The sequence below is a fragment of the Biomphalaria glabrata genome, chromosome 2 (assembly GCF_947242115.1).
Source record: "Biomphalaria glabrata chromosome 2, xgBioGlab47.1, whole genome shotgun sequence".
In the NCBI taxonomy this organism is placed as follows: Eukaryota; Metazoa; Mollusca; class Gastropoda; family Planorbidae; genus Biomphalaria; species Biomphalaria glabrata.
The window spans coordinates 14,480,383-14,601,465 of record NC_074712.1 but is presented as its reverse complement, the minus strand read 5'-3'; the positions used below and the strand labels follow the sequence as shown (position 1 = coordinate 14,601,465).

Sequence of the window (121,083 nt, the reverse complement as noted above, 5' to 3'; positions counted from 1 at the left end):
CAACTGCTTACGAGTTGGCCTTATTATGTCATGACACACGATTTCAGTTACAACTGCTTACGAGTTGGCCTTATTATGTCATGACACACGATTTCAGTTACAACTGCTTACGAGTTGGCCTTATTATGTCATGACACTCGATTTCAGTTACAACTGCTTACGAGTTGGCCTTATTATGTCATGACACACGATTTCAGTTACAACTGCTTACGAGTTGGCCTTATTATGTCATGACACACGATTTCAGTTACAACTGCTTACGAGTTGGCCTTATTATGTCATGACACACGATTTCAGTTACAACTGCTTACGAGTTGGCCTTATTATGTCATGACACACGATTTCAGTTACAACTGCTTACGAGTTGGCCTTATTATGTCATGACACTCGATTTCAGTTACAACTGCTTACGAGTTGGCCTTATTATGTCATGACACACGATTTCAGTTACAACTGCTTACGAGTTGGCCTTATTATGTCATGACACACGATTTCAGTTACAACTGCTTACGAGTTGGCCTTATTATGTCATGACACACGATTTCAGTTACAACTGCTTACGAGTTGGCCTTATTATGTCATGACACTCGATTTCAGTTACAACTGCTTACGAGTTGGCCTTATTATGTCATGACACACGATTTCAGTTACAACTGCTTACGAGTTGGCCTTATTATGTCATGACACACGATTTCAGTTACAACTGCTTACGAGTTGGCCTTATTATGTCATGACACTCGATTTCAGTTACAACTGCTTACGAGTTGGCCTTATTATGTCATGACACTCGATTTCAGTTACAACTGCTTACGAGTTGGCCTTATTATGTCATGACACACGATTTCAGTTACAACTGCTTACGAGTTGGCCTTATTATGTCATGACACACGATTTCAGTTACAACTGCTTACGAGTTGGCCTTATTATGTCATGACACTCGATTTCAGTTACAACTGCTTACGAGTTGGCCTTATTATGTCATGATACACGATGCTTTTAGACTTCTTAAACGTAAACTTTGGATGGTTCCTATTAACAAACGAATGCCTTATTTTATGTTTTAAATACTTTTATTACTAGCATGACCCACCGTCTACTCCCGTTGATTTGTTTCGGATCATCTGCTCCTTTCTTTTAGCCACTACGACCCCACGACTCTTCGATTGTGATTTATTTTGACATTGCGTCCAAGTCACTAAAATATCTCAGAAACAGATGCTAATCTAATCACCATTTTCTAGCATTGAATCAGGGACGTAGCTAGGAATTTTCCTTTGCTTGGGTGCCCGGGTGGCTTGACATCTTTGGGGGCCCCTGCATTTTGCGTAATATATAATTTTTTATGTAAAAAAAATAATGTGTGGGCCCCCACCCCACCCCAGCTACGCGACTGCATTGAATGCTGTCAAAAAATCATTTTAAAAACATCTTTGACTTCAAGATAATTCTCCTGTGACCTCGTTTTGGGACGATGCAAGTGGTTGATGCCTTTATGTTTTTGTTTCAGAAGTTCTCCAACTACCAAAGAACTCCTGTAAATAAAGTGTATATTAACTTTTCTTTATTACAATTAAATGTTCTTCTTCGCGGTGGCCGCCAAATGAATGTTGTTGCATCATCCCAATAAGTTTTATATCGATTTTTTATTTCTCATTATTGTTATATTAAAGTCAGAAATATAAAACACATTTTTATACAAATGCGTAACATTTAACTTCTTACAGTTAAGACTTTTTGCTTTTATTTTTTGAAGTGCCCACTGTTACGGCAATTACTTTTATTTTTTTGTTTTAATTAAACATGACCAATGCTTAAAAAAATATATAAAATCTTATACGAAGTGCAATTGTATCAATTAGTTTGCATCAGCCATGTAATTAAATTTGTAATAGATCTAGACCAACCACAATAAATCTGTGTGTTGATAACATTAAACGAATTAGCACATAACTCTAATGCTAGTTTGTAACTGACAGATCAGCTGTTTATTGAGGACGCCATTAAAGGTAACAACAACAGTTACAAGGGATGTTACTCCCAAACACTAAGTGGTACAACCTATAGAAAACACATATCAACACTGTGAGATTAATAATAGTTTTAACAATAGTTTTTTGTTTAGCGCTATATCAGGCTTTTAGCTTTCTCAATACGCTATGATCCTATCACTGGTCTGGAGAAAGGAATATCTGGGTGAAATTTACACTAATCGATTTTATTATTTTAAAGCGTTTTTTTAAAAACAACTGGGAGAATGAGAAAACTTGAATTCAAACTCATGGATCAAGCCTTGGGTCGACATGCTAACCACTCCACTACAATTGAATGAATCCAGGACAAGAGCATCTGTTCCACACGGTCAACGGAAATTTAATGTTTATTTCAATTATTTATGCGTTTTTTGTTGTTGATTTTTTTTATCCATATAAGATGACATTGCCAAAAAACACACAAGACAAAACATTGAAGTTCCATGATTCTCACAACGACTCAGGTGAACACTGTTCAGACATTGTTCAGACATTGTTTATACTTCATGATCACTAGGTTGTCTATTTTGTGTCTGTTGTAGACACATGTACGTACACACGTACACACGTAACATACATGTGCTCACATGGCAAACAAACGAAAATCTTGAAATTGGGAGGATTTTTTTTTTAAAGTAACTGTCTTTAGTTTCTATGGAAGCCCAAAACATCCGAGAAACATAATGCTTAATGTTCTTGTTAGTGCGTTTACCAGCTGACAAATCAGCCTGAATTTCTATTGTTAATGTTTTATGTCCAACATTGTATACTTAAAACTAGGCTAATCAATGCAAACAATGTTCCTGGACATCACTCAGCCATCACCACGATGTGGGTCAGTCGTGTGTTCTACGCCATTCTATTTTTTTTTAAATGGTTTATTCAGGCTGAAAGGCTCAAAGTATCTGTATTGATATACAACATTGTATACTTAAAACTAGGCTAATCAATGCAAACAATGTTCCTGGACATCACTCAGCCATCACCACGCTGTGGGTCAGTCGTGTGTTCTAAGCCATTCTATTTTTTTTTTAATGGTTTATTCAGGCTGAAAGGCTCAAAGTATCTGTATTGATATACCGGTTATTTTAACATTTCCATGAGGCATATGAATAAAGGAACAATGTTACACATAATTAAATAGAATAAAACTACTTTTAAAAAATGGTCGGTATGTATTTACATAAATATGTGTGACTGGAATTATACCCTGTCAATCTATAAGCTATAGCGAACGTCGTACCATATAAAACCTTTTAAAAACTCTTATTTTAACAATATCTCTATTCATGCTAGAACATGGAAACTGGTACCTGGAACCTAGAACCAGGACGCGGATTTCAAAAACGGCTCTAACGATTTTCCTAGAAACTTAAAATTTGATTTATAGTTGAGAAAAGAATTTCTAGCTTGTTGGCCGCATAGTTTGACGTTATAATTTTTAAAGTAAAAAAAAAATTAATTAAATTAAATTTGGATCAAGAACTATGCCTAGGTTAGGTATATATCCTACATCGGTTTTGAAAGAACTAATTCGTTCTTGAAAGTTGGGTTCGGTTCGGTTCGGTCAGATTTGAGTTCAAGTTCGGTTCGGGTCGATGTCTTGTAAAGTTCGGGTTCGGTTCGATCAGACCTAAAGTTCAGCTTCGGTTCGATGTTATTAAATTAGGTAATAGCAAAAACTGTGCACATGCACTAATGTTCAATTCAATTCATTAGATAAAACAGTTATGTCGAACGTAAACAATTAGTTGGGCAATTTTAATTTCCGATACTCTTGTCACGAGCCACATGAAAATAGTAATACAAAAACATTTTTTAAAATAATGCACTTTTATTAGAAAGACGTGGATATAGTGATATAGTGGATGTAGTAAATATATAAATTCATGGGATGTAGGAAGTGTTTCCTAAACCAACTTCTGGGAATCCTGCTGCACTATAGCTATTTCATACGGAATAAATGTGTTTTTATTGTTGTTAGTTTTGGGTTCCTTTGGAAATGATGTAATTTTACTTTTAAAAGCCGGCCGAATCCCTCATAAGTGAGAGGTCGTTAAATTGGTGCACTTGCTTACATTTCTCCGTCAAAACAAATAATTTCATGTCTCATATAAAAAAAAAGGTTTTAGAACCTTTGGTCTGCATAACCACCTCACTGTATTGGTCTGCATAACCACCTCACTGTATTGGTCTGCATAACCACCTCACTGTATTGGTCTACATAACCACCTCACTGTATTGGTCTGCATAACCACCTCACTGTATTGGTCTGCATAACCACCTCACTGTATTGGTCTACATAACCACCACACTGTATTGGTCTGCATAACCACCTCACTGTATTGGTCTACATAACCACCTCACTGTATTGGTCTGCATAACCACCTCACTGTATTGGTCTACATAACCACCTAAATGTATTGGTCTGCATAACCACCTCACTGTATTGGTCTACATAACCACCTCACTGTATTGGTCTACATAACTACTTAACTGTATTGGTCTGCATAACCACCTCACTGTATTGGTCTACATAACCACCTCACTGTATTGGTCTACATAACCACCTAAATGTATTGGTCTGCATAACCACCTCACTGTATTGGTCTACATAACCACCTCACTGTATTGGTCTACATAACCACCTCACTGTATTGGTCTGCATAACCACCTCACTGTATTGGTCTGCATAACCACCTCACTGTATTGGTCTACATAACCACCTCACTGTATTGGTCTGCATAACCACCTCACTGTATTGGTCTACATAACCACCTCACTGTATTGGTCTGCATAACCACCTCACTGTATTGGTCTGCATAACCACCTCACTGTATTGGTCTGCATAACCACCTCACTGTATTGGTCTGCATATCCACTTCACTGTATTGGTCTACATAACCACCTCACTGTACTGGTCTGCATATCCACTACACTGTATTGGTCTGCATAACCACCTCACTGTATTGGTCTACATAACCACCTCACTGTATTGGTCTGCATAACCACCTCACTGTATTGGTCTGCATAACCACCTCACTGTATTGGTGTACATAGCCACTTCACTATAAAACGTCTTCATATTTAAAGTCTATCTTTGTCAGAAAATTCTTCAAAGTCTTGTGGTTCAACGCGTGAAATGTTATACAAATTACACTGCTAAACATAGCATCATATATTTCTGATTTAATACCTTGCCACAGTTCCGTTTGACTTGACAATTTTTCACACCAAGCCATACTTCTGGTGGTATCAGTAGTCACTCCCACAACTTTCTCCAAAAAAAACAAACAATCAAGATTTCTTTGCACAGGAATTAGAGCCATTGTTGGTCCCATACATGCGCTTCATAGCAACTTTCACTTCTGTTATTTTTAAATTGATTTCCGTAAGGCGGATTAGTCAAGACTTGAACGGTATCAGATATGTCTGCCGCAATAGAAAACATTTAGAACTAAACATAGCTGTCAAATCATCTCTTTGACAACTACGTTGTTAGTTTTCTTTTTTTTTTTTTTTTTAAGAATATGTAAACTCATTATTAAAATCAAGAGACAATGTTCTTATGTCAAGTCCTAAGTGTTCTATACTAGTAGTCTACATACTCTAAAAACATATCGTAACAGTGTGAGAAAGTTTACAAGGTAAAGACTGCATATAATTTATAACTCTAGCTAGTAGGGTTAACATGGTAGCGAAATAATGTAGCCTATTTCGAACTACGCTTGCGCTCACGTAACCAAAAGACTTGTACATAACTAACACTCAAGTTCGGGAAGTCAATAATTTGGGTGATATTTAACACTATAATTATCACAACTTGTCAGACTAATAACCTGAAGATTATCTACCTTGTGCGACACTTACCTGCGCTAACCTTCAACGGTATACACCGCGGTAGCCACAATTTTTAAACTTAACACCGTGTAGAAATGCAGGCCCTTTTGCTAACGAAATGCTGAGACGTACTGAATAATCTCCCTTCACTTGGTTCTTCAATACTTAATCTCACTTCAAAACGGCTGACGTCACAACAGGTAAACAACGCGTGGAAGGGAGAGCTCGATCGCAAAAAAATAAAAAAAAAATCAATATCCTATAAACTATAACTATCGATTGTTGGCGGTGTTCCTGACATAATGTTCTATAGTGAGAGCCCATTGGTCGGACCTCATGTAGAACGATAGCTATAAAATATGTTTTATGTATGTGTATGTAGGAAATATATATAGATTATGCATGTATATATGTATATCTAAAATAATTGTAATGGTAGATGTTTTTATTATTTAATTGTCCAATATGTTGGTAAGTTTTGGGTGATTCTCATCAGTTTTGTGTGTGTGTGTCTTGTAGGTTAAAATACAAAACAGTGCGAAGGGATTCTCTATAAAAAAAATTAATAAAGAAGTGACCCAGTACCTCTGTAATTAAATAACACTTGTAGATGAACAGACTAGCGTTCACGTAACCAGCTTTTTATTTTTTTATCCTGCTTGGGTCTTGAGACTTTTACAATAAGGTCCCTAAAGGTCTGATGTGGAAATATTCGACATGTCGATCAAATCATATGTGTATGAAAGTGTCCGTCAAAGCAAACGGAAGCGGAAATAAGGCTAAATGTCTAGTTTTTAGACAGGTCAAATAGCATACTCTAGTACAGATTCGAACCTGCGACAGTCGGTCCAGACTGTAAATGAAAATTTAAAATGTCGTGTTTTTTAAAACAAACCACATTCGCCCGTTGAGCAATTGGCTACAATTGTTTAGTATACGTATATATAACCATGTAACTACCGATACACACAATGTCAATGTCAAGGTCTTGAAGCAAACTTAGTGGTGCAGTGGCCCTAACAAACTTTCTCTTGTACCATAGAACTGCACTGACACTAACAAACATATGTTGTTGTTTTATATATGCACTTCTAACATAGAACTACACTAGCCCTAACAAACTTCTGTTGTTTTTTTTTACATGCCCATCTAACATTTAACTGCATTTAACTGCACTAACAGCAGTTCTATAAGCCCTTGTACCATAGAACTGCACAAACATCTGTTTTATATGTTCTTATAGCAAAGAACAACAAACATATGATGACCTATAACCTCTACGTGGAAACACAAGAGATGAGGCCGGCTAGAGCCGCCGGACTGTCTCGGGGCGACTACCAACAACAAGGTCCAGTAATTGCACGATTACAGCCTGCTTGTTAACCTCGACAGATTAGTTACTGTAAGGTCCCTCCTTCTCTCCCCCTTGCTGCTTCCCTCCTGGCCGTTTTCCTTGTCCATGTCGTGGAGGGACAATCAGATCACGACCCTCTCCCCTTGAGGTACGCTGTGGAGCTGCTTCCGTCAAGGAGGGTGCCAAGATGACATTTGCCCCCATGTGACAACATTAAAGGCCTCGCCCCTGTTTGCCCTGAACCCCCATTTTCCATGCCTCTTTCATCCCTCCTCCTCCCTGACTTAAGACGTAGCAAGCATAATGTTGTTTCGATGGAAGGAAACCCATCGCTTGATGCCTTGAACATTGACTAAGTGACCAAATCCCGGGAAAGAAGACTTAGTATGCCTGAATTCCCGGAAATCGCGTGCTTTGTTGCTTTGTTGCTTTGTTGCTTTGTTGCACTCCTCAGCGTTTTTCTTTGAATTTTATTTTTTGTCTAGCTCCTTCAACATTTGTCTCATGTCCCCCCCCCCCACACACACCCCCACCGTTTTAACAAATCACCACACCCTTTTCCTTACCATTGTCATCAAAGACCCTATTAAAGGATACCGGAGTGAAAGAACTAGAGACAGACAGACAGACAGACATAATATCTGTCCTTGTAATGAGACAGACGTAAAGTCACTCAAGTAGCAAGGAAGCGTCTTCGAAACGAAACTAAATTTCACCCGATCGAGCTCCGGGGCTAATGAGCAGAAATTGGCAGCCAAAGAACGGAGGACGCACGCTGTACCCCCCTCCCTCCACCCTACCACCCCAACTCTCTCGTTCCACTTCTCCCGCTACACTTACTTAAAGGAAACCGCTGACATGGGCAATAGACTTCCGTTTCAAGAAGGGGAGAGAAGAGAATCCATACAGGTTTTCGAGACGATTGGATATATTGTGCCGGGCGAAACAGACCGCTCGATGTCGGCTCGTCTTGACTATTGAAATGCAGGGAGCGGCTCGAGAATCTAGCTAAATACTGAAATTGGAGGGAAAGGGGGGCGAGGGGTGAATGAGTAAAGAGAATCATCAGACCCTTGCCGTCTGCCCGGGTGTCACTCAACCAATCAGGTAGGGGACGTGAAGGAACTGCTAAACCTGTAGACAGCATCTCCCATCAGACCTAACGAATCGACGTGTTTAGTGTGAGTTGATGCTTCGTTCCCTTACCCAATCACACACACACACACACGCACTCTCATTCTCTACCAAACACATACACACCCACATGATGCTCACTCACACCCTCACATCTAGCACACATATCGAGCGCTCACGCACACACACACACATACACCCAGCCTTAAGGGCCCTTGCGTTGGTTGGCAGGACACAACTTGATTCAAATGACATTACACGGGTCTGTTGACGAGGTTACTGGGCCTGATGACACTGGCTAATGTCATGGTCCTGGCACTGACAGTAGTGGTTGGCCTGGCATAAAAATAGAGCTGTGAGAAAATGTTGTAATGTCACGAAGCTATGACGTGTGTCCCAGATTGGCATGCGTGTCATAAATATAGAGACTTAATGATTGAATGAATACTATTGAAGCTGAATCCAGTTTCTACTGATAAAAACAAAAATGAAATATTAATCGGGCCTACAGTTTCCTCAGTAGACGTGAACAAAGGAAAACAATGATCATCTTCATACCATAGAATTAGCGATGAATCGTTAGAGATAGTGATTTATTAGCTATAATTGTTTTTAGCAAAAGGATTTATTCCCAAACAACGATTTGTTTACAATGATTATAAGTTAGCGATTGCTAATTTTTAGCTTTAGAGATGTATTAACTATAATATCGTACTATAGGTAATGATTAAGTAGCGATGATGATTTGCTTGGATATTCATTTATTGCCATATTGAATGTTAGCAATAGTGATTTATTAGCAATAGTGATTTATTAGCAATAGTGATTTATTAGCAATAGTGATGTATTAGCAATCGTAATTTGTTAGCATTAGTGATTTATATACAATAGTGAACATTGTTAGCAATAGTTATCTATTAGCACGATTATTAGTTGACTCCTTGTAACTCCTTGTAAAGTATGTCTGTCTGTCTGTCTGTCTGTCACGTTTACATCTTTAAAAAGCTAAAACAAAAACGGGTTTGAAAATCTAATTACGCAATCACCTGTAGCGTACTCCAAATGTGTATGTGTAATGGTTAACTTGTTGTTTCTTTCTAGTGAACTATTGTATTTTTTAAGATTATATAAACAAACTGTAGTTTTTTTTAATACCAAAACATGTGCACCATTTTTAAAAGGAGATTTCATCTTAGTAACACTAATATTACTAATTGATTATACACTACCCCTATAATACATTGTAGTATATTTCTGACAATAATCTAAGATATAAAATTCTTGGTCCTGACCACTCATAATCAATAATTCTCCCGCTTACCGTGGAAAATAAAGTACGAAAATTTAACCTGTTCTTAATTAACTAAGCCATTTTCAAGATCGAAACCGCAGCGATTCAATTTCTTATTCGCACTACCAACTATGTCTTTGAAGGCCAGCATTTGAATGTCCAAAGTGTCAAACAATAATTCCATCTGCTTTAATTACTTATTAACACTCATTTGGTACTTAACTTAATTTCGTTTCATTTTTTTCTAGTTTTGTGGGGTCTGTCTGTCCGTCCATCCAGAATAACATACAATTTTAGATATTACAAAGTTCTGAACAAACGGCAAATATATATATATGTTTTACGTCTTTTTATTTATAATTTTTTGGCTTGTCAGGAGCTTAATGTGTTATTGTAATGTTTGGAATGCGTCAATACGACAACAAGACACACACAACTATTATACTCTTTCATTGTTATACCAATTAACATTTTTCTACGTCAAAAGTAATTAATTGCTTTTAGTCTAAAGCTAAAATTAAAAACGAAATGGAGCATTATAACCAAGAGCTCTTTTAATTAGGGCGTCCAACGCACGTACCATGCAGGGGAAGGAATCATATATTAATATTAAATGGGAGGTAGCTGAATGACAGAAAGTTATGGAAAGAAAAAAAAATGGGAACTAAAAACTGTTGACCTAAAGGAAGCAAGTGGAAGCCATGTTTAATCACAGAACAAGGCAAACTGAAGGCAGGTTCAACAATATTGGAGGGGGAGAAAGAATTATTAACAAACTGACAAGGGGGATAATTCGCCTCTCGAGTTATAGCTGCACGTTATAAGATCAAGGGGGAGACAAACAAAAGAAAAAAAAGCGTTTCGGTACATTTGAGTCAAGAACATGCACTCGCGCTTTGACAAGTTGACATGAGAGTGACATTCTCTTAGTAGTCTGACCCGAACGTAGAGTGCAGTACATGCAGATGACCTCCTCGTTGGAAATGATTTTTTTTTCTTTGGATTCTTACATAGCTTCTATCAGCTCACTCTGGTCTGGTGCAAATCTTGCACACGTTAGTTCTTCCTTTGCCCATGCTCGAATCAAGTTGAAACTCTCCACAATTTGTGTTTTTGTCTTTAACAACGCATGAGTCATTGGAAATTGAATACTCCACTATTTGATCAATTAGTCGTAATCAGTTAATTTTGTTTTATACAGAGACAGTACTAGATAAGGGATAATAAGCCTTACGTAGAGAATTAATCGTTGAATAAAAATTGGAAACTAACAAAAGATAGCAATAAATATTTCGAATAAGTACTTGGATATCACAGTGACTTTTGGCATAATTTCAATTATAGAAATTCGAGACCTGTAGTTCGAATACAAAATCAGTAACATTTTTTAAAATAGAGTTTTGAAAAGGCAGCACCGAAAACGTCTTCCAAATCACCCCCCCCCCCCCCCCCAATTAGCTCACAAAAGAGATTATCCATAGGTCACTGAAAGTTGTGCAAAACAAAAACAATAAAGAATATTTCCAATCGCACGCCTTTCTTAAAAAATAATCGGCCATGTTGCGGCAAGTAAACATTATATATATATATATATATATATATATATATATATATATATATATATATATATATATATATATATATATATATATATATATATATATATATATATATATATATATATATATATATATATATATATATATATATATATATATATATATCATGGGCGTAGCCGGGGGGGAGTTGGAGTTCAACCCCCACCTAATGAAATCCCCCCCGGGGGGGGAGAGACGGACTTTAAGTGACTGATTTTTTGCTTTGATTTTGTTTATTGTAGGTGAGATTTTAATACTAAACCATAACTTGCCCCAGCGCAGCTAAGGGGGTTTTGAGTTTAAAACCCCTACCAGGGGGTTTTGAGTTTAAACCCTCCCCCCGTAGTAGGGGGGGGCGGTTTGAGTTTAAAACCCCCTACCAGGGGGTTTTGAGTTTGTAACCCCCTACCAGGGGTTTTTGCAGTTAAATCTCCCTCTTCTATAAAACAAACAGAAAAAAAAATGCAAACGACAATCGCCAAATTCCAAGAGCACAGGAAGATTTTGATTTTAAAACCCCCTCCAAAATTTACGATAAACCCCCTCTTCAATAAGAAAAAAAAGCAAATTATGCACTCAAAATGTTATGAGCGTAGCTAAATGGGTTTTGACTCAGTTTTAACCTTAAACTCCCCTCCAGTGGAGTTTGAAGCTAAAAAGTACATCATCAATTAAAAAAAAAAGCAAATTACACACTCTAAAATCTATGAGTGTAGCCAATGAGGGGTTTGAGTTTAAACCCCCCGCTAGCGGGGTTTGAAGCTAAAAAATACATCTTCAATGAAAAAAAAAAGCAAATTACGCACTCAAAATACTATGAGCGTTGCCAATGGGGTTTTGAGTTTAAACCTCCCTTCAGAAGGGTTTGATGCTAAAAAATACCTCTTCAATATAAAAAAAAGCAAATTACACAATAAAATTATTTGAGCGTAGCCAAGCCAATTGGGGGTTTTGAGTTTAAACTCCTCTCCTCCAGATGGTTTTGTGTTTTAATCCCCCTGCAGAGCGTTTTGAGGTGGAAAACGTCTATCTTCAATATTATTCTAAAACAAATTACTGTTACCAAATTCTATGATCGTAGCTAAATGGGGTTTTGAATTAAAAAAACAACAACAAAGTCCTCAGATTTTTTAGTTTAAAACCCCCAAAAGATGATTTTGACGATAAAACTTCCCTTTTCGATAAAATATCTAAAGCAAACTACAGTCACCTAATTCCAAGAGCGTATTCAATAAAGGTTACACATTTCTACCAGTGGCGATGCTCCATTAATAAAGTGCAGTGAATTGTCATCTGCCGAAATTGAAAAACACTGATGTGGCTCAACAGAGATGGCTAAGACAGATTTTAGGAGTCAGTTATTGAGATCGGGTCTAAATCAATAAAATCTTATGCCGAAGTGGGAGTCGACCCCTTAGTAAGATTGTGACAGACCGTCGCATGAGGTTTGCGGGACATGTTCTCCGACAAAATGAATTACGCATAATAAGAGTTGCGAAAACATCCTAGTACTACTTGGCGCCACACATTCATGAAGGTCCTTGGAGCAGGTGGGAAGAGGTTTCAGAAATTAACAGTGACAGATTTTTTTGGAAACAGCTTGACGGCAAATGCGCCGAACGGCGCGGGAGGATTTAAGTCAGTAAGAATAGCACATTAATTTTTGAAATAAGACTTTTTAATAGCAGGAAAATGCACTGTAGATACTTCAGAATATGCATTTTGTTGGCATTCAATACCAGAAATAGTGCTTGGTGGCGGGGCTCCGCCCTGCGCTGGGGGAGCTCCTAGCGCTCCCCCAGACCCCCTTGCTGGCAATGGTGGGGAGTCAATAATTTTTCCACTAACTACAGGAAGAACCTATTCTAGGGCACAATAAACGTGTTCCGAAAGAAAGAAGGGTAAGAATGTAATAAAGATTATGTACACACACACACATATATATACAAAATTTTTTTTCGCATCGCGAGGGGGGGCGGGGGGGAGAGAAAATTCCCCCTTAACCCCCCCCCCCCCGAAAAAAATCCTGGCTAAGCCCATGATATATATATATATATCAGTCGCATTCACCTTTTTTTAAAAAAAAAAAAGTAGTAACGAAAGTTAATTTTCTATACAAGAGGTCACGAAAGTTATTTAATATAAATCATATATATTTATATATGTCTGCGATTTGTATATACAATTTATTTAGATAGGTGCTGTTTTCATTATTACACACCAAGTATGTAAACATAGAAATATCCAGGTGCGTATCAAATACTTAATTTAAGTAGACATGCAATGTTAGGTCTTTACAAAATAAGATGGAAGAATTAACAGGTTGCTGTGAACATTTGTATCAATTTAGAGAGTGTTCCTTAATGTGTTTCACTGAAACCTGGCTCAATGATACGATACCCGACTCTTCTGTTGATCTCGATAAATTTTACGTTTATAGAGCAGACAGAACAATTAATAGTGGGAGGAGGACTCGCAATCTATATAAACAAGGAATACTGCAACGCCAATAATGTGAACATCAGGAATAAAATTTGTGACCCTAACATTGAACTTATGTGTGTCACAATTAGGCCCTACTACTTGCCTAGAGAATTCACCCAGGTGTGTGTTGTTGTTGTGCACATACCACCGACGGCTGACACAGCGACTGCGTCGGAAATAATTTTTGATGTGTTACACAATGTACAATCAAAACACCCGGACTCTGTTTGTATCGTAACTGGAGATTTCAACAACCTAAATATTGACAGCACACTGTCAAACTTTTGCCAGTATGTCTGTCAATGAATGTTGAATGTCAATGAACGTTGAATATTAGAGACTGATTGAATGGTGTAATACTGGGTTCTTACTTCCTGAAGTGCTCTAGACACGTGACGAGACAAACACTATACGACTGACTCAAGTCCGTTCAGCAGACAACATGAAGATTTTATTTACAACATAATAATAATATACTGCACTCCTTGTTAGTGCTACAAGTCAAGAAATAATAATCATATCCGCATAACAGCGGTATCAAAAGTATCCAATACGTTAACAACAAATCACGTCCGCATCTCAGCGGGTAACAATAAGAACAATTACTACTAGTGACCAGGAGCTTCAACTATAGATATCCATTGAAATACGAATAATACTTTAATATCCAATAAGCACATTATGAAATCAACTCTCAAATATTATTAATCAACAATGACTAGTCCTTCGACTCTCATGCTATATGCATACATATCCACCAGTCCAGGAGGAAACGTCCAACCTTCCTGTACCGGGAGCAAGACCTTACTGACTTGACTTGACTTGACTCAAAGTCAACTCTATTCACTCTACTTCCTGTTTTCTACATCAGGAATTCCACGTGTCTTTTCAACTCTTAACATGACGTGAACTTAAGATCATGCAATGTCAACTAAGACTGTGACATTACGCCCTTTCCCTCAAAAAAAGATTTTGTAAAAATCTTTTAAAATTTAAGTAATAATACTATTATATGTATAGTCACATCTTTTGAGAGAAAAACTAATCTATACAAATGTAGAATTTATTCTACAACATCTTGCACATGTCTTATCATGCTATCAAAAAATTTGATGAGACTAATATATGGTCTCATTTGACCTTACAATTTTTGAAAAAATATTTGTCTGTGTAGACAATACTCATAGTTGTCAACATTATTTGAAAAAGCAAGTTGTCTTGTTTTTGTTTTTTTTTTACACAAAATTTCAAAGTAAATTCTCAATTCATCAATAGAATGCTTTCAATATTAATTTTACAACAGAGTGAGAGCAGCCGTGAAAAATGCTCGTATACTAATATACTTAGTTTATCCAATCAGGTTACATGGTCAGATGAAAAATATTGACAATGGTTACATGGTCAAATGAAAAAATATTGACAATGTTCTTTCAAATAAATCAATGCAAGTGAAATATATCTATAATAAATATTTATGTTGTTTCAATGGTTTATGTACAAAAATAATGGCAATGTTTTGACAATGCTACTAAATCATGAAAGTCAAGAAAATATATTCTTCAATGATGATTTATGGGGAACGTCTAAATCATCAAAGTCATAAGCATATTAAAGCGTGAAGGTCGTTATCATGATATTCATTTGGCTCATATGTCTTACTGTGAACTCAAGTTGCTTTAACATATGTATAAGTTACAATCTTCTCTCAAAAAAATGAATCAGCTTTTCACATTATGTAACATCAAATATATTACTTCGAGCCATTAGTAGTGCTCTAATAGTCTTCATCAATCAAATACAATGTTCTTTTCAAAAATCAAATATATTACTTTGAGCCATTAATATTGCTCCAATAGTCTTCATGAGTCAAGTACAATGTTCTTTCAAAAAAATCAGTGCTTACATCATATATCAAATATATTGCTTTGAGCCATTGATAATGCTCCAATAAATTTCTCATATTAAATACTATCTTCTCAAAAAATCAGTGTCTACGACACATATCAAATATATTGCTTCACGAGCCATCAATAATGCTCCAATAATTTTCTCATTAAATACAATCTTCTCGAAAAAATCAGTGTCTACGTCACACACTATCAAATATATTACTTCACGAGCCATCAATAATGCTCCAATAATTTTCTCATATCAATACAATATTCTTCTCAAAAATCAGTGTCTACATCACACACTATCAAATATATTACTTCACGAGCCATCAATAATGCTCCAATAATTTTCTCATTAAATACAATCTTCTCAAAAAATCAGTGTCTACATCACACACTATCAAATATACTACTTCACGAGCCATCAATAATGCTCTAATAATTTTCTCATATTAAATACAATATTCTTCTCAAAAATCAGTGTCTACATCACACACTATCAAATATACTACTTCACGAGCCATCAATAATGCTCCAATAATTTTCTCATATTAAATACAATCTTCTCAAAAATCAGTGTCTACATCACACATCAAATATATTACTTCACGAGCCATCAATAATGCTCCAATAATTTTCTCATATTAAATACAATCATCTCAAAAATCAGTGTCTACGTCACACATATCAAATATGTTGCTTCACGAGCCATCAATAATGCTCCAAAAGTTTTCTCATTAAATACAATCTTCTCAAAAATCAGTGTCTTCATCACACACTATCAAATATACTACTTCACGAGCCATCAATAATGCTCCAATAATTTTCTCATCATCAATACAATATTCTTCTAAAAAATCAGTGTCTACATCACACATCATCAAATATATTACTTCACGAGCCCTCAATAATGCTCCAATAATTTTCTCCTATTAAGTACAATCTTCTCAAAAAATCAGTGTCTACGACACATAATCAAATATATTGCTTCACGAGCCATCAATAATGCTCAAATAGATCTCACTAATTAAATACAATATTCTTTTTAAAAAAATCATTGTTTGCATTACATATCATCAAGTATATCGTTTCAAGCCATAGATTAAGCTCAAATAGTCTTCAAAACTGATATGTGGGAAAATAAATTCATCAGTGAAGATCAATGTCACAATCAAATCTATACAATTTACAAAGGTTATGTACATTTGAAAAAAATGAAAAATACATTTCAATAAATAGTGTCACATATTCAGGTTCCAATATGACTGAGTTCTGTTCAAATGGACTATGAAAAAATAATTTACATATTTTCAAAAATTTGGACACATATGACCTTTTAAAGTGTCATCTGTACTAATACAATTAAAGTTATATGTAGAATATGGCATCAACAGATTCAATGAATTACACTTGTACTGGCTAATGAGTCCTTAACGGTGCTAGTGTTATGTCAAATAGTGTGATAATTATAGTTGTTGACTTATGTGAACAATGTCATTGTTTAGTTATATTACTGATATTTAATGATTTTGTGATGGTGTTGTATCCTATTGTATAATAAACAAAATTGTATGTTGTGCTGCCCTATGTCTAGCTTGCTAACTACTAGTGTCATGTGTGTTTCCAGTTCTAATGTTACTGTTTCGTAATGCGTTGTCCAGCCCTTTTGTAAGTATTGGATAGGAATTATTGTCTGGAGTTGAGTTCATGAATGCTACATGTTCGTGTTCGTGAGTGTCGATGGTTGCGGCTGAGTTGTCATAACTGCTAGGGCGTCTATGGATTCTAGTGTTGCTGTTACTTTGCCATCTGTTTGAAGTATTTCTGTTGTATCTGTTTCGTTCGTAGCCATCACGTCTGGATTGTCTGTGATAGTTCTGAAAGTTGTTGGTATTGTGTTGCTGTCTTCTTTGATAGTTCTGGAAGTTGTAATTATCGTTGTTGGTGTTGTATTGCCTTCTTCTATCATTAGGGCTATAGCTTTGGGTTGCTCTGTTTCTTCTGTTGTCATATTTATTGTCCCGATATGTGCCACTTCGATACTGGAAAGTGCTTCTGTTGAATGATCTACATTGGCTCTTTATGTGACCCTTTATGCCGCAGTTAAAGCAGGTTTTATTGTTGCTGTACTTGAATTTACTTGAATCAGTGTTAATGGTGGCAGCTATTTGATGGTCTCTTCTGTCGATGGTGTGATTGGGATGGCTGTCTTTGAATAAATTCAGGTTACTTATGAGTTCTGTTTCGTTTTTAATTTTCTTCTCTTTCAGGAAAGTGAAAACGTTGTCTGTAACATTCAATAGTACACTGTCAATTAAGAACATATCAATGATTTCGTCTGGTTTCTTCATGTCACAGTTGGAGAGTTCAAGCCACTTTAAGATATTTTGCTTAATTTCGAAGATAATTCTGTTGTAATCACCGTTCTTTTGCAATCTGATGTCTCGGAAGAGTTTTCTGTAGTGGTCCTCGGATTTGCCAAAGTGTTCGAGGAGTCTGTTTTTCACAGCCTTGTAGTCAGTCTTTTGTTCAGGTGTCAGGGTGGCTATTATGTTCAGCGGTTCACCTGCGAGATTGGCGAGTAGGTGCTTGGCCATATCTCTGGGAGACATGTCATACGTTGAGGCTATGTGCTCAAATTGCACGATGTAGTTTTCAAGAGTTTCATTTTTCTCATTGAACTTATGGAACTTTGAAACGTATGGTTTGGCTTGCTGTGTCAGTTGTAATACGTTCGGATTCACTTTTGCAGCTTCCAGTTTAGCTAACTCAACTTTTCCCTCTATTTCTTTCATTTCTCTCTGATGCGCTCTTTCTGCCGCTCGTTCATCTCGTTCCGCTACTTCACGTTCTTTCTTCTTTAATTCTTCCAATTCTCTTTCGATAAATTCTCTTTTCTTTTCACCCTTCAATTCCATTTCTCTGGCCAACTCCAAGATTTTATCATAGGTAGACATTGTTGATAGGTCTGGGTTTAGGCTTCAAGTGTGTATAATGTCAATAAATATTAAATAATCTTCAACGTGTATAAAGTCAACAAATATATAGGATTCCAATCTGTATGTAGTATTAACTGTGTAGTGAGTGCTTAGTTATCAAAATACAAATAATAATGTCTCACTTTGCATGTATCTTTGGTATTTAAATAATAGATGGCCAATAAATGTGTTGAGTTTGTAATCAATGTGTGCCAGATACAATTAATAGTGACAAATGCTGTGCCAAAATTATATTCACAAAATAATCAAGTTCAAAAAATGCAACAAAACAAAGTAGACCTTGTTGTTAATTTGTGCTAGATGTAATGTACAAATTAGTCAATAGTAACAAGTGTTGCGTCAAAATGTACCAACAAAATAATCAGAGTACGAGAAATGTGTCAATACAAAAGTACAAGAGCTAAAAAAATAAGGCTCTAATTCAAGTGATAGTATATATGTACACAATATTATTACTTCAAATATGCGATTGTAACATGTTATATGTGCAGTGAAAAAATGAAATGCAAAAAATAAATTAATAAGAGAATAAAGAGATAAATTAAAGGATAAATGACGAACACAAAAACAATATAGATAACAATACAGTCTGCTTTAAAAGAAATCAATAAATAGAAGACTTTGACAGGAGAATCACAAATATGTAAATACAAGACTTACACAAACAAACAATATGGATACGAAGAGAAATTACACTTACGATTGTACAAACAAAACTATATACGACTAAACAAAAAATTTCCAAATGATCTAGAAGTCCCTACCGAACAAGGCTGGTCTACTCGGACCTTATTAGGACTAGGAGAACAAAAAGAAAATCCCTAAAGATACCTATCAGATGAAGTGAAATGGAACGGAACAATTAAATTGTGCCGCTTCAGTCTCAAAACATAAGACAGACCCACGCCGACCGCCCTTTAAGGTAACAAATATAAAAAATGAAAATCAGATTAATATGGTTCCAAGAGTTATCTATCACTAACTCTCTATATAATCAACTTCAATTACTGCTGTACCACAGCAAAATCAATGTACTTTATTAATCATATATCCAATTCTTAATTATTACTTACAGATTCTTTCTTTTGTAGACTAGTGTAGATTCATCCCCTTCTCTCTTGTAGATTGTCAAATACAAATACAGCTTGAGTAGTTCCATAATAATCCATGGGTAAGGTAACTAAGTAATCCGATTGAGAATACACATCAATGTGAGCATCAAAGTAGTAGTAAAGTAATCCAGTCATATGCCATAAGATGGCTCAAATGCTCAAGTAATGTCAAAAAATATTTCCGCTTGACCTTTACAATTAACACAAGTCCAACGGGTAATCCAAATAATCCAATAAGATAATCCAAGAGTTAAGTGTAGTAATGCAGGCACGTGTTTCTTCGGCGTACAACGATGACTAGGAGAGCGCCAATAGGTACAAGTTAGTCCAACTTCAACGTCAAAGATCAATAATCCAAAGGTACTTGAACATTCGTATAAATAATCCAATAAATCCAACAGTACTTAAGTGGAAGACTTCAGCTTAGATAATCCAAATATGTAACGTCTCTGAAAAAACAGAATGACCATAAGTGAACAGAGGTCTAAATGGAGGACCTTCTGTATAGCAATGTAAGGTGAAACCTCGACAATGCAAGAGCGTGTCAAAAGTTGGTGACGAGCGCTCACGTGGAAACGATGTATCATCTGTCTTCAGGCGACGCCTTGAATTTTTCACCCACACAAATGTATCAGCTGTCTTCGAGCGACGCCTTGAGTTTTTCACCCACACAAATGTCAGCTGTCTTCGGTTTCTGCCGATGGTGATGTCACGCCGTGCTCAATCTCAATAAGCAATAAGCATTGACCAGGTTTAAAATATACAAGCTATTGATGTTAAGTTCGAATTGGTCAATGATAAAGTGGACTCTAGTACATACGGGTCAGGTCAACCGGTGAAAAAGTGCAGGCTCAGGTTAGTTCAGGTTAGTTCAATGATGATCTACTTGAATACTTGTGACTGGTTTCGCTTGAGTGGTGTTTGAGTTGAGTCCGTGCGTGTCTAGCACACAACATACTGTCCACCAAAAATGTCAATGAATGTTGAATGTCAATGAACGTTGAATATTAGAGACTGATTGAATGGTGTAATACTGGGTTCTTACTTCCTGAAGTGCTCTAGACACGTGACGAGACAAACACTATACGACTGACTCAAGTCCGTTCAGCAGACAACATGAAGATTTTATTTACAACATAATAATAATATACTGCACTCCTTGTTAGTGCTACAAGTCAAGAAATAATAATCATATCCGCATAACAGCGGTATCAAAAGTATCCAATACGTTAACAACAAATCACGTCCGCATCTCAGCGGGTAACAATAAGAACAATTACTACTAGTGACCAGGAGCTTCAACTATAGATATCCATTGAAATACGAATAATACTTTAATATCCAATAAGCACATTATGAAATCAACTCTCAAATATTATTAATCAACAATGACTAGTCCTTCGACTCTCATGCTAAATGCATACATATCCACCAGTCCAGGAGGAAACGTCCAACCTTCCTGTACCGGGAGCAAGACCTTACTGACTTGACTTGACTTGACTCAAAGTCAACTCTATTCACTCTACTTCCTGTTTTCTACATCAGGAATTCCACGTGTCTTTTCAACTCTTAACATGACGTGAACTTAAGATCATGCAATGTCAACTAAGACTGTGACAATGTCTCCCTCCCCACAAGGCAGGGCAGAACGCTCGACAAATGCTACGTAAACATTAAGCAGGCTTACAAATGTAAAAGTTTGTTCCCACTTGGAGAATCTGACCATGTATTACTCCATCTTATACCAAATTACAAACCTACTCTTAAAACTACAAAGAGAGTTATAAAAACGGTCAAGATGTGGTCTGAAGAGGCTGTAGAAAAACTACGAGGATGCGTTGAGAAAACTAACTGGGAAATCTTTATTGAGAACTGTCCAGACATAAACGAACTAACAGAAACTGTTACCTCATATCTATCATTCTGCGAGGAGTTAACAATTCCAACAAAAACAATACAAGTCTATGGAAACAATAAGCCCTGGATGACCAAAAAAATCAAACACCTTATTACTGAAAAGAAAACAAAGTATAAGGCTAGCAACGAAGAGTTTATAAATGCTAAAAATAAACTGAGAAAAGCAATAATTGAAGGGAAAAAAACATACAAAGAAAAAATTGAGAATTTCTTTGCAAAGAACAACTCAAAACAATGCTGGGAGGGATTAAAGAAAATAACAGGCTGCGCCTCAAAACGAAAACAAATTTTAGTGGCTGATGATGAGAAATTCGCCAACGAACTAAATTATTTTTATTCTCGTTTTGACAAAGAAGATTTTGTTGATCTACACAAAGAACTTTTCAACACTCTGTCCAAAGGAAAACAAGAGCCCTACGTCAATTTTGTAACGGAGGATGAAGTGACATTGTTATTTAAAAGAGTAGACCTAACAAAAGCTTGTGGACCAGACAAAATTAGTGGCAAGCTGATCAAGCTATGTGCGGAGCAAATTTCTTCTATCTTCTGTCATATCTTTAACCAGTCATTGCAAACGTGCGTAATTCCAAACATCTGGAAAACTTCAGAAATCATACCAGTGCCTAAGAAACCAAAAATAGATTGCTTAAATGATTTCCGCCCAGTAGCACTAACACCTATTGTTATGAAATGTTTTGAAAAATATATCCTTAAACAACTTGTAGCAAAAGTCAATAACAGCCTAGACCCTCACCAATTTGCATACAAAGCAGCTAGAGGAACTGAGGATGCCATTCTATTGCTTTTGGACCAGCTTTATAAGCATCTCGATATACCCAAAACATATGCACGAGTCCTCTTCGTAGATTTCTCCTTGGCTTTCAATACCATACAGCCACATCTAATGATAAACAAACTGAGTAACTTAAATGTAAGCCCTTACTTGCAAGCATGGGTTCTAAACTTTTTATCCCAACGGCCCCAGTATGTTAAAGTCAACAACACCAAATCGTCAACTCGAGTACTATGTACGGGTGCTCCACAAGGTTGTGTACTTTCTCCTGTGCTATACACTCTTTACACTAATGACATAAGAAGCATCTATGACTCAGTTAAACTCATTAAATTCGCTGATGATACTGCCATAGTCGGTCTTATTTCAGGAGACGAAACTCAGTATCGAAGCTCGATAGAAGAGTTTACAAACTGGTGCACCGACAACTTTCTAGAACTGAATGTAACAAAAACTAAAGAACTTATAATAGATTTTAGAAAGAAAAAACAAACTATACGTGAACTGCAAATAAACACTACATCTATAGAACAAGTAAAGGCATATAAATATCTAGGCATTATCATCAACAACAAGCTTTCATGGGAAGACCACCTTGGAACTCTGACAAAGAAAACAGCCCAGCGACTCTTTTTTCTATACAAACTCAACAGTTTTAAATTAAATAAGAAGATCCTTGAGACATTTTACGGCGCGACTGTACAAAATCTGCTAACATACGGAATAAGTTGTTGGCAAGGCAACGCCTCATCTAAACTGTTGCAACGTCTAGAAAACATCATTAAAAAAGCATCAAAAATTACACTCACAACATTACCACATTTAAAGGAACTTTTTGAACAAACGTGCCCAAGAAAAATCGAAAAAATCTTGGAAGACAACGGCCACCCGCTCCATCAGAACTACGCCAGGTCGTCGCGAAGTGGGCGACTGCTGTCAATCAAAACAAGAACGGAGCGGTACAAAAACTCGTTCGTACCTCACTCGGTTAGACTCTATCACCGCCACTCATTGATCAGGGAACATGAAATGCACCAAGATACCTGTGTGTAGTCGCTGAATGAACTCTTTATGTTGTCTGTTGTATTTATGTGTATTTTTCTGTTGTGTTGTCTTTATATGAGAAACGAGTCCTTGTAATCACAACAAATTTCCGTAAGGATCAATAAAGCAGTCTTATGTCTTATGTCTTACATAATGTACAAGAAAGCCTTTATAAGGCAATAATGAAATAAAAATTATATCTTATCTTATATATTACAGACGATACTTCGTATCTACATCTATATCTATATTCATATACTACAGTAGATGTGGATTTTGCCTGTATGGAATGTGTTTGAGCTTCTTACTTACACATAACACATTATATATATATATTATTAATCTAAGACAGACAACTCAACGACTAACGATTACAAAGACATAGATTTAATATCAGATTAAACACAAAGACAAATTTGATAATTTACTTTTATAATAAACAGTCTATTTTTAGCTGACTTCTCTAGCGTAGGTATAAGTCTAGAGCAGGAGGTGGCAAACCTTTTGGTTACATGCGCCTTTTTTTTTTTTTTTTTTTTCACTTCTGAAACAGATGGGCCACTTCAAATTTGACAGGTTTCTGTCCCGTAAAGTATGGTCATTTGTACAGCTAGTTTGATATGCACATTCATGTTTAGGCCTGGTAGAAGAGGGGATTTTTAGTTTGCCTTAATCATTTAAATTCATCATTTCTTTTGGACATTGTTATGACATGATTAGGAATTAGTTATTTGTTTCGGGAATAGGGTAAAGTTTTACTTAGCGACGATGACGTAAAGTGGGTTAAAAAACAAGAACGCTCTAAGCGACGCTAAAAGAAGACGCTTCGTGTAGAGTAGTAGACTTGAGTACAATAGATATACGGATTTACGGACATAGCTGACATCGGACGATTCCCTTCTTGATTATTAAATATATTTGTAGAACAACATCAGCGTCGACTACATATTTTGATTGTTTCGGCCTTTCGCCGGTGTTACTGAAGTAGTTTGAGTTCGGCATCACTTAGTCAGACGTAGATCTACACTAGTTATAGTTCATAGAATTAACACCGAGTGGAAGCCTTAACAACATATACACTGATTAGAGTTTATAAACACTGTTAGCAATTTTAAATTAAATTAGCTTTAGCAAGTTTTTAAAATTTGCTTTGCTTTGACCAAATCTATAACATTAAGAGTTAATCTCGTGATCGCAGTTTGTTTTGATCATTTTCATGAATAAAAAGGCTAGACAGTTCCAGTAACTGTGCCAATAGTTAGCGTCTTAGTTTACTTTAGTTGACTTTATTTAATTGATGAATACCTAGACATGAATTTGCTTCCTTAAATATGTATGATCATCTCTTTTTTTTTCTTAAAGTGACTTAAGGCCAATAAGGTCTTTTAAAAAGTTGAAATTGTCATCATCTTTCCTAATAACAGTCCTGTACTTGTCTCGTGCAGAGCCATGCGATAATGCGCACTCCGCACCGGTGCAAAACAAAGTTAAAAAAATAATAGTATCCTCGCTATTGTCGAAATTTTATTTTAACGCGCCGTTTTGTTGGGTAACCAATTTTTGCTATATACCATCTTAAAAGAAGATTAAATGGTCAGTGCTATTTATTACTTGCATGTCCTCCTCTATCACACAGATAACTAAAATATAAAGACACTTCATCAAAGGGAGGGATCTCTTCTCAATGCCTGAAGAGGTTAGCTAATCAGCAACACCTCAGTGTAAAGGTCCTCATTAACCATTATTTAATAGCATCGATTTTTTTTTTTGGGGGGGGGCATTGCTTTTTGAGTCATTGCAAAGCCACTCTTGTTGTAGCGGGGTCGGAAGTGGAGACCCCAGAGGAATTCCTTTGTATTTCCACAATGTATTGCAACAAAACCTGAGAAATCCATCATAACAGTGTACGACGCCCTCAGATAATCACGTGGCAGATTGGACAAGGGTTAGCAAGCATTTGGTTTTACTACTTGTCATGTCCTCGGTACTTTGGAAGCTCATTTTCTTTTTTATTTTCATTTTTTATTACGAATGTTTCAATAATGGATGCCACGGTGAGGGTGTGGAAATATTATTATGTTGCCAGCTTTTTTTCTAAAACTCTAAAATCATATGTTGACGCCTATCTATTCAACATGTCTATAGCATTTTACGTCTCCAGAAACTATCTTTTCCCTTTGTAACTTCTTGTGCGACTAAAGAGTCCAATCCTTGATACACAGCTGCGGTTAAAGGTTGGGCATCTGTAATCACCAGGCCCCGTTGCATTTTCACCCTTCCTTCTACTACTGTTGTGTACGGCACCTACAATCCGGGACCGTTCCTTTACGCTCGCTCTTCAAGTGGAATGGGTTGCCTGAGCTAGCCTGGAAAACCAGTGACAGCAGAATTTAGGTCATTAGTTAATATGCATGACTAAATGCATGACGCGTAGGACGTAATCATCTTCTTTTTTGAACTAACGTCTGTATAAAATAAGATAAGATATATAATTAAAATATGACGGCAAAATACGAAATAAAGTTATTAAATGAATCCACAACAAAAGTATTGGAGTGAAGAACAATGTAGGCCTACAACTGACTGTCAACTGACTTTGCTCCTTTCCATTAAATATAGTTAGATCTAATTTAAGATCTAGAAAAGTTCAGAATTTACGTAAATCAAAATCTCTGTTTATTTTTAGCACCCCTTTGGACGTATCTGGAATAAGAGTGTTACCAAGCGAGTTCCGTTGTTATTAGCGACAAGTGACCTGTTTAATTACGTGACAACGACAAACTCTACATAGGTTCTAACAACATCAACAAAAAAAAACTTTGGCCAATAAAAGCGCTTTGTGTTTTATATGCAAAGTGTATGTAAAAATTATTCATTCGCGGGATGCTGGGACTATTAAAGAACGGGCTGAGAACCGCTGACCTAATATCCTTCCTTCCACTATACAAGTTATTAAGGTCTATTTACTTTTTTTCCCAGCAAACAAGATCGCTGTATGGTTGGTCAGGGAGTCTGTGGTTTGTAGCTCAAATGAAGTCAAACAGAAAAGACATTTTTCTAACGTCATTATCTTGTGCACCTAACTCAATTTGTACCTCCTCATCAGAATGCATCACGTGAGCAGGGGCGTAGGTTGTCAAGGGGGGAGGGAGACTCACATTCTAATTGTACACCACAAAAAAAAAGTGTAGACATTTGTTATGGAGCGGGAAGTTAGAATAATTTGATCGACTTTGACAGTTGTGAGGATAGAAAGATTGTTGGAAAAGAAAGAAAAATGTTAAACAAACGGGGAAGAATGTCTTCAAGAAAGGGGGGGGGGGAATCAGGGTGTTAAAAAAAAGAGAAGGGGGAGGGTTCGTATAGTTTTATTATCTCAAGAAAATCAGTTTCATACTCAGCGATCAAAGAGTTGAACCGGACAATGTTTTTTTGCCTTGTCACTCTAGGAGAGGAAACAACCCCAATTTCTCTGTGGTCATTTCTGGCCCAAAGCCTGGCATTATGTTTTAACGTCTAGAAAAGCTGATGAGATTTGTACCCCCCTCTTTCTCCTACCCCTCCCCCTCCCCGCCAGCACAATCGGCTATTTCATTTCTTCCCATTTCGTCCCCAAGTAGCTCTTTCCCTCCCACCACCCCTTCGATCACGCCCCACCCTCGCGCCACAAGGCGCCCTGTACAGATATTTATTATTTGTCGTTTATAATAGGCAATATTTATTTCTCGCGTTCCCCCCCGTCCGTAAACACAGTGCCGGACTCAAGATTCTTGTGAGGCCCTGGCTAATTAATTTATCACCGACCGCAAGCAGCTATAAGTGGGCGAACAAGTTTTGTAGAGCGAGGCGAGGGGAGGGGGGGGGCACAAGCAGTTGATTTGAGGTATGACGGAGAATGAGTTGAAAAGATTTCCAAACCCAGAATCCGGGGCACAGAGAATGGAACGACCATCTAGATTCTCCGGGCGGCAACACAACCTCTCGTGACCCCAATCAGACGACGCCGATGTCGAGCGCAGAAATTGTGTTGACATAAGTTAAGAGAAAAACAAGGGAGGAAAAAAATATCTACTTTAAAAAATGGAAAGAACGAGGAAAGCAAAAAAAGTAGAAAGAGAGAGAAAGAGAGAGAGAGAGAGAGAGAGATTGAATGAAATAGGCGGTCTGATTGTTTCAGTGTTTGGCCATTTTGTTTATCCTTGCAAACAGACAAAGTGATCAACTTTTGAATTGTGGACCCTCCCCCCCCCCCAACACATATCCTCATTTTCAACACCCATCTCCAACACCCACCTCCAGCACAAAAAAAAAAAAAGTTCTTGATTTGATAAGCGAGTCTGTATTTTAGTCAGCAGACAAGGAATTCCATCAAAACTGTATGTAATTTGAGAGAGAAGCGGGGAACCAGACACGCCCTTTGGAAAGAACGAATTCTGCGTTTTGTTGACTTTTAATTATATCCGATTTTATTTCACTATCGCAATTAGATCGTTGACATAATTAAACGTAGATCTCACAGTTATTGTGCTGTTAAAATGTCAACCAGAAAAGTTGTATCCACCTTCCTTCTACCTTCCTCTCTCTCTCTCTCTCTCTCTCTCTCCCCTCTCTCTCTATATATATATCTACTCTCTCTCTCTATATATATATATATCTACTCTCTCTCTCTCTCTCTCTCCCTATCTACCCCCTCTTTCTCTCCCTATCTACCCCCTCTCTCTCTCCCTATCTACCCCTCTCTCTCTCTCTATCTATCTACCCTCTCTCTCTCTCTCTCTCTCTATCTATCTACCCCCCATCTCTCTCTCTCTCTCTCTAACTATCTACCCCCTCTCTCTCTCTCTCTCTCTCTTTCTCTCTCTACCCTCTCTCTCCCCATCTACCCTCTCTCTCTCTCTCTCTCTCTCTGTCTTTTACCCCTGTTTTCTAACTTTTTCTCTCTTTCTCTTCTTTTTTCTCTCTCTATCTCTCACTACCTCATTCCTTTTATAGAATGTCTTTCTTTCTTTTTGTTTTGAATAGACGTCTGTAATTTATAAGATAAGATATTTGAGTCGCAGAGTAAAAAACAACAACAACAACCGAAAATAAGCGTCATAAGAAGCAACATCCGGTATCGTACACTTTACAATTTAACGCTTCCACTTTAATGAATTGAAGCTGTTTTACATATCGTGGTGTGAAGGAATTAGATTAACTGCTACATTTATAGTCTGACTAGATTTATTTGAATTAATTGTCTAAATAGACTTATTTGAATTAATTGTCTAAATAGACTTATTTGTATTTTTTGTCTAAATAGACTTATTTGAATTTATTGTCTAAATAGACGTATTTGAATTTATTGTATAGATCGATGTATTTGTATTTATTGTCTAAATAGACTTATTTGAATTTATTGTCTAAATAGACTTATTTGAATTAATTGTCTAAATAGACTTATTTGAATTAATTGTCTAAATAGACTTATTTGAATTAATTGTCTAAGTAGACTTATTTAAAGCTATTTATGATTTATATTCTTTGGTCTGATGAAGTGGAGCTGTGGGAATTTGGATGACGTGGTGACTATTTAGTTCAAGTAAAAACCTCACGTAGGTCTAGGATAAGGGGAGAAGAGAATTAGAACAAGTCGAGTCTTTAAGAGTTCCACAGATGAACAAAAAGTTGTGGTTCAAACAAATAGAAATGTTGTGGTTCAAACAAACAAAAAGTTGTGGTTCAAACAAACAAAAAGTTGTGGTTCAAACAAACAAAAAGTTGTGGTTCAAACAAACAAAAAGTTGTGGTTCAAACAAACAAAAAGTTGTGGTTCAAACAAACAAAAAGTTGTGGTTCAAACAAACAAAAAGTTGTGGTTCAAACAAACAAAAAGTTGTGGTTCAAACAAACAAAAAGTTGTGGTTCAAACAAACAAAAATGTTGTGTAAAAATAGTTTGTTGGTCAAAGGCTTCGTCGTTGAAACGCAGTTTATCTCTTTGTCAACTTATCTAAGAGTCCCTCCCGTCCCAAACCAATTCCTTCTTAGTCGCACACTAGACTGGACAAAACAAGGCTGGACAGACCAGAGAAGAACAGTCAGAATGATCACCTAACGACCATGTGTGGAAAAAAACAACATTTGATCCAAGTCTCCCGAGAGTCCCACCAAATCATATTAGACATTTAGAGACTAAGCGAGGCTCGGACAGAATCAGGACGGTGAGGTGGCCAGACAGAGTGGGCAAACTAAATGTCTTCCAGTGGTTCTGTTTCTATAGCAGCACATGACCTCCACATTTGAGGCTTAAAATACGAAGTTTATTTTAAACACACACACACGGAAATATGGCAGGCACGTGTGTAGTTCTCTATTTACAAAACAATGTTGGTAATATTTTTTTTTCAGCATCAGCAAATTTAAATTATAAGCGTGTCACTGTTTCGTTGTACTTGGAGTGTGTGAATAAAAGATAGTGCAACTTGTCCATGTCTTTATTATCTCGTTGGAAACGAACAAGTATTCTCTGGCACTGTCAGGGTCGAGTTTCATTAAAGAGAAACAAAAAGTCAATGTAGTCCCTTTATCAGTTTCCACTGAGGAATGTACTGGTGATGTGGCAGGTCTGCAGGAGCCCGGGTACGCTGTTCTGCCTCATCGTTGCACCCGGGTGGAAAAGACCATAAGGCTAAATGAATGGCGAAACAAAACCCCCAGTGAGAGTGTCCAAGGGTAGGCGAGAGCTTACCTATTGCACGGCGCGGGGTTGAAATATAGCTCTCATGGTCCTGTCGATAATCCATGCGCCATTCCTCAAGGGACTTTTACATTAATAGCGATTTCCCCCTGGTTATCTTGGTACAACATAGGAAAATGGCGGAGGTGACAACCAAGTAGGAAAAATGCACTTTTCCAAAATGCAACTTTAAAATTTCTGCCTCGAATGTCTCTCACAGTTTAGTATCAACAAGTCCCAACCCTTTTTAATTTCATTCTATTTGACTTTATTATGTGTTGTAGACGCCAGGAGAAAGAGTTTCTGAAGCTCAGAAATGTAGAAAAACGCCCCGGACAACTTAGTGTGAATCCCCAAACATCTTATCTGACCAGATGAGTGGTGAACGTAACTTTTTTGTTGCAATGTGTTGAAAAATACACAGGCGTAAGTCTCTCAAACGCCATTTGGAGCATAAGGCTGCAAGCTTTCTACACGGAAATCAGTCTAAGGCGACTTTCAAAGCCACTTCTCAGCAGGTGCCCACGAAATTCAGGACTTCTACAAAGGTGTGACGCCAGGTTAGACGTGGACGGCCAAGTTTTTTTTTCATCTTTTCGGCTTTCATGTTAAGTCTGACTTTAGTAAACGTGTTTCGTCTTGTCTAATGATATGTCTTACAAATGTCAATGGACGTTCAGTCGCCTCTTACATTAGACAGCGAATGCCTGTGTGCGAAAAGATTTCTCTATTGGTAACATTATCTCGGGAGGATTCTCAGCCATCCCTACTCAGTCTCTTTTCAACCTGCCACGCCTCGAAGCGTAGATGGGCTTGGGGACAATGATTGTATTTGAGTAGGTGGATTTCAATCTCCAAGCTAATTGATTTTTTTGTTCAAATAGGCCCTACTTATTGAAAGATGGCTCCTGCTTTCCAATCCGACATGCAACATCATGAGATATATCTCCATCACTGCCTAACTAGGTTAACTCTACTATTTGTTCAAGATCTGTTTGACCAATATTGATCGGGAACTGGGTAACCTGCACCCTATATGTATAACTTTGAGGGCGTCTTTATCCGTCAGCTCGTGTATACATTTAATTGTATTCCAAAGTAATGCTATGTCGTCTGCATAATTCATCTCGGTTTGGTTTACGCCATGGTAACCCGAATGCAGCCTGTTTAATGACATCGTCGATGGCTACAAGAAAGAGAAATGTGGATAAGATACACCCTAATCTCCTATCCGTACTGATGTTGAAGTATTCCAGCGTCTGTTATGAGACAACAGCTTCATTTGCCTTAGACATGCCGCTGAATCTGGACAAATTGTTGCAAGATACCTTACTCTTTTGCTATTCTTCAGGGTGATTCCGCTGGACGCTATCAAAAATTTTTTCTTTAAATCTACAAAACTGAATTTTTGTCCTTTGTTGGTATTCCAAGCTTTTTTGACGAAGTTTTGCAGGACGAAAACCAGTTCAGTGCTTGATTTGCCTTTTCGGAAGTAGCTGAGAAACACTAGTTATAATTTAAGACCTTTTCCTTAAGGAGCTCTTGAATAATCTCTAGTAAACAATATGTTCAACTCTAGGCTTCTTAATTCTATGATTGCATGTTTTTAATTTATACAATAATATTTGATAAATTGTGAAAAACAACATTTTAAAATAGAAACGACAACCAATTTTCGAGTATAACCAATTTATTAATGAGTTTACAGTTTTATTATTCAACATAAAGAAAGTTGTTAGTTTTTTAGGGGAAAATTATTTTTTCTTGGGGGGGGGGGGGGAAGGGGTTGACACCCCGAGCTTACCTCACCGGGTGACACCGACCCTAGTGACGCCACTGAATCTTAGGAATGTTTAGGACCTCGCAGGTGTCTGCAAGGTCAGTTGTCCAGTTGTCACTAACACCTCGCTAGATATAATTTCATTTAACTTCCAAACTCGCTTCATCTCGAAGCTTGGATCTTCATATTTTGTACGTTTTTCACTTCAAGATTTTTTTTGTTCTTCTTATTAATATTATTATTATAGTTGAGAGTGCCTTAATAATCACAAATCAATGTTGTTGTTTTTTCGACAAACGCCAACACCAATTGACTCAAAGTCCAACAAATCTATGAAGTGACTTCCAAAATTGTTTAAATTTTTTGATATGTTGCGTATCATTGATACCTTTTTTTTTTATTTTAGTAAATTCTAATCGTATTTTTATAGGAAATAGCTAGAGTATAACCTGTCTCTAATGTAGTCAAGTTGAACTCTTATGTTTATATGATATCTCTTTGAAAAAAAATGCGTCCCGATATCAAACCCACTTACAGCATTACTGAAATCCTTTGACTGTCTGCCATCCTGTCTAACGCTATCCTTTTGACGTTTCTTACCATCATTCTATCTCTATGTGCTTCTTGTCCTCAAGCCGCTCTCTAAGAATTAGACAAAATATTACGTCATTTCCCGGGATTGCAGACGAGAAGTGAAAAGAAAGCTCCAAATAATGGAGTTAGGTAAAGAGTTCTCTGTACCAGACGAACACGAGTTTGAGAACCTCGGCAGTAGGGGAAGTAACGAGGATGCTACCAACAGTGAGTTAGTGTCGGGACCCATCGGGTGGGCCATTCATTTAGTGAAAACTAAAGGACTTTAAACGTGACCCGCCGGCCACCTAATTTGGTGATGGAAAAATATTGGCATCTGAAGCGGAGAAATGGAGATTGGGACTTTCTCTCCCTCTCCCCTATTAATGGTGTCACTGCACGGTTGGTCATTGGTACTGACCACCGAGACCAGCGGACTCGTTGCACACACCCTACAGTCTCTAATTGGAGCTGACGAGTAGCGGGTGACGGGCGGGGGGAGAGACAGTATGGACATATTATGACGATCTGGATACTAATGGCGGATTACGAAGTAGTGGTATGGACTGGACAGATGGGAGGACTGACTATAGAACACACGGACTAACGGATGTTTGAAATATAACAAGCAGATAGATAGATAGATAGATAGATAGATAGATAGATAGATAGATAGATAGATAGATAGATAGATAGATAGATAGATAGATAGATAGACACAGACAGACAGACCGACAGACAGACAGACAGACAGACAGACAGACAGACAGACAGACAGACAGACAGACAGATAGATAGATAGATAGATAGATAGATAGATAGATAGATAGATAGATAGATAGATAGATAGATAGATAGATAGATAGACACAGACGGACAGACAGACAGACAGATAGATAGATTGATTGATTGATTGTTTGATTGATTGATATATAGATACATAGATTTAGGCTACTTCAGAAACTATTGTAATATTTATGTACAGAACACACCATGGAGCAGAATAGATTATAAATAAAACGAACTCCAAACTAATATGAAGATAAAACTAAAAATAAAATCCTAGACGAGGTGGACTGTGACCTTTGTGACCAGTTACTGAGGCGGCCTTGGGTAGACTCACTTGATATCTGGACGTTTTAGTCAAGACAAAATGAATGGCTTATTTTTATTGGTTCAATCCCTTTTGCTTGTACCTCGTTTTTAGCCCCTCCACTCCACCCTCCGAAAGGCGAATAATAGCTCTCTTAGTTCTCACTGGTCTGTCTGTTCGTTCGTCTGTTACGTTTAAATTTCAAAAACTTGAGAAAGATATGGAAAATACGATTTCATATTTAGCAGTTGGAAAAGTTTAAAAGTGAACTTTTTTAAAGAAATTAAATGTGTAAGCCTTCTTTCATAAGTATACACCATTATAAAATCTATTTACAATTAATAGTATGAAGAAAACAGTTGCTAATACATCTGGGTATATAATAAATTATGCTATATATTTTTTATAATACGAATGCAATCGATTTTATTGTTTTCTAAAAAAAAAAAATTAACTATGGACTAGTCTATAAGATATACGTGCTGTTAGGACACGATCTGGACTTTGGAACGAAGTTATTTGTTTCATTAAAAAGGTTTAAGTTTTTGAATAAGCGCCAAAGGCTTGAATATGAAAAACAAGACTAAAAATTTGACGTGTAACGAAAGTAAACACAAAACACTCGTGGCAGCTTTAGAGAGAGGTCAGCTTTAGTTTCAGGAGTAGATATATTTAGCTTAGCGACACTCGATGGTTCCCTTCATTGTGTAGTAAACTTCTTGTTCGACATCGTTCTTCAGCGTCCAGTAATTTCTGCCTTGTTGTCCTTTCGCCTGTGTTCTTTGATTTGATCATTTGAGTGTTACCTCCGTTTTAACATATCTGCACAAGACGGCGCGAAGGCGCCTAACAATATATATATATATATATATATATATATATATATATATATATATATATATATATATATATATATATATATATATATATATATATATATATGTGCACAGTGGGTTGTTTTTTTTTTTGTGAAGGCATCGGCACCTTTTTGAAAACATTATTACTTTTTTTTTATTTTAAAGTAGTAATTTTTAGTAGTTAAAAGTTAGGAAATCAACTACTGAGTACCGGCACCTAATCACTGAGTACCGGCGCATTTTTTAAAAAAAAAAAAAGCACTGTATATATATACAAGATACAAGAGCTACCCCCCCCCCCACCCACAATACGTTCATTTTTGTTGTGAAATGAAAGAAGGCATCTTAAATACACATTATTTATACACTTTTTAAACAAGATTAAGTAACGTGTGTTGCGTGTCATTTTTTATTAGTACATAATGACTTGGTATCATCGTACAGTGGAGTACTCTCAACGGCCATTAAGGCCGGCCATCCATAAGATAATCATTTAGGCACATCCTTATTTGGCCAGGCTCACACTAAACCAAACGCATATATAAGGATCAGTTCATTGGATACTTATGGATATTTACAACGTCAGCCTGCCAAACAAAACGACCACATTCCTACTCACTTCTCTTTTGTATGGATGGAGAGAGAAATAAACAAGCAAATAAGACCGATGAAATAAGATAATAATTAGAATGCCAGAGACCAGAATCAATTATTGTTGGTTTTTTTTTTTTTTTTTGGTGGGGGAGGGGGGGTGTCTTACTTTTTTTATCCTTTAGTCTGCGGGTCATCAATGACAATATCAAGAAACACTGGGTGTCTCTTTTAATTTAACATTTTTTTAACTTTCACAAAATAAAGAAGTGTAAACAATAATGACGCGAGAGAGAGAAGTGGGGAGGAATAGGGAGAAAGAAAAAAGAGAGAAAGAAAAAAAAAGAATAGGGGTTGATAGCTAGAATCAGGAAACAATGGCGTCTGACTTCTGCTCGGTGAGTTTATTTGTTCTTTTTCTCTTTCAAGTGAAGAGCTCTTCCAGGAACATTTACTCTTCATTACATGGGTTCCAACAGGACGCGGGGTGACTCAAGAGTGGCATATGGCGCCACCCTAACCGTGGAGTGCCTTCTCCCTGTCACATCTCACTCTAAACGTCCTCACAAAACGATTAGATCGCGCCCTGGTGTGTGCGGCCCCCCTCTTTTCCACACTTCTTGCAGGGCGCACACCCCGCTCCTGTTTATACGCCCGCGGTTTTGTCAAGTGTTAAACCGTCACACGCGTCTCTTGTTAGAGAAACCAATTAACCCAACTAAAGCCAAACTAAAGCTAAGTTGGCCAAAAGAAATAGCGGAGACTTGACTGAGTAGATCAATACGTTGCTTGTATTAAAAGTCTGGCCAGGCAATTGTCTAATGCAACGCTAAACAATTATTTCAGAAAAATTTGTGTCACAATTTTTTTTACTTCAGAATTTTTTTTACCTATCCCTTAGTCTGTTGGACCGTTGGGGCATCATGCAAGATTTGTTGACCGTCTTTCTCCATTCATCTCTGTCTTTTGCCTTAGTTAAAACCTCTTTCAGTGGCAGTCCCGTCAATTCTTTTATGTTGTCTTCCTATCGCTTTCTCTGTCTGCCTCTTCTTCTTTTTCCTGGTACTGTTCCCTGAAGGAAGGTCTCTGCGAGCCCCAAAGACCTTGTAATATGGCCATAGATTTTTAACTTTTTTTTTTTTTTTACAATAGTTATCAAGTCATCATTGGCTGCAGTAACCCTGTCTCTAATCTCTTGGTTTGTGATGCGGTCTTTTAATGTAATACCTAGGATCCTGCTGAGATGCTACAAAAATTCAGGAGAGGAACCTAGTTATATCATAGACAAATATTAAACATTTATGTGAATACCTTTTTTTTTTTTCAGAAATCTCAACCATTGTTTCCTACCAGGGCATCAGCTATTTTTATTAGGGCATCAGCTATTTTTATCAAGGCATCAGCAATTTTTATCAGGACATCAGCCATTTCTTCAAAAAGTGCGTGTGGCAAGTTCAATGATGGATGGGGGATGCAGAGAAAAAACCAGAGCTGCCTGGTCATGTGGTATGCGCTCTGTCGTCTCAATGGTATCGGATGCGAACCCTCTACGCCGCCATCCTCCCGCAGACGCCTGGCTGCTGAAGGTTGGGACTAGGATGTAAAAATCTCATCTGATGGAATATCCGAAATAAGTCAAACAAAACAAAAGAGTAAGTTAAAACTGAAGTCAACTTTTAGGGCGAATACGTAATAACATTGTTTTTTGGTCTGTTGTAACAAAGATTCAAGAGGGAAAAAAAAAAGATGGAGGATTCTCCTTGTCGACTTACTCCGATGTAATCTCCATTTTGAATGGAAAATGACTGCTTGAAGTAGAATCCCTATGTTAAACTATACAATTGTCTTGCTTGAAGTAGAATCCCTATGTTAAACTATGCAATTGTCTTGCTTGAAGTAGAATCCCTATGTTAAACTATACAATTTTCTACCTTCCAATAGTGTACGCCTATGCCAGTATTACCAAAGTCTTTTCTCATCAACACTTCAAAGAAAATATTCTTTAACACGAGAAGAAAAAAAAAACCCGCTATAGATTTGACACTCAAGCCGAAACTAGACCGAGACACTCTTTTTAACAATATACTGATGGAAAAGAAAATAATTGAAATTCCCCCACCCCTTTCAAAAAAAAAAAAAAAAGACTAGGTTTCAAATGGGCTACAGTTCTGTTCCCCTTCTTCCTAGCCTACTTTTGACTGTTGTGACCAAAATCAAGCAGAGCCCAAAAACTCCTTCTATGGATTTTCGGAACGTTTCTTAAAGAGACATTTTAATAACAAGTTACATGAGCTTAATCAGAGAGATGTTTCAAGTCGCTGACTTGATGGGGAAGACGCCATCTTGCCGGTGTCTTCAGAGAGCCAATTTGTCCCACGGTGTTGTCTGTCAAAGGCTGGTCGAGCGAGGGACTTGTTATGCCCAGGGGCCAGCCCTTCTCAGTCCCAGTATTTCTTTCTCATATGGGCTTTTGAGGTGGGCTCACTTACGTGGACTGTTAAAGTATTTGTTTGGTGCTTAAACATTCAATAATCCTTTGAGGTGACGCCTAAACAGATCCTACATTTCATTGGGACACAAAAAAGACTATAATATTTTCAGAAAATGGAGGAAATGTTATAGTTAAACTTTTTGAAAATGCACAGGGCTTGCAAACATTCAGAGTTATGATGAAGTGTCTAAGAAACACTTTAAAAATGAATCTGTCGATCAACTGTTCAAGGCAATACATAAAAAAAAAAAGAAAAAAAAAGCGAAAAAGTAATGTCCTCTCTGAAATTTTGCGGCTCAACGGATTGATGATACTATCTTGTTTCTAGTTACAATGTTAACGAGTGTACTATGTGTCCAGTACATTGGCCAGCCCAGCTGTCCATTTAAAGCTAGGTGTCCCAAGCCACGGACCGTCAAATTGGATCACTCCGCATTGCAGCAACGCAGTGCCGAGCTGTCCATCTAAAGTCAGATGTCATGGACCCTCAGATTCAACACTATTCCCCCTAGCAACAACGCAGTGCCGAGCTGTCCATCTAAAGTCAGATGTCATGGACCCTCAGATTCAGCACTATTCCCCCTAGCAACAACGCGGTGCAAGGTGTCCATCTAAAGTCAGATGTCATGGACCCTCAGATACAACACTATTCCCCCTAACAACAACGCCGTGCCAAGCTGTCCATCTAAAGTCAGATGTCATGGACCCTCAGATTCAACACTATTCCCCCTAGCAACAACGCGGTGCCAAGCTGTCCATCTAAAGTCAGATGTCATGGACCCTCAGATTCAACACTATTCCCCCTAGCAACAACGCGGTGCCAAGCTGTCCATCTAAAATCAGATGTCATGGACCCTCAGATTCAACACTATTCCCCCTAGCAACAACGCGGTGCCAAGCTGTCCATCTAAAGTCAGATGTCATGGACCCTCAGATTCAACACTATTCCCCCTAGCAACAACGCGGTGCCAAACGAACTAAACACTAGTCTCAAAAAACCATCCAGATCCCCGTGAAAAGATTTCCTGACTAGTAGCGTTCGTAGGCATACATTCTGTTCGATTAAGAGGGTCCAGGGTTCGTGTCCAGTGCTGTCCCTTATTTTGCTGTATTTGATTCACACTTTTCTCTCATTTAATAGTTGGCCCTTGGCGATGCCTTTTAACATATATCTTATCTTATCTTATCTTATCTTAAATAATCCAGACGTTACTTTAAAAAAGAAGACGATTACGTCCTACTCGTCATGCATTTAGTCCTTCATATTAACCAATGACCTAAATTCTGCTAGGCCACTGGTTTTCCTGGCTAGCTCAGGCAACCCATTCAGTTTTTTTATGTTTTTTTTTTTAGTTGAGGGTTCACAAACTGTGGATGCATATTCTATTATTGGCCTAACCAAGGTTAAATAACATTTTAGTTTTATATTCTTATTTGAGTTATAGAAATTTCTTTTAATAAACCCTAATGCTTTGTTAATATAATATAATATAATATAATATAATATAATATAATATAATATAATATAATATAATATAATATAATATAATATAATATAATATAATATAATATAATATAATAAAATATAATATAATATAATATAATATAAATTATATTATATTGGAGTTTTTAAAAGCGATGCGGCCCATAATTGGCATAAATGTTATGTGGTACTGCTTTGAAATCAAACTGAGTATGTAAACATAAATGTATGAATAAAACATTAAATTGGTCCTAAAACATTAAATGGTCCTAAAACATTACATTGGTCCTTAAACATTAAATTGGCCCTAAAACATTACATTGGTCCTTAAACATTAAATTGGCCCTAAAACATTAAATTGGTCCTAAAACATTAAATTGGCCCTAAAACATTAAATTGTTCCTAAAACATTAAATTGGCCATAAAACATTAAATTGGCCCTAAAACATTAAATTGGCCCTAAACGTTTCCTTAAAAAAAGACTTTCAAGTCTTACACTATGTAAGAAATGTTAAAATTAAAAAAAATCCTCTTCATACTCTTTTTACTTTTCAAAGGTAAACAAAAAAATACTTTATAGTAAAAGCTTATACAAAGATTAATGATGACGCAGCGGTAGTGGCACACACGCTTCTCTCAGGCCTGTAAAGAATACGGCTTGACTATTAGCACGAAGAAAACAAATGTTATGGGACCACCTGCTACAGCATCACCCTCCATCCTCATTGACGATAACAAGCTGGATGCAGTAAATGAATTCTGCTATCTGGGATCCACAATTAAAGATGACCTGTCTCTAGAAGAGGAGATTAAAAAACGCATAGTGAAGGCTGCCTCGACCTTCGCTAGACTCAGGCCAAGAGTTTAGGAAAACCAGAAGCTAACTATGGTGACCAAAATGGAAGTCTACAAGGCATGCGTTATGAGTACACTGCTGTTTGGCAGTAAATCATGGACCACCCAAGCAAAGCAAGAGAGAAAACTAAACTCATTCCATTTGCGATGTCTCCGTAGGATCTTGAAAGTCACATGGAAAGAAAAAGTGTGCAATACTGAGATCCTTGCGCGATCAGGTATTCCCAGCATCTTTACAGCCCTCAGACAACACCGTTTGCGCTGGCTTAGACATGTTTGCCTGATGGAGGACAAGCGTATCCTGAAAGTTATCCTCTATAGACAACTCGCGACTGGCACAAGAAAATCTGGTCGCCCCAACCTCCGTTACATAGATGTAGTAAAAGGTGACCTCAAATCAATGAACATCAATACTGACAATTGGGAAGACATAGCTCTAGACCGCAACAGATGGAGAGAGACAGTGACCAAGAAAGCTATGGACAGTGAAAGTACATGGGTCTCAGCTCAGGAAGAAAAACGTACGATCCGAAAAACGGCCAGCTCCTCTACCACCGAAGCAAAAGCCACCTTAACCTGCGCTATCTGTGGACGGGAGTGTCTCTCTGAAATAGGGCTCCACAGCCACACGAGGAAGTGTGCTCTGAGATGAACGATAGTCGTTCTACGACTGAAGGCGGCCAATATACAAAGAAAGAACCGCACAATCACTGTAATATCTCCCAATGTAACTAATTGTACAAAGTTTCAACTTGATCCGAGAATAGAAAGTGGGAGAACTAACTTAAAGGTGTACAAGACGGGCAGTGAGAGAGTTAATATACGTTTTGTAAACATGGGAACATTCTCTTATATTTAAACAGTATTTTCCCCTTTGTGTTTCCCCGTGTACTTTGTGTATCTGTTGAGTTGAAATGTCAAAGTGCTTTTATTATGGGCCCTTCCATCCGGTTTAAAACAAAAAATTGTCTCCGAGACCTCTTTACAAGTACTTGATCAGGACGCAATAAAGTACTACTTATATTGATGTGAAACCATATTTACACAACATTCCAGAATGTTCTCTGGCAGTCACCAAGCCAAAGTGTCAGTCTCTCTGCCTGTATTTTTTTGTTCTTCCCCTAAGTACTCTTACTATATTGTCTAGAAAGATTGAGGATAGTACGCCAGGACAGGGTGCGATGTGATGGTTGGCAAAGGGGGGTGTAGGGTATTTGTGCATGAGATGAAAGGAGGGGGGGGTGAGGGTAAAGATGGACAGATATCTAAACATACTTTTAAACAAGCCAATGATAGTGTAATACCCCCACCCCCCTCGCTTAGCCCCATCACAACTTCTGTTGAAAACCTTCCAAGGGGTATAACCGGGGCCCTATATCATGTTTATATTATCGGCTTGTCTCCCCTTTTATATCCTTTGCCAGTGTTGTCCCCCCTCTGTTTTCCAGCTGTCTGTTATGCTAAGGAGGGTGTCGGCCATGTTTAGCAGAACCCTGCCTACGGCGGATTCTTTCGACGACGTTTTTACAGGGACAGCCAATCGGAATCGGCGTCTTGGAAATTGAAAAGTTGGGGAGGGTGGAAGGGAGAGAAAGGGAGGTTATTCTCAGGGAGTTGGTTTGACAGCCGCTTTTACTTGACGACCGTGTGAACACCCCCCCCCCCGGCCACTCCACACCCCAACCCCCCTCAAACACCCATGTCCTCAGACGGGAAGGAAAGCGGTTTCGGTTGTTTTTTTTTTATAAAGAAGAGGGTATCCCGGACGCTGGGGGTATTTATGCGTGAGTTTGGCACCCTCGGTAGAAGAGCATCAGTGAATACCAAACGCAGGGAGTTGTATCCGAAGACGCTTGGAGGGATTTAGGTGACAAATGATCCTGTAAAGTGATGGCATAATTTTAGAGCACCGTTCTAGAGTTGGCGGCGTGTGGTCAACTCTGATAGTTCCAGGCCAAAAAAGTTCTTTCTAACAGCGTTGCCTACTACCCCCCTACACGGGCTTATGCGCCAAATCTGAACAACCTGTGATAATTGTTTATTTTAATTAAACGGACACTTTCATTAAAGAAAAAAAAAACGTATTCGCCCATCGGATTTACAGCTTTACAAGTCAAAACATTTATTAAGTCTGATTGTAAAGAAATTTTATAGACGCTATTTTTAGTCATCGCCTAAGTGAGAATTAGTTTGAAACCAATAAACGCGCTTTCTTTTACAGTGAAATCAAACTGAATTCAGAGAAGAACCACGCATCCACTACTATACAGGACTTTGAAAATGAAGTGAATTAGGTGCTAGCTCAGACAGCCTCATTGCATGAGGACAGTATTGTGCTTTGATTCATGACATTGGACTTGTTAACTAGCGGCTCATATTCCACGCCTTGATGACTGACTGTTTCGCTTGACCAATGGCTGTTTGATAATTGTATAGAAGTATATTCTCTTTCAGGTAAGTCCTTTGAAATATAGATCCAATTGTACATCAACTTTTTACATGTGAGGCATGCAAGTCGACTGTAGTATTTTTTTTACATACAACTTCGGCTCACTGTTATTGCCATATATGATAAATATCAAGTTCATCCTATGAATCTATTTAACTATCAATTTATCATCAACATCATCAAAAACTCACTCACAAGAAACATGCACAAACTTAACTCTCACTGGCATAAAGTGTTTTTTTAAACGAAAGTAAAGCTCATATATTAAATTGTTTTCCTTTTTAGTAGACCAGCTTATAGTAGAACATCTTATATTGGGCTTATGATAGATCAGCTTATTGTAGACCAGCTGATAGTACACCAGCTTATAATAGACCAACTTACAGTAGATCAGCTTATAATAGACCAGATTATTGTAGACCAAGTTATTGTAGACCAGCTTAAGGTAAACCAACTTATAGTACACCAGCTTAAAGTAGGCCAGCACCATGATGAAAAATAGATTTTTATGAGCACACTTTCCAACTTTAATAAACTGTAAGAAACCTTTAAGGGCGTGTTGGCCGAGTGATAGAGCTCGGCCTTTTTCGTATTCTAATCCCAGTTCAATCCTACATTTTAACAAGGAACTGTAGAACACATTAAAGTTGAACAATTCTAATGAGCAGACAAAATCTAGAAGGCTGGCCAATGTGATGACCACATGATACCCTTGTGGGGCCTTATATCAAATACTAACGTAGATTTGTCTTATCTAACGCATAGACATGTAACTAAAACAGGTTGAAAGTAATAAGAAATGAAATGGGAGGTGTATGTATTTATTTTATTTACTACGTCTATCAAAGCTTTGTCAGATCAGTAGGACAACAAATCTAAACTATTTAAACATAAACTCTTATACAGTCTAATCAAATCTAATATTTTAATTAAAACACTAACCCTAGTATCATAATGATATGGAATAATGTCCCACTTTTGACTTTCACTACCTGTGAGCTAAAGGGAGACTATGTGAAACCATGTTAAAACGACCAAGAAATCACTTCAAGTGCTGCGTATCCACGGGATATACTGCAATCATAATGTCATTTTTGTAGTTGTCGTCTGCAATTAACTAGCTTGGCCCTTGAATGGAGTGGACGAGAGGAGATGATTATCGCCCCTTTACCCGTAGACATGCCATCAACAGTAGTCTCGACAACAAAAACAAAACTTAAACTTTAATCCAGCAAATGTCCACTTTTTAAGAACTAATCGAAACATTTAGTGGTGGCGGAGTGGAAATGCGATTGGCCTCCATACCGAGGGGTTTCCAGTAGGGATCCCTATAAATACTTGGATTTTGAGCTATTGGATTGTTAGAAAGTTTCTGAGAAGCAGAAACAGATGAGCTTTGCGTCATCTGCCTTTATAGACAGCAAGGTCTGAAAGAGGTACCTTTATTTACTCATAAATTTGCGTGTTCCCTTTACTGTGTTTTTCACACTTTATATTCTCAATGATAAAAAAAACCCAAGTTTTTATCGAGCCGGTTTTCTAATTACAGACGCCCTGTAATCCATCCTCCTTTTTTTTTTATTCCTAGGAAGATTTAAAAAATCAATATGAGGTTGTATTGGCGCTTGGCATAAACAAAGAGCTACACACTTTTTTGAAAGAATATTTAATTTCATTTTTTTCCCCCGTACTAGACATAGTCCCAAAAAATAAATTATCATTAAGAAAAAACGTTATCAATCTTTTATATTGTTTATTCTTTGTTTTTACACTTACTTTACCCACAAAGACATATAACAAGAGACCAAATCAATAGTCAAGGGCTTTTGTTAATTTAAGAAACATTCTGTAAGGTATCCAGATATGGCGTTACTATATGAGAAATAGTCATTTCCTTCCATGTCTTTTCCAAGTGGATGCCACCTTGATGTCAGCCCTTCCACGAGGACGCCGTCATAAATAGATGAGTTCCAGGGTTCTATCTCATAATCTACTCTCATTACTAGGTTCTAAAAGTTCCTCGCTTTGTACTGGGCAGATAAGTCAAAACGGAGGTAACACACAAATAATGAAACAACACTATAAAGGTGTTCAGTCGCTGCCGTGTGTCTCATTTTTACAAGAATAATTTCCCGTAAGAATAGTTCCACATTAAAAAAAAAAAATTATAAATTACGATGAAATGATTATTTTTTTTATTGATTGATATGTTGTCATCGACAATGAATACTTGTGTAAAGTTTCAACTTGATCCTAAAATGGGAAGTGGGAAATATAACGTGTACAAGATTTACACCAGACAGACAGACAGACAGACCGAAGGAGTTGATATAAGCTTGGTAATAAAGGAGGTGCTTTTTTATGAGAAAAAAACCTGCTTGAATAATTTAAAAAAAAAAAAAAAAACTTTTCACTTTCAAATGATAGAAAATAATTCGTTGCACCACAACTTTGCAAGCTTTATAATGTCCAGATTTCGGATTTTCAATATCTTTTCTACATTTGGAAATCTAAAAGTGACACTAAAAGTACAGATGGATGAACACATAGTAGCGGCCTTAAGGGGGACCTCTACAAATGTATCGCATGTGCATAGTGCATACAACATGCCAATATAGCTTTTTAAAAACAAAAAACAAAGTAGCACAATTTTGGGAGCCATAAGAACAAAAACTTAACATTCGTTTGAAAAATACCAAAGCATTGTGTATTGTTGGCAACATTCTATTTACACTAATGCTTTTAGTTTTTTTCTGGCAGACGGACAGCACGGTTCTCTCCCCTTGATGAACCGCTAAAAATGCTTAACAACAAAAAAAAAATAATTCTACAGATACAAAAACATTGGAAGGCTGTTTTTGTTTTCAATGTTCTTTATAATGAAGTAAAAAAAAATATTCCAGTTATTGCATATGTCGTAATGAATACATTCTTATTTGAGTTTACAGAACGAATTTTTATTGCATTGGTTCTGAAATATTTAATTAGTATTACACCATTTTAGATGTTACAACGATTCCTTTAAAACTCGATATTTTGAAATGCACTAGAGGTTTGCAGCATGACCGGCGTAGTGTTTAATGTGCAACTAATTGGCAGGGTAGCAAAGCGCTTGGCTTCCGAACTAAGGGGGTCTCAAGTTGGAAACCCATTAGAGGCTGGGGATTATTTAAGACGCACCTGAATCCACCTGACGATTGGTCGTTGTGCTGGCCGCATGACATCCTCGTTAACCGTCTGCCGTAGAAACAGATTAGCTTAACATCATCTGCCGCCATAGTGGTACTTTAATATGCATAGTGTCTATTTATGTCACATAGGAGGCCTGGAGGCTGAGCGGTAAAGCGCTTGGCTTCCGAACCGGGGGTACCGGGTTCGAATCCTGGTGAAGACTGTGATTTTTTTTTTATTTCGGGATCTTTTGGCGCCTCTGAGCCCACCCAGCTCTAAATGGGTACCTGACATAAGTTGGGGAAAAGTAAAGGCGGTTGCTCGTCGTGCTGGCCACTTGACACCCTAGTTAACCGTAGGCCACAGAACCAGATGACCTTTACATCATCTGTCCTACAGACAGGGCCGCCGCTACTTATTGTGCAATGTGTACATTGCACGCAGACGGCCGAATGAGTACGGCCTCCATCAGTCGCGAAGCGACAATGGATCATCTCATGGAAATGAGATGAATGCTTGGGCATTAGCTGTGGTCGGAACGATGTCGCCCACACATCAATTCCCCCCTCTCCACGCAGCCTATACAGTTTGGGGTCAGCGGCGTCGCAGGTTCTGCCAGAGTGTAGCACTGGGTGCTGCAAACTTCCTTAGGGTCGCCAGCTCCTAATTTTTCCTCAGGGTTGACTCCCGAAGCCTTTCCCATGATTGGGTAAAGCTGCAAGGCAACAGAGGTTTGAATTCAGAGTTTTCCTTCTCTTAGGTGGGTTATAGCCAGCCATGGCTAACGAGCCCCTCCTGCCCGAAGCTGACTGGTTAAGGCGCCAGTTACTCGCCTTTGCCCTTTCTCCTGTTAGTGAGAACAGTTCCGCCGGACTCAGTATCTGAGCCACACGTGAAGACCAGGAGTTGGACTGGTTGTCAGAGGCTATTTGAGACGCATGCCAATAGGAAGCATTTTATAGGTATTGGAGTGCTTACATCCATTACCACTTCCTGCAATGACAACCTTGAGGAACCAGACGGCCGAATGTAGGGGGCGGCCAAATCATGATGCCAAGGTTCCTTTTTTTTTTAAATTTTTGGTTTAATAATATAAAAAAATTACTGAAATATTTGAAACAGGCCTCTAGTCTAATGATTCCATTACCTTTGCAAACTTGGGGTGGGGGGGGGGGGGGCGGCGATACTCTTACACTAAGAAGTTACTTTGGAAACTTTATTTTAAAAAATTACCACGCCGACTCATTTCTGGCTTTGAATTTTCGCGGGCTGTTTGTAATATTTGTTTCTAGTCGAATAGAATTTTAGAAACATGTTCACTTTTTTTTTTTTTCATGGCTGTTAGATCTAGTTAAGAGTCGACTATTTTGGACCGATTAAAAGAGTATAGATGTAGATATACAATAAGTTCGTTTGTGTACTAATGTAAATTACATTTAAATCTCTAATGCAACGTCCTGACAAAGAGGGGTGTTATAGAGTGAGCTTCCTAGGTGACGGTAAGAAGAGGTTGGGAGATGGATTGTTGGTTATGCATTGAGGATGATGAAACTAGCGTAATGCAAAAGTAAAACGGCAGACGATCTCGAGACATGAAAGAGTAAAGACATTGTTTTGTTGTGAGCTAGATTTGGTTTAAAATATCAGTTTATTTCATTACTAGTAGATTTATATTTAATCTCAAGTTAAATCTGTGAATATTGTTATAACAGTTAGCCTATATTGAGTTTTCGTTCACATAAGAAGTTTGTTTAAGTTATGTATAGTTTTTTTTTATTAAAAATGTAAAACGCCTACATGGGTTCAGTTGTACTAGCTGTTTGTAGCGACAAGCCAACGACCAACCAACAACAAAGGGAGGGGGCGGCGCAAAAAATGTTTTATTTTCAGCGTAATGTATTTGAATATTAGTAAAATGACATTAATACTAATGTTTTGTCTCTATACGATCGAATTTCTTCCGACCATTGCACTTCATTATAGTGACGACTTTTGTGTGAAAAAAAAGGTCGTGACAGAGACATTTTACTAAACAAGAAGAATATTTTTGAAAGGATTACGCCAATTATGAACGTCCGTGCGCAATATGTAGGCCTAGGCCTAGCTAGAATGTACCTCGCATATTACTATTAGCCAGGGTTACCTCTTTATTATTAGACTTAATATGGCCCTTGACTTTTTTTTTAAATTTTAACTAAGATGAATAGTGCGTTCTGAAAGAAAACACATCACTGTTGACCTTTTATATATTCTCTCTTCTTACTGCGAGAAAAGGCATTGTAGACACCAGGAATAAGAATTTCTGAAGTTGAAAACGCCAGAATACGCTCAGCACCGGAGCCCCGCCAGGAATCAAACCCCTTGGCGACTTGAAGGGAAACCTTCCGCATCTTCAATTCTATCTACAGGAAGAACCTTTTACAACGCTTAAAAATTATGTAGGCAACACTATTTCGAAAAACAAATCTGACTCGTTTAAGTGAAATTTCATTACTTAAGTTTGGATTCTATACGTAGTGTTAAATTAATATAAATGAAAAATATAACCTAAAAATTGTGTTCTAATTAAGAGTAAGTTTCTTTTCTTTTTCATTACATTTAAAAAAAAAAATGCAAAGTTAATATTGAAAAAAAAAACATCTTAGAGGGCATATGGAGACGAAAGAGATACGAATAGGAAAGAAACAAAAAGGAATAGTCTACAGAAATGGATTTAAATCAAAGAGCGATCTAGGTACAGTGTCCAACTCAGTCTTAATGAATTTAAAAATAAAATGGGGGCGGCATTTTTTTATTTCACACGCAGGCGGCCACAACCTACGTGGCGGCCCTGCCTATAGACAACAAGGTCTGAAAGGGAAACTTTACTTGTTACATAAAACATTGATTGAATGGTCGTCTGGTATACGTTCTTCACTGTCGTCTCGACCGTCCTGGGTTCGAATCCTGTCCTCCCTGGGTTCGAACTCTGCCAGCCGCTATGTGGAGTTTTATGATGTAATAATCTTCAATTCTGAAGGAACATCCGAAACGTAAAAACCAACAAAGGCAATAAAGGTAACCAGACAGCTCTGGGATTGTGGGCTATTTGCTTTGGCAAAACGTGCACAGAGAAAAGATGTGGAAAGACGGACATAGAGATAGATGATTCATAAATAAACAGACAGATAGATCAACCTACTATGTATAGATAAGTAATATTTCCAATCACGTCTTCCTGGTACTGTCAGAAGACATTCCATTCTGAGCTAGATAACAAAATTTTATCTTTATTTCGGCCGTGCAGACATTTCGATGGAAATATGTAGCCAGTAGAAAGAGACATCTATGGGGGGGGGGGGGGGGGGGGGGGCTGGAGGGGGTACTATTGGCGAGCTGGGGGCAGAGGTGGAAGGACTGAGCCAAAAGTGTTTGATTAAAACGGATTTCATTTCCCGTTTACAAACATCATAGACCGGCTCCAGATACTCGCTCATGAATTGCTTCCCTTTAGCTTGCACAGGCCATCTTGAGCCAGGCAGACGTCGGATTGAAATGATTTATGACGGATTTATCACCGCCATTTCTAAAGACTGCAGATGAGGCAAGGATCGGAAAAGCATCACGGGAGCCTGACACTGATTGGTTAAGCAGATTGCTAAAATATTTCCAGGTCAGAGGTCAATGCCGTCTGTCTTTTTTTTTACTCTCGTTCTTTTCCAATCCAAATATCATCAAAAGTTTTCTAGGACCAATTCAATTTAGTGATACACTCAGAGGCTCAAGCATTCGTTTGAGGTTTTCTAGGTTTTATTTCCATCTTTTTATTGGTGTGAATATAACAAGTTTTGCGTTTCAAGACTAACTATAACTTTTCTGAGTCTTTTTATTGGTCAGAGATATAGTACTTCACCATTTCTCCCTCAACCCCCTCACGAATCAATCCCTTTCTCTCTGTCTCTTCTCTCTTATTCCTTGATTATGTCTGTGTCTCTTTCTTGCAATCTCTCCATTCTAGCTTTTGCGCATGCGTTATTTACCTGACCATAAATCGAGTGACTTCTTTCTTTCATTCTGATCGATGGTGAAAACATTAGACATCTCATTGGGTTTATTTGAGGAGATTGGATGACCGTCTGGGTTTTTTCTTTATGGCAATGGCTTGCACTTATGTTCAGTGTGATGAGACTGACCCTATATAGATTTCTGTGATGAGACTGCCCTATATAGATTTCTGTGATGAGACTTCCGCCATCCATATATATATATATTGCCCTATATAGATTTGTGTGACGAGACTACCCTATATAGATTTTAGTGATCAGACTGACCTATATAGATTTCTGTGATGAGATTGCCCTAAATAGATGTATGTGATGAGACTGCCCTACATAGTCTTTAGTGATCAGACTGACCTATATAGATTTATGTGAGTTTCATCGAATTAGACCATCAGGTAATTTATTCTAAAATAATTCACCAGAAAGAAAACGTACATCATTCAAGTTTATACGTTTATTTTTGTTTGGTATTGAACAACTACAAACACACCGGACTATGAACAGCTAAGTTCCACTAGGGTAATGTTTTATAATGTACTAAATAAAACAATGTCCATTTTTTATAAAGTTTTACGTTTTAGTTGAATCAGTCGAGGTAGAGATTTAAATAAATCTCTTTTAAGACATAAACAATATTATAAACATAATGAAAACGAATCATAGATACTTACGCCTACAGTGTGTATAAATTCTTTTTACGTAAAGTTATCTTTTTTTTTTACTTGACTAAACAAATTATTATTTTAAAGCCTACCAGGGAATTTTTTTAATAAAAAAAAAATATATTTCACTCTTTTGAGTAAAACATTCATAAGAAAGCTAAAGAGATTTCAGAATAAAAAAATTCCCCTCTGTGTCAGGATTTTGTGATTTTACCATCACTAAGGATTGATAAGACACCGATAGCAAAGACATACAGACACAAAAACACTTTTGTTTCCCTGGCAATCAAAGCATAAAATACAATTAAACTTTCTGATATAAGCATTTCACGTGTAAATTTTGAGTGAATCTGGTGTGAATGTATAAGTTGTTTTCTATAGTTATAATGTTTTGTTAGGTGCAATGCATACATTGTAAGACACATTTTCTGATAGATACAAAAAAAGATTGTTATTATTAACACATTTAAAAACAATGCCATCTATCCTGATACAAAAGTATACAAAGAACAGAACAGAACTAACGCATTGTTTTAATAAACTGAACATTACAATTATCTCTAGATAAACAGATAGACAGACAGACGGACAGACAAACAGACAGATATTAGCCATCAAATAATTTGTTTCTCAACTTTTTTTAAAAATAGCATTTTCTATTTCTTGCTAATCTTTGACCTCTATTTATACCGAGACTGTCAAGAACTTGATATCAACTCTTGATGGCTATACGTCTAGGGTGATTCTTACTGATGTAATTTAACTGATAAAACACACACATCACAGATGACTATGGATTAAAGACCACAATATTCAATAATGATATAAATCATGATCTCTGGACACAAATTTGCATATGAAAAATAAATATTTAATTAACAACTATAGTTACATATAACATGTGATTCTAGAATTAAAATTTAATAATCACATAGACATTGATGCTTGGCTGTAGGTCACGATGAACTTTCCATTTCTCTTGACTCATTTCTCTTGTCTCTCTCTCTCTCTCTCTCTCTCTCTAGTCTCTGCACGGATCCTGGAACCCAACGTCACAGTCCGCTCAATACTAGAGTGATATCCCCTTGCGTAGCAGGCAAAGATACACCATATATAGATCTACCGTCTCTGACCGTCAGAATGTGACTAAGACTCAGACAGTCGCCAAGACTGTCACTCTAAATAGACAAATAATCAAGATATCGCTAACAACTAGCTAAAGCGCCATACTATTTATTCATAATCTATTAACATCTAATGCTAGATATATAACTAATAAAAACATTTCTTCTTACCCTGGTCCCTAAGAATTAGTTCCTACATGTTGTCTCTGGCAAACAACTCACACATCTTGGAGCCAAGATCGCGAGCCAGCCTCGGCGACTTGCTCCCAATGTCTGTATGTGTCGTTCACCAGAAAACGCCTATCACACGACACACGCCCCTGCTAACACTACACGACACACGCCCCTGCTAACACTACACGACACACGCCCCTGCTAACACTACACGACACACGCCCCTGCTAACACTACATGGCGCTGTGTCCCGACTGCCCCAAACTCTACTCTATATAGGCTGAGTATCTAGCCTACACCTAAACTAACATTACTAATGTCTGTCCCGACCCACATATCAGTCTCTCTACAATACAAACACCTAACTGACATTGTCCTAACCATTGTCTGGTCTCTGTCAAGTCTATCGGTGAGCTTTGATAACATCTATTAAACTAATTAATAACCCTTACACAACACTGTGACAGAGACCAATCATTATAGAAGGCATGAACACTGACCTGCGACGTCGTAACCTGTGGGCACTTTAGACCAATAGTTTATTGCCACGTCGACGAACTGGTCTCGATTATACACAAATGAAAAATTGATCTAGGCATACATTCAGTAACAAGCTTTCAATTTTTTTAATTTTTTTTTTTATTATCGAAATATCTTTTGATTGAAGTCATCTGTCAAATAATTGACCTTTTAAAAAATAATGCAACCGAAATGAAACATCCAAGCAATAAATGTATGCATTTGGTATGAAAGTTTAAAAAAAAAATTAACAAAAAAATGCGAAATAACAATAAAGAGCCAAGAAATGGCGGGAAAGAAAAAAAAAGCGAATCGAGTTTTCTATTTAAATATTATCCCTACAACGCAATCGTCTGGCTTAACTCTTTGACTGCTGTGTTTTGTTTTCAAAAAAATGCTACTTTTTTTAAAAAAATAAGAAAATGTTCCAAACATGGCTAAAACAAAAATTTATTGTTTAAGTACCAATGATGCTATAGTGACAAATTTGGTATCAAAGTAAAGGTAAATGAATGGAGAATGTGAAAATGTAAACATCTTTCTATTTAAATATAAGATACAAATTATAATCTAAATAATATGACACTCAGAAAAAAAAATGGATGCCAACTTTAGAACTTTTGAGACCTAAATTTAGATTTTGTTCTTTGTATTACTGTTGAAACAGCATATTTAGACTATTTACAGCATTTTCAAAAAGAAATGTGATAAAACAGTCAATAAAAGATGATGAATCATTGATTATATTATTATTTTTACCTTGTATTTTAGTCAGAAAAAAAGTGAAAATTATTGTGCTTTTCATTACTACCAATAACAATAGATACCAGTACTAAATCTATCAACCAAATGCACTCAAATATTATGTACATTTGAATCAATGGGATATAGATCTAGATTTGTCTTCTTTTTATTTGCATAGAACATCTTTCATTCTAATACTAGACCAGTGCAAGACATAGGCTAGCGAGAGATCAAAGCCTAAATCTCTAACTAGATGAAGGACAATAAAAATCCTAATTCATTTTAACTAAGATTTAGACATCAAATAGATCATTATTACTGTTCCTTTGTGATATTTTCAAAAAGAAATGTGATAAAATAGTCAATAAAAGATGATGAATCATTGATTATATTATTATTTTTACCTGGTTTTTTAGTCAGAAAAAAAAGTGAAAATTATTGCGCTTTTCATTACTACCAATAACAATAGATACCAGCACTAAATCTATCAACCAAATGCACTCAAATATTATGTACATTTGAATCAATGGGATATAGATCTAGATTTGTCTTCTTTTTATTTGCATAGAACATCTTTCATTCTAATACTAGACCAGTGCAAGACATAGGCTAGCGAGAGATCAAAGCCTAAATCTCTAACTAGATGAAGGACAATAAAAATCCTAATTCATTTTACCTAAGATTTAGACATCGAATAGATCATTATTACTGTTCCTTTGTGATAAATTATGGATTTAGAATAGTTTTATATTTTACTTTTATTTAGTAGTAAACCTTTTGGAGTGCAACTTGAACCAGTATAGTGATGGTGATGATTTTTACCAAAAAACAATACTAAAAAAAATTGCTAGAAAATATACCAAGAAAAGGCCCAGCATGGTGGATGAATATTGGATTTAGATATGCCATTTCTGTTGTTTTCATTTATCTAAGGGTTAGATCTATAGGAATCTACAAAGGTGTAAAGATAAAAGCATAGATCTAGTCAACCTTGATCTACATTCAAGACCTAGCCCTAGTCTAAGGCTAAGGCCTAAGCCTAAGCATATAAGGCAATACTAGATCTAGATCTAAATCTAAATGCTAATAATGTCCAAGTCTGCTTCATCCTATGCTAAATCTTGATCAAGATCTTCATTATTACAATTCATAGAAGTATAAATAAAACAATAATAAAGCTTCTTCAGTAGTAAACATTGTGGGTGTGTCTTGGACAAGCATAGCCATGATGTTGTAGATTTTTACAGATTAACAATACTAAAAAAAAAAAAGAAAATGGGGAAAAAATGCCCACAGTACAGTGGATGATTATTTGATGTAGATCTACCATTTCCTTTCTTTTTATTTACCAAAAGCTTAGATCTAAAGATATATCTAGATCTAGAGTCCAAGTCTAGAGATAAAAGCTTAGATCTAGTCAATCTCGATCTACAGACTACACCTAGCCTACTGACAATAATAGATTTAGATCTAAATACTAATAATATAGATGTAATCATATAAATACGCTAAATTTAGACCTACCTGAATCTAATCTAGATCAAATTCTTCATTATTACTATTTATTTGTGATAATTTTTAGAATAATTATAAAGTTTCTTCAGTAGTCAACATTGTGGGTGTGTCTTGGACTAGCGTAGTCATGGCGACGTTTTTTTACATTGTAAAAAAAGTAATAAATAAATGTCTAAATAAAGCCAAAAGCTTCTAATTTCTATGTAAACAAAGGATGAAGAACTCTTTTATAAATTAAAAATAGTTCCACTGTTGTTAGTTAAAATTTTTAATTTAAAAATGCAACGAAACAAAGGTAGGGTAAGAACGTCTATGGGATAGACGTTCCGTGCGTTTAGGGCAGACAGACCGTCTATGGGATAGACGCTCCGCACTCATTGAGTTAACCTTTTTTTCCCCCATGTCTTCTCCAGCAGCCGTGGCAAGTAAATTATTACATTAAACTGTCATTTATGATATTACATATTGTGCATTCTAATATTATGGGATGGCAAAGTAATGAAGCATAAGTTATTCGCTCGGACGTCGATCTAAATGTGTCCACTGGGAGGGAAGTTAGGGCGGGAATGAGAGGGAAGAGAAACGGAAGGGAGATAATTGCTGGCGCAGAAGATTTACCGGCCTCGGTTGCCAACTCTTACATTCACAAATTTGTTACGAAATAGGATTAGAATTTTAGAATTTGGTTTATTATTATTATTATTATCAGCCTAGCGTTTGCCGATGTGTCTCTATTCGAAATTGTATTTATTTAAAGTGGCATACTAGACGTCGATTGGTGGTATGCTCTCATTCAGAATGACAATAGAGGGCATTTTCAGCACAAAAGAAAGAGAAAGCGTTATACATTTACATAGACCATACATGTATGGAATTTGTGGAATTTGGGGGACACAATTGTACCTAATTTCCGAAAGAGATCATTTATAAAACCTGTACATACCTAAAGTAAAGTGTTATTTTCTCTCTCTCTCTCACACACACACACACACAAACGCACGCACACACACACATACATACATACATACATACATACATACATACATACATACATACAAATAGATAGATAGATAGATAGATAGATAGATAGATAGATAGATAGATAGATAGATAGATAGATAGATAGATAGATAGGTAGGTAGGTAGGTAGGTAGATAGATAGATAGGTAGGTAGGTAAGTAGATAGATAGATAGATAGATAGATAGATAGATAGATAGATAGATAGATAGATAGATAGATAGATAGATAGATATGTAGGTAGGTAGGTAGGTAGGTAGGTAGATAGATAGGTAGGTAGGTAGGTAAGTAGATAGATAGATAGATAGATAGATAGACAGATAGATAGATAGATAGATAGATAGATAGATAGATAGATAGATAGATAGATAGATAGATAGATAGATAGATAGATAGATAGATAGACAGATAGATAGATAGATAGATAGATATGTAGGTAGGTAGGTAGGTAGGTAGATAGATAGATAGATCGGTAGGTAGGTAGGTAGGTAGGTAGGTAGGTAGGTAAGTAGATAGATAGATAGATAGATAAATAGATAGATAGATAGATAGATAGATAGATAGATAGATAGATAGATAGATAGATAGATAGATAGATAGATAGATAGGTAAGTAGGTAGATAGATATATAGGTAGGTAGGTAGGTAGGTAGGTAGATAGATAGATAGGTAGATAGATAGATAGATAGATAGATAGATAGATAGATAGATAGATAGATAGATAGATAGATAGATAGATAGATAGATAGATAGATAGATAGATAGATAGATCGATAATGTAATGGCTAGTATCTTGTGCATCTTCACTGCTATTTCATTAACTATTCTACATTAGCCAAAGCACATTGCATGTGACACTATAAACTTGATCAAGACTTTCTACTGCTGTAAATGATGCGTTTATTTACACTTGGGATGTCTGTCTCGTCTTCTTCTCCCTCGCTACTTATATATCTCTAATACTAATCAACCGTCTTCTAAGCTATCGCCATGTTGTTCATCTTTGTTCGCCTATTCTCTTACGTCATTTGTCTGTCTCACTACGTCACTACTTTTATCGTCAATACAGAATATATTTATCTACCAACACTAACATACTCTCCAACTAAACTAGTACACAACAATATATAAATATAGAGAGATATAATTATTCTATTTCGACTTCAATCTAAATTAAACTATTAGAAGCGATTTAAGACGCCTAAGATTCACCCTAACATCATTACTAAAAGTAGATTGAGTTTCAAAGAAATTTAAATATTTACTCTAGACTTACGTATGAATTAAGGTCATTCGGGGTTCGGGTTAGATTATAATTAGGAAACACAAACCAAAACAAATTGTTGAGGAAAGAAATGTGACTGCAACGTCGACATCATTTTTCAGTGGTGGTTAAAAAATACAAACTATGAAGAATGTAAGCAAGAAAGAAAAAAAAATGTAAGAAAAGGTTACCATGGAAACACTGTGCATGTGTTTTTCTCTTTCATCTATTTACCTTCCTCTGACGCCCCCCCCCCCCCACCTTTTCCTGGATCTGTTTCCGCCGCTGCCCTTCCATTTGTCCTGAGTCCTTCACTAACTCTTCTCCTCCATGAAATCGCTAATGACCCCTTTTATTTTTTCTTTATCTGACCTAATTATTCATGTAGCTGTTCCTATCAGGTTAACACTTCCACGAGTTCAACAAGATGATTGGGGCTGCAGCAAAGTGTTTCAGTCCTCGAGCCGCTGGGAGCAGACGATGTAGAGACATGGCCGCCGGTTCAAAGTTCACCCCCTGTAACCGGACATCGCGTGCTGCGTGATGGCACGGACACATTCGAAATTCCGACCTCTCGGACAATGATTAATGGAATACCCTCTGCTGACCATGTTAACCATCACTTCCCGAAACTTCTGCGTCTAAAGCACCACCGCACCCCTCTTCCCATGAGGTATACACCCACAAAAAAAATCGTCTCTTAAAACTTGAGTGTTTAATGTTAAACTTTTAAAGTATTTGAGACTCCGATAACATAATCTTTGTTTCTTGATTTTTTTTTAACACAGTAAACGCGAATAATTCCACGAGTATTTATTGAAAATATCTTGGTGTACAGTTTCTAATGCCTTATAAAAATGCGATTCCAAAATTTTCTGAGAAATGAAAGGAAGTGTACTTGAGATAGTCATTAATCTTAAAAATATTACCAAGGAAAACAAACAAAAAATACTTTCTTTAAAAAACCACACCTTATATTACACAAAGTCGTATAAGCTTTGTTAAAAAAAAACAACTTCTATTCAAGACAAACCACAGTGAGATATGGAGAAAGACGGTCAACAAATCATGCGTGGTGCCCCAACGGTTCAATAGGCTAAGGCAGTGTTTCCCAAACTGTATTTCGCGGAACCCTAGTGTTCCACGAGGTCTGAATATGTGTTCCACAAACTAAATGTTGGCCTCCTTCAGTCGTAGAACGATTATGATTCATCTCGTTGAACACTTTTCGTGTGACTGTGTGGAGCCCAGTTTTGGAGGAACACTCCCGTCCATATATCGCAAGTTAAGGTGACTTAAGCTTTGGTGGTAGAGGAGCCGGACATTCTTCGTATAGCACGCTTTTCTTCCAGAGCTGAGGCCCATGTTCTTTCGCTGTCCATAGCTTTCTTGGTCACCGTCTCTCTCCATCTAGTGCGGTCTAGGGCTATGTCGTCCCAGTGGTCAGTATCAAGAACTACTGGAAAAAATAACGTCGGCCGTCACGTGAATTAATCTCTCTAAAAAATAAGCAAAGTGTTCCGCTAAATACTCAGAATGCATGTAGTGTTCCATTAAAACAAAAAGTTTGACAAACACTGGACTTAAAGGATAGGTGAAGGTAACATTGAAGTTCAATTTAGCGTCATGGAAATCCTCTTTGTTTGGACTTAAAATATGTTTACTTTTGAATAGCTACCCAAAAACATGTTTACGTTCGAATAGCTACCCAAAAACATGTTTACGTTCGAATACCTACCCAAAAACATATTTACGTTCGAATAGCTACCCAAAAACATGTTTACGTTCGAATGCTACCCAAAAACATGTTTACGTTCGAATAGCTACCCAATCTTTGTACTTTGCGTATTACACATTTGGATGACACTTCTTCCGTCTAATATCATTCAAATAATTATCGAAGAGTTTCATTTCTTGATAGCAAGTGTGAAAGTTTATTTTGTTAAGTCACGATTGGGGTCAAATGTGGCATCATTAGCTGACCGACCCGAGTGACACCAACTCTTAAGACACCTTTGCAATGGAGTATTTATTCTCGAAAAATCTATGTCGATGAGAATGTTGTTTTTCTTTTATTAGTTGCGATTGGGTCTAAAGTGACATCGTTAGCTGACCTCTCCGAGTGACACCAACCGTCGGGACGCCTCTTTTAAAGAGTACTTTTTGCCCACAAAGACAATAAAGTTTGGATCTCTGAACCATTACAAACTAGAAAAGTGGTTCTGATGGGAATATGGCTGGTGTGTAATGCATGAGGGGGGGGGAGGCGTGTAATAATATAATTATATCCACATTTTTGTTCTAAACCTCCTGTTCGCATGGATCAAAGACATCCACTGTTCAGTAATATTGGCTTGTCTTGAAAGTAAACACTGGGGACTCCACCCTGTAGCACTGTCATCCCTGTCTTATGTAGCGCTACGTTTAATATTTGCAGACCATTTCTCTGGCCAACTTCTTCTCCTCGTCGCTACCAATATGTAGCCACGATTCGGTCTCCGCTGCTACGTCCTCTTTATCAATACATCTACTAGCTGAACTGATTCGTCCGACTCCAGAACTAACTCCTCCATCTCCGGGACTGTTGAGGCTAGGGGCGATATGGGAATGGGGGGGGGGGGGGGATGGAGGGGCTGTGTAATGATGGAATGAAGGTGACGAGGTCTGTTCTGATCAGCAATATTGTTCTAGACCCTCTGCCCAAATGGATCTAAGATGACCAATCATCACGTGTCATTCGTAGAGTCTTGGAGAGAATTAGATTCGCGTTTGTTAGTCTCTCTCCCCCCCCCCCCCATCCCCACATCTCCCCCCCCCTCTCCTTTTAATTGTATGTTGTTCCTTTGGCTATTGCTACAAGAGACACGTCACATTCGTGCCCTAGCAGCCCCCCCCCCCTCCACTGTGATGGGGAGAAATTAGTTTTACGTTTGAAACCGGTCCGGCGTCGCTCTAAATATTAATACGTCAATCTGATGAGTTAGCCGGACAGCCGGACTGGGTGATCTTTTGCTAGCTAAGCGGAAAGGAGGGGGGAGGGCGAGGACGCATGAAAAAAAACAACAAATGTGAGAATGATTTGATCGCCGCTGTTTCGAATCACTCGCTGGGAGATGTGGCAATCAGCCATGATCCCCCCCCCCCTTTCCCGTCCCTTTTCCAGCGGCCTCATCTTGTGAATATAGTACGTCAGACCTAACAGTAGACTTGTAGAAGTCCACGCGGATGAAGAGCTAGATCTACACGCCACCTATTGGCAGACTGTGAGAACTTTTTCCTCTCTTTGCTGATTAAGGGCGTAGATGTAAAAACAAAAGGTGTGATTCGGTCAACTTGTTCTTTGGCTTCAACAGGACTTCACAATTCTATTTGCAATTACGATTTTTATTTACATCGTAAAATCAATGAATCGGTATACAATTAAACGTACAATGTTGGCAAAGAATGAATCATGGACATAGTCATAAATATATAACAAAACGTATGTAAGGGAAATAACTCCGCACTTACAACTATATCTCTCAGTAATGTAAGAGTTATTTCCTTATCAATATCAAACAAAATAGTCAATTACAAGTAATTAATGGACAAATAAATGTATAATTTAATATTCGTTGGCACTGCCACTGTCGAGCTTTGTTAGAGACAAACACAATGGATTGTACTCTCTTGAAACCAGTGTTTACTGAGAAATTTTCTGGTGATGGGACACGGGGGATTCAGCCCTCGTCGCCTCAGCGTGGCAATTCGTGGAAACGTCTAGTAGTGGTCCTCGCACGCGTGCGGTGGGACATTATAGGCATACAAAGGCCCCCGCGCGACTCGGTCTCCGGCCTCGCTCGGGAGGAGGAACCCGAGACGTTGGCTTAAGGGGACCGTGTCCAACGACACATTGGTTCATGACTACTTCGGATAAGGCGGGACTTCGGACAGAGGGATCGGTGAAGAGCCAATTCCTCATCCTGGCCACGGATAAAAGCCTTTCCCTGGTCAAGAGGTCTATCAAAGGGAACCAAACGTTCTCGGACCTTAAGGACATCTGATTCAGTAGTGGAACTAGATAGGCTAAGAACGGGAAGCGAACAAGGCCCCGGCAGGATACCCTGGGTGAGCTTTTTATTTTTTATCTCTCTCGGGGTGGGGATGGAACAAATAGCCAGCAACTCAGTCCAAAAAAAAATGTCCGCCACATCGTTTCACAAAGTTGGCCGTCGTTTTAAGAGCAATAGGAATGGCGGTCACCGCACGGAACGTGGCGATCACAGTCTAGGAATATGAGGTAAACCCCCCCCCCCTGTACAATATATAGTAGTATTGGTTAACATGCAGGACTAGATTAACCTAGGAACACTCGTAGGACGCAATCGTCTTCTTTTCTTTAAGTAGTGTGTGTATTTCATATGATACGAAGATAAGAACACATCTTACATGTACAACATATAGCAACAGTAGATATGTTACATCTATAATAAATGCAGCACTAGATATGTTACATGTCATACGTATTTACGTTATTACGCATTGTTTTGTATCTATTTATCTAGTTCTACCTACAAATGAGGCCAGAGTTAAAGTTAATTACCGATCTTGTAAAAAAATAACTTTTGTGACACAAAATATGTTGTGTTGTTTGTTTGACATGTTTCGGATGTTCCTTCAGAATTGAAGATTATCAGGCTACATCCTAGTCCAAACCTCCTCCAGGACAGTAGGGGATATCAGCGGACAGGATTCAAACCGGATGATCGTGACCGTCCAGAGCACATACCACTTGACAAAGCAGACATTGTGTTGGTCAATGCGTCCTTAAATATTTCCCAGTACGTCTCAAATGTCCAAAAGTTTCAGGGTCGGCACATTTGTTTCTTTTTTAAATGTTTTATCCAAATTTTGGTTTCATTTTCAATATTGCTTCGGAATTTCAATTTCACCGTAAATTGACTGCAATCATGATTTCAACAAAATAAAGTTTTCGTTTTGATTGCTATTTCAGTTTTTATTTTCCTTCTTGGATGATACATTTCTTAGTTTCAACGAAAGATAAATAGTTAAATACATAATTAATAACATATATATATATATATATCAATAAAAAAAATGGCTGAGACGGATTTTGGGAGTCAGTTATATAGATCGGGCCTCAAACAAATCCTATGCCGAACTGGGAGTCGAACACTTAGGTTGTGACAGAGCGTCATCGCAAGAGGTTTGCGGTACATCTTTTCCGTCAAAATGAACTATGCATACCAAGAGTCGCGATGACATGGAGGCCAACACAAGGACAGCGCAAACAGGTACGTCCTCGTATAACTTGGCGCCACACTTTCATGGAGGACCTCAGAACAGTGGACACCAGGTGGGAGGAGGTTTCAGACATTGCCAGTGACAGATCTTTGTGGAGACAGCTTGTCGCAAATGCGCCGAACGATGCGGGAGGACCTAAGTCTAAGTGATATATATATACTAAGGACCCAAAGGATTGTTTATTAAGGACTCAGGCTGCTGTATAGCCTATTACATCATTCATTGTTTCAGCACTAAACTTCACTTTTGTTTATCTTATCTTATCTTATATAATACAGACGTTAATTCATATATTTAACATATTTAACATATATCTTATCTTATCTTACATAATACAGACGTTACTTCAAAAAAGAAGACGATTACGCCCTACGCGTCATACATTTAGTAATGCATATTAACCAATGGCTGCTAAGTCACTGGTTTTCCTGGCTAGCTCAGGCAACCCATTCCATGCTCTAATAGCACTAGGGAAGAAGGAGCTTTTGTACAAATTTGTCCTAGCACATAGAACGAAAAGGCCTAATGTTCCCTTATCTTTGTGTCTTTCTGAGTATTTTATTAGATTTTGTTTTTGTATTTGAAGATTGTGATTTAGTGTTTTATGTATCATTGCTACTTTACTTTTGAGTCTTCTATCCTGGTGGTTTTCTAAATTTAGTGATTTTACTAAAGGTACTTTTCTAGTCAAATGTGAATATTCGTTTGTTATGAATCTCACTGTTTTTTTTTTTATTTTTTACTCTTTTATTTTTTTTTTGGTCCTATTGTAATTACCAATAAGCAAAATGCTATTTCCGTTATTGGCCATTTTAGTTTTCGTTTCCGTTAACGCCTGTAACCCAACAGCCCAGCATTTGTTTTTTTTATTTTATTTTTTTTGCGGGGGGGGGGGGGGGGAGCTTACCTACTAGACTTTCAACAGTTCAAATAATGGGAGAAAATACACAATAGAGATTTGCGTCCAAATATTTTTGTCCTGGTGCTCTAATTTGACAGTTGACAAAGCTAAAAGATTTCAACAGCAGCCCAGACACCCCCTTCCCAGTCTCCTAGCCTTCTGCCAGTAGCCGTTACCGATTAGCAGCTGATTTCTTCGTCGCTGCTCCCGCTGGGACCGCCATGATTGGACGCGATAAGCGTCGCTGATTGGCTAGTTCTGGACTTGCGCAGAAAGCAATTTGGTCCACATCACACTCAAGATAGGCCCAAGGGAGGTGACTCTGTCCGAATCGATGGGGGGACGGGGGGAAAGAAAATAAAGAAAGGGAGAGAATAAGAATGAAAGTGTGTTTAAAATATAAAAGAAGAGAGATAACTCTATCTGGAAGCGGAATAAGTTCAGACATTTCGGGTAGATTTTTTTAGTGCCAGAAAAAAAAAAAAAGTGGAAGTCCACAAGCCCCAATACAAAACAATTTGTTTCTCTTCTAATTGATGCAAACAAATATATTTTTTTTACTGTTCATGGGTTTATTCAAGTGCAATGTGTTTTATTGTCTGGGGGGATATTTTTTTTTATTTTTCACGTGGAAGGTCAAGGCTAGTTACAGTATGCTAATCAAATTTGTTGAAATGGTCAATGTCTGGAATATGATGTATTACTGTTGTTCGAAAGTCAGGATAGGTGATGGAGGTGATAGGATGAACAGCTGTAGAGTGCGTGGATTTGTCGATGGACTTGCACCTTAGCACTCCCTCCCCAATCTCTTAATACTGTGTCTTCACAACTATTGAATGGTAGCTTAATAAGTGCAATATAAGCATTGGTGTGGCAACCATGGCGCGAGAATGTTCATTATAGCGCCCGGCTACATGACTTATGGAGGCTGTGTGACGAATCTAAGGGAGGTAGCTCAGTGATGTACCTTAAGGTAATAGCTAGTGCGAGATGAAGACAATAAAACACGTGTGTCTTAGTCTTCTAACTCAGGCCTACATGGGCCGCCGATGTTTTCACGTTTCTACAGGGTTCACCGGAGGCGCGGTGGCTTAGCGGTAAAACGTTGGCTTCCGAACCGGGGACCTAGGTTCGAATCCTAGTGAAGACTGGAATTTTTAATTTCGGGATCTTCGGGCGCCTCTGAGTCCACCCAGCTCTAATGGGTACCTGACATTAGTTGTGCTGGCCACATGACACCCTCGTTAACCGTAGGCCACAGAAACAGATGACCTTTACATCATCTGCCCTATAGACCATAAGGTCTGAAAGGGGAACTTTTTTCTACTTACAGGGTTCACTATCTCGCCCCTAACACAGGGTCACGGTACGTGCAGCTTTCTATCCTCTTATTAACTAACATGAATGTCTTCCACCAACAGGACCCTTATACAGATTCCCATAGGACTTCCTGACCACACAACCCACACTGAGAACCTAAGCTGCTTCTCGCCTGGGGTCCTGTCCACTGACACTGTTACTCTCTACAACTCTAGACGGATCTGTTTCTCCATTCACGTAGCCGGGACTAACTGTCTTATGTTGCTTGTCTTTCTATTTGTCCAACACATGTGCCGAAAAGTGCAGTGGTGCGCACTCTATGCGTGGGTGTGAGAGCAGTTATAACAATGCTATGGGAAATGAAGTATAACTGCTCTGTCTTTATTTATAAGCTTGTTAAAAAAATACGAAAACAAACAACAAAAAAAAAAGCTTATCTAAGGGGAAAAACTCCACTTTTGCAGCCATATATCTAAATAGGTCTACTGTAAGATTTATATCCCTTTTTCGAAATAAAAAATTTAATTACATCTCTTCAGTTAACTAATTGTTAAATATTTTTTTTATTGATACATGTTATGTCAGTAACAAATTAACAATGAATAATTGTGCAAAGTTTCAACTTAACCCTAGATATGGACGTGGAAGAAATGAGGTATTCAGAATATGTACCAGACAGACAGAGTGGGTTGATATAAACTTGGTATAAACAGAATAATCTCGAACTCAAATCTACATTGCAATGGGTCTCCGAAAGAAAGCTCTTGTTTTATTTCTAGTCCATTGTTTATCTCTGGGCTCGATGTCCCTCTCTCTGTCCTTCCATTTCACAGCTGAGCAAGGGGGGGATGGGCAGCGTGCCGGCTGGAAGGCATTAGTTACGGGCAGTATGGACACTAATCATGGGTTGCCGGTCCCTTGGGACGGGGCGCTGGGACGTGGTGGAGTCGAGAAGAGAAATGAGTTCGAAGCGCCCACACCTGTCTTGGTGATCTTCCACCCCCCCCCTCCTTTTCCCCTTTTTATCGTATGTCAGCGCAGATCTTTTATCTTGTGGACAGACACTTGTTGAGAGAGAGAGAGAGATAGACGAATGGATACGCTAAAACAGACAGGCAGACTGAAAGATGGTCAGACCGACATGATTTAAGGAAGGACGCAAAGAAGGAAGGACAGTCAGACATACAAACTGGAGGATTCTTTTTGATTGATTTACGTCTATGTAAATCTCTAACCTTTATATGATATTTGATGTTATCATATGGTATTTGATGTTATCATATGGTATTTGATGTTATCATATGGTATTTGATGTTATCATATGGTATTTGATGTTATCATATGATATTTGATGTTATCATATGGTATTTGATGTTATCATATAGTATTTGATGTTATCATATGAAAATTGACGTTTCATATGACACTTCATGTATCAACTTCATGTATCAAATGTCACGTCTCACATTATACGTCACGTCAAAAAATCACACTTTACATCTCAATGGACATTTCACGTTTGCATACAACACTTCTCAAAGAACTTCACTGTGCGTCTCAAAAAGTGTCTGTACATCCGACATGGCGCTACACTACGCCATCCACGTCAATATGGTCTCACGTGACACTTCACGTTTTACATGGTACTTTACTTGTGGTACTTCACGTTTTACACGGTACTTTACTTGTGGTACTTCACATTTTACAAGGTACTTTACTTGTGATACTTCACATTTTACATGGTACTTTACTTGTGATACTTCACGTTTTACATGGTACTTTACTTGTGATACTTCACGTTTTACGAGGTACTTTACTTGTGGTACTTCACATTTTACAAGGTACTTTACTTGTGGTACTTCACATTTTACATGGTACTTTACTTGTGATACTTCACGTTTTACATGGTACTTTACTTGTGGTACTTCACATTTTACAAAGTACTTTACTTGTGATACTTCACATTTTACATGGTACTTTACTTGTGATACTTCACGTTTTACACGGTACTTTACTTGTGATACTTCACGTTTTACACGGTACTTTACTTGTGATACTTCACATTTTACATGGTACTTTACTTGTGATACTTCACGTTTTACATGGTACTTTACTTGTGATACTTCACGTTTTACATGGTACTTTACTTGTGGTACTTTACGTTTTACATGGTACTTTACTTGTGGTACTTCACGTTTTACTTGGTACTTTACTTGTGATACTTCACGTTTTACATGGTACTTTACTTGTGATACTTCACGTTTTACATGGTACTTTACTTGCGGCACATCATGTGTTCAAAACAATACGATTTATTTCTCACTTATTATGGTTATGATTCATTTTTTGACTTTCCTCTTGATGCACAATTGTTGTAGATTGACATTTCTGAACACATTTTTGTTCGTTGACATCATAAAGGAAGTACGAAGTACATAAAACGATGATTCTGTAAAAAATCAGTCTTTCTACAAATGAGTAGAAACTGAGACTTCAATCTATTGACCAGAAACAGACAGAGTAGCGTGATCAGCCCAGACCAAGCTATCTGGGAAGGGAGCTTTGGAAGGGGATTGGGGAGGGGGGTTGACCAACAGGATCTGCTTTAATTGAAAACCCCTAAACAACTTAATCAATTTAACTCAGAATTGGACACATTGTTCGCGTCAGACCAGAAGTTGCCCTCAGTCTCACGGATTTAGGGCTTTTTTTTTTTTACAGAGTTTATATTAACTCACACAGTCTTTCTGTCTGTCTCTCTGTCTGTCTAGGAGGATTCTTTTACAAATTTTTCTCCCACTTCCCATTCTCGGATGAAGTGGAAATTTTGCACAAGCATTTATAGTCGAACAAAATACATTAATCTATTTAAAAAATTAACCAACGATTTAATCGATTAAGTTCCCCTTTCAGACCTTGCGATCTATAAGACAGATGATGTAAAGATCATCTGTTTCTGTGGCCCACGGTTAACGTCATGTGGCCAGCACAACGACCAACCTCCTCTCCTTTACTTTTCTTCAACTAATGTCAGGTACCAATTAGAGCTGGGTGGACTCAGAGACGCCCAGTCTTCACCAGGGTTCGAACCCGGGATCGGTTTGGAAGCCAAGCGCTTTACTTCTCGGCCACGGATTTAATCAATTAGAGGGAATTAATTAAATTTGTTTTATAAAGAAAAAGGGCCGTAATTGTGTCACCCTTTTCATTATTATTTCGTTATATAAGACTTTTTAAAAAAAAAAAAAGATTTGACATTTTGGTTGCTATATCTGTAGATTGGGATTTGTGGAAAAAAGTTGAAAAAGAGTTCAGGATGCTCTTGATAAACTCAATAATTGGTCCAAAGACTGGGGCATGTCCATCAACACAAAAAAGACAGCATATACCATATTCTCACTGTCAACAAAACAACAAACAATAAAATTAACATTAGATAAGGAAGCTTTAGAAAAAAATGACAGCCCTACTTATCTTGTAGTCACCTATGACCCGAGACTAACCTGGAAAAACCAAATAGATAAAACACAGAGTAAAGGCATCCAGAGACTATCCCTCTTGAAAAAATTAGCCTGCACAGATTGGGGAGCTAATCACAACATCCTGAAAAAGACCTATACCAGTTATGTAAGACCTGTTCTAGAATATGGTGCCACAGCATGGGGCTCAGCAGCCCAAACCAACCTAAGAAAGATAGACAAGGTTCAAAATATTGGTCTAAGGATAATGACAGGAGCAATCAAAACAACACCCATAAGAGCTATGGAGAAAACCGCTGCCCTGATCTCTCTGGATGAAAGAAGAGAAATAGAAATCATTTCCCAATTCACTAAATTGGAAACCTTGGAGAGGCACACAATCAGAACAAAAATCCACAAAACTGGCACAAAAAAACGTCTCAAAAGGACCAATTTCATAGAGGAATCTCTAAACCTAAAAAAGAAACATCAACTTGAAAAAATTACTCTGGAATCCTCGATACACTATAATGAATCTCCACCCTGGGACGAAAGCCCTCTTCCTACTATAAGGGACCATATTGAAAACATAAAAAGAAAATCTGATTACAAACAAACAGAGCTCAAGGAAATAGTGAACTGTTTTCTACATACCAATTACCCTAGCAATCAGTGGATCAGAGTTTACACGGATGGCTCATCCCATAAAGCCACCACAAATGGAGGAGCTGGAATACTTATCGAATGGCCAGATGGAGGAAAACTAGAAAAATCCTTTGCAACTGGAGAGCTCTCTGACAGTCACAGAGCAGAAAGGGAAGCACTAGCACTAGCTGCTACCATGCTAGCAAATCATCCAAGTTCCCCTCACAGTCAGATTGTCTTTCTAACAGACGCGAAAACAACCCTCCAAAGCTTGCAAAACTCTGATTCCCCTTATATTAAAAACCTCAGAACAGCACTTACAAAGCTCAACAACAACAGCAAAAAAACTGTTATTCAATGGATACCAGCTCACATACAACTAGCAGGAAATGAGAAGGCTGACACACTCGCCAAGAGTGGGAGAACAAACTCACAAGTAAACTCTGCACTCTACCCAGAAGAAATGAAGAAATTAATTGTAGATAAAATAAATGAGAAATGAACGAGCTCCCATCCAAATCACAAGAAAGATGACGCTTACTATAAGCTATCCCGACAAGACCAACGTCTAATCTTTCGACTCAGGACCGGACACAACAGAATGCGACAACACATGTACCGGAAGCTCAAAATTGGAACCAGTGAAATCTGCCCATGTGGAGTATCACCAGAAAATGCCGACCACGTCCTCCAAAACTGCTCTCTCTACCAAGAGACCCGTATAAGTCATTGGCCCCAAATCACCCCAATAGAAAGAAAACTATATGGAGAGCTCCCTGATTTGGAAACCACTGCGCAGTTCATCTCATGTATTGGTCTAGTCATATGAACACTCCAACATAACAATGAGAACGATGAAGAAGAAGAAGAAGTTCAGGATTCCTGAGAGTGACATGATGATGAGACCAGATATAGACTTTCATATGTAAACAATAAAAAGCGTTTATAAAAATTAAAAAAAATGGGGACGACCTAAATTCAAACTCATGGCTCAAGACTTCGTAATCCACTAAAGGCAACACGGTAACCACTCAGCTCGTGGAGAGCTTATGAACATGGAAGATTGTATAGTTATCTATTAATTCTATAGCCCCGACCTATTTTTTAGGTTTCTATTCACTAAGACTCAGACGTCGACATACAAAGAGAATTAATTCAGCTTATACCAACAATTCAGACAATTACAGTATCTTTCCATTGTTCGAGATACCAAACAAAATAATTCATTACCAAAAGTTAATTAACTAATCGGTTAATTTTTTTTTATTGATTCTTCTGTTGTCAGGTTAAAAAAAAATTACTGTGCGAAATTTCAGCTTGATCCTAGATTGGGTTTGGGAGAAATAATGTGTACAAACTTTTTACCAGTCAGACAGAGTGAGTTGATAAAAGCTTTTTAAAAAATACTTAAAGTTGTGCACGTCATATTAAGCAGTTGAGCAGTCTCTTTAAAAACTTGTTGCGTTTACATTTAACATGTATTCTCCTTTTTGTTGAAAAGAATGGCGTATTAGCTGTACAATAATGTAGACTCTATATTGAAACTATAATGAGACCCTACGGTCTACGCTGACATTCTAGTATAAGTCTCTCTATAAAACATTTTGTAATGATCTTTTACGAGAATCTGAATTAGACCATTGACAAATAAATAGGCCTACTCGGTGTATTTATAGACATTATCTTTGATTAGCGATCTTATTGCGGGAAAAAGTAAGCCTTTCATGACTATCACTAATTCTTATTAAAATACGATTCTATCACTAGTTCTTACAAGAGTGAAAAACTAACCATTGGTGATTTCCACGATTCCTTTTAAACTCAATAATCTGCTATTGGTTTTTCATTTTGATTTTTTAGATCCGGTCTACTTTCTTACTTAGTCAATTAAACGCAGTAACATAGAAAAAGAAGACAAATCTATATAGAGAATCGTGGGGGCGAGAAAAGGAACATAATGAATAAGTTACACTAATTAAAAAGAAGAGAGACATTTTAATTAATATATACAAGAGTTTAGGAAAACCAGAAGCCCACTACAGCGACCAAAATGGAGGTCTACAAGACTACTGTATGGCAGTGAGTCATGGACTACCTATGCAAAGAGAGAAAACTAAACTCACTCGACTTGCGCGGCACCGAAGGATCTTGAAAATCACATAGCAAGAGAGAGAGAGTGTGAAATACTGAGATTCTTGCGCGAACGGGTCCTCCCAGTATCTGTACATCCCTCAAACAACGCCGCCTGCGCTTGGACATGTTCGCCGGATGGAAGACAATCGCATCCCGAAAGTCATTCTTTACGGACAACTTGCGTCTGGCTTCAGAAAAACTGTTCGCCCCCACCTCCGTAACGTGGATGTAAAAAAACGTGAACTCAAAACAGTGAACATTGATACTGACCATTGGGAAGACATTGTCCTAAACAGCACTACGCTATGGACAGCGAAAAAAACTTGGATCTCAGATCTGGAAGAAAAACGTGCCATACGAAAAATGGCCGGCTCCTCTACCACCAAAGCGAAAGCCACATCAACCCGCGATATATGTGGATGGGAATGTATCTCCTAAATAAAGCTGCACAATCACTTGAAAAAGTGTTCTACGAAATGAACCATAGTCGTTACGACTGAAGGAGGCCAACACAAGAAGCATGGTCAAGGATTCAAAACTAAAAGAATTTGGTTGCCAACTAAATAGCTTAAAGAGTTACTGTTGACCTTCGTATCCACTTTTAGTTGCCAAACTATGATAGACATCCTTGATATTAATAAAGTTTAGAAATTTGGTTCTCACCGCAAGGCTCAAGAAATTCAATATACCTTATAATATACACAGCTTCACAACACTTTGTATATTGTGTACATGACAACCTCCCTCCCCTTCCCCCCTCCCCCCCCCCCCAAAAAAAAGCTAGCTGATAAACATTTCATTTTCTCTCATAAATTACGCTTTTGATCTTCTTTGATTTTAATGGAGATTGTCATACATGGCGGATAACTATATATATCTATCTTTTGGGTGTATCGGGGTAGAGAGTTTTAAAAAAAAAATGTCAAAAGCCACTTGATTTTAAACGATATAGGTTAATATTTTTCGTATTTTAAGATTTAGCAGTTACAATATCGATTTTACCATGTTACTGTATTTTATTGCATAAAGAAAGACACGCAAACAGTATTTCAAATTATCTAGGTCAGTGGGGTGAAACTCTCTCTTTTTTTTATCGCACTTTTCCAATCCGCGACCTTTTCTCTTCCAACTTTTCAAGCCATCTGCTTTTATGTGCTTAAATTTCTAAGGGTCGATGAAATTTTTTGGGGGAAAAAAAAAGGTGAAGTTGACCCCATGGCCAAGTATTAAGATGTTGATCTCACAGCAGGCTAATTTACGACAATGGCCAAATCTGGCCTCACGCTATGGTGATGGTGAGAGCCGCCCCTGGTTAGTCCCCAGAAATTTGTCTCTAATGAAATCCCAATTGACTCCATTACGGGAAAAACAGGCTCTCGATTGCTAGAGGTCTAACCTTCTCTCTCTTTCTCTCTCTCTCTCTTACTCTCTCTCTCTCTCTCTCTCTCTCTTTCTCTCTCGTTTCGGTTCTGAAACGGAGAAAAATCACTTAGCTCGCTACAAAACATATTTTTGCCTGACGCTAGCGTATGTGTGCTTCGCTGGCCAGACTCAATCAGCTGGGCTCTAGTCAGGAGCTGGGGAAAGGACCCCCCTCCCACCTTGTGAATCTTGTCTGGAGTTGAAATTACCAGGAGAGTGCCTCAGCTGATGATGTTAAGGGCTCCGCAAGCGGGGCAAGTTTATTGCCTCATATCCTTCCTCGACCCCTTCTCCTTGTATCGTGCCTTGCAACTCATTGCCATCCGCCATCTTACCCTTCCCCACCCCCCTCACAAAACGCACTGGTACTCCCCTGTCTTTCCCTCCACTTAGATCGGACTTCTATTTATTGCTATCAGATGCTATGACTATATCTGACTTGTGTCACTTTTTTTTTTCACCGATAGACCCACATGGTAGTCAAGAGTTTGCTACATAGCCGCGGGCTGAAATTGTGAGTGTCTGTGGGAGTGGGTAAATGAGGCTGGGGAGGGTCCACCGGCACCTCCTTTCGCTTAAAGCGCCAGGCCTCTACCCTGAAAGCCACTCTTTTTATCTCCACTGAAATCAATGGCCTCTCATACAGTGAGTGGTCGCCGTGTGATTAAGGCCCAGGGTCTCTCGCCTAACTGAATTGTTCTAATAGTCCTTTAAAATAAGAGAATTTAATATGTCACTGGCTCCGAATAGCCGTGCCAGTAGATTTAGCCCGACATTATTATCACGGTGAGTCTCCACTCGACAATCTATTTCAGTTCTGTCTTTTTTCTATCGCCACGTAGTTTTGTTCAGTTCACGTATCGCCTGTGTGTTAATATTTGCACCACTATGACGCAAAGATATGCCATAGCTTTCTTTGAAGAATCATGTGTAATATGTACAATTGAAAAACAAGATAAATGCTATGATGACTTTGTAGTTGACCTCGACGGTATAAACTGATTCTGTATTGTTTCTTTTTTCCCCATTTGAAGGCATATTTTTCACTAACAAACGTTTTTTTTTTACAAAGCTTATTTCAACTCTGTCTGTCTGTCTGTCTGTCTGTCTGGTATAAAGCTAGTACCTACACGTTATTTCTCACACACCCAGTCTCGGTTCCAGTTGAAACTTTGCACAATTATTCATTGGCATAGACCCGGGGTCGGCAACCTGCGGCTCGCGAGCCACATGCGGCTCTTTGGGTGTGAAGCTGCGGCTCCTTAGTTACATACGCAAATATTATTTATTTTATCAAAACATTTTTTTAAATAGTTCTGAATCTGTTGTCAGTCCGTCAGAAGCTCTCTAATGACGCCATCGTCGGATGTTTCTATGTAGCTTTCAAGTCGCTTTCGACGCTAGATGAATTGGCGACTTCACCGAGTGCTTTGGCTGTGACTTAAAGTTTGTTGTTTCAAGTAAATAAGTTAGAAGCAATTATCTTCTCAAAGTTAGAAGCAATCTACAAGTAATGCTAATCTGGCAGGCTTTGCGGTACCACTCGAAATTGCACAAAAAGGCAAAACAATTCCAGATTGTGAGTATGTCAAAGACTGCTTCCTACGTGCATCTGAAGAACTGTTTCGTGATTTCAAAAACAAACCAGAAATCTTGATAAAAATCAAAGATGTGCCACTATCTACGAAAACTCAGCAAGGTAGAATATTTAAAATGTCTTCAAAAGTAACACATTTACAGTTGTAAGATATTCAACTTTCTTTTGTCCTGTCACTTGCTAATCTTGCTACATAAAGACACGGCACAAGTTGCCCATTTTGTTAGGTATATGTCTTCCCAAGGTCCAAAAGAAGAACTTCAAGGATTGCAACCTTTCTCGGAACAAACTTGAGAAAAAGATATAGTGTATGCCGTGCAAAAATACCTTGAAAACAATAAGATCGATTTAAATAAAAATCGTTTCAACAGCAATTGAATGAGCCAGAACTATGACAAGAAAAATAAAAGGGCAACAACGATTTTTCGAAGCAAAATAAATCACGAAATATTTACGTATTACTGAATAATACACCCAAGAAGCTCTTTGTGCCCAAAACGATTCGGATCGAAAAAGTTGCGGTAATGAATTTGGTAATCAAGATTGTTAACAGCATCTGGTCAAAAGCACTCTACAATCGCCAGTTTAAAGAATTGTTAAACGAAATGGAGACTCAGTATTCCGAGCTACTTCTTATCAATCAAGTGCAATGGCTTTCCAAAGGTAAGGTGTTGAAACGTTTTGCTTTGTGCTTAAATGAAATAAATACATTTCTAAGTGATAAAGGCATTCATCTCCCTGTATTAGAGCACGACTACTATTTGCAAGCATTTCATTTTATGGTTGATATAACAGAGAAATTAAATGAGCTGAATCTAAAACTGCAAGGAAAGGGAAACCCATCCTATGTTTTGGTAGAATAGTTGGTTTGTTCTGAAGAAAAATTAATTCTTTTTCCAGAATTTATTCAGAGCGGTAAGTCACTTTATATTGAATTTCCAAAGCAGTATCGCGATAAAATCAGAGCAACTTTTGACACGAATTACTTCAGCACATTTATAAAACCAATGTTGAATTTCTTGATAGATTTGAGCAGTTCTAAACCAACAAAACATTTCTAGCATTCCTATTATATCCTTTTAACATAAATAGTAAGGAAATCTAGCGTTACATACTCGGAATTGATACTGGATCTCTAGAAATGCAATTGGTTGATTTAGAAAGTAAAGCATTATGGGGTGGAAAATTTACAGAGTTGAAAAGAAAGTTGAAAGAGTTGGAATTCCAGAAATATATGTACGTAACGCAACAAAAATGGACAGCTTTAAAAGAAATGCTGCGAGTTGATTCGGCGCATGGAATAATCTCCCATATTGCTACCAAGAGGGAAGAAGTTGGCATTTGGAGTGCTGTCTATCTTCGGATCGACATATTTGTGCGAGAAAGAGTGTTTTTTTTTTCATGAATATAATTAAAAGTAAAGTAAGCAGCCAACTAACAATTGAAAATTTAGAGTCGTGTTTGAAACTAAAAACAACAACTTTTGAGCCAAATGTATCCAAACTTTCTAAAACCATATAAAGCCAACGCTTCCACTGAATTTAAAAGTTCAATTGTTTGTTGTTGAAGATCAAGCTATTGTTGTAAGCAAATGTTTAACTGTTTTAGTTGTTACCGAAATAAAAAAAATAATTATGTAATAATGCTATAGATATAATATCTAATTTGTTGTTTAAAAACACTACTTATATATAATAAACATTTTTTTTAATGAAAAAAAATGTGCGATTACTATTTATTAATGCAAGAAAAACTTTGTGGCTCTTTAAAATTTAAAATTTTGTAAATTGTAATTTTTGGCTCTTTTGACTCAAAAGGTTGCCGACCCCTGGCATAGACAGAACATGAATCAATTTAAAAAAACAATAAGTCAATTAATAACTGGTAATTATTTATTGTGTTTGATACCAACAAGAAAATTTAATCATTCCGTATTTACATTGACAAACATGTAGAGTTTTGTCCCCTTAAATAAGTGTAAACGTTATTTTTTTTCCACACCCATTCTCGGATCAAGTTAAATTATTTATTTTACCTAACAAAACAAGAATCAATATAAAAGTCAGCCAATTAATCAATTTAATATTGAAAATTTATTATTTTGTTTGATATCGCATAAGGGAAATAACTTTTTTATTATATAGAGATATAGTTATATGTTCATCCCCTTAGATAACTTTTGTTTTTTTTTTTATTTAAATTTTTTTTTCCCCATTTCAGATCACCCTTCCCTCCATACAGGACACAATGGGCGTGGTCACAGTCAGCGATATAGACTATGGGCAAATTTTCGGTCCTTTCCCTACTCACGTAACGGCGACTGACCCGGCTTACGTCATAGGAATGTTGACTTGTGATAGACAACCTGATGGAGTACTCCTAAGGGTAAATCTCTTTGACAACTCGTCTGTTGTATACCAGCACATTATATGAGAAATAGAAACATATCTATCTATCTATCTATCTATCTATCTATCTATCTCTATCTATCTATCTATCTATCTATCTATCTATCTATCTATCTATCTATCTATCTATCTATCTATCTATCGGTCTGTCTGTCTATCATCTATGTATCTATTTATCTATCTATATGTATCTATCTATGTATCTATCTATGTATTTATCTATCTATCTATCCTTTGTTTAGGTTGATACAGAAGAACGCAGAGGAGGAATTCGAAACATTGATTGGCTGCCATATGTGTCTCCAGCACGTGACGAGGAAGAGCAGAACATGGAGGCTTACCCCAAAGAAGGCGGAGTCTACTACCGGACGTTACGTATAGTGAAGGCAGGCGAGGAACTGCTAGTGTGGTACAGCAAAGACTTTACTCAGCTTCTTGGGGTCCCAGAACTTCAGAGCAACTCCAAACGTGGTGAGTACTAGATGCTGACCTAGCCATCTCTATACTAGCGCCAGATAGATGGGGGTGAAGGTAGTGTAGCTCGCATACCCCCAGAGTTTTATATTCTGAGATACAAACATACACCAACGCCTGGTAGATCAGCATGAGTTTGCAAAGCTTCATACAGTTACAGACTATCTGAGAGTCGGAAATGTCTCATATTGAGCAAGTCAAAAAGGGGGACAAAAAAAATGTTTATCAAGGGAGCTAACACCCAACCATCATGTGCATCAACCAAACAAACATTAAAAAAAAACTATACATTCACCAGTTATTTAAGGATGACAAATGTATCTAAGAACCATTCTACCAAATACAAGTTTATTCAATTGTAGTAAAATAAGTCAGAACATTAAAACATTTTAACGTTAACAATAGAAGTAAGGAATTACGATAGAAAATTAAACTACACTCAAAGAACATAAAAACCAAAACCTATTGATTGAGGTGCAAAGACCAAACGCAGAAAATCACACAAAAAAGCGAAAAAAAAAAAAAAAAGAATAGATCTAGACTCTCGACTATAAAGCATCCGCTATATTGGAATGAACATCTTCACAAGACAGATCAAGTTTTCTTTGTTTTCATTATCTTGAACTTTCTACCTACTATGTATGTAGATTCACTATTTTAATTACTAATTAAGTATTGATTAATCATATTTTTAAGTTTAATTTTAATTCTTTATACTTTAATATTTATGAACTGTGAGAACTTATAATAATAATTGAAAAAAAAAAGCCCATAAAAGAGGCAGGAGGGCCAAAAAGAGAGGTATATAAAGCCCAAAAAAAGAGGCAAAGAAAAGAGGCGTAAGGCCCAAGGATTCCTATGATGACAAGCTTAAATTGAATAACTCAATATCTGAGGCTTCCTTTAAAAAAAAATAAAAATAAATTTGGTCTTTAAATAATAAAATCCTAATTATTATGTCTAACATGATGAGGAAAAAAATGTTGTTCTCTACAACAAAAGGTTGTTGAAGTCACTTTTTTTTATTTGTTTTAACTTTTTTTGGATTAGTCGTTGGCCAATTAGCAGAAACAATTATGAGCCTAAGATAGTGGTTCGTGGAGGCGCGGTCGCTGAGCGGTAAATTGTTTGGCTTCCTAACCCGGGTTCGAATTCTGGTGAAGACTGGGATTTTTAATTTCTGGATCTTTGGGCACCTCTGAGTCCATCCAGCTCTGATGGGTAGCTGACATTAGTTGGAGAAAAGTAAAGGCGGTTGGTCGTTGTGCTGGTCACATAACACCATTGTTAACCGTAGGCCACAGAAACAGATGACCTATTTGCATTATAGACCACAAGGTCTGAAAGGGAAACTGAACTTTACTTTTTAGTGGTTCGTATGTTGACCTTTTCCTCCCACCCCATTCTTATATTGATCATCTTCAAAATGGCTTTAGCTAAACATAGATACATATCAATGTTTTGTCAATACTATTGCCAATTCAATAATAATATATAATACATTTATTTGTAAATAAATATTTCAACAAAAACGTCATCTTGTTATTTTTCTTCAGATGATGAGCAATATATTTGCTCACACTGTGGGGAGATGTTTGACTTTCCTTACCCACTGAGAGCTCACCTCAAATTCAAGTGCACATTCACCGCAGAGGACAGGCTATTCCCCCCAGTACCCGCTCACCCCCTGACCAAACTCAACGGAAACCTGCGATGTCTTGGAAACAACGCCGGAAACGACATCGAGGGATACGCCGAGAACAAACAGCACCAGATGCTAAGCTACATGACCAACAACAACGCCATGTTCACCATCGCCAGCAAGCGACACCTAGAGGATTCTGGTGCAGAAGCGCCTCCGGCCAAGAAAACTTCAGACGTGCAGCTGCCGAAGACGAAGAAAGATTCTATAATTAGCCATTCCATTGAAGAACTGAGTAAAAGTCACGTGAGCAAAGCGAGGGAAGACCTTGACATTGGCCGTGGTGACGCTGTACCAGAAGGCCAGAGCGCATTTAGAAAAGTGACGTCAGAGCACACACTGTCTCCTATCCCTATTATAACTAACTTCCCACTTAGGACCAAAACCATTTCTCCGCCGATGAAGACGAGTTCTCCCCCTTCAGCAACGTCTTCGTTGAACTCACCTGTAATGGGTACAACTCACGGTCTGTCGGCGACCAAGACGAATTCACCAGTCTCTGCCATATTGCACAGCCCGACAGCTGTGTCCCCAAGAAGCGAGCCGTGCTCATCTTCCATGCCCCCTCCCGTGCGACCGCCTGTCAAGCCCATGGCGTCACAGCTGACCACGGTCAGCTCCCCTGACCAGTCAAGACCTCCCATTATGGGTCTCTACATGCCACGTATCCCACTTATCCCTACCCCATCGGCTCTCGGAATTCCCGGCGGAAGTCTTCTCGGGGCTAGTTCATCAAGTAGAGCTTTATCCATGCACCATTCAGCTTTCCCGGACCAGATTCCTCCAGGGTTACTGGAAATGTGTCGGGCGACGATTCCCGCCGTCGGTCCCCTGACGGAATCATTCGCAGCGAACATCAGAAACTGTGAACATCTGGCCAAGCAGGCTCTGTTTGCTGACAGACACATCTCCAGTCTGGGCTTCCTAAAGAGCACTAACCCAATGGTGGAGAAGCTTCTACAGAGCACCAACCCAACGTTACTATCTTCTCCCATCAACGCGCTCAATTTGTCACAGAATTGGTGCGCAAAGTGCAATGCTACCTTCAGAATGACCTCTGACCTTGTTTACCATATGAGGTAAGCAGTGCTTTTTTTTGTGACGGTACGCACTGGTACGGCGTACCGGCACCTTTTTCAATGTGGTGAAAAAAATATTACTTTTCTTGAATTCTAAAGTTTATTATTAATGTATTAATAGTTAAACGTTAGGCAATCTATCACTGAGTTCCGGCACCTAGTTATCTCTACAAAAAAAAAAAAATCACTGCAAGTAAGTATTCACGTAAGCCATGCTACTGTATAATGTATTTATTTTTTAAAGAGAAATGCAAGACTGAAAGCTGCTCTTCAGAAAAGAATGAAGGGTTTCAATCCCGAAGACAGTCCATCCTTATTTGTTCGCATTGTCAACCTAATTATACTTTCTGTAAAAAAATAAATTAAAAAAAAACCTCCCAAAAACACACACTCATAGCTTATGAAATATCTTACAATTGAATGTAGAACTATTTATTTTAGAGGTGCTGACGTTGGAAGAAGGGCAAAGTGAGAATACAGTGAGATTGGTGACATTAGAACTCTCAGACCAGAAGTTTGTGTTTGTGTATGCGGGCTGTTCTTATTTAACTGACATACTATATTTCAGGGGGGAAAAATTGTTAGAAGAGTGTTAATATGGTAGGGTGGGGTGAGAGCTCAGCCAAATATTATGTGAGCGTTCGATGCTCAGGATAACAATAACAAAAAATGGGGGGGGGGGGACCCTCAGGCCAAACAGTATCAAAGAACTGAAAAGCCTATGAATAGTCATACATTGTATGTATTAACATTTTCTAGGGCTTACAGTGGGGGGGGGGGGGACCCTCAGGCCAAACAGTATCAAAGAACTGAAAAGCCTATGAATAGTCATACATTGTATGTATTAACATTTTCTAGGGCTTACAGTGGGGGGGGGACCCTCAGGCCAAACAGTATCACAGAACTGAAAAGCCTATGAATAGTCATACATTGTATGTATTGACATTTTCTAGGGCTTACAGTGGGGGGGGGGGGATATAGAGTCTATTAGATATTTCGATTAGGAACTAAAAAGTAGAAGAAGAATAAAAGAGAGTGGAAATAAGACAATTGAATAAGGAGAAGAGTTTGGGTGGGGATGGGGTGGGGGAGAGAAGTGATGCTCGATGTAACGGACTGGTACATTTCAGCATTGTCTAATACTAGAATTCGCGGGTGAAATGGATGAATAGAGAAGTATTTACTTGTAGGCATTTCTATTAATAAGTAAAAAAAAAAAAAAAGGAAGGGGTCCATGGCAAAACAAATGTAATACCGGTATAGCCTGGGAACTAATCAACTGTGTAGCCGGTGGATAATGCTAGTTATCATATATACAAAGCCCCCAGGATTCACAATGACTGTTTTATTCCACTATAAGAGTTCAGATATGTAGATCTATATTTTTCCAATTTAAAAAAAAAAAATGAAACATATCCTCGGAGATCACCTAATATTTGAAATTTCTCGTATTTTCTCGCAGGTCACACCACAAGCGAGAGTTTGACCCAATGAAACGGAGGCGGGAAGAGAAGCTCAAGTGCAACATCTGCAACGAGGCTTTCCGAGAGAGGCATCACTTGACCAGGCACATGTCCTCGCACGCGTGACATAAGGACTCGGTGTCATTTAGCGCCAGCTCCCTCTCCTGAGAGAAGAATGACACTGCTTGTCTACAAGACTTGATTACCAGTCCACTGTCAGCCACGACTTTTCTGACTACGGATTTAATAAAAGGCGCATAGGCCGTCTCACAGAAATCGCGTAAAACAATGACTTACCTAGCATAGTACACTTGACAGGTATTCGTTAAACATTTTTTTGACGTGATAACAGAAGACCAACAATCCGTTTGCCTATGATACTTTTAGTTGCTTGTTTGAAACTAACAAATTGTTAGTAGGCCTACTAAAGATACAATGAACTCTATGAGATTGCTTATAAAATGGTAACCAGGAAGAACATTGCTAAATTATGTGACAATTCTGATGGTGAGTCACGTTGCAATACTGATTGATGGGTGGTTTTTTTAATACAAGACAGCAATACTTCTTTTTTTTTTTTTTTTTTTCATTACGCTTACTGTGCATTCCATTTTCAATACGAGGTGAAGAAGTCTGCAATTCAATACAAGATCCCATTATGTCTTCAATTCAATGCAGGATCCCTGATTTATGTAATCATTGCAGGCTCACTGACAACTTGAATTCAATGCAGGATCCCTGATTTATGTAATCATTGCAGGCTCACTGACAACTTGAATTCAATGCAGGATCCCTGATTTATGTAATCATTGCAGGCTCACTGACAACTTGAATTCAATGCAGGATCCCTGATTTATGTAATCATTGCAGGCTCACTGACAACTTGAATTCAATGCAGGATCCCTGATTTATGTAATCATTGCAGGCTCACTGACAACTTGAATTCAATGCAGGATCCCTGATTTATGTAATCATTGCAGGCTCACTGACAACTTGAATTAAATGCAGGATCCCTGATGTTTTCAATACAATTCAATGCAGGATCCCCGATTTATGTAATCAATGTAGGATCCCTTATGTTTTCAATTCAATACAGGATCCCTGATGTTTTCAATTCAATACAGGATCCCTGATTTCAATACAATTCAATGTAGAATCCCTGCAATCAATGCGGAACGAGAAACACTGAAGCCATTTTCAATTCTAAAATTTAAGGCGTTACGGTTAACAATTGAAATTAGGCCAAATAAACTTGACGAATGGACAATATAGACACTTTGTTGGTCTAAGACCGTTGTTTAGATTCCTACTAGTACTACAGTGTTACGGATGAACTTTGATAACCATTACCAAGGTCAGCAATGTTTCTAGTGATGATTTCAACCATTAAAAAAAGGTTACACCCTGAGAACTAATTGAATGTGTTGTTTCAGATTTGTGTGTGGGTTAAGACCCTGAACTAGTTAGGCTAATACACAAATACAGCTGTATGCTGGAGAAGGTAATCTTAGAGCACCACATCATACATCAGTATACCAGTCAATGACATAAATATTTGAACACCATTACATTTGAGCACAATCATTGAACAACCGTAAGTTGTTAAGTCATGAATTTTTTTATTTTATGAGAGCATTTTTTTTATATTTTTATTTTAAAATTTATTTTTTTAAATAATTAGCCATTTATTATATCTAATAACTGAAATATAATTTCTTTTTGTATGAAATATTCATTTTGAAAGAAACATTATCACTTCAGAGAACTCTACCTTAATAGTCATTATTAATAATCATCTGAAGAATGCATATGTCAATTTTCCCTCCATACACAAGTAAAGAAGAAATAATGTGATATTGTGTTATATAAGATAGCAGTGTGTTTCAAGTAAAAATGTAGGTATGTGGTGCCCCACATTGAGATTTGAATCAAAGTCTAACAAGAGTTGGACTCTAGTGTGCCATTTTGTCTTCATCACATTGACTCAGTGATTTGATTCAATCTTCAGACCAAAGTATTAATATTACCATACTGTGTACTTCTGTTTTATTAAACCTGATATGGCTAGCTGTTTACATTCATTCTTTTTGTTCAAAATCTATTACCAGAATTTATGTGTATATACTCTACTTGAATATTATACATTTGTGTGCTTTTAATGCTTCTGAACTAGTCAAAGAACAAATGATGTATAGAATCTATTTATTACTATTTGAAATTAATACAATAATGTTTTCATGTCACAATGTGTTGTTCTTTCCTTTTATTCTACATAACATATTGGTACTTCATTACCTATAGATTTTAAAAAATCTTTTTTTTTTTTTTTTTTTTGAAGTAACATCAGTACATCAATACAAACACATAATAAAGAGAAACAAAGTCTTGGTACAGTGTGGATAAATTGTGTAATAATAGTTATAAAAAGAATAACATTCACTACAAACTTCCAAACAAACATTATTTGAACTTTTCACTTTCAGTGGACATACGCATGCAGTAGCTACTAAAATTCATAACAAAGTCAGGTAAAGTGGAAAGCACAACTGCTCTTAAAAACAACAACATGAAAGGGAGCTTTCCTTTAGTGTAATTGTGAAGCCAAGATAACCCTTTAAATAATTCAAGAAAACTTACTGCTAGTTTTTATTTTATGTTCAGTATGAGAAAAAAATGTTCAGAGAACAATGTCTTTAATGCTGCAATATTTGAAATTTGGAAAAGCACAAACATAATACGGTACATAATAGAATTTCATTTTTTTGTTTTGAGGAGAAGGAATGACCATAGGATGTCTGAGAAAAGAGATTTAACAGCCCATTAGCTTAAATCACATGCAACCCAATACATTTAATTTTATTTACTTTCATACACATTAAGTCTGGAAAAATCAAATTTGCTTATGGAAGGACAGTATGAACATATGAACTATTTAGCACCAAGAGAACAAAGAAATGACATTTAGGTTCTATTTTATGTAGTAAGCATGGTGTCAACTACTTTGTATTTTATATTAAAAAAAATCAATAGAACTAAAGCTGGGAGACAAACCTATGCCTAGTCCCTGTTTATTTTAACCTTATGCACCACAGGACAATATTTTTAATACAGACTCACAAACATGCAACAATAAAGCTTCATTCACACATCAGGCATGGAAAATTAAAAAAACATTCTTAAAAGATAAGGTGAAGACACCTCCACATACACACTTCTTTTTCTTCCACTCATTCTTCACTCCCTTTCCCTCCATTTATTTTTCAACAGGATCTACTTTCAGCCAACAAATCAAATATCATTTGTTGTAATATGGTCCAAGAGTGATTACTCTTACTCTGTTACAGTATCAACATTAACTCTTTTCATTATTAGAGTCATTTATAACAACAAAACCAACTAATGCATGGATCAAAATATTTTTAAAAAATACTTTTTAAAAGCAAGCTTATATTGAGTGAAATAGCATCAATTATTTTTTAATCATTCATGTAATTAATTTTTAGTAGATCTTGACTAAGAATAATAAATGTGTGCAGTTTGAAAATTTTTTATTAATTTTTTTCTAACACAGCTTTCATGCTTATAGCATGCTCAGTGTGTAGTGGTCTGATTATGGCCAGGTTTCCCTTTTTCAAAGACAAATTAAAAAAAAGTTACTTGAGTCTGAATTTGAACCCAAGCCTCCATAATGGAAGGATGACTTGTTAGCCACTAAGCTAGACAAGTGCTCATCAAAGTAGAAGGTTTATAGTCTATTTAAGTCTTGTTAATTTGAAAATTTTAGCATACAGCCTAATTCTCTACACATGGCTTATCTTCATTTTTTAAAATGAGTGAACAAAAGAAAAAATCAAATGTTGCATGAAATAATTGTCATAAAAATCAACAAGAAAAAGAAGCAACTAAATTGATTGCATTAATTTCTTTGATAGCGAGTCCCTATAAAACTGGAAAACTCTCTCTGCAGCAAGTCTTGTCAAGTCTATACTTTTCTTATATTCTTCCTGGCTGAATGTGCCAGATGTAACGACGGATACAACTTTTAAGTCTGCACTGTCAAACACAAATGTTAATGTGGCACGACCTTCCAGCTCCTCCTTTTTGTTTGGGTCCAGTTTTATCTGGCCATCCTCCATGACTGACACTGCAACAGCTGCAACCATGAAGGCCATGTGAACAGCAGCGTCAAGTAGAGCAAGGCAGGCTGCATTAATGCAGCAGGCCATGTTGGAGCCCAAGTCTTCTGTTTCCTGTATAATGATAGAGATGGATGAACGAGGGTGAAGACTTGTGACGATGGCAGCTTCCAAAGTAGATTTAAGTATGGCCTCCCGTTTTCTATCGATGGGTCGAGGTAAGCCAACTTTAGGTTTGTAAACAACTTCAACTGTGGCTTTGTCATATTGCTCCTGGTTGATTCGCACTTCAGCTGGTCCATAGGAGACAGCCAGCACTGTTGTGTCACCTTGGGAAAAACTTACAGAGCCATCTGAGCGAGTCAGGCAACCCAGTTCAGAAGTAAGACACCTCAATGTCTGACAAGATTCTGCATTCTGTTGTGCTTCAAGATCTTAAAATATAAAAAGCAAATTTTAGGCTATTTCAGTTTTAAAAACACTAGAAATTTATATTGAGAGGAATTATTTTTTTTTTTTTACCTTTAACAAACCAACCATTAATTATGGATAAATTTAGTTCCACTTTAGATAAGAATTTCTCAAACTTTTACCAGGCAAAACAAAACAAACAATTTATTCATGCCCTCTTAGTCAGCTGGAATCTGAGTTACCACTGCACTATCCAGCAGTGGGTGTCCAGGAAGTTTTTAAGAATGTAATTAAAAAGAAACTTATAATTGGCATATAATTTTAACACAATTTTCTGGATTTTCTTTTCATTTCCAAGATGTTTGGAATCCAAATTTAAGTATCCCCAAATTTAAAATCCCAGTCTTCACTGAGATTCGAAGTCAGGACCCCAGATTCGGAAGCCAGGTGCTTAACTCAGACATTGCGCCTCTCAAATGAGTTAAAGCTAGTTAGTGCGTTCAGTGATAAAATAGTTATTTACTTTTTAAATGTAATGAAACCACTGCAGCTAATTGGATGTTATTGAGATATAAATGAGACAAATATATTTTGAAAATTGGATTTATAATTAGTTCAAAAGTTTTAAATTTTGTAGTTAATTATTTTGACTTCTTCTTTGCCTTTGTATTTGACTGTCCCACTTACGGTTATTTTGTCTTGTCTTACATTGTCACTGAGTTGTTTTTTTTAATCTATATAAATATTATTTAGCTATGACCGTATCCTAATAAAAATAATGGCCTAAAATCAAATGTATAATTAAATAAATACAAAATCTACTAAATTGTTTCTTTCTATGGCTAAATATATTTATAAACACAATAAAAGAAAAATTCATGTATAGCCAGTAGGGACAAGAGGATTGGCTGTGCTTAGTCAGGTGACCAACTAGAAACATCGTGAATGACGCAAAGGGAAAAAAAAAAAGGGCTGAGCAAGCGATTTGATTGGACCAAAGTATGTTGTTATTTTCAATCAAAAGTCACTGGAATTGTCAATACTTACAAAAACTAATTATACATATATATAGAATCGCAATCGATGAGCTTTAAAACGATGTTTGAAATTTTCTTGGTGGTCAACAGAATACTAAGCTATTACAAAGAATAAACTTCAACATACAACAGTTTCATACTCGCTTAAGCAATCTTCAAATTCAGACACGCCTACCCCCCAAGACCCTGAATGTGGAACTTTGGATGCCAACATGGAACAAGCAAGCCACCGGAAAAAATGGATGATCTAGTGTAATACTATAAATAGTAACTGTGAAAGCATTAAGTCCGTTAAAAACTTATTTATATTGTAATTAAAATTAAAACTACATACCTACAAAGATTTTTCAATTGGAATATCCATTAAATCATATTATTGAAACATTCTGCTTTCAATTAGGCTGCTTCTACAATATATACACTATATACAGTTATTTATACTATTTACGTTGCTTTGCAATATTCCTATTATTCCTTGCCAGAGTGAGAAGCCTGGAGTGACTTGTAGCAAGCACTCTTCAGGTCTTCCAGTTCATTATCTGAATACACTGTTAATTGCATTCCCAGGCTGGATTTAGATATATAAGTAAAGCCTCAATGGTTTCATTGTTTAGACGACTTTTAAACTCTGTTCTGTTTCTACACACAAGATAAGATATTCCCTCACAATGTGCAGATGAGTGAGGGATTATCAGTAGTGTTAACATAACTTCAGCCAAATTTTTAAATAAATTTTGACCATTGTCATTTATTTTTCCAATGGCAGCCCATGTGCTGTCCAATCTTTCACACAGGACTGTAAGTCAGTGGCTTGATAAAGTGAAAACTCTTGCTTCAAATCAGCTACAGGAACATTTTTAGGCAACAGTACTGGAAATTTTTGTAAGAAATAATCCAGTGATGCAGGTGAGGAAGAGGTCTGTTTATGGACATCACCTATATCTACATGTCTAAACAGCTCTTCATTCGGGGGAAGCTTAACTCCATCATAGAAAAGGTTAATTTTCCATCACTGAGATGCACTTCATTTTTTCTTGCAATGAAATCTGAAGCAGCTTGCCCTAAATGTAGGTCTGGATTGTCTTTCAAATCTTCCTTGTTTAGATTGTCAACTTCACTTGACTCTCACCCCAAGCAATGCAGATGGCTTAATGTATCTCATTAGTGGCTTAATGTATCTCATTAGTAAAGATATTACAAGTTTGTGTAGCTTTGTTAGTAACAAGTGAATTTTAGGTTCCTCGCTAAGAAAATATGTGTTGAAATCGTCAAACTGTTGCAGGGCATCAGTTACAAAAAAGGCAAATAAGCTTATTAGAGGGAGAAGAATTTTTTTTTCTTAGTTTGAAGCCTGTTCATTTGATGCAGAGGTACTGTAGTTGATAATTTTTCATCATTCTTGAAAAATGCTAGAAGAGACTCCTAGTTATCCAAAACTCGTTGCAAGCATTTTTGTATGCTTAACCACCTTGTGCACACATGCTTCAATATCATGTTTTATTTTACTTCATGCAAAAGTTGCATATCTTTAAAAGCTCCTTGCCTTTTGATGCTTTTGTCAAGGTAATAATAAACATCTATCAGCAGCTGGTCGATACTGAGAGGAAGACAAGAGGCTATGTGTACAAGATGGCATGCACATCCTGACATAAAAATAATGGAGTGTTGCTTTGCTATATAGCCAAGTACACCTTTGTCTTTGCCTACCATCTTTGATGCATTGTCTGCGCCTAATGGCAGACACTTTGTCCATGGAATATTATGTGCTGAAAATTTAGCATGTAATAAATTAAAAATGTTCTCACCAGTTGCAGAGTCCTCGCAAACAGGTAAAACAGAATTAACTGGTGTTTGGATCAACTGTTCGAACAATTTGTAGCAGTCACAATTATTGCTTTCACCAGTAGAAATTGTAAATGGGTAAATTTTCATGTGTTCAGCCAATGAAAGTGTTGTTTTGGCTGCTATTTCTTTAACTACTGCTATACCTTTGAAGCACCCAGATTGAAACTCTTTAGCAATATCATCTTTAAACATAAGTTTGAATGCCTTTGTGAATTCGTTCAAGTAGCCAAAGGTAGATTCTAATCAGTCACAAAATCAACCAACATTACAACATTACCTCTGCCTTTGATGACATCAGTGGGTTTTTTTTTACTTTCAATGTCGGAAAAAAAGATTCAATGCTCTTTGAAGTAACATAATAAAACACTACAGGAAGACATGTCTTGATCCTAAGCTTTATTGTACAAGAATGAGAAAACAGTTCAGAATAACAAATTACACACTAGCTGACCTGGACACCATGACATTTTGACACACAAGAACAGATCAGTTCACACGGTACGTGACGTTTTGGCGCCGCCGTTTTGGCGACGGGACGTTTTGGCGCGAGCCGTTTTGGCGACGGGACGTTTGGGCGCGAGATATCATTTGACGATAATTTAATAAGCACGTAGTTTTTTTTTATGAACCCTTGAATTCCAGCGACTTAGGCAAATAACCATGGTGTCTATGTATACTTAACTTAAAGTATTTTGAGAAACATGGTACATGTATTATATTTTTACTTATTATTAGCAAGTGTTTGGTATGTATAGCTGGAGATACCATACAGTCATTAAATATACCAATGTTAATGTAAACAAATAATTGCATCAATTTTTTGTCTATCATCGTTTCATTTTGTTTTTAATTTTAAAGTAAATATCTTAAAAAACTTTTTTGAAAATAAATATGTGCCTCTTAATAAACACACATACACAAGCCAAAATGTTTATTAAAGAAAATGATGTGAAAATCAAACACACATTTACATTTAGTTCGTGAAAAATATGTCTTAACACAAACACTCGTGCAAAACATAGATATGAATAATTCTTTTAAAAGAAATAATACAATAAACGTACATAATGTATTTCGCGCCAAAACGGCTAAAGCCAAAACGTCCTTCGCGCCAAAACGGCGGGGCCAAAACGTCCTGCTTCGCAATTCACAACACACAACAAGAAACATAAATACACAACACTCTTTGAAACTTTGACTTCTTTAGCCAAAGAAATATGAGTAGCACTAGCAATATAATATGACAAATAATTTCCAGCATATTTAATTGTGAATTGCGAGCAACATATTTCGCAAAAGGCACTATACTCACAATGTTTGGCGGGTGAAATGAAGGGAAATTCGTCAATATATTCCTTAAGAAACTTTTGAATCCTTTTTTTATTGACAGAGGAGCAGAAACAGCACCATCTGGCATATATCACTTCTAGACATGATTAGATTTTAGATCAAGACTAGACAATCACAAATGATATTGTAGATCAATCACATTCACTGATTCAGATTGAATTAACTCAAATCTATAGATATAGGTTCGCTAATATGCCTTTATGTATACCTAAAGGTAGGAAATTGAACGGAGCATGCCCAAGCTGAGAGGAAATGAAAAACATAGATCTAAATATATATTTTTGGCGCTGTTTTCATTTTGCATTTTTAACACACAGAAATGTCAGAATAAAGACTTTGCGGAACATCAATGCGGAATGGTGGAACATGAGAGCTTTTGAGGTGATTTTGCAGGAGCGTTCAGCATAATGCGGGATGGTAGGTATGTTTGCAAATTTCAAAACAACGGTGAATGACATGACTATATATACGACTTATATTTACAAGAGGCTTTAAATACAAAATGGGATACCCTAACTTTCTTTCGCTGCGAAGTGGGACAAAAAAATACTGACATTTATTTTTCAGCCAGACTGAACGGCCTAAGCTAGATCTCTCCAGGGCCCTATGCGAAATGGATTGCGCGGGGTCCTATCTGTGTAGGGATAAGGATAATAAGTGAAAATTAGGATTCTGTATTAGAAAATGAATTCGTCTTTGCATTTTATTCATTCCTGACTAAGTACAAAATTACAATCAAATGTTAAAAAATATCACATTTGATTTTTTTTTAAGAAATCAAGATAAATTTAGATAGATATCTATATTTATATGCCAGTGACTCTTATAGTAAAATAAAATAATGGAACTTCCAGTTTTGGTAAAAATTCGCCCTATATTACATTTTTACTAAATGAAAGCTGACAATACATTTTTATATCGCATATAGAATTGGCGTTTTCTATATCGAACGCCAAACAACAATTTTGTCTATTTTTCCAAGAGATTTTCATTAGTTTTCAGGAGATTTAGGGTTTCTCATAGATAGGGTTAGGGTAACATTTGGTAATTCTTGCTATTGAGTATGATCTATGAAGAAATAGAATTTTTATGATATACTGTATGACTTCAATATATGCAAGGCTCGTAAAGTAATTCTCTACGTAGTAAAGAATGAATAAAATGCAAAGACAAATTTATTTTCTAATATAAAATCTTAATTTTCACTTATTATCCATATCCCTACCGAAACTTGGCCCCGGGAAATCTGTTTCGGATACAGCCCCACAATGGTTAAGTCCGGCCCTGCTATTTAGTGGCGGGTGAATACTACTTGTTCTTCCCCCCCCCCCCCAGGCACTCTTTTTTTTTCGCCTCTAAAATTACATGGGGTAAAAGAGTGATCTTTCCATTACCTGGTGTCCAAACTCATGAGCCATGAAGAGAATTATATATAGATAGGTTTATGTATATAAAGTAATTAGATTTATTTAGTTTATTTTTAGTAAGAGAAGTGTTTATTTATTCTGGAAATAGTGCCCCGTCATTTTGGCACAATACATGCTAAAAGTCTGTCTTAAGAGGGTTAATTAAGTTCTAAAAGTAGATCTATCTAGATCTAGATTCTAGTAATTTAGATTTAGAATCTAGATCTAGATTAACCAGATGTAGGCTTACGCTAGTCTACTCTCTAGGTTCTTAGCCTTCATCATTCTAGATTTAGAGTAGTTTATTTATTTTGGCCATTACATGAATCCGTACAAATCGCTGTTTTTGTGGTCATTACATCTTTATTTTAATATTTAATATGAAAATAGCATGCTATATAATGTGCGCATCCATTTTCCAATGATTCTGACCCAATTTCCTTCCATTTAGCTGTCTTTTTATGTAAGAAAAAAGAATTTCAAATTTGTAAGTCAGGTTGTTGTTTTTTTCCAATGTTACCAGGATGACTTTACCTCTTCCTAGGTCCTAGGATTAAGACTATATTTTTTGGTTGGATAAGTCTTTGCTTATGAGCCTAGCAATATTTATTCTGTTTTAGGAGCTGATTTATTTGATTCATAAGCCAAGCTGTTTGATTCCATACAAAAAAAATTAATAGGGTATTTGTATTAAATTACAATTTTCTTACCAAAATTTATTTCAAACAGACAGTTTTGGACATCAATGTTAATAATTTTAATTATATTTGTTTGTTTGTAGTTGTTTTTTTATAGAGAATAAATGGGCAAATGTTTGGAGTGAGCTTGATACATTGAATGAAGTTAAATGCCTAGATCTAGACCTACTAGATAGATCTAGATTTATATAGAGAGAATATAGTATGAGAGGATTCAGCTACTTAGGCAAGCATGGTCATCCTAGCCTTTACCATACTACAAAAGATCATCTGTGTTAGAAATTTATTAAATTAATAAAAAAAATAAAAAATTCAGCACACATCTAATCATGCAAACATAAAATAAGTCTTAAAGTCAGTGTAGAAGTCACTATCCCAGTGACCTAATTTTGGTAGAATAAGTGTGTTCATATTTTTATTTTTTGTATTTGTATTTATGCATAATTTGAAAAAATCTTAATAATTTCATGTGAGGGGCTATGCCTGGGGATCTTAAAATTTAGTTAATATTAATATAGAATTAAAATTTGAGATAATTGATGCTAAAATATAGAGACTGTTTGAAATAAATTTTGGTGTTAGGAATTAAATAATGTATGTCAAATTTGTTTGAATTAAATGAAAACATGTGACATGGCCTCTTTGACCTTAAATATAATAACAAATATAGGTTAGGGGTACAAATATAAGTTATAAGTGATAAGTAGTCATCCTTATTCTTCGTAGGCTTAAACTAAAAGATTTTGATACTTCATTTTCTTTTCTATGTCAAACCATTATCAAATAATGCACTGTCAAAGTCAAACATTTGAATTTTTAGCCTATAGGTGTTTGAAAAGCATAAACTACTCAATTAGTCTAGATCTAGTTAATTAATCTAGTTTTAGAAATTTAGAAGATGTTTAAATTTAAGTTTCTACTCATCAAGCCCAACCTTTTTCGGTCTGCAGGCCATTTAATTCCCAACACTCATGTCGCAGGCCCATGGCTCTACTTACACATGTAAAGCGATTATGTAATTTATAAGGGTTTATCTGTTTTATTATTGTTAAGTGCTTTTAAAACGCTTGTTTTCGGAAATCTTTAAAAGTTACTGCAGGCAACAGGGCATAGAAAACAATTGTCTGCATCGCAGACAAGCAGGAATGTCTAGCTTTGTAACTCAATCAGTTTCATTTGCAGAACTGTCCGGGCACTCCTCAGCGGCAATTAAAAACATTTCAAAATCTGCTTCATTTAGTTTTGAATGGAGATTTGTACCATATCTTCCACTCGCCTTGCAATTGTCATGCGAGAAAATCTGACGGTTTCAACTGCATTCTTCTTTTCAGGACAGATTTCTTTCAACACTGCTAGCATTGAGACAGGGGTGCATCTTCCTTCCTTTTCAGTACAAAACAAACATGTTGGCTTATTATCATGTTTGAAAAAAAAAAGAGTAAATATCTGGTTCTGGAAGTTTCTACATTCAGAGTCTACTTTTCGTTTCTTAGACTCTCCCATTTCATTAACGCACAAATATTAAATATGGTACCATTCGCATTGGTTCTAAAAGGATGCAGTAATGTAGCCACATGTTGCACACACAAGACATCAAGGACACAGCCCGCTCAAGAAAGCAGCAAAATAGTCTAAGAACCAAAAATAACTGTCAACTTTTGTTGCAAAAAAATAAATATATATGCACTAGATTTGAATGAAATTCATTAAAGTTTCAATCCTAACGTAGGGAAAAAATTTTCGGTAATTCTGCAGGAGTTCAAGGGGCAGCCATCTTTGTACTATTTTGTTATTGTTTATGTTCCAAAAAAATCCCAAGATAGTGTCTTAAAAAATACCAAGAATTAACATTACTTCTGGGTTTTCAAAGCAATGCTATTTTTTCTTTTAATTTTGACTTGGTGTTAATACAATATGTTTCTTATTGTTCTGTCTTCTTTTTAATTGTTAAAATCTAAATATTGTCTATATCTATTCTGAATTATTCTGATAAAGAGAATCTAAATTTAACTAGGCCTACAATAAATATCAGCACAGTTTATTACCAAAAATTAATTGACCTTTATTGCCTTTAAGAACCTTGTCATAATAATATAGTAATTAGTCTAGTTCTAGCAGTTAGATTATGAGTCTAATTAATAGACTTATTAGGACAAGATGATACCAGTAGATCTAGCATATTATTTAGCTTAAAAACTAAAAACAAACAAAAACCCAAATCGGAGAGAAAACCCAAGATACAACTAATTAGCTAGGCGAAAAAACGCGGAAGTGTGAAAGTAAAAAATGACAGATAAACTTGAGATTGCGTTTCTGACTTTTTTTCACATAAACCACACTTGCAAATTCAGTACACTTTTGAATGAAATAAGAGAAGTTTTAAACTTGTGTTATCGATTACTTTAGACAATGGCCTATATAAAGCTTAATTACGGCTTTTTTAAAAAGTTATTTGTCATTTTTACATTTATTATAAAAAATACTCATTTTTTGTTTTTAGCAATACAGGGTCCAGGAAAATGATCAATGATTCTTTTTTTTTTCCACGGTAGATATCATGCCTGGCTATAATTCTACCAAGTTTTATCGCGATATCTCCGTCGCATCGCTCAAAAACTTGAAAATACGGTTTACCATTGGGGGCTATGGGATTTTCAGAATTTACTGAATTTTGATAAGAAAATTTCGTCATCAATGTAAAACCACTGGAGACCATGTAAGGCCTAATATTCTGGATATATTCAAATAGATTTTATGTATTAATCGTCGTCGCATGAATGATAAAGCGCATTTGAAAAATAATTGTTTCAGACGATTTTGATCCCACTTTTTAAATATTTTGTTATTTTCTGCCATCAGAACGCCGCCATTTTGTCCCCGCCTCTCTGACAATTCTTGTAGATCTAGACCCGATAATTTGTTTATTTCATCAATATTTACATTTTAAACAAGTAAAGTTCATAAATATAAATGAAATTAGATTTGTGAGCTAGAAATTCACTATGAATACTAAATCTACTATTAAATTTCTTATTTAATAAGTAGGTTTATCCTCTACGAAACTCAATTCCAACTTTTTAACTTTTTGAGCGGGGGGTGTGTCTCGCCCTCGCTGGCTTAGCGAGAGAGACGCTCTCATGATGACTCATCTTACTTGTTCCATGTCAACAATGTTAGGCCAAAACACAAAAAAAATCATAAATTTCTAACTATTAGACATACAGTCATAATTGGAAAGTTCTTTATAAGTATTTTAATGATGTACTAACGAAAAATTGTTTTTTCAAAGATCAATTTTTTATTTCACCTCCCTAACTAAACTAATACAAGATTAGTCTAAACAATAACAAAGATGGCTGCCCCTTGAACTCCTGCAGAATTACCAAATTTTCAACTTTTTTTATTTGCTACACATTGTTCCGATATTTCGGCAGGCCGGATGGAAACACGTCGCGGGCCGGATCTGGCCCGCGGGTCGTAGTTTGGGCATCACATTCACATCACTGTACAAGATTGTATTCTAGTCTAGATAGGGGAATAATGGAGTCAATTTTGCTTTTAATGGATCAATCACAAGCCCCACTTTCTAGTTCTAATTTAGTTTGTTTTGAATGTGTCAACCACTTTTGGCATTTTATTCACGTTTGTCAGCTGTGTGTTTACCTTCTTTCCTAACTACTATAAAAGCTGCCGCCATGCTTGAAGACCACAAGGGACACTACTCTCATTATAATGCAAGGAACAAAATATGCCACATAAAAAACGCAGATTTGATCTTTAAATCAACATACAGGTCTAATATATAAAAAAAAATAGTCTAGATTGAATAAGTATTACGTTAATAGCAATCAAAATGTTTAATATAACCGCTTATTTGAATTGTAAAATTCATTCCTTAATTTAATTTAGAAATTAATGTTTCAAAATCATTTAGTTTAGATCTAGATTTTGTTAATTTTTGGTCTCTTACTAAAGAAAAATTCAACAGGTACCGGTAGTAGCAAAAATGCTGGCCAATTAAAACCGAAAGTAGAAGTTGAAAGACCTAGAGTCTAGATCTAGTAAAATCTATACTCAGTTGTCCTTAATGATACTCTAGATTTATTATATTACTCTAGATTTTAGAATAGAACAATAGATCTACTCAGTTAGTCTAGATCTAGATGTCTTGCAATTCTAGGACAACTAGATCTATATAACCTCTAACTTTAAGCTTGACATGTTATAGCCAAAGTAATTTTAATCTTCGTAGTTTTTATTAAAATAAATAAAATACCGGTATATAATAAATATTTATTCCACCACATGATCTTATATACTAATATAGTCTTATTATTTAATCTTATTACTTAGATCTATATGATACAGACGTTACTTCAAAAAAGAAGATGGTTACGAAGTCCCACGCGTCATGCATTTAGTGTGTCATCAGTCAAGCACAATCTCTTTCACTTGCTTGATTCAAAACAAAATAATTAACAAAAATAGTTAATTATCTAATTGGTTTTAAATGACTGCTTAATGCACAGTTAATTCGATATGCTGGTAGGCCTGACTCACTCAAACCATAATAGAACAAAAAGAAATGATAAAAAGGTATAAAACTATTCACTATTGAATGTAAAACAATGAACAAATAAAAAGAAACAGTATCCAAAACAAAGTAGAGAAAATAATGTTGATTGGACTGTGGCCTTAGTAACCTTGTGATGATTACAAATAGAGATTAGGCTGATGAAAATCAATATGACAGCAGCAAGATGATATAGAATGAGTGTTGATACTTCTGTGGACAAAATAGGGGAGGGGGAGGAGGCACTTTCTCTTTGTGATGTGATTTTACAAAAATGGAAGGTTGCTTGAAAATCATTAGAAATGTATAGATCTAATTGTAGTCTTAATCATCAACAGATAAAAATTAAAGTATTAAGTTACTGATACCCTTCTAAAATAAAACGTTTTATTTCCTATAGTAATAAGAGTTCTGTACTATGCCATTGCTCTATTTAGATCTCTAAGTCATAATGCATAATTTTGTTAAAAAAAAATTTAATTAAACATGTTTTTTTTAATTTTACCAATATTTGGCTTTGCTTTGGTGACTCAATAGAATAGATCATTAAAGATCTAATTGTTAACCAGATATTTTTTTAAATTAATAATTTCATAAGGAGGAAAAAAAAACAACAAGTTCATCAAATTATTATTAACCTTTTATTTAGACCTTCATTTCAGTAAATATGTATGCGTAGTGCATACATCTCACCATACAGGTCGAGAATATTTATAATTTATAGCCTGTGTAAACAAAGCTCAAGGGTTCAAGGATGGACTTTAAAGCACTGCAGAGGTTTACCGTTTAGAGAAGAATATAAAAAAATGGTTGGGTTGAATATTACATTGATTGGTCTAGTGCTGTTTAGTGTTTCTTTAGAAGTATGTTTTTTGAAGACTTTGACTATAGTGAAGAATATTAAGTGTATATACTATTCAAACCTGACTATTTTACTAGAAGTAAATGTTTTTATTTGTCTCCACTCTATTGTTTATTCCATTAAACCACTGTTACATAAGATTTGAACGAAGTGGTCGTCTCCTTTCCATTAGGACTTAAACAGAAAGATTTGAAAACTCCTTTATCCCACTTTCGGTCAGAGTAAAAATGTTTTACATGTTTCGGATGTTCCTTCAGAGTTGAAGATAATTACTTCCTAGTCCAAACCTCGCGCAGGACGACGGGGGATGGAAGCGGGCAGGGTTTGAACCCTGGACCATCGATAAATCTGAACGACAGTCCAGCGCGCAAACCGCACGACCAGGCAGCTATCCAGAGTGTTACAAGATCATCTGTTGTCATCAAGAAGTACATAGAAGTCTAATTCATAAAGCGCTGGTTGTGAGTGTGTATGAGTTTCTTGTGTGAATGTTGTTCGTATTTGCATCTATATTGTTATTGTACAGTAGTTACGCTGAGGTTGTCATTTTAGTCAAACTGAATTTCCATTTGATTGGATCAATAAAAATTATCTTATCTTATTTCACTAAACTTGATATTTAGAACTTGTTTTATGTAGGGCCTATCCTTGTAATTGAAATAATGTTTTATAAATTTAATTTGATAATAATTTTTACAGTAACTTTGTAGGAGTAATTAAAACAATGGATACAGACTCTTCTGCTATTGGAAGTCAACTTCTTGATTATGTTATTGAACTTGAGGGTGTTGCTGAAGAAATCTTGGCAGATCGACGAGAAATAATTGACCTAGACAGACAGAGAAATAAAACAAGAGAAGCTGTTAGGTAAATTTCTCAGCAATTATTGAGTAATAAAATATTTTAATTTCATTTTTTTGCTTATTCTCTTGTTGGCTAATTTCTTAGTATATACCATAAATACAAAAGGGACATGTTTTTTTTACATAACCATTAATTAGTTAAGCTTGTTGCTACTGAAACTTACAAGCTCGAAGATGTTTAAGACTGAAAATTTAAACATTAAAAAAAAATTTTTTATAAATATATTTAAATAAAATACACATTATTTTATTTCTTCATAAGACAGTTTTTTATGTGGGGAAATCCAGCAGTAGTATCTCAGCACCATGAAAATGAGTAAATATATCATAACTGTATTATCATGTAGAAAAATACAAAAGTCTGCTATGAATTTTATAGTCAAAGCAGACAAGGTCAAATACAATTCCATTTTAACTGGTGATAGCAAAATATGTTTACAATAAAACAGTAGTTGGCCTTTTGGGCAACTTAATAGTTCATTAAATATTCTAGCCCACCATTTGACTTAGAATAATGTTGTTTTTTTTACTTCTCATCCTTAAAAACCTTGGTGTTTAATATAGTCTAGTACATCTTACAGTGTAAAGAATATGTTATACATAGTTAATGTATGAAATATGTGTGATGTATGGCAGAGTGGCATAAACTGCTTGGCTACCTAGCAAGCAGCTCGAGTTTGAATCTTAGCCTAAAGACAGCAGGGAAACCTTATCCTAGATACCCCCCCCCCCTCCCCCAAGTTCACAAAAGGGATTGGACTATTACTAAATACACTTGATTTTACAGTTCTGAAAAGTGCTTAAAAATTGTCATATATCTTTTAAAATAAATGGTTCCGCCACAACTCCTATATTCTGTGCACCAGAAAAACTTTTTGATAATTAAATTTTGGCTACATTGAACTCAACTTTTCCTAAGCTAAAATCATTAAAATTTGTAGTACTCAAATTTGTAATAAATCTATACCATAGAATCTAATTTTACCAATCCTAAATTGTGTTGTTGGTAAGAAAGGTACTTTGTGTGTCAGAAAAATTGTAAAATATTGTAATAAATCTATACCATACTAATGAACATTTATTTGATGCATGTTTGTTTCTGTTATAGAGCTCTGCAGAAGAATAAATCCAACACAAAAACTTGGTTGTGTGCTGGGAATATGTTCATAAAAGTGGAAACCAAAAAAGCCATAAATATGTTAAATAAAGGTAAATAAACGTCACATATTAACATTCTCATTTTGACTCCCTTAAAACAATGTAAGTCAGTGTGTTAATAAATGTTTTCACTCCAATGAGAACATCTGCCACAAAGTAATTAGCATCAGAATAAAGACTAGTTTGAAAGAAAGACAAAAATATGTTTAAAAGTTATATATATATATATAATAGAGATACCTTATTTTCTTATTTGATATTAAGTTTATTCTTATATCTGTAGTATTTTTTTTTAATTGTCCTTCTCACTATTTACTATTAATCACCTTGTTTCTAAATTCTCTTGCTTAAAATTATAATACACCAAGTCTTTTTACAAAAATAAAAAAAAATTTATAGTCATCAGGAATTTTTTTTACTCTTATTGTGAAAGGGGATGTGTTCAATTTTAATTCTTACTCACAATGTAGTTACAATAATGTACAATAAAAAGTATGAGATTATTTTTATTTTTTGGACATAACATTCATTGTACTACTAATAATGGCTGCCTAGTGGTGGGGCATGTTTTCTGAACAGTCCTCTTGTTAGACGATCCTTGGTTTTTACTTGCCTACTACTATCCCAGGCCACCCTACTGGAAGTCCAGGCTAAAATAATTTTCAAATCTTAAAGAACATCCTAAACATGTAAAACAAATGCAATAAAACAACACAACAGTTAGTACCTCATATTGACCAAAGGTCCAAATATTGTAAAAAGTGGACCTATTATTACATGTCAGTATATTAAATGAACTAAGTTAAAATTGAAATGAAGTTTCAACACAAAGTAGTAGTACTAGAAGATCTTAATTTATGACAGAAGTATTTAAGAATTAAATCTTGGAGGTTAGTAAAGAGTCTTTGCTTTCTTCTTCTCTTTCTTCTCTATTACTTTCACAAACTTCTAGTTCTTCTATTTTCTATCTTTCATAACTATGCCCATGTATTAACTAATATCATTGTAACAATTGATTGAGATGTTTTGAAAGTTGTAAGTAATACAATTTGTATTTACCCTGGGTTAAGGCTGGGCATGTTTAAAATAAAAATATAATTTTATCAATCCTTAGCACCTAAATCATGTTGTTGGTAAGAAATGTAATTTAATGTGTGTGTCAGAAAAATTGTCGAGTTGTATGTAAAAGTCTACATTTATCTTTCTAAGACCCAGTGGTTGTTATTAGCTAATTTCTGTAAGCATTTCTTCACTTAGACCAATATTCTTTTTTTTTTTGCTTATATAGAAATTTCACTTATTTGCATTTAGAATGTAATTGATTTCCAGACTTTATTCAAACCTACCAGACTAGCAATTAGTGGTGTTGATCTGTTTGTTTGTAAAGGATTTGCTGCATTGCATGAGTTGTAAAAGACTTTGTATGTACAGTTTTCTTTTCTCTCACAGATTTTGATGTAATTGAGAATGAAATTTCAAAATTGAGGTCAACACTGAAACCTAAAGTGAATAAACTTCGTGACCTGGAGAAGAAAGATGACCTCAAAGGTTTTAACCTATCTCCACTTACTCCGTCAGAATTGAATTCTGTTGAAAGTCTTTTGTGACATGTCTGGAGTGAGTTATATATAGTTATGTGTCATTATAAACTTTGTCAGTGCCTCAACCTTTAATTAAATTTTTTGGTTCTATTTTGTTCAGATTTTTTTTTTCTAATTTTGCAAATCAAGATATTAAGTGTAGGTAGAAGGCAATTTATTGGACAAAATAACTTGAAATCTAAACAATTTTTTTTTTTAAACCAAAACTTAAAAAGTAGTATGATAATATCTAAATGTATGGCTCAACAGATTTACAAATAAAATCTGCTATGTACTAAACTAATGTTAATAGAAAAAATTTGCTTAAACATCTATATTGTGTATCAAATACATATGGTGCATGGTTGGGAAGAACTGAGCTGTCAGTGAAAGATAAATGCAATGTCTGGCAAGATTCAAATAAAGTCACAAGTACATACAAATTAGAAGTTTTTAAGCAAGCTTATAGCAAGACTACAGTACAAATAACTTCTGCTGAAGGCGGTGTGGACAGTATAGAAACAATAATTACCATTTGACAACTGCGCTGGTTTTGACACTTATTCAGCATGAGAGACGACTGCATGCCAAAGGCAATCTTTTTTGGTGAGCTTATAAAAGACGGTGTAACAGTGACTTATTTATTAAAGGTTTTCTGGAATTCTCCTGAAATTGTAAATTACGGTATATAAAAAAATGTTATGAAAATCTCCTGAAATTATTAAAATCTTCTGAAAACTGATGCAAATCTCCTTAAAAACAGACAAAATTGTCATTTCTGGGTGTCATTCACTATGGAAAACGCCAATCCTACTAGCAATTTTAAAAAAATGGCATTGTCAGCTTTCATTTAATAAAAATGTAACAATAAGGCGCATTTTTACCAAAACAAGAAGTTCAAATTCTTAATTTACTTTAATAGTCTTTAGCATACAAATATAGATCTAAATCTATCTCGACCTCTTAAAAAAAAAAAGCAATATTATGCTAGTCCATAGTATGTCTAAAAGAATGTTTATCAGCTTTTTGTTGAAAAACTACTATATACATGTACTGTAGATTACTCGTTAAGCTAATTGGGCAGTGATTTTATACTTAGTAAAGTATGAATAAAATGCAAAGACGAATTTATTTTCAAATACAAAATCTTAATTTTCACTTATCCTTATCACAACCCAGGATAGGCCAAGCGCTATCCGTTTCGCATAGGGCCCCGCAATCTCTAGGACCGGCCCTGATAGGAAGTCAGTATTTTTCTATGTGGTGTTGGTGGATCATATATCCACATGGTCCACTCATACCCTATAAAAATGTTGTTTTGGTTATAAAGTATGATTGATTGATTGACCAGTGTGGGTATGGAACTGTGTTGGCTTAACTCATTCCGAAACACAGATAAATAATGATAATAATGTAGCCATTAATGGATATGAATTGATTAAAACGCAATCTGTATTATTGTTGTACTATTGTTACTGAGTATGACAGTGGTATTGTAAATTAATATGTCTGAAGTTCAAGGATGATTAAAGTTTAAATATCTATCAAGTCTTGTGTTTAGTTTTTATTTTAATACTTTTATCCAAGTTGTGAAAATTCTGTATGAAACTAATAGCATCAATGAAATGCAAAATTTTGAATCAAATGCAAAACAAGGAATATTTCTTAAAAGCCTTACATCACAAATCATGAGAGAATCAACTTTTACTGTTATTGTTATTTATACTAACATCTTAGCATTAATCTAAAGCAGCTTTTTTTGAAATATAGACAATATCACTACAACTAAATTTTTTAATCATTAAAAATCATTAGTTAGAATAAATGTTTGGCGACGCTTGTGCTTCTTTGGTTGAGTTGCGAAAGCCAGAGACTTTAAATTTGATGCCATTAAAAGAAGTAAAAAAATGTGCCCTAACAAAATAAAAATGGTTTGGTCAATTTGAATTAAAATTTTAATCAATAGTTCTACTAAAGAGGGCATTAGCTATTAGAACCAAATAACTAAAACATAAGAAGAGTAAAGGCCCCCCCTCGAATTATTTGTGAATCTGTTTTCAGTAAAACAAAAGAAAACAATTTTTGAAAGTTTTAATATACATTTAGGTACATGCAATGTAAACCAAAGACATTGTGATGTAAACCAAATGTCATGTGAACCTTTTTTCATGAGACACATGTCGGTAAACCAGTTGTCTGTGAGCCAGTTGTGCTCTGGACTGTCATTCGATTGTAACAGGGTAGAATCCTGCCCTACCATCGCCCCCTGCCGTCCTTTGGGAGGTTTGGGCTAGAATGTAAAAATCCTCAATTCTGAAGGAACATTCAGTAACATGTAAAACAAACAAATGTATTGTCATTGAACAAGTTGCCTGTGAACCCCTTGTGACCTGCCCTCAAACCATTATTTCAACCATCCTCAAACCACCTGCAGGACAGTAAGGGATGACCATCATCAAAAGTGCATACCATACGACTAGACAGGCAATTATTAACATTTTGAAAATATAATACTTTAAATGTACGGCTTCTTTTATTCTTAGTGCTCAATTTTCTTAATAGGTATTTTCAATTATGTGTCTTGTCTTTTAATGCTTTTTTTTTATATTATTTATTTTTTAATAAACTAAAAATCAGAGGTTTTTTTTTTTTTAAAATCCTTTTTGTTCTATATCTAGATAATTAAAAATGTACCTCTAATATCTATACCTATTATTTAGATCAAATGAAAAACAGGGGAACTAAAAATTTTTATTTTTATTACTTTTATCGTTGGCCAAAGAAACAGTCTAGAATCTAGATCGCTTGGTCTGAAAGCGAAACTTTTCTAGTATCAACTGTAAATCCATTTTGTCCCTTACATTGAACTTTTTTAAATATATAGATCTAGGTCAGTGCGTCCAGTGAAGTTATTTTTAGCAAAGTTTGTTTACAATCACCATGGTTAAAATCCATTCTTGCTATTCTTAGATATAGATCTAGATCAATACTTTATAACTATTAACTAGGCTACATAATATAACTATAAATTATTGTTGTTTATATCTCATGAATAAGGTGACGTAGTTTTTGGATGACTAATCTTTAATTAAAATCTTTGAGACTAGATCTATATATATAATATAGAAATGCTTGACGTCACTGGCGTCACCTATTAGTATTACCTTATAAATCCTTATTATTATTTTACTTATTAAAGCAAGTAATAGAAGGGGGCTTTTATTATCGTAGTTTATAATTTTTTTAGTAATCTAGATCTATGATCAAATTTAATATAATTATAAATTTGGCACCGTATTAAAGCTTAGGCCTAGAATCAATATACAAATGCATTATTAGATTTAGTGAAAGGTAGATCGAATCTACTTAAATCTTACAATCTAACGGATCTAGATCTAACTATAATACTATCCTATATATCTATTAGTAGTATTAGACTAATAAAAGAATAGTAATAGAAGAATAATATAGACCATATAAGCATTGGGACTTCTTAATGAAAAAAGTTTTTGAATTCTAGATTTAAAAATGATACCAATATAGAAAAGTAAATCATTAGCTAAAATGTGTAGTTATCAAAAACAATGCTGAACATTAAAACTAAAGATCTACATATTTGAGTTCAACATAGTATTATGAATGTTTAATTTTGTAAATAAACAAAATTAAATAAGATTTTGGAATTATTAATTAAATGTTTTAAAAATTATTTAATTCTAACAAACAGTGTCATACAGTCTGCAAGTCTCAATAGCCAACATCTGAAATGTATTACCAAGTAAGCAGAAGTTTTATCTCATAAAATATAGCTTCTATTATATTAGTTATTAGCAGTGCTTTTTTGTAAAAGAAAAAAAAATAGGTGCCTGTACTCAGTGATTACGTGCCTGTACTCAGTAGTTGATTGCCTAACTTTTAACTACTACAATTTAATAATATATGTTAAAATACAAGAAAAGTAATATTTTTTTCAAAAAGGTGCCGGTACGCCATACCAGTGCGTACTATCACAAAAAAAAGCCCTGGATATTAGTAATACTACTTTAAATGAAGAAAGTTTTTAATGAAAAAATAGCAAGGATATGTATTAATTTCCTTTTATTAAAATTTTAGTTGGTTAGGGCTTTTTATAAGTTAAAGTAATTATATAATATAGTTAAATAAAATTATTGAACTATTAAGACATTTTTTTTTACAATAGGCCTAGCTATTTGTATTGATGTCTTTACTTTATGGATTATCAGCTATTCCATTTATTTTTAGCTATCATACTATACATGTAAGCCTATGTGCTCAAAACCATAGTGCTACTGCTATTAAAAATAGCTATTTCACTATTCTCTTTATTGTGCTCAATATATGGAAAATGGATTTTCTCTCTATACCGGGTATATAAATAAATTATGTACTATTTTAAAAACTATTTCACTATCCTCTTCATTGAATTTAAAATGGAATCATGGGAAATAGCTACTTATGCCCTTTCTAAAGTGTTGTTGTTGTTTTTTTTTGAAATTATAAATGTATTTTGTATGAACAAAAAAAAAGAGCAAGACTAAAAGGATCTTTTTGTTCTTCAAAAACTTATGGGATCTAAATCATTCCAAACTCTTAAATGATTATAAAAAGAAATTGACAAATATATTTTAACTTAATTTTGTCAATACAATTAGGAAGTTTGTAAAGTAATATGTATGAGTGAACCACATGGGTTGACTATGAGTTTATATGTAGCACCATCTCTTATTTTTTCACTTTCTTTTTACTGAATAGTTTGCACACATTGTTCTGTATAGCTATTAATATTTTTCCGGTTTGATTATTTTAATGTGATTGATTTGTTGATTGAAAAAGACATTAAGGATGACACAAGTGGTGACCAACTTTGTTTATTTTATTTCTGCTTAGTCTAACTATCCCCAATACTACGGTGGAGATGCAGTGTATCCTCCTCAGTATCCAAATTCTGGGCCCCCACCACCACCCATGGCAATGCAAGCTTACAGTGCTTATAATGTGAACCAGTATCAAGGTCAGTGTTCTGTTATGTTCTAATGGTGTTCTATAGATGATAGATGTCTACATAACTTGTATTCTGTGGTATAGATGTCTACATAACTTGTATTCTGTGGTATAGATGATAGATGTCTACATAACTTGAATTCTGTGGTATAGATGTCTACATAACTTGTATTCTGTGGTATAGATGTCTACATAACTTGTATTCTGTGCTATAGATGTCTACATAACTTGTATTCTGTGGTATAGATGATAGATGTCTACATAACTTGTATTCTGTGGTATATATGTCTACATAACTTGTATTCTGTGGTATAGATGTCTACATAACTTGTATTCTGTGGTATAGATGTTCTTATCACATATTCTATTAGCCTATTAACAAAAACATGCTTAAAGTGTTATGGCTTAATTATAACTAATTTGATTAAAGCTAATGAATCATGAAAACACGATTACTTATGTTCTCTGGACTACAAAACAGTTGTTTAAAAAAAATCAACATCTCTTTAAAGTGCCATCTAGTGGATATGGAAACTATCAACATCCTGGCCAAGTGCCTGGCTTGTACTCTGTACCAGTTGTCCAGCAAATGCACCAGACAGCAGTGCAAAGTACGCAACAGGTACATTTTTTTTCATAATTTGATTTTATAGACCATATAACATCACTAACATTTTTCAAATTTATTTTTTTTTAAAATATGATTTCATAAGCTTAAGGTGATATTTTAAATGTTGTATTTTTAAGCAACTCCTCAAATTCACAGATTTTATTTTAAATTTAATTGATTTAGATCTGCAAAAAAAGTTTACTACTGATGGATCTTTGTCATTTACTATTTTTCCTTCTTTATGCCAGGAAGAGTATTGGCTAGTTTTGCTCATGTGGAAACATTGTCTCTCTGTTATTGACTAGTTTGAGAAAATTATATGAAACAGATTAGATAAAAATATTAATTTATTTTTTGATGCATTAGCCACCACAAGTGATGGAGATGCCTACTACAACATATCTCAAAACTATGGATGCTCACCTGTACCAATACCAGATGCAGAAACAAATGGAACTAATGGAGGCATGTACTTACTATTACATTCTATAGGATTCTTTTGATTTTTCCGTAACATGGAATGGAATTTGAAGTTTTTGAATTACTATATTATATCTTTATATTACTGTTGCCTGGGATTCATTCAATTTGATACAAACATAGAACTTTTAAAAACTAATTATATTTTCAGTATAGAAATATTTATTTTAAAAAAAGACAACCAAAAAGAAAATATTCCATTGAAAAATCCCATGCAATTAGGGCTTAAAGAGGAAAATCTAAAAAAAAAATATTTTTTTTTATAAAAATATTTATTGAGAATGTTATATTTATCCAAACAGAAAATGGAAGAAATGCTGAGAAGAGGCCAGGTGAGTAGGCCTATGAGTGTCTTTAAGTTGACTAGCAATTGAAATATGCGGACTTTAGTTTTAAATCTCTATACTTTGTCATGAAATAGTATTAATCTTAACAATGATATTTAGTGTTTGCCAACAATGATATCTGAATTCATATCTAATGAAACTTATTCTCTTAACTTCATTTTAATTTTTTTTTAATATATTTTATTATGATGTGATTTATATATAAAATAGCATATATATGCTAAAAAAAAGATATATAGACGTATATATTTTATATATATACTGCCTCTCCTCTCACTTATTAAAAAAGGTTTGTTTGACATTACTTTATATAAGTAGTTTTAAAAGAAACCAATCTATCTTTAGGACCTCAGTCACAAGAAAGCAGAAGAAATTTTAGAGGCTGATAAAGATCCCAAACCAGTATTGCCAGAGAAAGTTGACAATGTAAGTGGAAATACTAAATTTTACAAAATTCTGTACAAGGTTCATAAATACTTTTTAATCTTTTTTTTTTTTTTTTTTTAACTTTGTTTAACTCTTTCCAAAGACAATTACTGAAGAAGAAATTAAAGCCACAGTCAAAGAAGAAATGAAAAGGGTTTTTGTTGCTGAGCTTATGAGACGCCAAAAAGTTTCAGGAACTTTCGACATGACAGAAGGAACTGTGAAGCCTTTTAAAAAGTATGATCAAGGTGATCCTGTGGCTGAGTGGTACCTCAAGCACAGGAGCATCAATGTGACTAACAAACCCTGGGATCCTGAGTGTGATTGTGAATATTTGCGAGATGCTATGAAAGGTTTAGGTCAGTGATATAATGACAAGTGGCTATAATTAGGACACTCTTGCATGAAAACTCATTATAATCTATATTTTAAGGATATTTATAAGAACTCTACTTTTAAAGTGACATTAAAGCTTGGGGCTAGAAAAAAATAGCTCGCAGAGTTAACAAGTTTTAAAACATATTTATATCTGAATTAGCTTTCTGGATCCTTGACCTTTTCTTGGGTACCTTAGCATTATTGCATTCATGACTTTACACTTCTCTTGATGAAATCCATTGCAGTACGGTATAATGGTTGTAAATACCATATTAAAATTCTAAAATATTAGTTATATGCAGAGCTGAATGTTCATTAGTGGTAAAATGCTTGGCTTATGAATTGAGAGTTCCCAAGTTCAAAGCTCTTTGAAGACTGGGATTTTGAGCTTCAGGATATTTAGGATGTCCCAATGTCCACCTTACTCTGACTTACATTGGGGAAGTAAAGGCGTTTGGTCATTGTGCTGGCCATGACCTCCTCATTAACCTTCAGTATTAGGAACAGACAAGCTTTACGTCATCTCTCCCCATACACTTCAGATGATCTGAAAGGGAAATCTTTACTTTAAAAGAAAAACTATTTTCATTAACAGCAATTAAAACATTCAATAATTAATTTCTTAAAAAAAATGTTGTTGCTTCCAGAATTTTGTATAAAAATCTAGTTGTTATCTAGATCTTGTATATTTAAGATCAAAACAAAAAAAGGTTTCATATTCTTGTAGCAGAAAAAAAAAATTACTGAAGTTATACGTGTGTCAATATCAAATAATGTAACATGCAAGTGCAGGTCACCTCCAAAAAATGTCTATACACAGGTACCAATGATGATGCTATTATTCACATTGTGTCTTCTCGATGCAATCAACAAAGACAGGAATTAAAAGATATGTTCAAGGCCTTGTATGGCAGAGTAATTATCAAATTTTAAAATTATTTTGTTAATTGTTCAAGTATAAAAATTTTTTTATTTTATAAACATTAAATACATCTAAACTTTTTTATATGCAGCATAATTTTAATAACAATTTTTTTTATTTCTATTATTTTAGTTTGCATTGTACATTTTTATTATAAAACATCTATATTTTTAAAGTTGAAGATTGGTGCCACCAATTTATTATATGTTTGTAAACTCTTATTTGTTAATTTTTTTTAATTGAGGCAAACATCATATTTAAACAATTGAAAATCTAAGAACAACAAAACCCTAGCTTAGACCAACATCTAGATCTATCTCCTTTTTTGTTTGTTTTGGTCAGGATTTGATTCATGACATAAAGGGAGAGTTGAGTGGCGACTACAAGGAGCTGGTGATGGCACTGTTTGTCTCCCCTGCAGAGTATGATGCATGGTGTATAAAAGAGGCCATATATGTAAGCAATCTGTGTGTCAGTGCACAGTGACTTAGATGTTGTAAATAAATGTGGAGTAAAGTAGTTCTAAAGGATGGATTTTTCAGAAACACTTTATAATTTATTTGAAGCAATTTAATATAATGATATTAGATGATATCCGATGATACTGTCTTCTCTCATCTCTGCCTGTGGTCCCATCTGTGGCCACCAACCAGCGTACTTCTGGCATCTCAGTTGTGGATGAGTCTTTCCATCCGCATGATACTGTACACTTTGAAATAAAAAAACATATTGACTTTTAACTGAATTTTTAAACAGACGTTACTTCTCTTTAATTGATAAAAATACTTATTGAAATTAATAATGTATTTTTAAGTTATAAAATGTTAAATTAGGTTAAAAGTTTCTTTAAAAATTTGGTAAACAAATTTATCAGTTTATGATAGTCCTATCTGCATAAAACAGTTTTAAACAGAACAGTAAACAATTAAATTTAGAAAATCATAATCCTAGACAAAATATCTAATATGAAACAATCTAAATTTCAAACACCCCTTAAAATACATTCTCATTTTGCAGTCTGATCACTTTTCATAAACCTGTTAAATACACCTGACATCAGCAACACAATGCAATCACATGAAAGTCTCTTTTAAAACTAAAATAATGATGTCAAATAATAATAGGACAAATTATGTAAAAAAAAAAAAAGACATATGATTAGTTCTTGTAAAAATAATTTCATAGAAATCATTTTGAGAAAACAAAAATCAGTTTCATTGATACTTGATCCAGTTTTAGAAAAACAAGGGATGATAATGTTCCAAAAAAAAAAAGAGTGCTGGTCAAGTCACTGAGTTTCAATTTCAGTCTATTTAGTAAAATGTGATTTCAACTAGAATTCAGACAATTCCTTGTATACAGTTTTACAATCAGAATGATTAACCTTGAATCAACACTAATATTGTTTAAATTGTATATTGTGCTCAAGATAATAAAAAATGTATCATTTTAGAGTTCTTGTGTCTACTTTAAACATGAATCTCATTGAGTTCGACGCAGTCAGTTGTTCATAAAATGTTAATTCATGTGACAGAGCCTTCATATCAATCATTTTTTTGTTTCTTAAAAGGGCCTAGGAACAGATGAGCAAGCTTTAGTTGAGATTTTAATGACCAGAACCAATGATCAGATCAAAGAAATCAGAGCTGCTTATCCAAATGGTAATTATTTTCATTTATTTGACTCAAATGTTCAGAGACTTTGAAACTGTTACAAATAGGCCAAAGATAAAAAAAAAATAAAAATTAATAATTTCTATTTATAATAATATAATAAAATAATTTGAATATTATTTTTCTATTTCTTTAAATAATCAATATTTAAAAATCTAGCAGTGTAGTAGAATATTATATTATTATTAACTCTAACAACTCTAAAGCTAACCTCAGCCCTATTATAAAATATAAATCTAACCAACATTCTAAATTTTAACATACCCTAAACCTTAAAGACAATAATGTGATATCTAACAAAACTAGCCACTTTTTACCACAAAATACCAGAGAAATGAACACTGAAAAATCAAAATGCTATGCATTACCCTTAATTATGGTTTTAATTTTTCAAATTATAAACTCAATTATTTTCTAAACTATTAACATTTTCTAAATGCAAATTTCAAAATATAATTAATTTAGGAAATCATTAAGTGCAAATGAAATTATACCAGCACATTAATAAAAGTTACTACTAATTCTAGACTATCATTTAGCACAATTGAAAAGAGTAGGCTGCTCAGACAATGAGTCCAGTGTTTTATTCTGCACTAAGCTTCTGTGAAAATATTCTATGTCATAATCTGATTCTGTTTTGAGAATTGACTCCAGTATTTCATTCAGCAATAAGCATCTATGAAAGCATTTCTGCTTTTCTGTTTTGAAGTTGTTCACAAAAGCAGAGTTGCCAAAGACACTCAGTTTGAAAAAGACATTAAAGATGACACAAGTGGAGACTTCAAGAGACTTCTTCTCTCTGCAGCTATGGTAAGAATACATTGACTAGAATACATTGACTAGGATACATTGACTAGAATACATTGACTAGGATACATTGACTAGGATACATTGACTAGAATACATTGACTAGGATATTGAGCTAACAAAGAAGAAGAAATCCTATCAAAAGAAATGGACATTTTTAAAAATACACTTATGATAAACTTGTCAGTAATAAGACAGAAATTGTTAGACTTGCCATCCTATTACACAAGATAAAACCATTTGAGATAAACCAAAATTGATGAACTGATATCAGCTGTATATTTTTTAAAAATTATATATAAAAAGACTTGTTTTAAAAATTAAAGCTTATATTGAGTTAACTGAGACTTCTACAAACTGCCTCTATTTAGGGATTGCTTTAGATGGTAGTAGAGGCGTGGTGGCTGAGCGGTAAAGCGCTTGGCTTCCGAACCGGGGATTGGGGTTTGAATCCTTGTGAAGACTTGGATTTTTAATTTCAGGATCTTCGGGCGCTTCTGAGTCCACCCTGCTCTAATGGGTACCTGACATAAGTTGGGGAAAAGTAAAGGTGGTTGGTCGTTGTGTTGGCCACATGACACCCTTGTTAACCCTAGGTCACAGAAACAGATGACCTTACATCATCTGCCCTTTAGACCACAAGGTCTGAAAGGGGAACTTTTAGATGGTAATGCAGGTCCTGGTCTAGGAATTGAATCTCTGGCAAGCCCTAGTTCTGTCTTTGCCAACAGTAAGACAGGAACCTCAGTGTAAAATGGGTGTTGTAGTTATTCTTGTTATAATAAATTTATGGTTATCTTTTATGTAATCAGGGTAAACGTTACGAGATACCACAAAACAGACTGGAACAAGCTGTTCAAGAAATTATAAATCCACAAGATAACCAAGGAACAGGTCAGCAGTGCTTTTTAATTTAAATTAGCCAAATGTTTGAGTTTTAATTACTTTCATTAAAAATGTATGTAGTGGCCAACAGTCTTAAATGTAGGCCACATATAATATATATATATTTAACTGAGTATCTCATTACAATAATGAAATTATTTTTTAATAGAATAGTTTTATTTATTTTCAGAAGATTTTGCACAACACAGGGTGGTATGAAGTCTAGGGGTTAAAACAAATTTCACTATATTACATTTTATATGCAGTTTTCTATCCTGATTTACTGTATAGTGGGAACAGAAAGGTGGAGAGTATGAGTAACACAGTGACCGTTAACACATGCATGTTATTAAACATTTGAAATGTTAGGATTGTTTACATTATTGATATTGTGTTTTTAATTTTAAATTTCTTTTAAAACAGTAAATGTGCAGATTAAACTTTCTTGTTCCTCCTCACAATATTTCACTGCTAGAAAAAGAACTCCTCTCTTAGTGTTCCTAAAAACAGCTCCTCCATTGGTGTTCCTAAAAACAGCTCCTCTCTTAGTGTTCCTAGAAACAGCTCTTCCATTGGTGTTCCTAAAAACAACAACTCCTTTGGTGTTCCTAAAAACAACTCCTTTGGTGTTTCTAAAAACAACTCCTCCTTTGGTGTTCCTAAATACAGCTCCTCCTTTGGTGTTCCTAATTTTCAGAAAAACTTTTAACATAAACAATCTGATGCTCCAAAAAATTTGAATGTAATCCAATGTAAGTAATAAAAGATGTTTGCTCTACTCAGGGATGTTTGAAGTGAACTACACCAAACTCTGTGATCAAGAAAAGGCCAAAGTTGAAGCGCAGCAACTCTACAAGGCAGGGGAGGCAAGATGGGGTACAGACGAAGAAACTTTTAACAGAATTTTCTCAACACGAGACTACTACCAGCTAAGGGCTACTTGGGATGAGTATGTCAAGGTCAGATGACCCATAATTTGTCTAGCTTACTAATACCATATATATATAAGAACTAAAAAATAATCCCTTGAGTATGTGAAAGTTCATTTCAGAATTGAAATAAATAGCACTTTGAGGACTCAATGTTACCTTACACACCACATGCTTTTCATATTGCTCAATTCTTCTCTTCTTCCTAACCATATCATACACTTCCCCTATGCTTTCTTTCCTTGAACTGCAAGCATTCTTTACTGTAACTGATTCAATTATTTGTCTAGATTCACTTCTAATAGTCTTCAAACTTACTGTATAATTTACGAATTAATTGGACAAAAAAATCACTTAAGTGTTTTTCTTGTTTCTCTACGGCAAGACTAAATGTACTGTAAAAGGCTTTTAGCACGTAAAAGGTGGTAAGGCGCAGTGGCTGAGTGGTAAAAAAATTGGCTTCCAACCCAGGGGTCCTGTGTTTAAAATTCTGGTGAAGACTGGGATTTTTATTTTGGAATCTTTGGGTGCCTCTGAGTCTACCCAGCTCTAATAGGTACTTCTTCTTCTTCTTCTTCTATCCAGCTTTAGCTGCTGAGCTGTGAGCTCTTTTGCAGACTGTGCCAAGGAAAAAAAGTGTGCTGTTTTCTTCAGTTGTTCAGCACTGCCGTACAGGGTGTTGGTTATGTTGGGCTGTAGTGGAAATAGGGTCTGCCTAAGGTGGATTAGGGAGGGGCATTCAAAGAGGATATGGTTTACGGTTTCAAAGGGGTGGGCGCAGTGTCTGCAAAGGGGGAGTTGTGTGGAGTTTATTTTGTCCAGGTGGTAATTTAATAGTGGTGTGTGTCCTGTTCTCAGTTGGAAAATTGTAGATTGTTCTTTGCGGGGGAGGAAATTAATGGTTACATGACATTAGTAGGGGAAAAGTAAAGGCAGTTGATCATTGTGCTGGTCAAATGACACCCTTGATAACAATGGGCCACAGAAACAGATGACCTTTACATCATCTGCCCTATAGATCACAAAGTCTGAAAGGGGAACTTTAATTAACATAAAAGGCCAAATCAGAAACATTCGTGAGTTTCATTAAATATTATACGAGATTACTGGAAAAGCAAACATTTGATTTAATGGCTTTGTGATGTGGACTGTCTGATTAGCCAAATATTGAACAATTAGAAAACAATTATGAACAAAAAAATATTTTGTATGTTAATTATAGATAACACAAAGAGATATATTAAACAGTGTTGACAGAGAAACTTCTGGAAACTTTAAGAAAGGTTTAAGAGCTATAGGTAGGTAGTAAGCTTTTTTTTTTTATTTTAGACAGTTTTTAAATGTTTAATTTTTAACTAGTCGACTCAAAGGCATAGCGTACGCCGCTATTACGCAGGGCTGGCCTTAGGCCACTGCAACCTATGCGACCACAGTAGGCCCCACACTTTCATAGGACTCGCGCTAATTCTAGGTGCAAATTATTAAATTAAACCATTTTATAACTTATAACAGATTTCCCACGGCCTCCTAATTTACCAGGAGCTCCTGGAAATCTCCTGAAATTGCACCGTTTCTAAGAAAAAGAGCAAATCAAACAAAGTGTTATAAAAATTTTTTAGTAATATAAATTTTTTTTTATGAATTCAAAGTTACAAAATATTAAAATTATAATTTCTACCTTATTGTTTTACCTTTTTGAAGTTTTCAAATATTTTCTTATTTTTAAGTCTAAAGCATTTCTTTTATAGTGTTGAATATAAGATAACCACATTTTTAGCTGTAGATTTATAAACATTTTATGCAAAAGTCTAAGATATCACTATTGTTTAATGATTGTTACAGTAATGAATATAAGAAGCCGCCCCATGTTCTTTGCTGAGAAGTTACGTGATGCTATGAAGGGCTTAGGAACAGATGAACGAACTTTGATTAGGATTATAGTCTCAAGATCAGAGGTTAAGATTAATTTTCTTTTTGAATTATAATTAAGTCATTATTATCTACATGTATCAAAATAAACATTGTATCCCATGATCCTTATAAGAGCTCTCCAGCTGTCATGTGAAATACTGGATACATCTTTAATGTTTGAAATGGAAGTCACTGCCTTATTATTATAGAAGAATAGTTCCTTCCTTTTGTTCTTGGAATTAGAGCCAATAAGAGAATAAAGCTTGTAGTGTCACCCACCTTAATAATGAAATCGGAGTCGCTGTGGCTGATCGGTAAAGCACTTGGCTTCTGAACTGGGGTCCCGGGTTTGAATCCTGGTGAAGACTGGGATTTTTAATTTGGGGATCTTTGGGCGCCTCTTGAGTCCACCTAGCTCTAATGGGTACCTGATATTAGTTGGGGAAAAGTTGGTTGATTGTTGTGCTGGTCACATGACACCCTCGTTAACTCTAGGCCACAGAAACAGATGACCTTTACATCATCTACCCTATAGATCACAAGGTCTGAAAGGGGAAATTAAAAAAAAATAAATGATGAAATCATTAATGAACCAAAAGGGGTAAATGCTAAAAAGGTGCACACAAAAAATAGTAAACATGATTATTAACACCATGTTCTGTTGTCACAGATAGATATTAACATTAACATACTGTAGATATTAATTAATAATAATGATGATAATAACAGAGACTGTGTTTATCAAAGTAGACATAAAAGACTATCTTTTTATTTCCAACCTTAAGTATATTTACTTTTTAAATTTTTGTTACATTTTGGTAATTAGGATGACTAGAATAGATGCAACTGGCAGTGGTCCTGGTCCAGAGATTTGAGCTGTCAAAAGTTTTTATAACTTGTTGCATAAATGCGTAACATGAACCCAATGTTTTCTCTTTGTTCAGATTGACATGGTGCAGATCAAGGAATGCTTCCTCAAACTGACAAACAAAACTCTCTGGAGATGGATCAAGGAAGACACCAGTTTTAATTTCAAGAAACTGCTTCAGGCCATCGTTGGTAAAAACTGAAGCACTTTAAAAATTACATAGAGCAAGCCAGTACATTTATTTATTGTTATTTCACAAACCTAATAGTAGATTATTGATATTTATGTAGATCTCTTTCTGAATCTCTGTTTTGTTTTTTAAGAGGAGGGTAGAGCTAATAACTCCTTGAATTATTATTGGGATAAAATATGTTGTATTATGTTTAAATATTGTTTTTTTTTAAATTATAAACTATTGTTTTGTTGTTTCCTTGAAAGATTTACATTGTTAACTTCTCAAATTTGTAAACTTATGCCTTTTTTATTCCATAGCTTTAATTCTATTAATATTTTGTATACTTACCTATTCATTATATGATTCAAAAATCAATAATTTAACGAGAAAAGTGATTCTATTGTTCATTTTATTGTTTATTTAAATATTTTATATTCTATGTGTTATTTTTTTTTTTTACACCTAAGCTTCACAAATATTTAATATTACAATAAAATTTTGTTTAGAAATAAATGTCCCACTAAATTTTTTTGCAGATCTCTAAATATTGTAATATTTTGCTTTAAAATTTTGCCTGATCTAAAAATGTTTTATGTGCCAAGCCTTGTGTCTCTAATAGTTTGTAAACATATTTTCATAACTGACTGCATGGATCTCCAACAACAAGGGTTAGGTCACCCACCTGCAGACCTTTTAGTCTCCCTTGCAGAGCATAAGTTTTCAGATTATAGAATTGATGATCCATTTGTTATGTTAATTCAATGATACTGAAACTCAATAGAGCTATTTGAAGTTGACTTTTTTTTTGCTTAAGTACTACCTGGGATTAGGGGAGTTTAATCAGAAGGCCTTAAAATTGACTTCTCTCTCACTTTTTTTCTTTTCTTTATTTTTAAATGTATATTTTTAAATAATTTGATGTTTAGTCTTATCATAGTTAGAAATAATTGACAAACGTTGAGATTTAAAATCCTAAATAATTAACTAATTAGTGTTGAAAATACCATTAAACATAAACCATAAGTGCCAGACTTTAGTAGGCACCTAATATCTCATATATATATAGCACAACATAAGGAGTATGTATGTATGTATGTATGTCCCGAATAGAAATCAAAAACGGTTTGATCAATTTTGATAAAATTTGGCATGAATGTTTCTTAGATCACGGTGGGGCAGGAATATAAGGGTGTGGGTTGTACGTTTCTGATTTTACTTATTTTGTTATTCCTGTTGGGTATACGCATGAAAATAGGGCAGTATTGTTACTTGTTACTCATGTTTAAAAAAAAAAAGATTTAGGCCAATGTTGATTTTCCTCAACCATTTCAATTGAACAATAGTTGGCAGCCAAGAGTTGTGTCATCTGATTTAATTCCTCCATCCACTGACTTCAACTCACTAGAAGCCTTCCGGTGCACAACTAGAGGAAAACCTTATTATCCTAGAGTTATTTTTTTAAAGCAGTACATTTTATAGATCATAGCAGGCTCAGTGCCATCTGCTCAAATCTGTTGTTGTTTTTTTGGGTATCTGGGGAAAAGTTTACTGGATGCTGATCTCAAGTCAGATCTCCAATTAAAACTTCCTAATCTTCTGGATTGGAACTTGAGCCCCCCCCAAGCCCCACAGTTAAGTAGTCTACCTGTTACGTGGGTCAGCTATATAATATATACATTTTTTTAATTTTGTAATAAAACTTTATTTATGCCTTATAAAATTGTTATCTTGCATTTTTTTTCCTTTCCATTTACTTCACAGTTTATTTTCAACATGTAGTTCGTTGAAATTCTTTTTTTTGTGTGTGTTACTACGCTTCAGTAAACATACCTATCTAGTAGATCTATTGTGGTGGCTATTTTTTTTTAGATCTTTCAATCTACACCTCAACAGCAGATCTACAGGTCTTTTGGTTCAGGGAACGCTTGGATGGTTGTCTTTCAATAGAGAGCAGTTCTTTTTTATGCAGGTTGACAGGTTCATATAAACTAGTGTCTCTGCAACTTGGCGAATGTGTTTTAAAATATGGATCAAAGAAGATCAAATAAACTAGTGTCTCAAATTTAGAATCGTTTTATGAAAGCTCGTTGTTTTTGTTATGTCGACTGTGCTTGTTTAGGCTATTTTAGATTTGTATATTTGAATGCAAGATGTCAACCGATTGAATCACAATCCCCGAAGTGTGCTTGTTTAGGCTATTTTAGATTTGAATGCAAGATGTCAACCGATTGAATCACAATCCCCGAAGTGTGCTTGTTACGCACAGATTATGTAATTGCCCATTTTTTTAAATATTTTTTATTTGAAACGGGAACATTCATGCCCTTTTAATGACGTAACAAACAACTCACATGGTTTACATGCGATGTCACCTGGAGTCCATTTCGTATTCCATATGCTAGAGGGCTAATTCATACAAGTGCTTCTCCTTCCCCTAGTGCCACTAGAGCATGGAAAGGGTTGCCTGAATCAGCCAGGAAAACCAAAGAATTAGAAGAGTTTAAGTATCTCAGTTACATGATTAGATCACATCGACGTGCGTAGGGCGTAATTATCTTCGTCTATAAGGAAACGTAAAAGTGTGTAAGAAATAAGAGACGCTACTAAGTAAAATTGTGTAAGAAATAAGAGACGCTACTATGTAAAAGTGTCTAAGAAATAAAAGACGCTACTAAGTAAAAGTGTGTAAGAAATAAGAGACGCTACTAAGTAAAAGTGTGTAAGAAATAAGAGACGCTACTAAGTAAAAGTGTGTAAGAAATAAGAGACGCTACTAAGTAAAAGTGTGTAAGAAATAAGAGACGCTACTAAGTAAAAGTGTGTAAGAAATAAGAGACGCTACTAAGTAAAAGTGTGTAAGAAATAAAAGACGCTACTAAGTAAAAGTGTGTAAGAAATAAAAGACGCTACTAAGTAAAATTGTGTAAGAAATAAGAGACGCTACTAAGTAAAAGTGTGTAAGAAATAAGAGACGCTACTATGTAAAAGTGTGTAAGAAATAAAAGACGCTACTAAGTAAAAGTGTGTAAGAAATAAAAGACGCTACTAAGTAAAAGTGTGTAAGAAATAAAAGACGCTACTAAGTAAAATTGTGTAAGAAATAAGAGACGCTACTAAGTAAAAGTGTGTAAGAAATAAGAGACGCTACTATGTAAAAGTGTGTAAGAAATAAAAGACGCTACTAAGTAAAAGTGTGTAAGAAATAAAAGACGCTACTAAGTAAAATTGTGTAAGAAATAAGAGACGCTACTAAGTAAAAGTGTGTAAGAAATAAAAGACGCTACTAAGTAAAAGTGTGTAAGAAATAAGAGACGCTACTAAGTAAAAGTGTGTAAGAAATAAGAGACGCTACTAAGTAAAAGTGTGTAAGAAATAAGAGACGCTACTAAGTAAAAGTGTGTAAGAAATAAGAGACGCTACTAAGTAAAAGTGTGTAAGAAATAAGAGACGCTACTAAGTAAAAGTGTGTAAGAAATAAAAGACGCTACTAAGTAAAAGTGTGTAAGAAATAAAAGACGCTACTAAGTAAAATTGTGTAAGAAATAAGAGACGCTACTAAGTAAAAGTGTGTAAGAAATAGAGACGCTACTAAGTAAAAGTGTGTAAGAAATAGAGACGCTACTATGTAAAAGTGTGTAAGAAATAAGAGACGCTACTAAGTAAAAGTGTGTAAGAGATAAGAGACGCTACTAAGTAAAAGTGTGTAAGAAATAAAAGACGCTACTAAGTAAAAGTGTCTAAGAAATAAGAGACGCTACTAAGTAAAAGTGTGTAAGAGATAAGAGACGCTACTAAGTAAAAGTGTGTAAGAAATAAAAGACGCTACTAAGTAAAAGTGTCTAAGAAATAAGAGACGCTACTAAGTAAAAGTGTGTAAGAGATAAGAGACGCTACTAAGTAAAAGTGTGTAAGAAATAAAAGACGCTACTAAGTAAAAGTGTGTAAGAAATAAAAGACGCTACTAAGTAAAAGTGTGTAAGAGATAAGAGACGCTACTAAGTAAAAGTGTGTAAGAAATAAAAGACGCTACTAAGTAAAAGTGTGTAAGAGATAAAAGACGCTACTAAGTAAAATTGTGTAAGAAATAAGAGACGCTACTAAGTTAAAGTGTGTAAGAAATAAAAGACGCTACTAAGTAAAATTGTGTAAGAAATAAGAGACGCTACTAAGTAAAATTGTGTAAGAAATAAGAAACGCTACTATGTAAAAGTGTCTAAGAAATAAAAGACGCTACTAAGTAAAAGTGTGTAAGAAATAAAAGACGCTACTAAGTAAAAGTGTGTAAGAAATAAAAGACGCTACTAAGTAAAAGTGTGTAAGAAATAAAAGACGCTACTAAGTAAAAGTGTGTAAGAAATAAAAGACGCTACTAAGTAAAATTGTGTAAGAAATAAGAGACGCTACTAAGTAAAAGTGTGTAAGAAATAAAAGACGCTACTAAGTAAAAGTGTGTAAGAAATAAAAGACGCTACTAAGTAAAAGTGTGTAAGAAATAAAAGACGCTACTAAGTAAAATTGTGTAAGAAATAAGAGACGCTACTAAGTAAAAGTGTGTAAGAAATAAAAGACGCTACTAAGTAAAAGTGTGTAAGAAATAAAAGACGCTACTAAGTAAAAGTGTGTAAGAAATAAGAGACGCTACTAAGTAAAAGTGTCTAAGAAATAAAAGACGCTACTAAGTAAAAGTGTGTAAGAAATAAAAGACGCTACTAAGTAAAAGTGTGTAAGAAATAAGAGACGCTACTAAGTAAAAGTGTCTAAGAAATAAAAGACGCTACTAAGTAAAAGTGTGTAAGAATAAGAGACGCTACTAAGTAAAAGTGTGTAAGAAATAAGAGACGCTACTAAGTAAAAGTGTGTAAGAAATAAGAGACGCTACTAAGTAAAAGTGTGTAAGAAATAAGAGACGCTACTAAGTAAAAGTGTGTAAGAAATAAGAGACGCTACTAAGTAAAAGTGTGTAAGAAATAAGAGACGCTACTAAGTAAAAGTGTGTAAGAAATAAGAGACGCTACTAAGTAAAAGTGTCTAAGAAATAAGAGACGCTACTAAGTAAAAGTGTGTAAGAAATAAGAGACGCTACTATGTAAAAGTGTCTAAGAAATAAGAGACGCTACTATGTAAAAGTGTGTAAGAAATAAGAGACGCTACTAAGTAAAAGTGTGTAAGAAATAAGAGACGCTACTAAGTAAAAGTGTGTAAGAAATAAGAGACGCTA

General features: G+C 35.7%; 6 protein-coding genes and 1 long non-coding RNA gene across 15 annotated transcripts in view; 3 read left to right on the top strand and 4 right to left on the bottom strand.

The window, feature by feature from the left end:
- LOC106080048 (uncharacterized) overlaps positions 1-6,008 on the bottom strand; it is a 31,408-nt gene extending 25,400 nt beyond the window's left edge. For both annotated transcript variants that reach the window (XM_056019296.1, XM_056019295.1), the window contains exon 1: positions 5,901-6,008. The gene's annotated coding sequence lies outside the window, so the exon portion shown is untranslated. The remainder of the gene's footprint in view (positions 1-5,900) is intronic.
- An 11,213-nt stretch (positions 6,009-17,221) lies between these two features.
- LOC129924403 (homeobox protein 2-like) lies at positions 17,222-18,580 on the bottom strand. Its single transcript, XM_056018623.1, has one exon. It carries the CDS (start codon positions 18,578-18,580, stop codon positions 17,222-17,224), a length of 1,359 nt encoding a protein of 452 aa, XP_055874598.1.
- A 23,157-nt stretch (positions 18,581-41,737) lies between these two features.
- On the top strand, positions 41,738-82,753 carry LOC106078584 (PR domain zinc finger protein 1-like). Its single transcript, XM_013239489.2, has 5 exons — positions 41,738-42,382; positions 75,608-75,772; positions 76,038-76,266; positions 77,826-79,050; positions 80,513-82,753. Exons 2-5 carry the CDS (start codon positions 75,635-75,637, stop codon positions 80,637-80,639), a joined length of 1,719 nt encoding a protein of 572 aa, XP_013094943.2. The 5' UTR covers positions 41,738-42,382; positions 75,608-75,634; the 3' UTR covers positions 80,640-82,753.
- On the bottom strand, positions 51,100-52,006 carry LOC106076310 (uncharacterized). The gene is made up of 2 exons (XR_001219345.2): positions 51,546-52,006; positions 51,100-51,428 (listed from the first exon to the last, which is right to left on the bottom strand). It is a non-coding gene; the product is annotated as an uncharacterized LOC106076310 (long non-coding RNA).
- A 149-nt stretch (positions 82,754-82,902) lies between the features above and the next one.
- On the bottom strand, positions 82,903-95,130 carry LOC106078634 (exosome complex component RRP46-like). Its single transcript, XM_013239573.2, has 2 exons — positions 95,060-95,130; positions 82,903-85,083 (listed from the first exon to the last, which is right to left on the bottom strand). The coding sequence occupies exons 1-2, from the start codon at positions 95,091-95,093 to the stop codon at positions 84,416-84,418; spliced, it is 702 nt and encodes a 233-aa protein (XP_013095027.2). The 5' UTR covers positions 95,094-95,130; the 3' UTR covers positions 82,903-84,415.
- LOC106078635 (p53 and DNA damage-regulated protein 1-like) lies at positions 95,077-101,980 on the top strand. 5 transcript variants are annotated; one of them, XM_056019283.1, is made up of 4 exons: positions 95,077-95,189; positions 97,531-97,698; positions 98,803-98,903; positions 100,302-101,980. In XM_056019283.1, exons 1-4 carry the CDS (start codon positions 95,092-95,094, stop codon positions 100,457-100,459), a joined length of 525 nt encoding a protein of 174 aa, XP_055875258.1. In that variant the 5' UTR covers positions 95,077-95,091; the 3' UTR covers positions 100,460-101,980. The 5 variants fall into 5 exon arrangements, with proteins under 5 accessions (XP_055875258.1, XP_055875260.1, XP_013095032.2 ...); XM_056019285.1 differs by lacking the exon at positions 95,077-95,189 and adding an exon at positions 95,385-95,457; XM_013239578.2 differs by lacking the exon at positions 95,077-95,189 and adding an exon at positions 95,407-95,629.
- A 1,408-nt stretch (positions 101,981-103,388) lies between these two features.
- On the top strand, positions 103,389-117,263 carry LOC106078636 (annexin A7-like). 4 transcript variants are annotated; one of them, XM_056019255.1, is made up of 17 exons: positions 103,389-103,489; positions 104,160-104,210; positions 105,341-105,464; positions 105,967-106,076; positions 106,431-106,529; positions 106,847-106,876; positions 107,237-107,317; positions 107,421-107,676; positions 108,516-108,610; positions 108,960-109,073; positions 110,188-110,278; positions 111,000-111,100; positions 111,910-111,991; positions 112,766-112,941; positions 114,134-114,209; positions 114,754-114,866; positions 115,767-117,263. In XM_056019255.1, the coding sequence occupies exons 2-17, from the start codon at positions 104,199-104,201 to the stop codon at positions 115,890-115,892; spliced, it is 1,686 nt and encodes a 561-aa protein (XP_055875230.1). In that variant the 5' UTR covers positions 103,389-103,489; positions 104,160-104,198; the 3' UTR covers positions 115,893-117,263. The 4 variants fall into 4 exon arrangements, with proteins under 4 accessions (XP_055875230.1, XP_055875233.1, XP_055875231.1 ...); XM_056019258.1 differs by lacking the exon at positions 103,389-103,489 and adding an exon at positions 103,612-103,634; XM_056019256.1 differs by lacking the exon at positions 103,389-103,489 and adding an exon at positions 103,678-103,783.
- Positions 117,264-121,083: the final 3,820 nt, after the last annotated feature.

Excerpts from the sequence above, each read along its gene's own strand:
- LOC129924403 (XM_056018623.1), bottom strand. The coding sequence starts at position 18,580 with ATGTCTACCTATGATAAAATCTTGGAGTTGGCCAGAGAAATGGAATTG.
- LOC106078584 (XM_013239489.2), top strand. The coding sequence starts at position 75,635 with ATGGGCGTGGTCACAGTCAGCGATATAGACTATGGGCAAATTTTCGGT. Across the intron at positions 75,773-76,037 it reads CTGATGGAGTACTCCTAAGG|GTTGATACAGAAGAACGCAG; the intron begins GTAAATCTCTTT and ends TCCTTTGTTTAG. Across the intron at positions 76,267-77,825 it reads TCAGAGCAACTCCAAACGTG|ATGATGAGCAATATATTTGC; the intron begins GTGAGTACTAGA and ends ATTTTTCTTCAG.
- LOC106078635 (XM_056019283.1), top strand. The coding sequence starts at position 95,092 with ATGCTTGAAGACCACAAGGGACACTACTCTCATTATAATGCAAGGAAC. Across the intron at positions 97,699-98,802 it reads AAAACAAGAGAAGCTGTTAG|AGCTCTGCAGAAGAATAAAT; the intron begins GTAAATTTCTCA and ends TTTCTGTTATAG. Across the intron at positions 98,904-100,301 it reads CATAAATATGTTAAATAAAG|ATTTTGATGTAATTGAGAAT; the intron begins GTAAATAAACGT and ends TTTCTCTCACAG.
- LOC106078634 (XM_013239573.2), bottom strand. The coding sequence starts at position 95,093 with ATGGCGGCAGCTTTTATAGTAGTTAGGAAAGAAG. Across the intron at positions 85,084-95,059 it reads TATAGTAGTTAGGAAAGAAG|ATCTTGAAGCACAACAGAAT; the intron begins GTAAACACACAG and ends TTATATTTTAAG.
- LOC106078636 (XM_056019255.1), top strand. Across the intron at positions 112,942-114,133 it reads CTTGGGATGAGTATGTCAAG|ATAACACAAAGAGATATATT; the intron begins GTCAGATGACCC and ends TGTTAATTATAG. Across the intron at positions 114,210-114,753 it reads GAAAGGTTTAAGAGCTATAG|TAATGAATATAAGAAGCCGC; the intron begins GTAGGTAGTAAG and ends TGATTGTTACAG.